This window comes from Spermophilus citellus (genome assembly GCF_964194105.1).
Source record: "Spermophilus citellus genome assembly, chromosome: 16".
Taxonomy (NCBI): Eukaryota; Metazoa; Chordata; class Mammalia; order Rodentia; family Sciuridae; genus Spermophilus; species Spermophilus citellus.
Genome location: NC_138196.1, coordinates 82,604,479 through 82,741,058, shown reverse-complemented (window position 1 = coordinate 82,741,058; position 136,580 = coordinate 82,604,479). Strand labels below are relative to the sequence as shown.

The window sequence follows — 136,580 nt, the reverse complement described above, 5'->3', positions numbered from 1 at the left end:
GAGATAAGTCTAGAATGTCCTCCCATACCAAATAGCAAAGGAGCATCAGGACCTGTAAGGTCATGCATGTCAAAAGGACCCAGGAGCCAACAGGAAGAGACTCCCCGCTGGACCAAACAGAGCACTCTGAGCTTTAGGAATAGTTGTTGCAATGGATGAAAACCCTCCATAATGCTTCACCTATGAATTCTTAATGCCACTGAAAATGGCAGGAACAGGAATAGTACAGTGAAACCTGCCAAACAAAGGGAAGCGATCCAGCATTTACACTTTCTCCTTTAAAAGGTGCGTCACGGGTGGAAAACAGTGAAGGAGGAGATGTGTGTCTTTATAAAGGTATTCCAAGGAATACATGAAAAAGAAACCTACACTTAGAAGATGGCCTTTTGTGATTTCACGGGAATGGAACTAGACATGGTATCAGTAGCTACTAAGGTCACAATAAGAGAGACAATCAGATATTATATGCTTCCAATGGTTTTCACAAAGGGATTGAACCTGAGCATGACCCAGGCCGTGGGTTCAGCACCCATCTCCAGGAAATGCCAAGGACCAAGGGACATGTTAAATTATACCACAAGTATGCAGCCACCAGAACCCACATGACAGAAACCATGACGGGGATGCTGCAAAGATGAATTGGGTAATGTAAGGGAGGCAAGAGGATAGAGGAAGAATATGCAGATTTCCTCATTTTTTGGTACCAGGGATTGAACCCGGGAGTGTTTTACCACTGAACTACATCCTCAGACTTTGTTGTTTTAATTTTAATTTTGAGACAATGTCCCACAAAGTTGCTGAGGGTCTTACTAAATTCCTTCCTCAAATTTGCAATCCTCCTGCCTCAGCCTCCCAAGTTACTGGAATTATAGGCATATGCCAGTACACCTGGCTAACACAGCCTTTTGTGGTTGGTTGGTTGGTTGGTTGGTTAGTTGGTTAGTTGTTTGGTTGGTTGGTTTTAGTATTGGGAATCAAGCCCAGGACCTCCCACATGCTAGGCAAGCCCTCTACCCCTGAGCTACATCCCCAGTCCAAGCATATGTATTCTTAAAAGATATTTCAAATAATTTTAAATGCCCAAGAGTTACAAAAATATTTACTTCAAGCATAATATACAAATTAGACAACAGAGAATTAGCAAACTGGAAGGTATATCTGAAGAAATATCTCTGAATGTACCACATGAAGCATAAATGGAAAACTCTGAAAGAGAAGCTGAGAAATAAAATGAGAGAGTCCAACATATACCCATTTTGAGTTTTGGAATTAAAAGGTGGAATTATGGCAGGAAAATGATATTTAAAGAATACGTAACGCACTTATTTAAGAAATAATGGCCAAAATTTTCCAGAATTGAGGAAGCACTATAATATGCAAAGCAAGGTAAATAAAAATAAATTCAAACATAGATATCTCTTGGCCATGCTAAATAGCATCAAGAATGAAAATAAGATTGCAAAACTCCTGGAGGGAAAATGTAGATCATCTGCAAAAATGTCAATCAGACTGCAGCAATCTTTTTTTAAGGAGATATATATATATATATATATATATATATATATATATATATATATATATATATATATATATTGGTAGATGGACACAACACAATGCCCTCATTTATTTATTTTTTTTATATTGTGCTGAGAATCGAGCCCAGGTCCTGCCCATGCTAAGCAAGCGCTCTACCGCTGAGCCACAATCCCAGCCCTGCAGCAGTCTTCTTAATAGCAACCAGCAAAGTCACAAGAAAGGGAAACACCTACAATCTGCTACAAAGTAATTGTAGATCTAGAATTGCAAACCTAGTGGAATAACTTCCAAGAGTGAAGGGAAATAAAAACACTTCCAGATAACAGAAACGAGAATAATTTCTAATAACTTAATAATTATTATTTTTAATAATTTAATAATAATTGCACAGTCTGCAAGGTTAAAAACAGATAAATTCAAAATATCGCCTCTCAGCAACAGGTGAACCAGAAGCAGTGGCAATGGAGCAAGAGCACCCTCGGGTCTTTGCAGTGCTAGACGATGTCGAAGAACTTCACATTAACTTGAGGCTGCAAAGTAGGTAGAAAGAATTTCAGAGGTCACCATTAAAAGAACAGGAATGTGGCATAAAGACAATGGAATGAAAAAGCAGGGAAAGTTGATGTCGATGGTCTCTCTTTTTTTTTTCTTTGTGGTACCAGGGATTGAACCAGCGCTCTACTGAGCTTCAGTTTATATTTATTTATATTTTGAGACAGGATCTCACTAAACTGTGGAGCCTCGAGGTTGGAATGAGGTTGGAATCCTGCTGCCTCCGCCTCCCAAGTGGCTGGTCTGCAGGCCTGAGTCACCAAGCCCAGGGAAAGTGACACTGTCTCTCCGTGAAGACAGCTTTAGAATCAGCAAATCAGCAAGCCCCAGAGGCTTCCCTGCTGGCTGTGGTGGCTCAGACTGTCCAGGAAAGCAAGTGGCTGGTGTTCCCAAGGCCCAGAGAGAATGGGGTGAGGAAGCTCCTTAGGCCCTCCTACCTGGAGTTGTGATTGATGAATATTTCATAATTTCTCTGATTATTAAAATACTTTGGATTTATTCTTAAATCTGTGCCAATTTTAAAAACCAAGGGTAGCTCTGGCATGGAAAGGGGCTGTGTGCAAGTGGTCCTTCCGTCCTTCTCTCCACAGCCTCCCCTCTCAGCCTCCCTCGCTGCACACCACCTGCCTGCCGCCACCGAACTGTGCTGGTGGGAGGACCTAGGTCAACTGCAATGGCTTCTGTCGAGGAACTGGCTGCTGGACTGGCCTTGGCTCTAGGGTTCATTGAGGATCCTGCCTAAATAATTTATGGTTCAAGGTCAACAATCACCCTTTGGTTGATAGCACTGGGCGTTCTCCTGGGCTCTCGCCATCAGATGTGAAGTATTGTCAGACGAGACCGCTGGGTGTCTGTCCAGTTGGGGTCCATGTTCCTGGCTCTCGAATTGAGTAAGAAACACAAAAGGGCAGATTCATGGAAAGTGAGAGTGAAGGGACACCCCTTAAGGTAAAGCCGAGTGGGCCAGCTAGAGAGGCTCAGGGCCCCACAGCTGGCTGAGCTCTGGGTGCAGAGACCCCACTGAAGACCCTGCCCTGTTTGTTCCCATTGGTTACTTTACTTTCACCTAATTAGAATAGAGTTTCCATTGGTTGCTCTATTTTCACATAACTAGAATACAGAACTCTCATCCGTGGAGGAGTTGCCATGGTGACAGGACTTGCTGGAAACAAGATGTGAGGACTCATTCGCTGTCGTGTGCTCCAGCCAGAACTTCTCCTGTACCCTGTACCCTGCCTACCTGCCTCTGCCATTGCCATGTCCCTGAACTCCCACCTCACTAGCATTCCCCTTTTGCCAAGCTGATTCCTGTGTGTGTGTGTGTGTGTGTGTGTGCGTGTGTGTGTGTGTACATTTCAACCTGATTATCTGTGATTCCCCTCAGTTTTACACTGTGATTTTGGTAGACAGTGTGTTTTTAGCCCTGCATAGGGAGCTTTACCAATGGATTCCCATTTCTTTGGCAGCCACAAAATATGTCACTGTGAATGCTGAAGTCTCTCTGGCTGGCTGGCTGGCTTGCTGCTACAGCTGCTAACAAGACTAGCTCCAGACTTTTCTAGAAATAAAAGTAAGCTGGAGGAAATCACTCCTGTTTCTTAGTAGTTACACAACACCAACCGTCCCCAGATTACAGAGTTATATAAGTGAGTGAGCCAAGCATTCAGAAGTCTACAGAAATACTGTCTCCGCTGGTGCTTGCTCCCCAGCCCTGCCATTATGTAACTAGTATCCATAGTCTAATTCAGATGGTGTAGATTTGAGATAAATGACAGGAAAGAATGTGGAGATTACCCGTTCTTCTTAAACATTCTCCATGCAACCCAGCCCACAGGATATTGGACAGCTCACCTAGATTTAAGGTCTCCTCCTCTGTTGTTGGTTTTTGTCTGGTTTGGGGATTTTTTTTCTTTTTTGGCCTGACCATTTTGATTTTGTCCTAAACTAACCCCCTGGCCCAAGGGAGTGTGTGGGAATGGAAGGACCTGCTGCACAGAGGGTGGACACTGTGTCCATTAGGGAGGAGGCTCTGGGGCCTCCACCCCAGGAAGGGGCCCTTATCTTTGCTGCTCTGCCCTGCCTCAGAGGGAGCAGGAAAGGGAAGAGGGCCAGGGCAGGGGGCAAGTTGGCCTGCAGAGCAGCCAGTCAGAGGCGGGTGAAGGAGCCACAAAGCCAGGTGATCAGGCCCTGGAGTGGGAGGGAGGAGGGAGGGCAGAAAGTTCCCACAGACCTTCCAGAACCTGGAAACTGGGGGAGGCTGAAGTCTCACCTGTTTCATCTCTCGTTGCTCTCCAGGGTCAGACTCCTGATAAGGTGCCAGCTTCCCTTCAACACTCCAGCAGCAGTCCTCCTGGGGGCTTCTGGCACGGCACAGTGGGCAGGGATTAAAAACTAAAGGGATCAAGAAATGGGGAGGCAGAGGTGGCTGGGGGAAATGGGGAGGCAGAGGAAATCGACGTGGAGAGGAATCAGGAATCCCCTGGCTGGGCCAGTGGGTTGTTGTCCCTGATGCCCAGTGATGGGCAGGCTGTGGATGCTGAAGCTATGGTCTGCCAGAGAGAGGCACAGGCCTCTGTCCCAGGTCTGCTCTGTAGCATCCAGGAAGCCCGTGATGTTTCCCGGCTGGATTTGGGGTAGCACAGACACTTTTTTCTGTTTCTTCCACACCCTCCGCAGAGGTACCGCGACTCGTATGGAAGTCAGTTGTGCTGGGCCAGCAGTCCAGGAGCAGGGAGGGCAGGGAAGGCACAAAGCACTCCGAAGAAAAGGCCAGGGTGACGCCTCCTGCAGAGGCAGAGGCCTCTGGGACAGTGGCAGCACTGAGGCCTCTGCACAGTGGGACGCTGAGGGCCACTCCTAACGGGGGCTCCTGAGGGGCACTTCTAACTTGGCCTGGGAACAGAAGTACCTGGACGGTGGGCCAGAGCCTCCCAAGCACCCGCCCTGGGAGGAGCGCGGTAGGTGGAGAAGCCTCCAGCCAAGATGCTGCTGAGAACTCCATCCGTCTCGGCTCTCCCAGCAACAGAGCCACCTCCTCAGAAAAGAGCTGCAGGTCTCCTGGACATCCAGGTGGGTGTGAAGGAGGGGGAAAGCATGTCCTCCTCCCGGGAGGTCAGAAGGGAAGGCCTGTGGGTCCTGGGTGGCAGAGGTGGGAGGGGTGGGCCTACTGCTCCGTCCTCTCCTCTGCATACTTGGTTGTGCACCCAGCCAAGGCAGTCATGTGAATGACACCGGGGAAGGTTAGCCTTGGTACCAGGCCCCGCATCCTCTCATCACCAGGAGCATTTGCTGCCTTCCTTTCCATTTCAAGGCTAAGGTGACAACAGGTTAGCGTGTGAGCATCCATGGCTTTTCCCTTGTGCACGCCTTTGCTTTCCATGGTTTGAGTTACCATCAATTCTGGTCCAAGAATATTAAATGGAAAATCCCAGAAGTAAGCAATTTATGAGTTTTAAATTGCACATCATTCTGAATGGCATGGTGAAAGCTCGCGTTGTCCCCTCTGTCCCTCCTGGGAGGTGAATCATCTGTGTCCAGCACACCCATGCTGTGTACACTACCCATCTGATACGCACTTGGTAGCCATCTGGGTGATCCAAGCAGCTGGGGAGTTTGGCAGTGCTGCTTCAAGCCCCTCACCTGGAAGCCCAACTCCACTTGGCCAGGGCTCCACCGTGCCCCGCCTCTCCTCATCAGGGAGGCCTGGCATGGTCTTGCATTGTCCCAGGAAGAAGGACGAGCACGATCCAAGAAGGGATTTTAAGAAAGACACACAAGAGTTTTATCACAGCCTGTTGTTATATTTATTGTTAGTAGTTACTAATCTCTTCCTGTGCCTAGTTTGAAGTTAGACTTTGTCCCAGGTGTGTACAGGAGAATGTGGTATACGTAGGTGTCAGCCCTGCCTGTGGTTTCAGCCATCCCCCGGGGCCGTGGAATGTCCCCCCCAGTGATAGTAGGCTTCTGAAATTAAAAGGGCACCAGGGGCTGGAAGGAACAAGCAAAGGCATTAGATTCTCCCCTTCCTCTTCTTCCTCCTTTGGAAGAAAGATGAGTTTTGGACCAAGAAGATCCGAGGTCAGGAGAAGCCTACATGGCCTGGGTGGCGATGTGGCCATTCCGCCATGTTGGCTACAGCGTTGACTTTACCCGCAAAGACGCTTCTGGTGACAATGGCAAACAGCCTTGCTTCCCAGTCGTCCTCCCTGCCCTTTGTGAGCCTCTTCCTTCCACCTCCCCTGTGCAATCCTGTAGCTGGAGTCTAAGTCTCCACCCAGCTCAGGTCTGCCTGCAGCACCCCAGGTCTCTGTTCCCAAATCAGAGCTTCATTCCTGTTCACCCTCCGCTGGGCTCTGAGTAAGGCCATTCACAGGGAGGCTAAAAAGTGAACTGCGGACGCTTTCTGTGCAGGGTGATTTTCCTAATCACCTCGTTGAACCCTCGGCCACCACTAGAGGACTAACTGTCTGCGACAAGGGTTACTCACTTCTAAGGGGCAAATGGGAGATTGGAATTCCATTTGTCGAGTTCACGGCCTGTTCTTTCCTCTGGCCTCTGCAGGACAGGCTGTGGGGGGGGGGGTTTCCTTGAGGATGGAGAGGCTCTTGATGCAGCAGTTTCTTCGGGTTCAAGTGTTTGCCTCCTGTCCCCTTCCCTCCCCCTCCTCTCCATGAAGTCCATGTAACTATTACGGCCGCACACTGTCCCAGGCCCTGGGAGATGTCGGTGACAGCATCATCTCTTGGAGAGGGAACATGGGCTGGCACAAGAGCAGCTGCACCACAGATCACAGCGCTGCCAGCCCGAGGGGGCCCCTGCACGTCAGTGGGTACTGTTTCCTTCTGAGGTGGCTTGCTGCAGGTACCAGTTAAGCCACAGCAACTACTAACAGCTCTGGAAGGAAATGGGGAGAAGGGCAGATTGAAATCAATCATCTAGTTGTTACCACATGAACGCTCCAAACCCAAATGCTAACTTTGAGATTATTTATATTTAACTAATAATATAATGCTACCCTGCCAAACAAGATAAGTCATCCCCTGAGATTGAAAAAAACAAATCAAGTACAGTGGTTGTGTACTTCGTATAACATGGATGAGATTCTCAAAGTCAAGAATATGGGGTGGGGGGAAAACTAAAATAATCATGGATAGACCTGAGAAAAGTTAGAATTGTGCCAGGCACTCAATACCCCATCTGAATCCAACAGTGTTGGCGCTCTCAGGTTCAACGCAGGGACCCAGAGAGAGAAGTCAGCTTGGAACCTCTCCATCCGCAGTCAGAGCCCTGCAGTGATCAAGAGGCATGTCACGTTGTTCCGTTCACCGCTTTCACATTCAATAAGTCTTCAGCTAACCGTGACAGGCAGAGACAGGAATGTCGTCGTTCTCCGAATTCCCTGGTTAATATGGTTAACCAGAAATGCTTTCTGAGTTCAGTCCTTGTTGTTGTTTTTCAATCTTTCAAAATTTTCTCTTTGTTTTCTTTTCCTAGTAAATACAATGTACTCATCAGAACCTCAGAATGGCTGTAGCCTGCTCCGTTGGGTGAAAGGCTGAGATCGGGCTGAATTGTAACAACCCTAGAAAAAAAGCCTGTGGCTTTTCTTGTTTTAACAGATATATAAGTATTTGATAGAAATTCATGGGGTTGTGAGTAAACTCTTTCAAGTAAGAATGTGGGAAACAAAGACAAGGAATCTGTTTGAAGTTTCTGTGGGTTCCATCTCAAAAAATGAAGGTCCCTTGAGTGTCCCCACTGGATTAAATTGCTCACTAAGCACCTGTTTGACGGGGAAGTCGCAAAAACTAGATGCAATCCTGCACTGAGAAGCTCAGATAAGGATGAGTTAATCAGCTGTGGTCCCTGCAGGGGGGATGGGAAATAAATGGGCTGAGACCTAACAGGGGCAGATGAAGAAGAGCAATGGGGGAGTGGCACTTGGCGAAGCCTCGAAAAATGGGGGGGGAAATTTCTAGGCAGAGGAGAAAGTGTGGAAAGGCCCTCTGGAAAAGCAAGAGCACTGGTAAAGCACGTGGCCACACGTGGACAGCACTTATGAAGGTGTGCTTAGCCACCCTGTGGACAAGCGTGGGCAGTGACGTGCAGAGGGGAGGGTCAGGCTGCCAGCGGCGGGGCCGGGATGAGTGCCTGGAAGCCCAGTGTGTCCCACTCTTACAACCTCCTGAAAGCCATCAGAAGATCTTTGAGCAGAACCCTGGATGGCCTCTGCCTCTGAGGAAGGCCATTCTGAGAGGAGTGTCCTGGACACTTTGGGGGACCGGAGACAAGTGGATGGCTAGAGTATCAGTCGAGAGCCACAGGATCAACAGGACTTACCAATTGTCTGATTTAGATCATAGGAAGTCCAGGGACTGAGGTAGTCTTTACTTTCATAACTTTCATAGGAAGATAGTGGAGACTTAGGAGAAGGGTCGTGAGTTAGAATTTGCACTGAATTAAGTCTCCAGATTCTGGAGGAGTCCAAACAAAGATCTCTAAGAGGCTTCTGGATAGATCATTACAAAAGAGCATCATTTTGATGCCAGATTTAATGACTGAGACAAGTTTAATGACTAGGTGATTCTAAATAATATAAATCTGAATGTTCAGTACATCACCTGAAAATAAACATAAGAAAACACGAAACCCACTTGTCATTCCAACTAAGAACTCTGAAGATGTGCGCTGTGCCTCGGGTTCGGGCCTCAGTTTCCCGCTACCTCAGAGCCACTGGGCCTCTACCTAAGGTCACCCCAGCAGCATCCACACGGCAACCTCCTCTGTTGGCAGTTGTCTCCCAGCTGGGCTCCAGCTGGTCAGCTCTTTGACGGGACCCTTTTGGTTCCTGTGGAACATGGGGCATGAGTCCCGTGTCTGCTTGGTGGTCTCACCTTTCTCTGACCTCACAGGCTGAGTATGTGCCACCTGGTCAGCTCCTCGAGACCCGCAGACCCACAGCCTCCACGGTGCCTGCTTGCCATCAGGCCTGCTGGGCTACATGTGCCTCAAAGTCCTCCCACAGTAGGTGCCAGAGGTCACACCAGGATTCTGCCACCATGATCAGTGACCGTGTAGATGGGCTCAAAAACAGGTTTGTAGTCTTATCTGAGCACACAAAAGAGTTTTATCACAAAGACTCTCAAGCACCATGCATCATCAAATTTCACATATAAAACGGGGGTCCCCCCAGCTCCATTATTGCTTTGGTTGCACTGTTAAATCGCTTTGATCTGAGCTACATTAAGCAAAGTGATGCCTTTGAGGATTCTGCCAAAGCAGCCGCCAGGGTGGAACGCAGGAAAAATCCGTCCATGTAAAACAAGACTCCTGGGGAGTGGAGCTGAGAGAGGCCGGGACAGGAGGCGGCTAGCTGGATCACTGGCTTTTTTCCGTCATGATTCCAGCTCAGTGGTTTCAGCCCTGGCTACAGATGGGTGCCATGTGAGGAGACTCCCACCCACAGTTGATATGCCTGGACCCCAGTCCCAGAGACTGAGTAGGACCCCAAGTGTACTTCTAGAAGGGTCACCATCCAGGTACCTTTCATTCAGGGCATGAAAACTGAATGACCTTTCAGAAGAAACTGAAAATGACCATAAACACGCATCCATTTGTCCATGGGTGAGTACCGGGGTGTTCAGGAAGGAGTAGGAAGTGAGGCTCTAGGACATGGGGAGAGCTCTTCGCTTCTGTGCTTACGGACCACTAGCCCTCACCCCACCTGGGGAATATCGCCAAGTTCCCTCAGGGGCACGAGGCAACCTGTAGAAGGAGCGTGGGAGGCGCACCCCCCACCCCGGGTCAGGCAACAGCAAGGGCCTCCCTGAGGTAGGCTGGGGGACCTTGTGACAGTGCCAGGGGAACTACCTGGGAGCAGGAAGGGTCTGCTTAGGACACACCCCATCCACGGTCTGTCATGGAAACACAGATCCCGCCCTGCCAGTCCTCCACCCTGTCTCAGCTGCACCTCCAGTCCTGAGTCTTCCACGTGGACAAGCTGAACTCAATCATCAAGAACCCCTGCCACCCTACCACCACTGCCACCAGCCTTCAGGAGTGGCCCTGCTGCCCAGCAGGAGAGGCAAAGTCCAGCAGACCTGGGCAACCAAGACTCACTAACACGACACCCAGAGGAAGCGTCCTAATCCACACTGGTGAGCCCAGATTCACCCGTCTCTGGGCTGAGTGCTGTGGATTTTGATTTCCTCCAAAGATGAAGTCATCACTTAGACCCAGCTCCCAGGATGGCCAAGTGGGCCTAAGAGCCACTGTTGCTGCTAAGGTCTCAGGCTTCCTCCGGCCTTCAAGGGGGCCCACAGCCTCCAAAGAAGCTCCCCCGTTTTGAGTTCCCTTCAGAGGACTCTTGGTGGTTTTTGTTTTATTTTTTGGTTTTGGTCTTGGTGGGAGAGTAGGATCGTACATATTTTCTACAGGGTCCGGGACGGGTTGTATGTGGGATGAGGCAGTCCCACGGTATGGGGGGGGGGGGCAGCAAGGCGAGGGAGTGAAGCCACTTAATAGCTGGGAGCCTCAAGAGTATCTGGCTCAGCCTTTCATTTCAGTCAGAGGAAACAGAGACTTAGAGGCGCTGAGTGACTGTCCAGAGCCACTCACGATGCTGGCAGCAGGAACCCGGTGAGGACTGCAGGCCCTCCTCTCCCTCACAGGCTCCTTCTGCTTCGCAGGGCTCACTGGCCTCCCAGGGAGTCTGGGGGCCCATCAACAGGAGAGGCCGAGGCTGAGGAGGAGGTTTCGGTCACAGGACAGGAGCACTTCGTAGGCTGCTGCCCTGGTGACAGTGGGGGCGTGCGAGCCACCTCTGGGAGTTGGAAAGAAGCTGGCATGGTGGAGGGAAAAGAAGCTCCTAAGCTTTATCCCCTGATGAAGGGGCCAGAGGTGTCAGGTAGGTGTGTGAAGAGGCTCTTGCTGCGTTCCATTGTGGTATGTAACTCAGGCGGCGGAATGGAGTTCAGTGGGAAACCGTGGGACAGGAGGTGAAGAGGGATTTGGGATGAACGGTCAGCATTGGCCTGAATGCTCCTCCTCAACTGACCCTGGCCGTGGTCAGCAGGTTCTAGTTAAGGTGACTGGACTGAGGCAGCAAGGTGATTTTGTCATTTTTCCACGACGGTTTATCCATTCTGAGACATTTCTAAATTTTTCTACACAGCTGAAGATTGCATTGTTATTGAAACAAAATTTTCCCCTCAGTTGGAATAATTTGGTTCTTAACATCATTAACATCTCAGCGAGGTCACCTGACTGTTTCTACAGCCTCTCTCCTGCCTCCCCCAACTCTCACAAGTTCACAACTTGTTACAGCAGTAGCCTTCTCACTCACCCTTTTGGCTCCCTTTTCTCCATATTAAGAAACAAACACAATCCAGTTCTTCCTGTGGCTAGAGCATATTCCAGGCTGCAGAATTGCAAACTCTGGGCAATGTGTTCAAGGCCCTGGCAGAGCCTGGCAGAATATTCAGAAAGAGGTATTCCTCAGACAAAGGACGGCTATTGGAAGTTCAGTAATTTGTCCTGGACTTCTTTCTCTTTATTCAAATAATCAACCAGTGCTAGAATTGCCCTAGGCTGTGGGTCGATTTTACAAACCCACTCTCCTACCCACTTGTTATTAGAAATTCCACATGCCACAGACAAATCCAATCTGCAGATAACTGAAAACACAAGAAACCCAAATACAAATCACTCCATCAGAGAAAACATTGCTCTTTTAAATTTAAACAAACTAATTTTTTTTTTTTTTTTGGAGCCAAGATGCATTTACTGTAATTTCCAGAATGAGCCGTACAAGTATCTGGTTATCGTAAGCACAGAAAGACAGCTTATTAGCTTTAACTGCTGGATAAAAGCAGGCAGCATTTTCAAGATTTCTGGTTTCACCTTTTAACCCCATGAATAACTATAAATAGATGGTGGGGCCTGGGGTTTCCACAGCTAAGTGCTGCTATAAATAGTTCTCAACATTTTCCCACTTCATGCTTTCTAAAAGAACATTCTCCACTTCCTTTCTTGGATAACCTTTGGGAATAAAGTGACCACATTCAGAATTTTATTGAGGGAGTTTAACAAAATTTTAATGAACCCATTAGCAACTCTAAACATTGCTCCCTACTGAAAGCAACTGAGAATAAAACGATTCAACAAATTCACTCACTTAATAGATATTTATATCTGAACAGACATTTCTGGGAAATGCGTGTTTAAAGGAAGCTGCTAGGGCTGGGATTATAGCTCAGTGGTAGAGCACTTACTAGCATGTGAGAGGCACTGAGTTTGATCCTCAGCACCACATAAAAAAATGAACAAATAGGTAAAAATAAAGGTATCGTGTCCATCTTCTTAAAAAAAAAGTAAGCTAACATTTTCTTCTTTAAAAAAAATAAAGTGAGCTAACATTTTCTCCCATTTTCTCATGTTACTGGGAATTTTCTTTTAAAACAATCGTTCACTGCGTAGTTCTTATTTAACTTCAGTGAAATCTGCTCTCATTTCCCTGAAAACTGAGCTCTGTTGGCTACTTTGGTGGCTATTAAACGAAAGAAATACATTTCCCTCAACTCTCTTTACTTATTGTCCGCAGCCAGGTGCCCACCCTTGTCTTCTTCCTTGAACACCCAGAGCACACCCGTGAAAGGCACCCAGGCCCCTGGCTTCTGCTCAGTCCCTGAGAGGCCACCGCAGTACCAGAGCCCGCAGCCGGCTCCTCCCTCAGGGAGCTGCCACATCAGGCCGCCTGCCTTCTAGCAGCCTCTGCTGGTGGTTCCTCACCAACAGGGAGAGCCCGACTTGGAGGGCAGAGCCACGGAGTAAGGAGGCTGCGATGGAAACAAGTGAGGTTAGCAAACACTCTGCTCTTTTACAGGTAGGGGGAAAGGCAGGGGCAGTAGAGGGGCTATAAAAGAAAATTAAGATATTAGTGATTTTAAAAAATCAATAGATCATTTTTCTGAGCAACTTTAGTGTACAGAAAATATTGAGCAAAAAGCACAAAACGTTTCCAAACGTCCCCTCCAGCCCTGTCAATGCCCCAATTTTTATCATCTCGCAATAGTGTTGTGTATTTGTTACACTGGATGAGCCAATATTAACCCGTGGGAACTAAATCAAGGCCAACCCAGAGTGTACATTAGGGGTTTCTCTTTGGTCTGTACGTTCTGAGGTTTTGACAAGTGTGAAATGACCTGTTCCCGCAGTGTAATATACAGATTAATAGTTGTCACTGCCCTGACCATCCCATCTGTTCACCTTTCTTCCTCCACCCCTGGCAACCACTGATCTTTTCTGTTTCCATGGCCTCCGCTTTTCCAAAATGCCCAGTTGGACTCCTGCTGTTTGTAGTCCTTCCAGGGAAGCACACTTACACTTCCTCCATGGTGGGCATGGTGTCAGGCACCGTATGTGCGGATCTGCCCTCTGCATATTTTCCTCGTTTTGAATTGTATGTTAATATCTTTTGTCCATTTTTAAATTGAGTTTCTCGTTTCCCTGCTGTTGTTTTTTAAGTGTCATGTGTATATTTTGGATACCAATCCTTTTTCTGAAAAGGGTTTGGCATAGGTAGGGTTTTTTTTTCCTTAAGCAATGGACATAGGAGGTTCCCTAAACACTACCTTCATTCATTTAATCATTCAACCAGCATTTATCAGGTAAAAGAGTGCAGCACTAGGAGCTGAGAATACAGGAGACAGGGTAGTCCTGACCCTTAAGGGAGCCCACAATACTGTAAGGAATGTTACACAAGAGAAGCAGACCGCAGAAGACACGACATAAACCTGAAAGATGTTATGCTCAGTGTATTAATCCAGTCACAAGAGGGCAGATACTACATACTTATAAGGTCACTATGATAGGGGACAGACAGACCTGAGCAGTGGGAACACAAGGTTAGAGAAACGATTCTATAAAATGGGCTCTCTGTGCCGACCCCCACATGCTTTGTTTTCTAAGAAGCAATTTACCTGCAGCCCTGCCTTTCTTATCCTCAGCAAACTACCTGTTATCTGCAGGAGAAAAGCAGGCCTCTGAAATGTCAATAAGAAGGACACAAGTCACCCTGAAGAGGGGACCTTTGCAACTCTTACACAGACCAGATCAGAACTCAGGGAGATAAGGATAATTCCCCTACCCATAAAATCTGTAAGAACAGGTTCCAACTAGAACTGGTCAGCACAGGCCAAAGTGACCTAGAGATGTCATGCACACAGGGGACTTGAAAATCTGATGTCAACCTGCTGTCAAAGAGACCTGGGTGGGTCCCTCTGGAAAGTTCCCTGGGACCCCCCCCCCATAAAACGAAGGCAGGAGAAGCAGATCACCCCTCTGCTCTCTGAGAGGGCCCACCTTCCTCCTGGAGACTGTGCATTTCCTGCTTCCCATCCTGTCTAATGAACTCATGGCTGTACCTGTGAGTGACATGTCTGAAATCTTTCTGACCTGATTGAAAGAACCAGAGTTTGAAGGGGGGCTTCACAGAAGGCCCGGCCCTGCAGCACCCAGGGTCGTCAAATTCATAGCTCCAGAAAGTAGAAAGGGGGCCTCCAAGGCAGGGGCAGAGGAGTCAAGAGTTGTTTAATGGGGCAGCGTTTGGGTTTGGGGAAATTAAAAGAGATCTGGACTTTGGCTGTACGGCCATGTGAATTTACTTAGCACGATTGGACTGGCAACTTACAATTAGTATAGAGGGCAAATTTTAAGTTATAAGTATTTTACCACAATTGAAAAAATAAGTTAATTCTTGAAAATAAGTGTTATGCAGAGGTGTGGGTAAACTATGTGAATACAGATACAGAAGTGATTAAACTTGTACATGATTTCAAATCATCTGAATTGTGGCTATATTAAATGGGGCAAGATGAAAGTTTCAAACTTGGGTCACCGTGATTTATTTTTGACAGTGAAAGGATACTATTCGCACTTGTTAGATTAATAGACACTAGAACAAACATAAAGGAATAAAAACAAGTGGACAAGGGTATGATTTTGCCATAAATCTTCTCCTTGGGCAGGGCTCGGAGGGCTGGTCCTCTCTGCTGGACCCCTCAGGAGGGCTGGTCCTCTCTGCTGGACCCTGAGGTGGGTGACTTGAGGGCCACTCACTTGGGTGCCTGGTTCCTGGGCCTTCCCGGAAGGCTCACGTGCTGGGGCTGGTACCACTGGGCCCCTGGCCACCTCTGACTCTGTGTGGCTTTTTCACACATTCCTTCTGGTGTGGTGGCTGCAGCATAGCCAATTAAGGTCTAATCTTTTGTAAAATATATACTTTCCATTTCAGAACAGGTTTAGATCTACAGAAGCGTGGAGATTATAGTGTAGAGAATCCCTGCTCTCCATCTCCCTAATTTATCACATTTGCTCCAGTTGATGGACCAACACTGGTCCATCCTTAGTTACAAAAGCTAATACTTGACTTAGATTTCCTGAGTTTTTACTGAGTCCTTTCTCTGTTCCAGAACCCATCTAGGATCCCAGATTACGTTAGTTGTCACATCTCCTTTGGTTCCTCTTAGCGGTGATGGTGTCCTCCTTATTTTGGGTGATCTTACGGTTCTGAGGAGAACTGGTCAGGTATTTACAGAATGTCCCTTGATTAGAATTTGTCTGATTTCTTCTCGTGACTGGAGTGGTGTGTGCATTTGAGGAGCAAGACCACGAGGTGAGTTCCCTCATCGCAGCAGGCTACCAACCAGCAATGCTCATCACTGCTGTTGCTGACCTGGGCCACCGGCCTGGGCAGTGTTTGCCAGGTCTCCTTCCCCAGTGTGCCCGTTCCTGCTCTCTCTGGAAGGAATCCACAGCCCTCCTTTGATTTTGACACATCTTTTCAGATAACGACCTAGTCAACTGAACTTTCAAACTTGACTCCAGGTGTGTTTTTCCCTGTGTCTCCTTCCCAGGAGTGTCTGAGCAGGAAAGTATGACGGTCCACGGGGCAATGGAGAGATGGCCTTTGGGGTGTCATCTGCCTGCTTGCTAGCTTCTCCTGACTGCTTGCTAGCTTACCACAATCACAACCTAATTAAAGAAAACTTGTGTCATCAAAGAAATTCCCTGGGGGCCCCTCTGTAACCACCCCTCCACCTTCATCCCCGCTGTTTGGTGCCTTTCCTGGAACGTCGTGGAAATGGGATGACATTTCACCTACTGCCGTACACCTGCAGGTCTTCCGAGTGGGGCCTGTGCGGGAAGTCCCTCCTTTTCATCCCTGAGTGGAACCGTCATGTGGCCGTGTGGTAGTTGCTCATTCATGCACAGCTGGAAGGACTTCAGTAGCTTCCAATTTTTAGTCAATCATCAGTAAAGCTTGTGTGAATGTTTACAAACCACTTTTTTGTTTTTTTCTGTGGAAAAGATGAGATAGCCAGTGTGAGTTCATCTTTGTAAGAAGCAGACACTGCTGTCTGAAGAGGCTGTGTGGTGCTGTGTGCACATACAGAGCTCGGTAGCTCCGGGCCCTCACCAGGGCCACCTTAGTCCCAGCCCTTCTAGCCGATGCTCAAATTTCCCCGACGGCTGACGGCACCGGGCGCGTGACTTGTGCTGATTGTGGTTTGCATACTTCTTTGGTGAAGTGGCTATTAACTTTTTGCCTGTTAAGGAGGGCGGTTTGTTCCCTATTGTTGAGTTTGGAGACCTCCCTGGGTGTTCTGCTTTCAAGCCCTGTGTCAGATTGCAAGAGCTCTCTCCCGGGGTGGCTTGCATTTTCACTCTCTGAACAGTGTCTTTCTCAGAGAAGTTTTTAATTTTTACAACGTTTCAATGTCATATCTAAGATCCTTTGCTTAGCCTGATGTCACAAAGATTTTCTTCTGTTTTCTACTAGGAGTTTTATAGCTTTGTAATTTAAATTTAGGTTTATAATCCATTTTGAATTAATTTTGGTATAAGGTATGAGAGACAGGCCAAGTTCATTATTTTTGATGTGGATATCCAAATGTCACAGCACTATCATTTTCTTTTGAATTGTCTTTACACTTTAGTTTAAAAAAAATTAATTGGCCATATCAATGTGGGTCTATCTCTGGGTTGTTCTATTCCACTGATCTATGTTCATTCCCTTGTCAAGATTCCTGGTCTTGATTACTGTAGCTTTATAGTCAATCTTGAAATTAGGTACTGTGGGCCTTCCAATTTTGTTCCTTTTTATTTAAAATTTATTTTGGCTGCTATAGTTCCTTTTCCTTTATATAAAGCATGCAAAATTGGCTTAATATTTTAAGCTGCTATAACAGGATATCTTAGGCTGGGGAGTTGATAAGTAAGAGGAATTTATTTCCCACAGTTCTGGAGGCTTGGAAGTCCAAGATCAAGGTGCCAATGGAGTTCCTGTCTGGCGAAGTCTTACTCTCTGCTTCTATTGCTGCAGCCTCACAGGCTAGAAGGGGATAATAGCAGCTTCATGGCTCTTTCATAAGGTGACTGACCCCATTTAGGACATGACTGAATCACTTCCTGCAGGTCCCACCTCAATGCTATTACACTGGTGCTTAAGTTTTAACATACAAATTTGGGAAGGCTATCTTCAGATTGCGGCTTGTAACTGTGTATACTAATTTCTTTTTATGATGCTACATTATTTACTCTCAACCATCATACACATTTTCAAGTAGTTAAAAGGAGAAAAATAGCCTATGATATTTATCATTAAGAATTTCCTTAGCATTTATTTTAGAGCACACTGCCTCAAATTCTTTTAAATTTTTTTCAAAAATCAATAGCTTTCCTATATACCAACAATGAATCTGCTGAGAAAGAAATCAGTATTCTCAACAGCCTCAAAAAAAAAAAAATCAAAGAATAAATCTAATGAAGGAAGAGTGAAAGACCTCTACAGTGAAAACTATGGACATTAAAGAGAGAAAAGAAGAGTTCAGAAGATGGAAAGACCTCCCACGTTCATGGGTACCAGAAGTATATGTTGTCAGAATGGCCATACTATCAAATGAGCCATACAGATCCAATACAATCGCCATTAAAATACCAATGACACTCTTCACAGAAAAACAAAACAAAAATCCTAGAATTCATTTGAAAGGAAAAAAGACCCAGAATAGCCAAGGCAATTCTGAGTCAAAAAAGCAATGCTGGAGGCATCATAATGTGAGAAATAGTAAGTTATGTGGTCCGTTTTCAGAATATAGTATTTAGCTTTAATTGGATCCACTTGTAACTCATTTTAATTGTCGACTTTCCCTTTGTCTGTTCCAATATTAAAAATAGCTAATCCAGTAGATGGTAACCCTGAGCTCCTCCAATTAGGGCAAAGGGCAGTGCTGCGTTAGGGATGAAAGCGGGAGACACTGACCGCCCAAGTGCACTTGTTAGCAGACACCCTCTGGGGGCACAGCCTTCTGCAAAAATGAAGTTTTTTGCTTTGCCCACTCACTTTGAAGCATGTGTTTAATTCCTTAGAGCACCTTGGTATTTCTAATAACAGTACCTGACTTCAAATTTTGTCACAGAGTTTTAGTAACAAAACCCCCATGGAATTGGCATAAAACAGACATGTAGGCCAAGGGAACAGAACAGAAGACACAGAGACAAACCCACACTGATGCAGTCATCTGATCTTGACGAAGGTGCCAAAAACATACATTGGAGAAAAGACAGCCTTTTAAACAAACGTTGCTGGGACAACAGGTTATCCATATGTAGAAGAATGAAACTAGACCTTTATCTTTCACCCTGCACAAAAATCAACTCAAAATGGATCAAAGAGCTCAGAATTAGACTAGAAACTATGCAACTCCTAGAAGATTACATAGAGTCAACACTCTGGCATATAGGCACAGGCAATGACTTTCTCCATGGGACTATAATGACAAGAATTAATAAATGAGATGGTTTCAAATTAAAAAGCTTCTGCACATAAAAGAAAGGAATATGAAGAGAACATACAGAATGGGAGATAATCTCTGCTAGCTACTCTATCTAGAACATACAAAGAACTCAAAAAATGCCAAAAAATAAAAATAAAATAAAATAAATAGGCAAATGAATTAAATGGACACTTCCCAAAAGAAAAAATAAATGGCCAACAAATATATGGGAAAAAAATGTTCACATCAATAGTGATAAGGGGACCACAAATCAAAACAATCCTGAGATTCTATCTCAACCAATCATAATGGTAGTCATAAAAATACAAATGATAATGATTGCTGGAGAGGATGTGGAGAATAAAAGGACACTTTATACTTTTGGTGGGATTGTAAGTTAGTACGACCACTATGGAAACCAGTGTGGAGGTTCCTCAAAAGACCAGGCATGGAACCACCACATGACCCAGCTACACCACTCACTCCTTGCAATTTATCCTAAAGAGTTAAAGTCATCATCGACACAGGCACACCCATGTCTATAGCAGCACAATTCACAATAGCCAAACTAGGGAATCAGCCTAGGTGTCCATCAACAGAAGAATGGATAAAGAAATGTGGTACATATGCACAATGGAGCTTCATTCAACCATAAAGAAAAATGAAATTATGGCATTTATAGAAAAATGAATGGAACCAGAGACCATTATGTTAAGTGAAACAAGTTAAACTCAGAAGGTCAAGGGCCATAGGTTTTCTCTCATGTGGAAGCTAGAAAGGAAAAAGGAAAAGAAAGATGGGAGAGGGGTGGGAGATCTCATGAAAATGGAAAGGAGATCAGTAGAGGAGGAAGACGGGGGATGTGAGGTGGGAGGGGGTGGGAAAGCGCTGGGACGCGATCCTGGACAAACTGTATTGTTACATTGTGTGTATGTAGGAATAAGTAAGGACAAATCCATCTTTTTTTTTTTTTTTTTTTTTTTTTTTTTTTAAAGAGAGAGTGGGACAGAGAGAGAGAGAATTTTAACATTTATTTATTCTTAGTTCTAGGCGGACACAACATCTTCGTTTGTATGTGGTGCTGAGGATCGAACCCGGGCCGCACGCACGCTAGGCGAGCGCGCTACCGCTTGAGCCACATCGCCAGCCCCCAAATCCATCTTATGTACATCTATAATGCACCAATAAAAACTGTAGGAAAAAAAGAGTAATTTCTAAAAATCATAAGAAAGAAAAAAATGCATTTCGAGTTAGGCATGGTGGCACATGCCTGTAATCCCAGTGACTTGGGACACTGAGGATGGAGGATCACAAGTTCAATGGAAACCTTGCAACTTAGCAAGACTGTCTTGAAATAAAATATAAAATGATTGGGGATGTAGTTCAGTGTTAGCGCGCCCCTCCGTTAAATCCCTCATACCCCCAAATCCCACCACACACACGAATGCATCTTGTCTCCGTTTCTGAAGGAGGTTTTTGTTTGTTTGTTGTGGTTCTGAGGATTGAACCCAGAGCGTCTTGCATGCGAGATCAGCACGACACACTGAGCTACATGCCCAGCCCTGAAGACAGTTTTGATGCATATTGAACTTGGAATGACTGAGTTTTTCTTGGGGGATGAGTAGTTTGCTGTTTTTTTTTTTTTTTTTTTTTTGTCACTGCTTAAAATAGTTCCACTGTCTGTGGGTCTCTGTGCTTTTCCATGAGAAATCTTCCAGTTTTCTACTCTGCCTGCCATCTGTGTTGCTCTGGCTCTTCCTCCACGCCTCACCTTCTCCTCCTCCCTTGCTGTCCCATCCCTCTCCCTTCCTTTTACAGGGTTTCTTCCGTTGGGCTGTTTCTTGCCAGTTTTCTCAAGTTTGTCCTGATTAGGATTCAATGAGGTTAACGTGTTCCCAAATATTGTTAGAATTTAAGCGTGCCATTGTTTTTCAGATAATCTTTCTGCACTTGTCGATTGCTTTTCTCCTCCAGAACTCAGTGACATAAATGTGAGACACTTCAAAGCTGCCCCCATGGATCCATAAGGGTCTGCTCATTGTGCTCTCAGTCTTTGCTCTTTCCTCACCTCAGACTGGGTAATTTCTGTCGATCATTTCTTAGTGCCTGACATCTCCATTCAACTGTGAATTTTTATGTTTTCACATTGTTGTATTTTTCAGTTCTAAAATGCTCATTTTGTCCTTTTTTGTAGTTTCTGTTTCTCTGTTGAAAATGTATGTCTGGGGCTGCGGTTGTGGCTCAGTGGTAGAGTGCTCGCCTAGCATACTTGAGGCACTGAGTTCAGCACCACATAAATGTAAAAGAAAGATATTGTGTCCACTTAAAACTAAAATAAATAAATAAATAGATATTTAAAAAAAAAGAAACTGTATGTCTGTTTTTTCATCTAGTTCAAACATGGTTGAAATAGCTGCTTTCAGGCTGCTAGCGTCACTATCTGGGCTGTCTTGCAACTCGGCTTGTTGGGTTTCTCCCCTGGAGGAGTGGTCATCTGGTCTTTGTGTCCTTCTGCAGGGGGCTTGGACACCCTGACTTTCTGCTGAGCCGCTGCGGGCTGCGTGGTGATGTGGACTCTCCTGGCGGCTTCAGAACTTCCAGACAGCGAGTTCCTCTTTGCCAGTGTGGGCAGTGTTTCCCACTTGGTTTGGTTCTCCAAGACTGCTGTGTCCTTGGCCAGGTCTGTGCCGTCTCAGCTCCAAGTGAGCCGGAGACACAGGTGAACTCCAGATACCATCAGGGAAGCCATTCTCCAGTCTGATTCTCTCTCTCTGGGATTTGGGATTTCCCCCAGAACACCTAAATCCCAGGCTGTCTTCCAGTTCCTTTGACCATGATGTTAGATTTCTCTTGGGATTTTATCTGAGTACCTCTGCAAGGTGAGCTGGCTCCATGGTTGGGCTAAGGCGGAAAAAGACTACTCTGGAAGCTGAGGCAGGAGGATCGCAAATGCACACCAGCCTCCGCCACAGCGAGGATGAAATAAGGAAAGGGTCTGGGGACAAAGCTAAGTGGTAAAGCACTTGCGCAGTGAGCACAGGGCCCTGGGTTCAATCCCTAGTGTCCCCAACCAACATGGGGCTTTTTTTCTGGTTAGAAAGAGAGGATTCCTCTGGGGGTTTTTGCTCTGTGCCTATGTGTAGTTGTACGACTCAGGTTGCCAAGCTAGCCTTGGGTGACGAGAGAGAGAGAGAGAGAGAGAGAGAGAGAGAGAGAGAGAGAGAGAGAGAGAGAGAGAAGGAGGGAGGGAGGGAATAAATGAGTGGTCACTTTTCAAACCTTTCTTCCTCTTCCCTATCGGCCTGCTGTGGGGTACCTCCTAGGGTCCCCAGGATACTGCTGTGTTCGTGATATAGTTGTGATGGGTGACAGAGTTGGGCCTTAACAGGTTTGCTGGATGATGGAAGTCTGATCTGTCTCCCTCCTTGGGCCACTGGTTCCCTGAAGCTGAGGATCTTGTCTCTGCCCCAGTGTGATGCCACTGGCAATGTGGTGCCTTCAGTGTGGTCGACAGTGAGGTCAAAACCACCGTTGAATTATTTGTTTTGGCCAAAGAAGGATGAACAACAAAATAGGAAGTGATTAGGAAGGAAAATTAACCTTAAGTATGTGGAGCTAGTCTATATGTGAGATGATGCTGTGAAGGTCACCAAACTGTTGTTCAAGGCCTGGGATTAAAGGCAGAACTGCAGACACATCTGGGCTTTGAAAGATTTGGGTGGAAGAAGTTTTTATTTTGTTTCCCCTGTTGTAATACTAACTCATAAATAAAGCTCTTGGTAGAGAGGATAAGTCCAAAAGTATTGTGCTACTCAGAAAACAATAGAAATTGGCACAATTTTCAAAAGAGAAAAAAATCATTGAAAAAAAAATCCAGGCTTTAAGTTTTGAGAACAAAAATAGCACTAATGTGTGATGAAGAAAACGGGGAGCCCGGAAGTGCATGGAGCCTCTAAGTCACCGCGGGGCTGGCACCCGGAGGAAGCGGAGCTGTCCTTCTGAACTGCTTAGAGTGTGGGTGCCTGTCCAGAGGGGCCCTCAGGAAGGTTCGAGGGGCTGAGCCGCCCATCTGGAGCCTGTGTGCAGAGGGACGGTCCTGGGAGGGCATCTGTGGACCCTCTTGGCAGAGGAGAGGGGATTACTGCGGGGTTCTCCAGCAGAGCAGGAGGCTGAGTGAGGAGCGGCAGGTGGCCCTCCTGACGTCCTTGGCCTGTCTCCAGGGTGGGCTGCTTTGCAGAAGTGACTCCAAACACACAGCTTTCGACAGAGAAGAGTGACCTGTGTGACGGACAGAAGTTATCGGATTACACAGAGGAGAACGGTATTGTCGAAGCTTAGCAGTCTTGTTATTGTTATTGCAGAACTTTTGATATATAAGAATAAACTTTGGAAAAACAAAGTGATTTTTCTTTTTCATTTTTTCTTTTGCAGTGCTTGATATTGGACCCAAGCCTCACCCATGCTAGGCAAGCTTCTAGCGCTGAGTAGCACCCTCAGTTTTTTTCTTTTCTTTTCTCTCTTTTTTTTTATTTTTTTATTTTTTATTTAAGGCAGGGTCTTGCTAGGTTGGCCTTGAACTTGTGATCCTCCTCTCAGCCACCTCACCTGGCTAACAAGGTGATTCCAACAATTAAAGCATGAAAGTCTTTAAATACTAAATATAACAACACTGTTTAGTATGAAGACTAATGATGAAAATAATATTAGACAATAACTAAAAGCTAATAATAGTGCAGGGAAAAGTGTAAACTTTTTTCTTTTAGTTTTTTTAAAAAGGCAAATTCAGGCCAAATGCCACGTGGTATTTTGCATCAGATCCTGGATAATTCCGAGCAAATGTTGTTAGATCAGACACCTGACCTCAGTGGGCAGGCAGTGACTGTCCCTTGTGATGCCTGCCTGGCACCTGCTGAAGGACAAGCTGGGCCAGACTGTGAACGCCCTTGCATGCACAAGGTGACAGGACTGCATCCATAGAAAGAGGAGGCACTGTGGTTTTGGGGGAGAGGGGTAAGGTCAGACTTGTTCTAGGAAGGTGCCCGGCACTGACTAGGTCTCCAGCACTGGGATCTGGTGAGAGGAGGGAGGGATCCGCCTGCTCCTGGGTGCTACATTTAGAGCAGACAGCACCTCCAAAGGCATCTGTTTAAAAAGGAACTGGTGCCCACCAGCCAGCTGAGCGCTGCAGGTGACAGGCCTGCATAGAGGGAGGCACAGGAAGATCAGCCAACTTCCAGTTTTTTGGCACCAAACTCAGGGGATTCAGGAGGACTGGGATTGTGGTCGTAGGAGGTGGTGGCACATTCTGCTAAGAATATTTGAAATTCTTGTAGAATGTCCAGACTCAGATGTCAGGAAGGCAGAGTAAAGAAAAAAAAAAAAGTTGGTACCTCAAGACAAGTCTTCAGATATGGCATCAGCGGAGGCCACAGAAGGAAGTGGACTCACTCAGAACCCCTCGGGCAGAAGTGGCCTGGCCAGCATGGCCAGAGTGCTTCAGTCCCAAGGGCTGTTCAGAGAAAACCTTGGAAATGCCACACAGAAGACAGAGCTCTGGGCGGAGAACATGGAAAGGAGGAAGGTACACGGTGCTCCCAGCAGAGGCAAACTGCAGGCCTTTCAGCCACCCAGCAAATGCCACAGTCCTGGGGCTGAGGGTGGGAGGAGCAGCTGCCCTGCTGGGCCAGGGGAGCAGGTGGACAAGGTCCGGCAGGCTGCCACAGGGAGGAAACTTGACCAAGTCCTGGGGATACACTGGGGAGGAGGGGCCTTCTAGCATCAATGACAGCCCAGGTGCCCAGGGATAAGACAGCAGGGCCCTTAATTTAAAGAACGGAAAGAAGCTTGTGTGGCGAAGCTAGAACAGAAGGTGGCAGGGAGGGATGGTAGGAAGGCCTTGTCCTGAGGAGCCAGTCTTGGCCAGGACTGTCCTGGTATGAAGGACTCGAGCCTATGCAAGTGCATCAGGGAAAGGGAGTTCGTGGTGAAGAATCGAGGGCCCTGGACAGCTGCTGGTCAGCTGCCCACCATGTGAGAGCGTGGGGCTGCTCCCTTCTCTCTTCCTTTCCTCCAGGCACAGGAGCTGTGCACAGGTGGCATTTTTGTCCCTGCAAGTTCATTTATCCCTGCCTCCAAGGCATCCATGCGCAGTGGCTTGGGGCTTCCAGGGCCGTGATCATGACTGACATTCTCTATTACTTTCTATGCCCAGTGCTCAGTTCTGCGAGGCCGTCACCTGTCTCTGGCCAACCTCTGGGGCTGCAGGGCAACTGCAGGCAGAGCTGGCTTCTCCAGCTCTGCTCACTTTGCAGTCCTCTGGGGAATACTCCAGGGAAGGGGATGGACTGGGAAAGTGTCCCATAGGCTTCTAGATAGTGGCAGCATGCCAGGGTAGAAACGTCTCCAGGAAAACATGCGGTACATCTTCCTGAAGTGCATGGGTACTCTTGAATTTACTCAACAAGTTTTTAATGACGTTACTTGCTGGACAGTGGTCCAGGTTGTAGAAATGTAGCAAAACCAAAATAAAGTCCCTCCTTTCTACAAGCCTATATCCTACTGAGGAGACAGATTTTAAATACATATGTCACACAGAAATGAATATGATATAAAGCATGATAAGATGATTATGGAGGTACTATATGCCTAAAAAATACCTAGAATAAATTTAAATAAGTTAACAGTTTATTTATTTTTAATTTTCAGGAAGTCTGAAGGCAGTAAATCCAATGTCAGTGATGCTCCACAGTGACAGGAACTCAAGTTTTGTTTTTTTTTTTAAATTTTATTGCTCCTCTAGGTGTGCCTGCCAGAATGCAGCTGGAGCCCTACCTATCACACATGCATCCCCAACAAGAAAGACACAGACACATCCCATTGCCAAATAGGCCACTTTCCTTTACATTTCATGGGTATAGTCAAACCACCAAAATACAGGAGAAGCTGGTAAGAACAGCCTTCAATTTAAGCAGTCACATCCTTAGGTAAGTTGGGGATCCAATTATAGAGGGGAGTGTGGATACTGGGGGAAAACAGCAGTGCCTGTTACAAGGGGTAATGACATAGGGGGCCCCTACTGTTTAGGATGGTCAGGCATAGTTTCTTATACGTTTGAACAGACTGGGAAAGAAATGAGGGACAAACATGTCCATATTAGGGGGAAGAACATTCCAGATATAGGGAAGTTCCCTTCTGCTTGATGCACTGAAAGGACAAGAGGTCAGGATGGTCAGCTCTTCAGAAAGACCTCCAGAGCAACTTAATGACAAGCAAAACCAAGTTAGACACTCCCTGTAGCTAGGAGGGTCTTGAAAGGGTTTCAGAGGGGTGTTCAGAGGCATTTACAGGGGTGGGGTCCAAGTCTGAGCAGCTTTACAGAGGATCTAACTGGGTTTGGACAAATGCCTGGTGGACACTGCCAGACCAGGGACTCAGCAAGTCTAATGCACAACGGTTCTCTGACGTCCGCCCGTGGGGACCCACGTCCTTGCTGGACTGCTCACCAGTGTTAGTTGGCCAGGGCTGGCAAGGCAGAACCCACACAGGGTGGCTCACAGGCCCGCCAAGCCCTGTCTTTCAGTCAGGGGGAGTGGAAGTGTGAAGGTGCGCTGTGGGAGGGGGGCTCCTTCTGTGGGCTCAGGGGAGGCTCTGACCTTGGCCTCTCCTTGGCCTCCAGATGGTGGGTCTTCTCCCCATGTACTCTCAAGTCATCTCACACTTGCAAGTCTACGTCCAAATGTGCCCTTCCTGAAAGGATTGGAATCTACTCTAATGACCTCACTTTACCTTGGTTACCTCATTAGAAACCCTCCATCAAACAAGGTCACACTACAGTGTCCAGGGAAGTGGGGCTTTTCACATGAATTTGGAGAGCATGATTCAACCCTTAACAGCTAGTGTGCAGAGGGCCCAGTACATGGGGTGCATGGGAGAGTGAGTTGGAACTGTGGAGACTGGTGTGGGGTGATTCACTGCACAGGGGAGGGGTGATGGTCCCTCGTGAGCATGGTCACCTCCAGGTGGAGAGGGCGTGGATTCCGGCTGTATTCCGTGGTGAAACCACTGGAATTTACTACTGGACCGAACCCAGGGTGGGAAGAGAAGCGCCGAGATGGATGAGGAGTCACGCCCCTGGAGAGCAAGCCGATGCTCTCTGACTGCGTGCTGTCCTGGGAGCGTCCTGTTTCCTCAGATGGAATGTTTCATCTTGGGTCCTCACGTGGCTTGCTTCCTCTCAACATTTTAATGTCAATGTCCCCTCTTTAGAGAGGCATTTCCTGGCCTGGCAATTTAAGGGTGCCACTCCTTAACATCACCCTACTTGAATTCACTATTTGCCCTGTGACCCAATATGTCTTGTACAATGTGCCTTTCATCACTGACATCTAACTCCCACTAAAACGGGGACCTCAGCTGCCTAGTCTATTTCCTGACTAGATCGGGGCTGGTGACACAGGGTAAGCGCTCAGTCATTCCTGACTAAGTGAATGGACACCTTAGTGTCTGTGTGGGTCCAGCAGGTGAGGAACAGGGGCGTCTACAGAAGAGTCTTTCAGCTTCCAGTGGGGGCGGCTGGGTGGATGATAAAAGGAATACCCACCGCAAAGAGGGGTTAACAATAAAGATCTGTCTGCTCTTGTAGCTTGTGGCTGACTTAATTCAGCAGCTTGAGGCCCACATCAGGTTTCTTGTTCCCTTCTGCAGTGTTCTGGATGTCAGCTTTGTTCAAAAACAGACCTCCTGTACCACGGCACTTACTAATTCCTTTAAAAGTAATGGTGCCAGGTGTGGTGGCGCACCACTGTTATCCCAGCAACCAGGGAGGCTGAGGCAGAGGACTGCTGAAAGTTAGCAAAACTCATCTCAAAAACAAAAACAAAAACACAAAAAACAGTGGGCTGGGGATGTGGCTCAGTGGTTTAATGCCCCTGGGTTCAATCCCCAGTACCAAAAAAAAAAAAGAATCAATAACCTGTTATGTGTCAACTGATGTTTTTATTAAAAAAATTAACTATATTTTCAAAACCAGAACATTTAGTCAGGAGGTATCACTGTTTTGTTTACTGCCCATCTCCTTAGCCTCAGGTGCAAATGAATACAGCTGGACTCTGGATCTGCTTCTCCATTCAGTCTGCTGCCAGGTTGGTTTTTGGTTGAAGAGTTTCAGTAGCCTTTTCAGACAATGGGACCCTTCTCATTTCATGCAACACTAAAAGCCAGGAACTGGTAGTCTTTTTAATTAAGTAACATAGATTTTGAGATTACATTAATGAAATTTTCATACTGTTATGTTAAAATCCACTAATCTAGCCAGGCACGGTGGTGCACAGCTATAACCATAGTAGCTGGGAGGCTGAGGAAGGAGGATTGCAAGTTCAAAGCCAGCCTCAGCATCTCAGTGAAGCCCTAAGCAACTCAGTGAGACCATCTCTAAATAAAATATAAAAAAGGGATGAGATGTGGCTCAGTGGTTAAGTGCCCTCAGTACCCCAATCCCCCCCAAAACAGTAGTCTATTATATACATGGAAAGAATCATTTACCCAAATGTTTTAAACACCATGTGTTGAGTATTCAGAAAAATCTCTGATGAGTTACACAGATCTAAATGTCAACACATTTCATCATACAATATTGAAAAATCACAATGATTACTATCATCACACATCTCATTTAAAAAAGTTCTAGTGGACTGGATATGGTGGTGCATACCTATAAATCCCAGTTACTCAGGAGGCTAAGCAAGAGGATCCCAAGTTCAAGGGCAGCCTTAGGAATTTAGCAAGACCCTGCCTCAAAATAAAAAATATTTTGGGGGTCTGGGGTGTGGTTCAGTAGTACAGCACTTGCCTACTATGCGTGAGGCCCTGGATTTGATCCTCAGCACGATATAAATAAATAAAATAAAGGTATTGTGTCCATCTACAACTAAAAAATATATTCAAAAATATTTTGGGGATGTAGCTTGTAGCTCAGTGATAAAGTACCCCTGGATTCTATCCCTAGTACCTCTACCCGCCCCCCCCCCCCCAAAAAAAAAATTCAAGTGGTAGGAAGGTGTCAAACTCCTGGGAGCAAATACTTTTTCCAAAATTCAAATATTCACTTGAAAATCCTATTGGCAGTTATTATCTGTTGTTTTCCTTAAACGGTATCCTATTGTTCATTTTTGACAAAATGGACAAGCACAGTTTATCTGCTAGATATTCTTTCAAATAAAAATGACATTCCACATACAAAATGGCTAGTTCAGCCTGCCCTAGAGGCTTCTTCCTCCAGAGAGCTAATGTTTTCACTATGCCTCCCAAGCACTTCCGGCATACTCCATGCAGCCATGGGGAATACCGCAAGATCTGTAGCCAGGGGTTGAGATCTATTTCGTGTTTTGTACTGCTGCATCAAGGTTATCATCTAGTGAAATGTGGTTTCGGTTTCTCACCCTGAGACTGTGGTGCTGAACAGGTGGCACTAGTGTAGTTTGGGGTCACTGCAGTTTACCCACCACTGCAAATTCAGCCCAGTGAAAAGGTAAATGGCATTTCAGTGTCACTGCAAAAATACTCTGTACCTTAGGTTACCTGAGAGCACCCTGGTGAGCATGAGAGGCTCAAGGTCCAGGCTGGGGGTGGGGACCCACTGCAAGCACTAGACTGATCCTGCCCTGCCTCAGGAGGGTCAACTTCCTCTCAAAGCAGGTGGGCCATGAGGAGGGAGCTTATCTGAATGAAAGCCTTAGTGATCTCAAGAGGGGAACAGAGGCATGGGATTGCCAAACCTCTGCGCATAAACTAGAAAAGCACACAGTGGAAATTGTGGGTAAGAAAACTGGATGTAAGTGAAAGACTTTCATTCAATATTCAAACAGATTACTGTTTAAATCTTTTAGAACAAGAATGTCTTCTTGTTTTATTTGTATAAAAGGAAAAATAAAAGCTTGCGTGGAAACTGACCAGAAAGAAGCCCCAGGAGTAAAGGGGAATTGGGGATGTCACTGTTAACCCAGGTGCCAGCAGCCTTCGGAGGTCAGGATGCTCCTCATAACCACTATTTCTGAAAGAGTTAAGGAAAATGGGGGAGGGAGATAATGTGATGGGAGCTGTGAGTAGATAAAAGTTATCCTAGTTCAAGATCTTTCCATTCTTTCACTCAGACCAGCCGCTTTCCTTGGCTTCTAAGGGTACTGGTTTCAGATAGCACCTTTCTGTTACCACTTAGGGTGGCCGATTTACAATACACCTGAGGGCCACAGGTTTCCTGTCAACTCAACTTGGGCTGAGACCTCAGATCCCCCAAGCAGAATGCTCTGCTTCACTCTGTCAGGTGGCTCTGTGGGTTCCAATATCTCCTGGGAATCAATAGTAGGATTATTGACCTTAGCACCATCCTTGGTAAAATTTTCTGTATCTCGATATTTTTATAGTACATTTATCTTAATATTTTTGCAATTAAATCCTATATGGCTCTTATTTTGGTGTAGGTTTGTGAGTATCCCTGAAAATACAGATTAGAGATGCAGTAAAACCTAGTTGTCAGATGTTCAGCCTTCCTGACCGCTGAACCTGAGCAGAGTCCTGGAGGCCAGACCTGTGCTGGACAATGGCCCCGCTCCCACCCAGAGCACTGCAAATGACACTGTATTGCACCTTCCTCAGGTAGCAAGAAAGAATAACATTGAGGACAAGAGAGAGCCTGATGATTTCTTTTAATAAAGGCTGCGCTGAGGTGCATTTTGATACATTTTCTTACTTGCAAGTCCTTATCAGATTTTCTTTAATTCTTTTTTTTAAAATTTTTTTAGCTGTAGATGGACACAATACCTTTTATTTATTTATTTATGTTTATGTGGTGCTGGGAATCAAACCCAGTGCCTCATGCATGCTAGGCAAGCAATCTACAGCTGAGCCACAATCCTGGCCCCCTTTATCAGATTCTGACATACCATTTGACATTAACAAAGTTAATGCTTGAATGCAGAAGAAACTTTGATACTCAGAACTCTGATGATATGCTTTCATCAATGACTTTGATGTTTAAAAGCATATCCCACCAAGATAGAATCCTGTGGTAGAAGAATAAAAAGCATTTTTTCAGGAGAATAATGATCAGGGCAAACTTTCCAACTGGTAAAAGGCTTCAGTGTATTTAAAATGAATCAGGGTAGGTACAAATTCACTATGGTACTAACGACCTGCAGGTCCATCTAAGATTTTTGTAGCCACTTTATTTTCAAAATGGTACTCATCAGAATCTATTTCCTTTGTAACTATTTAAATTTATAATTTAAAAACCCTTTAATATCAACTCAATAATGTGTTAGGGGAATATGCAGCATTCTTTCAGTGAGCATCTAAATTTTTTTTAAGTTTGTCCCACTATAAGCACTCTCTCAGCTACCGACCTCCACTCAATACGTTGTTCTCAACTTGGGCTGAGACATCAGATCTCTCAGGCAGAATGCTCTGCTTCACTTTGTCAGGGGCTCTGTGGGTTCCAGTATCTCCTGGGAATCAATACGTAGGATTATTGACTTTAGCACCATCCTTGGTAAAATTTTCTCTATCTCAATATTTTTATTTAAAATGAATCAGGGTAGGTACAAATTCACTCTAGTTCCAGTCTGGCTAACAGCACCCTAAAGTTTCATCTTTTGTATCACTTCACTGGTAAGTCTTCTATGCCCCCAGATTAAATTAGCTCTCCGTGACATATGCTCCCATGGTACCCTGTTTTCCCCCTTTCTATCCCACGTGGATCCCTGTTAAAAGCAGCACCAGGAACAAAGAAGAATCAGTGTGTCCAGTGTCAACCAGGCGCCCAGCAGTCTGCTCCTTAAGAAGCACCATTTCTGGCTGGGGTAGAGCGCTTGCCTCACATGCGTGAAGCACAGGGTTCAATCCTGAGCACCACATATAAATAAATAAATAAAATAAAGATATTGTGTCAATCTACGATTAAAAAAAAAAAAAAGAAAAAGGCAGCACCATTTCAGCAACCGTGGAAAAAGGAAAATGGACTCTGACCAAAAGGGATTAAGCAAAACTCAAGATGAGGAAGCAGAAAAGGGGATGTGAGTTGATGATTAAGAAGTCTGGATGGAAAAGGAGAAAACAGAGGAAAAAAAGAGGGGATAACTCCCCCAAATTAACATATTTGCACAGACACATTTATTCACTTTTGACTATAGATCCTAATGTGAAGACAGCCTGTCTCTATACATTTTCCTAATGAAGGGAAGTCTAGTCTCAACTTGTTAGGGCAGACGGATCTACAAGGTCTGTGGATGCTTGTCTATCACCTCCCCAGTTTACAAAAACATTTACTTTATAGATTCTCCAAGTGTAGGTAAGGACTTTAAGCACCACACACAAAAATATGAGGCTCCAAAAAAATCTACAAAGGTCTAATATAAAATCAACTGTTGGAAACATCCTGTTCCGTACGCACAAACATGCCATTATCATCATTCCTGTGATGGAAGACAGACAGGCCTAACCCTGCAACTCCCTAGTGAGACCGACGGGAACAGCCCATCTCCGCGCTGGCTGGGCAACGCCGAGGAGGTGCGCGTCCCTTGCCTGGCCTTAGCAGACCACGAGGCCGAAAGCCGCCTGCCACTCGTCCGCGCAGGGACCTCGATAGCGCTCGGAACAACCACTATCACCATTCGAAGTGTGTCTCGTTGACTTCCCACAGGGCGCTGGACAAACGTTCGCGACACACACGAGGTCCGGCGCGTTCCCGGGGCTCCCCAAACGCGCGCGTCTCGGCGGCTGCGCTCCTCCAGGGGCTGGCAGGGAGCACCCAGGGACCCCCGGGCGTACCGGCAGGAGGGCGTGTTCCAGGCAGCCCGAGGGTCGCTCAAACCAGCTGGGCAAAGGTCCAGCGAGGGGCAGACGGGCGCTAGCCCCCGCTCGGCCCACACCCACCTAGCCCCGGGTGCTCCCCGTCACCGCCTCCCTAGGCGCCTCTGCAGCCACTCAGCGGGGGGAGCATGCGCAGTGGCGAGAACCCGCCCCCAGCGCACCCGGGCGGCAGTTTCAACTCAACCGTCAGTGAGAACTGGCCAATCGGAGGGCGGTTTTCCAGGCAGAGACACGCCCCTGGCGGGGACGAGGGTGACGGGTGGCCAATAGGAAGAAGCGTTATTGCCGCGGAGCCCCTCCCCGGCAGGGGACCTAGTGACGGGCGAGGGTCAAGGGGTGTCACCGCTCCTGAGCTGCGAGCTCCGCAGGGCCACGCGTCCCCTGGCGCGACGGCCACGAGCAGCGCGCCGGCCCGCACTCCCAGTCGGCGCCCCGGCGGCGGTGCGGCCCATGCGGCTGGGGACGGAGGCCGGGAGCGGGTGGCGGGCTCGGCGTCTCGGCGGCCCGGGCCTGGGAGGTGAGGGGGCGGCGGCGCGCCCGGCCCCGCGCCGTGATTGGCCGCGCGCCGGCCGCGGCTGAGGCCCGGCGCCGGGCGGGGAGGACAGGCGGAGCCCCAGCCGCCGAACCGGGAAGATGCTGCTGTCCCTGGTGCTCCACATGTACTCCATGCGCTACCTGCTGCCGAGCGTCGTGCTCCTGGGCTCGGCGCCCACCTACGTGCTGGCCTGGGGGGTCTGGCGGCTGCTGTCCGCCCTCCTGCCCGCCCGCATCTACCAGGCGGTGGACGACCGGCTGTACTGGGTCTACCAGAGCACGGTGCTCTTCTTCTTCGAGAACTACACCGGGGTGCAGGTGAGCCCCTTGGCCCCGCGGCGCCGCTGCCTCCACCTGAGCCCCCACCCCGGGGTTTGGCAGGTCCAGCCCAAGAACACGTGCTAGCACCCATCCTCCCACGGGCGGGGGAAGTTTCTCGTTTTCACTCTGAGGTTCCTTGCAGGTCCCCGAGGTCTCTCGGGGGCGGTAGTAACGTCGTTCCCAGGCTGCAGAGGGGTCCTCCGCCCCCGCCCGCGTCCCCGCCCCCTGCCCAGTCTGGTGTTTCTGTCTTGGTGCCTGGCACAGTAGGTGAGATGAACACTTTAAGTAGGGCAAGCACTTGGCCGGTGTTTTTGGCTTTTCATCCAAGAAGGTGATAGTGTTGGAACAGGATCCGTTTTCACTCAGAAGTGCGTTTTAAAAGGACCTCTTGCAACTGATGTTACCATTTGGAGGATGAATAAAACTCTGTTTTGCGTTCTTCCCCAGAGCAAGTGAGAGCTGGGTTAGGAAATTAATACATTTGTTACGGTAGAAGCCTTACTGTAGACACAGCTGCTCTTGCCAACTTTGACTAGGTCTGAATGTGGGTCTGATTGCTTTCTCCCTGTTAGTTTCTTTCTCATACAGATGGGATTTGTAGATTAAACTTGCAAAACAATAAAAGTAGACGGTCTTAACAACATTAGTTATCTTAAAATATGTGAAGTATCTTAAACATGTGAATTGTCCTTTTACTTCTCAGTTTCAAAGAAGAGCTGGATTCTTGGTTCTTCTGGGTGCCCTATTAGCCTCTTCCTGCCTTCCCTCGCCATCCCTCCTGGGGGTCAGGTGGGGACGCCCGGAGACTTTCATCTCCAGTCTTTCTGCATTTCTTTTTTTTCCATCCTGTAGTCAGCTGGCAGCTACATTGGATTTGCAGTTGAACGATTGATTTCTTATTGAATTTGCTGCACTTGGAGATTATTTGTGGGGAAGGAAACTAGGAGAGGCCACGGTCTCCATTTAAATCAGTATCTTTTAAGCGTTTCTGGGAAAGAAAGAAAAATCGCCGTTCCAGATCATAGTTTCTTGGAAATTGACTTTTAAAATGGACTTCACATAAAATTTTCACAAATTAAGGATGATCAGTTCACCCCAGGCTCTTACTTCACTCAGTTTAAAAGTATGGTTTTATCATGGTTAAGTTTTTAATTTTGCATCAAATGACAACTCAGAACACGTCAGTCACTTTTTGGAAAATTTGTTCTACCTGTGATGGGTTGTTTTACTTTTGTCTAAAAAATAGTGTGTTCCACACAGTGTAATGTAGAATAAGACATTGGAGTCTTTTGTGTTAGCAATTTATTTATTTAAATTATTGTAAAACTTCACAGTATTTCTGAAATTACACGCTTTACCTTGTGTATTGCTGACTAAAATGTGTCATTCTTGGGACAGTCTAGCAAATGGTTTTAAAACATTTAACTTACTGATTTTGTCCCCTGTTATTTCTAGTAAAAGGGTCCAATATCCATTCATAATCTTCATGTATTCATGAAAGGATGTCTTCTGTGTAATTCAAAATTTTACTTAATGAGTGTCCCTTGATAAAGCTTGTCACGGATCCTAAGTGTAATTGCTCACTGATCATCAGAGGCAGTTTATGAACAGTTATTAAAAATGTAGACCCAAGAATTTTTTCTGGAGGCATTATTTGCTGTTTAGTGACAAAGCAGGGTATTTTGAATGTTTTAGTTTTTTTCTAAAATCTGGGTGTCCTGTGTAAGCAGGGCTACCTTATAATATTTTATTGATGGTTTTCTCTAAGAATAAATCAATAAAGGAATAAATAGCTAACTTCAAATATAAAAAGGAAAAAGATTTATAGGGACATTCTTTCAGCTTATTTTTATTTTTTAATCTATTATTTTTCACCATTGACTTTGAGATGTTTTGATTAAAATTTTAGCTTTTTTTTGGACAAACTTTGAATTGTCAGTCTTCATTTACAAGGCTGTTGGTGGTCCTCTTATTCTGTCTAAAATACTGTTGACTCATTTCAGAAGGAAATTTTAGTGATTTAAGAGAATATAAGTTTTTAAATAAAACTCATCAGGTTATACACATTGAAGAAGCATTTTTAGATTAGAATATTTAAAAAGATTTTTTTTAGTTGTTGATGGACCTTTATTTATTATGTGGTGCTGATGTTTGAACCCAGTGCCTCACTCGTGCTAGATGAATGCTCTACCACCAAACTACAACCCCAGCCCAGGTTAGAAAATATTTTAAAAATGGCACTTCTGTGCCTTTTAATTTTAGGTTTGAAAGGAAATTTTTTTTTGCATAGAATTTTATAAGCTGAAGGGAAGCAGGTCCATGAATTTTACCACCTGTTCTTGGCAGGAAGATCTGCTTCCAGCAAGTTTCTTGGATATCCCACTGGAGTCAGGTAGACATCTGTTCTTCCCTATTTTCATATGTATCTTTGAGATAGGAAAACATTTCAATCAATGTTATTAAAATTATTATTTATAACTTGTTTATCCTTTTAGGTTCTTCCAGAGCCTCTCATTAGTACTGAAACTCTGTATACCTTTACTCTTTATTCCTTTGGAATATATAAAATGAATTTTTAAAATTTTGTGCATGCCACTTAATTTTAGATTCATTGAAAATAAACATGAGTCTTTTTACTATTGTGAGAGACATTGATTCAGCCAGGTATGGTAGTGTATGAGGCAAGACGATCCCAAATTCCACTTCAGCTTGGGCAATTTGTGAGACCCTGTCCCAAAATAAAAAAAAAAAAATAAAAAAGATGGGAATCCTGGAGATGTGGCTCAGTAGTAGAACAGTTGTCTAGCATGAACCAGGCCCTGTGTTCCATCCCCAGTACTGCCAAATCAAATTAAAAAGAAAAAAAAAAAAGGCATTGATTTAAGTGTATAATTTTCTGGTCGACTGCCATAGAGAACACCTCAAACTTAGGTGCTTAAGCACATTTATTCTTACAGGTCCGAGGCTAGAAGTCTGAAATTTAAATGCAGACTAGGGAATAATCCCTCTAAGAAGATGCTCCAGGAGGAGAACTGTTCTTGGTCTCTTTCAGCTTCTGGTTGCTGACAACATTCTTTGACTTGAGGCCACATCCCTCTAGTTGCTCTCTCATGGTCCAGTACAGTGAATTGCCTTCAGCTCTGATTTACGGCTCCCTCTGTCTTTCTCTTATAAGGACCCTTGTCCTTGGGTTTGGGTCTACCCACATAATCCAAGATGATCAGCTCCTGTCAAGATTCTTACATAAATATTTCCAAAGATCAGTTTCCCAAATAAGGGAACATTCATGAGCTCCCAGACTTAAGACATAGATGTGCTTTCCGGGGCCACCATTCAGCTCTGACAGTAGTGAATGCCATGGTTCTGCCTGTTCAGTGTTTTGTTGTTCAGCAACCCTGCTAGAGGGATGTCCTATTGAATTATTTACTTTAAAAAAATACATTAGGTTTTTACTTTATTTAGCATACATAAACCTTGTTTATGCTAAGGGAACTTTCAAAATCATTTTCCATAGTATTTTCATTTCTTAATTATATATTTACCTTCACATATCCCATAAATAGAGCATTTGATTAGTTGTCTTATTTTCAGAATCAGTAGCAGTTTCTTATTCACGTTTTAATATTCTTTTAATTCTTGATTCTGAAATTATCATTTTCTGACAGTATACCCCATAAAGTCCAAAAAAAAAAAAAAAAAACCCACAAAATGAAACAAAACTGGAAACCTGATAAATTAGAGATAATATAACTTCTGGGTCGAGACATTATTATACATAATTTGAAGATGAAATAAAAACCTTCCATGATAAACAAAAGTTAAAAAAGAATTTACAGCTAGAAAACCAGCACTAAACATCCTTGGCAAAATATTTCATGAAGAGGAAATGAAAAACAACAATGAAAACCAGCAGAGGGAGGTAGTACACTAAAAGAAAAATTAATCAAAGAGGAAAACCAACAAGTTAAATAACAAAAATAAACAAATATGGCTGGAAATACAAACCATGTCTCAATAGTAACCCTGAATGTTAATGGCTTAAACTCACCAATCAAAAGACATGGACTAGCAAATTGGATTAAAAAGGCCAAACAAGGAGCTGGGGATGTGGCTCAATCGGTATGGCGCTTGCCTTGTATGTGTGCGGCCCGGGTTCGATCCTCAGTACCACATACAAATAAAGATGTTGTATCCTCCGAAAACTAAAAAATAAATATTAAAAAAAAAGACCCAACAATATGCTGCCTATAGGAGACTCATTTGATAGGAAAAGATATCATAGACTGAAGGTGAAAGGTTGGGAAAAATCATACCACTCACATGGACTGCGGAAGCAAGCAGGGGTCTCCAGATTCATATCAAATAAAGTAGATTTCAAGCCAAAGTTAACCAAAAGGGATAAGTATGGACATTATATACTGCTCAAGGGAACTATACACCAACAAAACATAACAATCAGAAATATATATGCCCCAAACAATGGTGCAGCTATGTTCATCAAACAAATTCAAGTTCAAGAGTCAAATTGACCACAATACAATAATCTTGGGTGATTTTAACATACCTCTCTCACCACTGGACAGATCTTCCAAACAAAAGTTGAACAAAGAAAATGTAGAGCTCAATAACACAATTAATAAATTAGACTTAACTGACATATATAGAATATATCAACCAACATCAAGTGGATACGCTTTCTTTTCAGCAGCACATGGATCCTTCTCAAAAATAAACCATATACTATGCTTCAGGGCAACTCTTAGCAAATACAAAGGAGTAGAGATACTATCTGCATTTTATCAGATCATAATGGAATAAAATTGGAAATCAATGATAAAATAAAAAATACTGCATCACATGGAGACTGAACAATGCTACTGAATGAACAATGGGTTACAGAAGACATCAAGGAGAAGATTAAAATTTTTTTTCTTAGCGGTAAATGAGAACACAGACACAACATATCGCAAAATCTCTGGGACACTATGAAAGCAGAACTAAGAGGAAAATTCATTGCATGGAGTTCATTTCTTAAAAGAAGAAAAAGTCAACAAATCAATGACCTCACACGATACCTCAGAGCCCTAGAAAAAGAAGAAATCAGCAGCAAAAGCAGTAGAAGGCAAGAAATAATTAAAATCAGACCTGAAATCAATGAAATCGAAACAAAAGAAACAATTGAAAAAATAGACAAATGTAAAAGTTGGTTCTTCTGAAAAAATAAATAAAATTGATAGACCCTTAGCCATGCTAATGAAGAGAAGGAGAGAGAGAATTCAAATTGCCAGCGTGCGCGATGAAAAAGGCAGTATCACAACAGACACTACAGAAATACAGAAAATAATTAGAAATTATTTTGAAACCTTATACTCTAATAGTATTAAATAGAAGACAGTGAAGGCATCGATAAATTCCTTAAGTCATATGATCTGCCCAGATTGAGTCAGGAAGATATACCCAACTTAAACAGACCAATATCAAGTGAGGAAATAGAAGAAGCCATCCAAAGATCACCAACCAAGAAAAGCCCAGGACTGAATGGATACACAGCCGAGTTCTACAAGACCTTTAAAGAAGAACTAATACCAATACTCTTCAATTTATTTCAGGAAATAGAAAAAGAGGAAGTACTTCCAAACTCATTCCATGAGGCAAATATCACCCTGATTCCAAAACCAAACAAAGGCACTTCAAAGAAAGAAAACTTCAGACCAATATCTATAATGACTATAGATGCAAAATCCTCAATAAAATTCTGGAAAATCAAATATAAAAACATCAAAAAGATTGTGCACCATGATCAAGTGGGATTCATCCCAGGGTTGGTTCAACATACGGAAATGAATAAATGTAATTCATCACATCAATAGACTTAAAGATAAGAATCATATGATCATCTCGATAGATGCAGAAAAAGCATTTGACAAAATACAGCATCCCTTTATGTTCAAAACACTAGAAAATCTAGGTATAACAGGTATATATCTCAACATTGTAAAGGCTATCTACGCTAGGCCTCAGGCCAACATCATTCTAAATGGAAAAAAACTGAAGGCATTCCCTCTAAAATCTGGAACAAGACAGGGATACCCTCTCTTACCACTTCTATTCAGCATAATTCTTGAAACACTGGCCATAACAATTAGACAAGACGAAAGAAATTAAAGGAATAAGTATAGGAAAAGAAGAACTTAAACTAGCACTATTTGCTGACGATATGATTCTGTACTAGAAGACCCAAAAAAACTCCACCAGAAAACTTTTAGAACCAGTAAATGAATTCAGCAAAGTAGCAGGATATAAAATCAACACCCATAAATCAAAGGCATTTCTGTATCAGTGACAAATTCTCTGAGAGGGAAATGAAGAAAACTACCCCATTCACAATATCCTCAAAAAAAAAAAAAAGATACTTGGTAATCAACAAAAGAGGTGAAAGATCTATACAATGAAAACTACAGAACCCTAAAGAGAAATCAAAGAAGACCTTTGATGGAAAGATCTACCTTGCTCATGGATAGGCAGAATTAATATTATCAAAATGACCATACTACCAAAAGTACTTTACAGGTTTAACACAATTCCGATCAAAATCCCAATGGCATTCCTCACTGAAATAGAAAAAGCAATCATGAAATTCATCTGGAAAAATAAGAGACCCAGAATAGCTAAAACAATTCTAAGCAGGAAAACAATTCTAAGCAGGAAGAGTGAAACCGGTGGTAACACTGTACCAGAACTTAACTATACTACAGAGCAATAGTAACAAAAACAGCATGGTATTGGCACCAAAACAGGCCGGTAGACCAATGGTACAGAATAAAGGACAGAGATTAACCCACAAAATCACAATTTTATTAGACAAAGGTGCCAAAAACATGCACTGGAGAAAAGATAGCATCTTCAACAAATGGTGCTGGAAAAACTGGAAATCCATATGCAACAAAATGAAATTGAACCCTATCTCTCACCATGCACAAAACTTAACTCAAAATGGATCAAAAACCTAGGAATTAAGCCAGAGACTCTGTGTCTAATAGAAGAAAAAGTAGGCCCTAATCTTTATCATGTGGGATTAGGCCCCAGTTTCCTTAATAAGACTCCTATAGGACAAGAATTAAAGACAAGAGTCAATAAATGGGATGGACTCAAACTAAGAAGTTTTTTCTCAGCAAAAGAAACAATCTGTCAGGTGAATAGAGAGCCTGCATCCTGGGAACAAATTTTTACCCCTCACACATCAGGTAGAGCACTAATCTCTAGGGTATTTAAAGAATTCAAACAGCTAAACACCAAAAAATCCAAATAACCCAATGAATAAATGGGTCAAGGAACTGAATAGACACTTCTCAGATGAGGATATACAATCAATCAACAAATATATGAAAAATGTTCATCATCTCTAGCAATATCACTTCAGTCAGAATGGCAGCTATTATGAAGACAACAATAAGTGCTGGCGAGGATGTGGGGGAAAGGCAGATTCATTCCTTGCTGTTGGCATTGCAAATTGGTGCAGCCAATATGGAAGGCAGTATGAAGATTCCTTGGAAATCTGGGAATGGAACCACCTTTTGACCCAGCTTTTCCTCTCCTCAGACTATACCCCAAAGACTTAAAAACAAGCATACTACAGGGACACAGCCACATCAATATTTATAGCAGCACAGTTCACAATAGCTAAACTGTGGAGCCAACCTAGATGTCCTTCAATGCATGAATGGATTAAAAAATGTGGCATTTATACACAATGGAATATTACTTAGCATTAAAAAAGAACAAAATCATGGCATTTGCAGGTAAGTTGATGGAGTTGGAGAAGATAATGCTAAGTGAAGTCAGCCAATCCCCAAAAAAACAAATGCCGAATGTTTTCTCTGATATAAGGGGGGTGACTTATAGTGGGGTAGGGACGGAGAGAATGGGAGGATGAGATCAATTTTAGATAGGGAAGAGGGGTGGGAGGGGAAAGGGACGGGGAAGGGGATTAGTATGGATGGTGGAATGTGATGGTCATCATTATACAAAGTACATTTATGAAGACTTGAATTGAGTGTCAACATACCTTATATACAGAGATGAAAAATTGTGGTATATATGTGTACTAAGAATTGTAATGCAAAAAAAACATGTATAATGGCATAAATTGACATGAACATTTTTATATACAGAGATACGAAAAACTGCACTCTATATGAGTAATAAGAATTGTAATGCCTTCCACTGTTGTCGTGTATTTAAAAAAAATAAAATCATTTAAAAAAATATATTGTTACAAGTGAACATATTTTAAAAAAATGGATAGGTAGGAACTTAAATATGGGGTGCCTGGACTCCAAATAAGAAGCCCCATGTGTGTCCTTGAGCCAGAGTTGAAGGCAAGCTTGTGGGAAGCTGGATGGCAGAAGGTGTGGCTAGACTCCGGAGAGGAGTGAGGGCAACTTCATTGCTGTAGTCTTGAGGCGAAGCTGCATTTATGTTCACTTCCATCACGGGAGTCTAGGTGTATGCTAATGTGGAGGTAGTTTACAGACAGTAACAAGTAGAGGTGATAGATAGTGGAAAATCTTAACCTGTTTTGTGAAACTGAAAAAGTGACCACAATTTGTTTCAGTGTCAGAATACTTTCTTTTTATAATTGTTCTCTTTTTCTATTCCAGTAAAAAACACTAAAAATAGACGATTGATATGTGATCCATGCCTTTTCGTTGACACCTAATGAGTATTTTAGTCACCATTTTATTCCTGCTTCAATTGGTTGGTAACATTTGGAATTTACTTCAAAATGTATTTTCCATGAATGGCTCTGGCTGCTAATCCCCTCCTTTGTCAATATTAACATATTGTAACAATAAAGTGTGAGAGTCTTAGTTTATATAAAATAAGCAGCTTTTCAGCTGAACTGCTTTAAGTGTAAAATAGTTTGAAAAACACAGGAAGCAAGATAAATAATTTAAGTCAGATTTTGATGTTTGTAGGATGTGTTCCAAATACTTCTAATTTCTTTAGTGATTCATATTTTAACTGACATGTTTTTCAAGATCCTCAAAGACAATGATAAGACTTCCTATTTAAAAACTGTTTATAATCTTTCTGTAGTATTACTTCATCAAAAGAATCCTAAACTGTTTTTTTTTCCCCCTTTCTTTTTTGGTACTGGGAATTGAACTCAGGGATGCTTAACCTCTGAGCCATATCCGCACCTTTTAAAAATATTTTATTTTAGAGACAGGGTCTTGCTGAGTTGCTTAGGGCCTCGCTAAATTCCTGAGGCTGGCTTTGAACTCGTGATTCTCCTACCTTAGCCTCCCAAGCCGCTGGGATTACAGGTTTGAGCCACCATGCCCAGCTGAGTCCTAAACTCTTAATAAGTGTGCATTCTGTGTCTTGCTGTAAAAGCACCTAAACTCTTGGAATTGAACATGCTTATTTGGAATTGAAGGAGACATCATACACCTCATCTATACTAATCCCGCCTTATTACATGTCTGAATTCTTTCCACCTTCTGCCAAAATCTTCCTAGTATTCCTAGTCTTAAAACAGAATGTGAGTGGATTGTATTTTCAGTTTTTCCCTCCGTTTAGCATCCACCAGAAGACCTTAAATGGCTTTTGCCCTTAGGCTTGGCTGGGCAAGGAAGACTAGGGGGCTTAGGTGTGCCTTTGCGTTTGCTTGCTTAAGCAGAACTGTGCAACCTTTGATACAGGAAATCAACCAATTCCAATCAATACAATTCCAGTCTACAACATAGGTCTTGCTAGGGAACCTTAGCTAGATAAGAAAATCTTAAAAATGTCAACAGAACTTTGTTTTTACACTTTTTACAGATGTAAACCTCTATAAATAAACCAGTTATTTAAGTTGCATTTGTGTAAAGTTTTTTAACTTCTTGATTTTAAATTTTAAATCACAGATGCAGTAACACATTCAACCACTGCCAGAGTATTTTGAGGAAGTTAGTTTCTCCTCCTCCCTCGCCTCCACTTTCTCAGGTGTATAATGGTCTGGTGTGTAATTTTAGGTGTCTTCCAAGAGCATTTATATAAATATTTGAACTAGGGGAAGACTCTGTCATTAAATGAACTTCTCAGGAGTACTTAATAGTGACCCTGCATAGCTCTCCTGTGCCATCATGAGGGAAAGAAAGGACAGTGTGACTTCAGTTTGCGTTTCCTCCTTCATATGTTTGTCTAATTTTGATGCTGATGTTTCTTCAGTAGTACTATAAGTTAATTTTCTTATTTTATGTTTCTTAAACAGAAGTTGATATTAATAGCTCGACAATTCAGTACTCAGTAATAATTTTTCAATAAGGTGGCTCTAGAACCTAGTAATGAATCAGTCATCCATCCAACAAATATTTGTGTGTGCACAATTTTCTGGGTGAACTGTGCTGGTTGTGAAAGGGTGAAGAAAAATAGAGACATGGTCTTGTTCTTGTCTTCTAGTGGGGAAAGTAAGCAACAACAAGATAATTACATTACTGTTCTGTGTGAGTTTGTTTAGCCTAGTGGGAGGAGGTAGTGGTTTGGAAAAACTTCCCTGAGCAAGTGACATGTTTTGCATGTTGACTCCGAAAAAGGGCTGGTTTGGAAGATACTGTGGTAATCCAGGTGAGAGGTGGTGGCTGAGTGGTAGAAAGATAGATATCACAAGGTATGAAAGAATTCCAGATCTGTTCTAGAAGGAGCCAGATGGCCTTGGATTGGAATTGAGAAAAAGAAAAGAAAAACCAAGGGAGCATTAGCAAACGTAGTGAATCCTACCATGTGTAGGTTCTGTTATGTGCTCTTTTCATTCTTGCAAGGTAGACACTGTTCTTCCCTTTTTATGGCTAGGAAACTGAGGCAGAGGTGCTTCCTGCCTGTAATCCTCAAGCAAGGGTTTATTTAGTCCAAGGCAGTCTAGCTTCAAGGTCACCTTGTTCTGAAGAAGCTTTGTCAGGTTTTATGGTTATATTGGTTGAAATGTGTTCCCTGTTCTCAAAATATTCACGCTAGGAAAAGCAAGGACAGACGATTACAATAGAGAATAATCTGAAATTGTTGGTGTGTTGCATTTATTAGCTTTGTGAAACAGATAAAGGAACTCTTAACTCTTTGCTGGGGTTATTCAAGAATGCTGTTATCAGTTGTCATGAACTACTTTGAATTTTTACTTGGAATACAAGTAACATAGTAACATGGTGTGTTTAGGGAAAAGAAATTCTCTATTGATAGGAGAACAAATGTGAAGGCTTTTAAGCACAGCATTCGAGTTTGGCTAAATTCTGTTCTGGCTCCTTTCCTTGGTTTTACTCTAGCCCAGCTCCTCCTTCTTCCCTTTGTCCTTCTTTCTTTGGCAAAATCTTCTCAACAGTGTATCTTTGGAACACTCTTCTGTATACTTAATTCTATCTCAGATCTCAGCTGTTCCTCATCTGTCGAGGTCTTACCCCATCTCAAGGTCTAGGTTACTTTTGTGTAACATTAACATAATTTTGACATGAAATTAGCATCTCTTATTATATATATATCGACTCCTCTATAAATTATAAGCTCTTGGAACTGGCAATAAAGGGGAGAGTCGGCCAGGAATAAGATGGCTGAGAAACTCCCCGCCTTTCTGAAGAATGCCTGGGCCAAGGAGCCGCTGCTGGTTGTGTCCTTCGCCATTGGAAGTCTCGCTGTGATTCTGCCCCCACTCAGCCCCTACATCAAGGAAGCCATCATGGTCAACAAGGACACACCCTACAACACCCAGTGCCTCTCCGAGATGATGGGAACATGCCTGACGGGCCCAGCCACCCCCAGGGCCCCAGCTTGGAGTGGCTGAAGAAACTGTGAGCACTTCCATTGACAGGGAGGAGGCACCTTTGCCTAATAAAATGTGAAACCCAAAAAATGAAATAAAGAGGAGAGTCAATAACTTGAGTTGGTTTTTCCCTTTTAACAGAAAAGCCACAAAACTCTACAGAAAATGCCACTCTGAATTTCTGTGGATGTCTAGATGAAAGACACTTGTAAGGAATGGGGATTCCTGAATGGCCTGACTAGTGGACAAGCTTTGGTTGGTCCAGCAGGGACTACAGGTTTAGTGAGGCTCTTCATTCTTTATTTAACTAAAGAGGGAAGAGCCCTGAGCTCCACCCTCAGGAGTCAGGTTGGAGACAGTGTACAAGAAGGTATACTGGAACGGCCAGAAACAACACAAAACTGGGTTGTTGAGTTGTCAGTAAAAGCCTGTAGTTTTATGTAATTCTCCAAGGTGTATTTTGTTTCCTCTGTTTCTCTAGGAATTAGCAACAAAATCCACAGTAGAGCGTTGCGTGGGTATTTTAGAGGACAGTTATGTATGCATAAGTGCAAGTGCTATCTGGAAGACAACTTTGCTCTCTCCTATCTTGGGGTGAGAATTCTAGAAGCAGAGAGAAATGAGGGCTGACAATACCTGGAAAGAAGAGTTATTAAGTTTCAGCCTCATATTAGGTAATAACCACAGAGGTGCTAATGTTTTGGGTTAATAAAATAGTCTCTGGCCTCAAATAGCATCATTTAGCAGTACAGAAAGAAGTTGATTAAAAGAGAAAAACCCTGAATGTATAGTGAGATAAAGACCAAAATAAAGAGATTAGCAAAGAACTTTGGAAAGAATGGTGTCATACACCTGCATCCCCGAGTGTCCTTCCCTGGTGGAGCTGTTGCTCATGTTAGCAGGTGATTCTGTCCATGGGTGCAGTGTCACGCATGCCACCTGTGCACTGACAAACCGCTTTGTTCCCATTCTTAACATGTATTTCTGTAGGAAGATTTTTTGGTTCTTTTTTTCAGTAACATATGGAAAGCCTTGACTTTTTTATTTGGAAACTTTACAGATAATAATAGATAAAACTATTATACTTGGGTATCTTGGGATGAGAAACTTAGGTTTAATTTCTATTTATCTTCTACAGTTGTGTGCCCATTAAATAAAGTGAGCAGTTCAATTTCAGTATTCTCATCCTTAACTGGAATATTTTTGTCATGCTGTTTTGAAGACTAGATGAGATAATGAAGTTGTCTAACTGACTGTTGCATCGGAGTGTTGAGGGGAAAAAAATACACTCTTAAAATAAAAACAGTACCAAGGAATGTGCATGTGTATAGAAGAGTGTTGTAATCTGAGGTTTGATTTAGATCAAATTTGATTTAGATTTGTGTTAATTGTCTTGCATTCTGATTATTATACAAATAACTATTTACTAATTCACTCTTGTTTCAGAAAGGCATCATGATTTTACTGTTTGATGAAATATTTTAATTTGGACCAAGCATAGGACCACAGTGTTTGTATACTTTATAGTACAAATCTCTTACTGTTTACTTGGTAATGTAGTTATGTGTTGCTTAACAATAGGGATATATGTTTTGAGAAGTATGTCATCAGGTGATTTAAATATCACACAGCTTCTTGATGCTGTGAATATGCATTGTGCAGGCATAACGCAGCAAAAAAATTTTTCATAAGTAAATAGAATACACTCTAAAATAGCAATAAAAAGTGTAGGATAGCAAACACAAACCATTAATAGTACTTGATTAATAAGTGTTATTTACCATACACAATTGTATGGCTGTACTTTTATGTGATAGTGGGCTTGTTTACACCACATCACCACAGACACAGTTGTATACAGTCACTAAGACGGCTGTTGTCACTAGGCAATAGGACTTTCTCAGCATCGTTATTAATCATCTGGGAGTACCATTTGGTGGACCAAAGTGTCATTACCTGGGGCAAGACTCTTTTTGGCATCAAAATACACTTAAAAATTTATTTAAAAGTACATCTAAGCCAGGCATGATTGTGTGCGCTATAATTCCTTCCAGTGACTCCAGGGGCTGAGACAGGAGGATTGCAAGTTCACGGCCTGCCTCATCAACTCAGGCCCTCAGCAATTTAGTAAGACCTGTCTCAAAATAAAAAATAAAGCCAGGCATGGTGGTGCATGCCCGTGATCCCAACAGCTCTGGAGGCTGAAGCAGAAGGATCAAAGTTCAAAGCCACCCTAGCTAGGCCCTAAGCAACTTAGCAATACCCTGTCTCAAAATAAAAAGGGCTGGGGATGTGGCTCAGTGGTTAAGTGTTTCTAAGTTTAATCCCTGGTACCAAATAATATAAAATAAAAATATAAAAAGGGCTTGGGTTGTGGCTCAGCGGTAGAGCACTCGCCTAGCATGGGCGAGGCACTGGGTTTGATCCTCAGCACTACATAAAAATAAATAAATAAAATAAAGGTATTATGTCCAACTACAACCAAAATATATTGTATATATGTTTATATGTATATACACACACACACATATATATTTATTTATTTTTAATAAAAGGGCTGGGGTGTGGGGTGTAGCTCAGAGGTAAAGCTCACAGATAAATCCCCAGTACCAAAAACAAAACAAACAACAAAACCATTTTAAAACTCATTCACTCTGTTTATGATTCATTTCAAATGATTGAAAGCATAGAGTATAAATAGTATATACAGTCATTTAAATTAAAATTATAGCTGCATTGCTAGTATTCAGAGACTTTTTGGGGAGAGGGAAATAGACTAGGCAGCTGTCTCTTTTATCTATTAATCACGGAACACTTTTGAATGAAACAGTTTTTGGTGTTGGATAATAACAGCAGACTGACACTTTTTTTGAGGGGTTACATGTTTCTTCCATTCTGTGAAGCAGTTTACATGCATTCATTCTGCAGATAGGTGTGTTAAGTTCAAGACTTTAGGTCGAGTTCTCATGATGAGGTGGTGGGCTCAGATTCAGTGAAGAAGTGACTCAACAAAAGAAAAAGGGTGTTTGGCTACTGTGGGTAGTACATTGTGGGGACAGTGACCAGGAAATGTAGGGCATACATGGGTGGTTTAGTACGGTTTGTTGTGTAGACTCACTCGGAATGGCAGTTTCTGGTCTTCCTGATGAGAAGGGAAGGGTTTTACAAAGGGCCATCGTGTCACCTTACACAGGGAGATGTATGCCCTGCCTTCATTTCAGGCAGACGGGTTGCGGGCAGAGCCTTCTTCTGTGCCTGCTGTTTCTCAGTTGCCATTAGTTAAATTATTAGGCCACAGTGGCAGTGTTTTGAGGTGGCATATTATGTTTCCTTTCAACATCATTGTATTTAAAGACAAGGAATTTTGTTTTCTAAATATGTATCATGTTTCAGGTTCTACATGCTGGAGGAAAATGGACTTCATTGAAATAAATGAATGCATTTTTTTTTTTAACAACCAAGAATGCTATATATTTTATGTCCCCAATTGGGGGTGATAGTTGGAGGCCTTGGGTATTAAAAACTTTAATTTCATTTTACTGCCTGTTATAAGACAAAAGAGAAAGTCCTCAAGTGGAAGCAAATTAAAAACAAATTAACAATCTGATGAAAGTAAAGTGAAAATAGTCTACATTTAATCCAGTCCTTGTGAAAGAAAGCCAGTTTGTGAAGGTAAACTTGTTTGACTAAAGCAGAATAAGAACTAGTGTATCATTTGCCATGAAAGTTATTATTCAAAAACAATTTTTTTTTGCCTCTGGATTAATTAAATGAAAAGAAAATTATTTTTTTTCTTTTCTTTTTTTTTTTTTTGCAATGGCAAGGGGGGATTTATTAGGGATCCATTCCAGCGCGCTGGGACTCCGTGCTCACTCAAGAAGGGAGAGCAGCCCGGAGCCCAGAGCAGAGGTCAAGCAGAGCTTAAGTACACTTTTTGGGGAGGGTGGGGGGCTCAGAACAAATCATCATGAGGTGCGGGAAAATTGAACAACGACTCTGATACATGATTAGTCCATTCATTGGCGGGAACAGGCTGGGCAGGGGTGATTGGTCACTTCTAAACTGGGTACACATTAAAACTGATTGGTTCGGGCCCTGTGACAAACTGCACTGGGCCCTAGGCTGAATGGCCAGTAGGGCGTTGTCTTAACTATCTCAGGAATCTGGGTGTAACAGAGGAACTTAATAGTACCTAATCTTTTACATTTCAATTCAAGGTTTCCAGCTTAGAAACTTTACCCTTTCATTCCCCACTCCTTTTTCTGACTACTTTTAATCTTAAAAGTAATGAATCATAATTATTGGGGAGTCTCATTTTTTATCTCTGTCGGTGGAGCATATTGCCTTCTGATTACCATGGGTTGTCCTGTGTTTCCTGGAATCATTTTTAGCATGGCCTCCATTTTAGATTTCACTCGGTATTAGACCCCGATTTATCTAACTACACTGACTACCTAACTTTAAATCTGGCTTCATTCCCCCCTCTAATTTGGGAACTCCTTACTGCTGTGAGGAAGGGGGACGAAGAGGATCTCTCTGGCTTCTTCAGGCTGAAAAGGGACGGTGTGGGGCAAGCAGTTTGGAGTCCCCCTTAAAAATATCGGGTCTATCGAGTGGTCCATGCTAAAAGTCCAATTCAGAAGTAATAGGCTGGAGGGCCATTCGAGTGATAGGTGGTCTTTTTTTTCCTTGGGCCTGAGTTCCAAGCTGCTTCTGTTTGCATATCAGCTTAAGCCCTGGCTAAGGTCGGAAATGCACCGCGCGGCTGGTGGCAGCCGGTTGCCGGCAGAGGAGGGGGAGGAGGGGCAGTCCCCCCGCTGACCTCACCCCCGATTCCGGGACAGATCCGCAGATCCCAGCAGACTGTGCGGACCCCACCCATGCAGGAAGAGATTCGCAGAGGTCCTGAAAGGTTAGAAGCCATGATCTGGATGGCCATGCAGCCCCTGCCCCGAAGCTGTTCGTTGGGTCTCCCTGTCCGGCGATGCGCAGTTCCCGGCCAACGCACCAAATGTAAGGGTCCGGCGAAATGTCGGAGAAGGAGAGACCACACGAGACTAGCTCCATGCAATGGCAAGGGGGGATTTATTAGGGATCCATTCCAGCGCGCTGGGGCTCCGTGCTCACTCAAGAAGGGAGAGCAGCCCGGAGCCTATTATTTTTCTTTAAAGGGATTTTTTATGAGTTTTTTTTAAATGGATATGAACCTAAAACAATCAGTTGTGAAGATATACTTATGATCAATCTATAATTACCTAAAGAATTATAAAATTCAAAAGAGCAACAAACAAGAGCCTTAGTGTGAGAATGGCCTTAGGCCTGCGCCCAAGCAACTCCATTTTAAAAGCTCCAGACTGACACCTGCAGTCTCACCAGGCACACCCACAGAGCCCTCCAGTAAGGCCTCAAACAAGTTACTTCCCCTAAACCGAGTAAAGCCCCTGGCAGGCTATCCTTGCAATCAGTAGAAGATCAGGGTAGAGACCATCAGACAGATGTTTCTGACCAGTAGAAGATCATGGTAGAGACCATCAGACAGATGTTTCTGACCAGTAGAAGATCAGGGTAGAGACCATCAGACAGATGTTTCTGACCCCAGGGTAAATGATGTCACTGAGAAATCCGGTGGTAGCTGCTAAGGATTGAAAGGGGAGTTCCAAAGCCCCAAAATTTAGTATTAATAATAGAGCTAATGAACAGGGATTCAGCCAGCCGAAACAACAAGGATGCACTCGAGCTAGAGAGCCTGATGAGGACCTGACATCCCATCACTTGTCTTTGTTTCCTGACCCTCTGGGTGATCCTCACCGCTCCAAACTCTACCACCTGGTCTTTGGTGAGAGCAGCAACTCCTCCCTATGACCCTCTCCTCAACCCGTTGTCCACTCCATGCCAGGAAAACCCTGCCTTGGCTCCAGACCTGGTGGCCACAGTCTGAGTGAGTGTGCATCTGCTGGACATAAAGCCTAAGGCTTGAGACTTTTGAACTCAGCACGCAAAGGGAATGTCTTTCATTAGCCTGTCATGATTAAATGTGTTTGCAGTGCTTAGAATTAATCTAGAATTGTTTGCTGTGAATTGATTAATCTAGAATTTTTGCTATGAACGGATTATGTCTATTGCAGTGCCTAGCATTAAGGATTGTTGTTTTCTTGATTAAGAACCTATAGAGTAAAATTGTATTGAGTAATTTGAGTGAATAAAGCATTGAAAGGGGCAGAAGCACGTAGACATTCTTTATTTCTCCCCTCGACTGCATACGTTGCAATTTTGCCCCCTCACAACACTTAGGTGTTCATGTGGTTTGTTTTGAAGGAACAAATTATCTGTAAGATGTATTCATAAAAGTGGCTAATGTGGGCTGGGCATGTAGTTCAGTGTAGAGCCCTTGCCAGGCTGCTCCAGGCTCTGGGTTCAGTCCCTAGTACTGAGAAACAAAACAACAACAAAATTTTGCTAGTGTAATTTAAAATAAGAGTGCTAGAAGATTCATAAAATTAGGCCTTTAAAAGTTCACTGGTATATTTAGATTGCTTTATTTATATTTATTAAAAATCTGATTTTATGTTGAAAATGAGGTATAGGTTTCCATACCTGTGGAATACAAAAGTGCAGACTCGGTGCTTCAGTAAACATCTGTTGAATCTGGGATCCTGGGCTCTGGGGGTAGAAAAATGAGAAGCTCCTAGACCGTGAGGGATGCGACTGCCAGCCCAGCACATCCCATGCCCTGGGATGTGAGTGGGCTGTGAACAGGGTGTGTCACAGGTGATCTGACTTGGTGATCACTGGAGGGAGTGTAGGTGTGCTGGGGGCAATCATGTAATGATCTCGCAATTTGTGAGAAATTTTTTTAAGTTCTTCAGAGTTTTTTTAAAATTTTGAAAATATTATAGCTATCTCAGTCTTATACTTCTTTTTATTTGTTCTGATTAGTTATGCATGAGAATAGAATGCACTTTATACATCATATATAGTTGGAGTATGATTTCTCATTCTTCTGGTTGTACATGATGTAAATACCACTGGCTGTATAGTTATATATGTATATAGGGTGATAATGTCTGATTCATTCTACTGTCCTCAGTCATACTTGTTTTTTTTTTTAATTTTATGAGATGCTGAGGATCAACCCCAGTGCCTCACCCATGCTACGCAAGCACTCTCCCTCTGAGCCACAACCCCAGCCCCAGTCATATACTTCTTAATAAGATAATGATTATTAAATGTTTTTGAAAATCTGTATTCTTCAAATGAAACTCCCCCCCCCCCACATTAGTAGACTGAAACACATAACCTTTCCACTTAAGTGGAAGAAATTTTATATTTCTTAGTGTGAAATGCTTGTTTACACTTGGACCCTCAGAAATGTAGGATATTAAAAATTGAGTATATTCAGTGAGCCAACATTGAACTTATACATTCTTGTTTTTGGTTTATCAGCATCTATTTAAATACTTAGTAATGATTTACATCTGTTACATTAAGATTTACTTTATCATTTCACTTGCTTTATCTCAGATCTTTTAAGTCTTAATTATGACAGGCTCTTCTTGTATTTTGTAACTTCTTACTTCTTAAATTCCAAACAGTTTGTATTTGAGCCATGAGTGGAAAATCTTAGAGAAGAGGCTGTCATCCAAATACCTACTTTGAGATTCCAAATTATATTTTGTCAAAGGCTTATCTTTTGCATTTTAGTTGGAAATATCATTTCTTTCAATATGATATGTATATGGAAGAAAAATCTTTATTAGTAAATGTCACAATTGAACTGCATTTCCCTGTTCATTTTACCCAGTTGAATTAATTGTTTATACTTTCTTTAGCTTCCATTAAAGGTTGGTTTTTAAAGACTGAGCAAATTTAACTTTGAATTAATCAACTAAAATACTGAAGTTAACAGTTATTTGTAAGCCATTTCAAAGTGGGAACATTAGTTTTGTAGGGACTACAGATATAAAGTTTTTTAAAATTTTTTTTTATGTAGTCTGTATGCTTTATTTGTTCCATTGATGTGTTTATCGTGTGCTCTTTTTATTTTTTTTAAGGGTAGAGAAATTCATTGGCAAAAGTAGAAATATCTACTAGGAAAAGATGGCCTTTTATACTAAGCTTTTAGGTTCATGGTGTATTCCCAAACAAAAATAGAAAATTGTAGTATTTTAAAGCTGGCTTGGAGCCCCAAAAGTGGTGATATGTAGTATTTTTAAGCTGTTGGTATGGTTAACTGCTCAGGGGTTTTTGAACAAGAAACTTGGTTTCTATACACCTCAGCTTGCTTGAGTGTAAAACCAAGGCTGGACACACTGTTTCAGTCCTCTGCATACATTGAGAAACCTTAGATGATTGTGCTTGTTTTTGTGCTTCTTCTCTACCCTCAATGTGCTTGTTTGATTTTAAAATGAGATATGTTTAGGTTTATTAAAAAATTTGAAGTGCTATGTTTCCTGTGGATGGCACTATAATCTGTAATCTTGTGAAAACTGCTTTTTAAAAAATTTTTTACAATTTTTTTTTTTGTTTTGTTTTTTAGTTGTCAATGGACCTTTATTTTATTTATTGATACAGGGTGCTGAGAATCGAACCCAGTGCCTCACATGTGCCAGGCAAGCACTCTGCCACTGAGCCACAACCCCAGCCCTGAAAACTGCTTTTTAATAGCTTTTTTGCCATCAATCTTCAAAGGCTGCAGCTTAGCTGTTTCTTAGTAGATCTCTGCAAGAAAGTGAGAAAGGAGCCTTTGGATGGTTCACGTGTTGCCTTCAGCTTGGGGGCTAGGCATGTCTCTAAAGAACCTTGGATATTCTACCCAAGGAAGTGAAACCTGAAACACTGCTACATATCTGCAGTACTTTTAAATTGAGTGTGTACACAAGGGTCCTGAAAAAGTCCTGTGCTCGTTGTTAAGGGATTGGGCTCACAATCTGGAGTCCCTCCAGTCTTAACCCTGCACAGATCAATCATTTGGTTTTATTTGTATTTACTGTATTTATTTATGCCATTGATAAACCTTATTTTAAAAATTTGGGCATATATTTATACCTATTAGATTCATAGCACTATGTGGTTGTCAAAGATAGAAGAAACTTCAGTCTGAGTTGCTGACCTTTGGAACTTTATGTCACCTAGTTGCATATTCTACAAAGATATTGCATTAATGTCCTTTCTTTTTTGTTAAGATGCTAATGAATAAAGAAAGTCGCCTGTGGATGAGCTAGATCTAAAAAGCCTTAGCTAATTCATAAGCTTGCATACTCCATGATGACAAGGAACAAAAACAGAAAAGCCCTGAATTAAAAACAAAGCAAGGGCTGGGGTTGTGGCTCAGTGGTAGAGTATTCACCTAGCATGTACAAGGCACTGGGTTTGATCCCCAGCACCGCATAAAAATAAGTAAATAAAATGAAGGTATTGAAAAAAAAGCAAAACCCACCATTAACAGTCATTCCTTTGAAGTCTTAAGAAGTGTACTGCCAGCTTCTTTAAATTATTTATCATGGATTACTTAAGACATGTAAAACTTCAGAAGGTCTAATAAAAGGAACCCTATGTCTCTACCACCTGATTTAAGAAATGCAGCTGACAGGCGGACTGGAAGCTCTCAGGGCATCAATTCCTGATGGAGATACAGAGTTCTGATCACCAGGCCATGTTTCCCTGGTACTTACAGAATACAGTGGTAATCTTTTACTTGGTACTCAAAAGACCTGACGTTCAGTGCAGTCCCCCTTCTGCCCTCCTTGCTCCAGTTCACCAGCTCCTCTCTCTGGGCTTTCCCCACAACACTGCTTGGCGTGCCTCAGCAGGACTCCAGCACTGCTGCTTCATTTGACCTTATGTTTGTGAACATTTTCCTTTTGTCCCTGGAAATCACACCTATGAAATGCACAGCTTTGCAGCTTGTAGTTCTTTAAAATATACTGTACTTTGATTATACGTGTGTTATGTTGTCATTGCAGTTGTTGTGTACGTGTCTGTCTCTTCCACTAGCTTGCAAGCTATTTGAAGGAAGAGGTATCTTTTGAAAAATTTTATATATTGCTAGCAATCAGTTAATGCTTGTAGCCTTTTTCTGGAGGATGTTTATCATTCTGTTTTATGCTATGACCATTAACCTGCCCTACGTTTGTCTACTTTATAAGCATGAGCTATTTATGATCTGTGAGGCTTCTGAGAGAAATTTAATTTTCGTTAATTATGGATATATTTACAACATCACATGTGTGTCAAATTTTTCACATTGTCTTAGTTTGTATATTACAGTAGTATGTGTTTTAAAATATCAAAGTAATGTTTCTTTTTGTCTTTTAGATATTGCTATATGGAGATTTGCCAAAAAATAAAGAAAATATAATATATTTAGCAAATCATCAAAGCACAGGTTTGTATTTCATTTGCATGAGATTTAGGTTTTTCTACAAATGGTTCATGGGCATTCAAAATAATACTTTAATATATTTAAATGAAGTGGGGTCTTTTTCTAGTTGTTAAAACAGGCATTTTTTATGCAGATTTTCTATGCAGATTTTCTATCTGTCCTTGTATTTTTGTGATTTTACTTTTTGGAAAGTCAGTAATGTGAAAGTTCTGAATTTGTCTATACTTCTTTGTAAATGAGTTGTTTCTTTGCTTTCCCCTATTCCTTAGAGTAACTGTTGAGACTGTCCATTCTTCTCTTTGTGAGCTGTCTGCAGGTGCAGGTGGTAGGTCAAAGTGGGTGCACCCTGTGCACTCCTAGCTGCGGCCTGCACAGTTGGGCTAGTGTGCATGCACTTGCACACTTGCTGATCATGGCCTTCTGTTCCCACTGGTCCACCTCCTTTTGCCCCTTCACATGCCTTCGTTTTAGCTCCAGCTTGCTAGTCTCTGTCAGAGAAATCACAGGAGACTGTCTCTAGTAGACTTTGAATTAGGTCAAGGTGCTTTTCAAAAGCTGTTCATTTTTAAATAATTACCAGGAATTTGTAAAAATAGTGCATCTAGTCCCATAACCCCTTTACTAAGTCTCCCTCAATGATAACATTTTATAAAACTGTAGCCAGTCTCAAAACCAGGAAAGTGACACTGGTTAAGGCACTTTTTTCTTCAAATAATTTAGTCAAAAAACAAACAAAAATCTCCATATTTTTCAAAGCTGTAGCTACTTTTGATGCATGCTTCCTAAATTCCATTTTAATTACTTTTAGATATACAGTATACCCAAAGCTAAAAACCACCGGATCAATGATAGCGCTCTCATGGAAGATCACGAATGCCCATGGCTTTCCTTTGTTTTTTCCTATCAGCTGTCCTCATGATCTTGTTGCTTTTATTACCTTAGGTAAGTGTAGAAAGTGAAAGCAGTTAAAGTGAATTTTTCTCAATTTAGCATATGAATGACTACATTCAGATGGATAGGATCAGAGCTGGAGAAACAGGGGTGGATAGGAATTGTGACATATCTGTGTATTTTTCCCAATTTTATTAATGGGACTGGCTCAGATTATTTGATCTAATTACATTTGACTTTAGTAGAAATAACAGCCTCTTGGGATGCTGGCTTGCCCAGACGTGATGCCCTTTTTTAAACCAGTAGGACAATCCTGCCATTCTTGTCCTGGTGCTGAGGAAGAATTTCTACCAGGCATCCAAATAAAAAAGACATTCATGGGTCTACCATAGGGAATGACCTGTGATAGCATTATTTACCCCACATCTTTCAATTATTATTGACTGAGTCACTAATTTAACATAGAATTTTCTTTATCAGAATTCTCTTGAAATTCCTTGTTCAGTTTCCTGCCAGCTTCCCCTTTTCCGGGTTTTAGTGGAAACACTGCTCTTAATAGCTGAGGTCCTGGTACTGACAAGCAGAACACGTCCTGGGACTACTCCCGAGGCTGTGGTGGTGGTGATGAGAATGGAATAACCCCCACTGCCGTTTCCATGCTTACTCTGTTGGCCTTTCCCTGCCTCTCTCCGGAGTGAGAACTTCTGGGAGATCGTTTGTGGAAACACGATACATGGAAACAGTTCTCCTTCTGTGTTGGGATTGGAATGTTGAAGGTGGTGGCATGAACTCCACACTGGGCCCACCCTAACCTGTAGAGAGCCACTCCCTTCTACTCCCTGCCCCAAGCCCATGGCTTTCTTGCATTGCTTTAGCACCGGGTCCTGATACCAGGCAGCCTTTGGAATTTGGGAAGGCTACTTTTGGAATGCTTTCTAAACATGCACAACTGGGGGACATACCAGAAGAATGAGTTCAAATTACTTTAGAATTGCAGGCTTTGGTTAGTATGTGATGGAAGGTATGGAATCTTCCCCCAGAAACACGTACCCATAAAATCTGCATGTAGTTTTTTGATTCCAGAGGTTCTCAAAGCCTAACCGTAGACTAGGTTCCTTGACCTCTTGTGTGTAAAAACCCTTTTGAGATATTAAAAGCCACAATTAAATATCTCTGAAAAATGTAATTGGCAGAAAGAACATTTCAAAGACCCCTGCTCAGCTTGGGCTTTCTAGTTCACCCTCCATGAGGCCTGCCAGAGTAAATGAGTTTCCTGGCTGTTGTTCAAATAGAATTGACATGTAAATGAGTCTCCCTCATCCCTTGTTTTCACTTGGCATGCCCTTGCTGTCTCTACATTCTTAGTTTTTGTTAACTTATTTCTTACCAGTGTTACCAAAGACAAAAGTCTATGTCTTCCCCTCATTCTTCTTTTATTTTATTTTATATTCTTTTTTTTATTGGTTGTTCACAACATTACAAAGCTCTTGACATATCATATTTCATACATTAGATTGAAGTGGGTTATGAACTCCCAATTTTACCCCAAATGCAGATTGCAGAATCACGTCGGTTACACACCCACAATTTTACATAATGCCCTATTAGTAATTGTTGTATTCTGCTACCTTTCCTATCCCCTACTATTCCCCCTTCCCCTCCCTCCCATCTTCTCTCTCTAACCCATCTACTGTAATTCATTTCTCTCCTTGTTAATTTTCCCATTCCCCTCACAATCTCTTATATGTAATCTTAACTATCTGCTTTGAACACTATTTATCTTTAATCTCACAAATGCTCCCTTTTCTGGGTTTAGGTGGCAATTTCCTTGACTAACAGCATGTGTGGTGAGTCAAGTAGATGTGGCTTTGAAGTCAGGGACCCTGGTTCATGTGAGTTTGTGGGCAAATTACTTAACCTCTTGGAGGCTAGTTGTTTAGGTGTCATATCTACTGATGGAGGTTTTAGGCAGTTTACATTTAGGTTATCTCGTGATCCCAGTGGTGAATATGGCTTAGGGGTGGCGTTCAACAACAGTAGTGAGGATGAGAGCTAACCGTTAGCACAGTGCTGTGCCCACGGTAGCTGAGTGCTCCATGTGCTGTGTCTCTGTACAGCAGACCTTTATGAGTTAGGAACTAGCGTTACAACAGGATGATAGGGTTGAGGGAGATAAAAGGTGGCTGCCCCTCCTCATCCCTCCACTCTCTCCTCACGATGGATGAGGGAGCGTGGCCCTGCTTTGTTTGGTTCACTGTTGAAGAATTCTGACTTAGCCAGAATGTGAAATATGAATAGTTACTCCAAAGGTAATATGTTATTGTGTCAGTTGTAATCTAGTATTACCTATCTGAAACCTAGCTGAGAACAAACAGCGAGACAATTAAAAAACATATGTCTTTTGACTGCTTTAGTTAGTTGTTAAACTTTTCCACAAAAAAATTTCAAGTTTAAGGGCATTGCTCAGGGCAGGTTATTAGGATCATGACATATTTTGGAAATCTTATTCCTTCTTACAACATTCTCAGAATATGCATCCAAGTCCACGACATAACCATGCTTGTTTCAAAAAATACATTTATTATCCCCTAAACTTTAAAAAATAATCGTTGCAGGAAAAGATGCCAAATCTGTTTTTTAACTTCATACTCCCTGAATATATACCATGATGTACTTTAACCTGGGAACCATATAGAGTCATATCAAATTAGTTCTTAATATTGAATCTACTTTTAAATTTGGAACAGTTATAACAGGCTTGGTTATGTGTTTTTAAGATGATTTTGAAGAACTGTGTCTCAGTGATGGTTTATTTGATCTAAGTTAGAAGAGACTAAGGAGAGGGCTTCTGAAGAAAGTTGTATACCTTAGAAAAAAGCCATAGTTGATAGCATTACAGTTTGTGTAATAGACACAGCTGCCATTTACTGTCTAACATAGACAGAAATCTTTAGGCATCAGTATATAAGGATCCATAACAATATATATATATATACACACACACACACACACACACACACACACACACACACACACATATAATTGTAAGTCTTAAAGGCATCAAAAACCAGGTAATCTGTGAGTGGTAATCCCTAATTAAAAAGAGAAATTTATAATAATTGGTAAGACTTTTTCTAGAAGGTTAATTTCTAGTGTTTAAATGGCTATATCTTCAGGACAGTCTAGATAGTATGTGCGTTGTCTAAAGGATTTCACGTGACTGAGAGTTAGTCATCTTGTAGTCTGTGGAAAACTATCTCCTTTTGTTAAAACTTTATTGTGATTTCTTTAAATTCCAGACTTATTTCGTAGGCTTTAAAACATTTTTTTCTCTTTAATTACTCCATTTGTTCTCATTTCCATGGCCTTGAATATGCTTGTGATGCTAGAAGTATATTCTTTGCACAGTTTCTTAACAAATGTATTTTTTAAGTCTCACACCTTGAGTTCATCTGCTAATGCTAGAGTATCCTTCACGTTTCACTTTACACTGCCCTTCTCACCAGGAGAGGCCGTTGGCAGCCACTGGCTTTCAAGTCCGGTTTCTCTGGCTCTCAAGACATTATTATTATTTGTCCCCTTCATTTCCTTTCCTCTCATCTGTTCAAAGCGCCTCCTCTGTTACTGTCTTCTGCACCCCGTTTGCTGGTCCTGTTTCTTTGCTTTGGCAAGCCCACTTCTGCAGGTCAGCGTTTCTTCTGTTTGAAGCCCAGTGCACAACTTCTTGGAAGGCTTCCGTTGCCGCTCCTGTCGGCTCACTTACGCTTTGCTCTTGGTTTCGCGACTCTTTGGTGATAACATAGCGGGGTAATGGGTTATCGGGGACCTTGTCCCTTGGTTGGTAAGGAGCACACGTCTCCCTAGCCTCGTTGTAAGGCATCTGAGACCTTCTGAATACCAGTGTGACCTAGTACTGTGCCCAGAGGCTCGTTCATAGAGGGCCCTGGCCTTTTGTTGAGCATGTGTGTCCAGAATATTTAGTCACCCTTGATAGTTTCTTGGCATTTTCTGCTTATAATTTCCCCCTTTTTATGAAAAAAAGAAAAAAATATGTCTTAATTTTAAAAATTCAGCTTATTCTTTGTAAAATACTTCTGTTGAATTAGTTGATACTTTGTGATTTTTTTTTCTTGTGTCCTTGAAATAAAAAGCCTTTTAAGAATTGGAGGATAATGTAAAAAAGAAAAAAAAATCCCCACAATTTAAGTTTTTTAAGTATCTGGGGTTTATGTAAAGTAATCTTAAACATTCTGATTATTCTCATAGCATATTCCTAACACAGTGCTGTGAAGAAGCTGTTTCTGTGGTCTCTGGGGAGGGGCGCTGGACATACTGACGGAGTCTGTCTTTGCAGTTGACTGGGTTGTTGCTGATATTCTGGCCATCCGGCAGAATGCTCTCGGACACGTGCGCTACGTGTTGAAGGATAGGCTCAAGTGGCTTCCATTATATGGGTGTTACTTCTCTCAGGTAAGTTTTCTTTCCTCTACTTTTTCCTTTACATATGGGTCAGTTAAAAAATATATTTTAAGTTTGACATACACTTAATATAAATATATGTGGATTTTTTGCTTCTGTTTTGTGGTGTCTTCATGCATGCTGAGCAGTCGCTGTACCACTGAACTATATCCCCAGAATTTTTCTTTGGTATTTTTGATGTTGTATATGTATATATGTGTCTAATTGTCCACATAGTTAAATGAAATACAAAAGTACAAAAGTCAGATAGGAAACTAAAGACATAGGATTCAGTAGTCAGTTACTTTAAGAAACCAATGATAAAATTAATTGTGATCTCTCAGAGATTAAGCAAAATAATGAGCTAATGTGTAAAGTTCTTAGCATGAGGGCATTTATTTTCTAAGGTCCTAAAGTGCAGGATCCAGGTGTGAGAGAGCTGGTTTCTGCCCAGCCTTTCTCCCTGGCTGGCAGATGACAGCACCCTTCCTGTGTCTTATGTGATCTTGTTCTGTGCACTGCATGCCTGGTGTTTGTTTTCCTCAGAAGGATGCAGTCATTCTGGCTCAGCCCCCCCCCCCCCCCCAGGACCTTGATGTACTTACCCCTGTCTCCACACAGTCACCATGGAAGTTGGAGCCTCAACACCTGGGTTTTGGGGAAACAAATGTAGTCTTTACCAGTGCCACGTAAATAGCTGTAGCTGGGTCATTTTTTCAAATCCCTAAAGGTTGTTAGTGCTGACATTTAAGAATACTTTTTAGTGATTCTGTAATGAATCAGAGGAAAATTGGGAGTTAAGATCCATCTGATAAATAGAGTTTTTGGTTTAAAGGATATATTTTTAAAAAAGAAAGGATATTAACTACCAACAAACTAAACGTTCATATATTTTCATAGGATAGCATGCAATTTTATTGGAATAATGTCAGAACAGAATGTTTAAGTTATATAGGTACTAATATTTGAATTATTAAATATACCTTAAATTGTGAAATGTTTTTTTGTTCCTTACTATTCAGGAGCAGAGTTGCCTCTCTGATGATTGTGGCCGTTGGTTAATTTAAAAGTAAATAATTTTTCTCCCCATTTTTTCATGTGCAGCATGGAGGGATCTATGTAAAGCGAAGTGCCAAATTTAATGAAAGAGACATGAGGAGGAAGCTGCAGAGTTACGTGGACGCGGGGACCCCAGTAAGAGTGCTGTTTGTGTTTTTCCTTAGCAGCTCCTAATTATTAATCTAAGGATCAAGGTAACATTTAAGATTTGGTTTGAAAGTACACAACCATATAGGTACTAAATAATTCAGAGTTTTGTGAGGCAACAAAAACTCTCTAAATAAAAGTCAGTGATTCTTTTTAGCCATCAGAAAGGTTGCTGCGGACAATTAAGTCCTTTCCTGGTGGTTGTCAGTGTCGACCTTAAAGAGGAATAAAAAGAACATTTGATACTTTTGGAGTCTATAAATAGAAAACGGCAATGTGCTGGTAACCCTACACTTGAGTTCCTCGGAGCTCATCGAACTTCTGTCTTCTTTAGATCAGATTTGGTACTAGAAGCAGCCACTGTTTTCTGTCAGTATAAATTTGGATTTTTCTTATACACTGAATTGTTTGAAAAACCAGGAGTATTAATATTTACATTCAATGTGAATATTATTTTCCAAAACTATGCTTTAAAAAAACCAAAAAACCAAGAATCTTGATCTTCTATTTGAAGAATGTCAGTTGCTGCCAAATGACTTTTTCCCATGACTCCCCCTGGATCAGCAACAGGATTGCCATGACGGCTTGGGATCTGTCTTTTCAGTGCATTCCAAGTGCTCCGAAACTTTGCTCAGGGGCTCAACTTCTTTTCTTTTTTTTCTTATCCCCTCTCTCCTCCTCTCCACTTGCCAGGGCTTGTGGGCAGCAGCCTGGGCTCCAGTTGAAGGGATTCTGCTAGTCAGCCGGTGAGGTACCCAGTGTGAGCATTTTCTCATAAATGTTCTTTGGGTGTTTTTGCAGTAGGAGGTGGCGTGCAGTCTGGGCAGATGGCAATGGGATGAGATGAGGGGAAGAGCCGCCCTGTGTCCTGTATAGCGCACTCTGGAGGACAGGCATTGAGTCGAGAAGGGACTACTCAGTTTTATACAGTGTGGTGGGTTTTTGATACAGTGGGGGTCATTTTGTAGATCTCCAAAAGACAAACTAGATTGGAAATATTTATATCCACTTTTAAGAGTTTTAAATTTAAAGACATGGATTAATGTGTTAAAATGTCCATTTTTCTTTTCTCCTTATTGGCTCTACAATTTGGTGTCTATCATTAATTTTGGAAAATTTCTGTTTGTTACAGGTTGAGTATCCTTGAGAACTAACCAGAAGTGTTTCAATTTCGAATTTTTTAGATTTTGGAATTTTCCATAGGCTTTACCTGTTGAACATCTCTAATCAAAATCTGAAATGCTCCAAAATCTGAAACTTTTTGAGGAATGTCAGTATTCAAAATTTTGGATTTTGGAACATTTTGGATTTGTGATTTTTGAATTGGGAGTGCTCAACCTGTGTTTCTTTGAATATTATTGCTATCCTGTTCTCTCTCTCTTCTCCGGTTACTGGTGTGTTGGATCATTTGATGCTGTCCCACAGCTCTTGGATGCTTTACCCTGTCCCACAAATTGCCCTCCCCATTCTCATTTTTATTTTTGTGTTACAGTTTGGGTACCTTCTGCTGATTGCCTTCAGGTTCACTAGTTCTTCTTGTGGCTGTGCTCAGTCTGTACTTGAGCCAGTTAAAGGCATTCTTCACCTGTACCTGGTCCTTCCTCTCAACATTTCTCTTTGACTCTCTCATGATTTCCTCTTTGTACTGAACGTCTCCACTTGAGAACCTTGATTGTGCCTCTCATCCTTGCTGGCTGTATTCCAGCGTCTATCTGAGACCAGTGCTTCTGGTGGTTCTATGTCCAGACCCTGCTTTCATCTGCCTTTTCACACCTCCTAAGATTTTGAAAGTTGTCATCTTGGGTAGACTGGAAGGCACTGAGGCAGATCGTCCCGACACTTGGAAATGGTCGCACCTTTCTTTTTCCCTGTGTTGGGAGTGGAGTCTGCCAGCCAGCAGTTGTGTTAGGTTTGAGCTTTGCTATGTCGTGTTTTGTCTTTGGGGCTTTAGATTCCAGTAGCTTTCATTACTTTGTGCTCAGGATGGAGGGCGTCTTATTGGAGAGTTTTCCCTAAGTGTCTGTTCCATGCCCAGCTTTTACTCAGGCTCCCTCTCCCCACAGTACTCTGGAACGTGTTGCTGAGCTCTGCTGATTTGGGAGTGGGAAAGAAGGAGTATTTTTGTTTTGATTCAGACTTAGGGAGGGTATGGAGGGCAGCCTTCTCTGACCCTGCCTTTGCCCCTCTGTCTGTGCCTGGATGAATCCCTGCCCTCCCTCCTCTGCGGCTTCTTTCTTCCTGCTCTTCCCCTCGCCTCCTTAGGTTTCCATCCACATGTGAAGTATAGCAGAAGTTTCTTGCTCTTCTACCAGCAACTGCACAGGAGAGTGGAGGGAAGGGCCTGTGTGGGCTGGGCGGCCGTTCAGGGCTGCTTCTCTCTCCAGGGCTGTGTCGTTCTCTTCCCGACTCCAGCATTTCCCCCTTTGTCTTTCCTTGGTTTTCCCTTCCTCCTCACTTCCTTCCCTCCTTCAGGTTGTAGTGCCTGTGGCCATCAGGGGTGCTTCTGTTTTACTGGTTCACATTTGGCTTTTGAAAATTGGTAACAATTTTTTAAAGAGACTTTTTTAGTGGCCCCCAGCATTTCCTAGGTAGGCAAGTGCTGACATCTCTTCTCCCCTTTGAGCCCCTCCCTCAGTGTTTGGTGGGGGTTGCCTTGCAGCCTGTCAGCTCTTTGAAGTTGTGAATTTACATGCTGCCAGTGTTGTGTTGGTGTAGGGTTAGGAGCAACCTTCTTCAGTGTTGTGCATGCTAAATTAATACGTGATTCTGAGACAGTTGCTAAAGTTGTTGAAGCTGGCCTTGAACTTGGAATCCTCCTGCTCAGCCGCCTAAGTTGCTGGGATTACAGACATGCACCACCACACCTGGCTTTGTCGTCTGTTTGATACTTTGAAAAATATGTTATATCTAGTTTTTCAAATTGTTTTTATAGGAAGGTTCATTCAGATAGTCTACTTTTTCATTGTGACTTACTAAAAGAACCTTATTGCTTTTCAAGGGCAAGAGTCTCACTTTTTATGTTCCTAGCACATAATGACTGGCATGCTCATGTTGGAATCACCCTGTATCTGAGGTCGAATCTCTTAGAATCTAGATGAAAGCAGAGATTATACTCTTATTTGTGAAAGTTAAGTAACTGACATGGTAGAATGTATTTATCAAGTTAGCTTTCATATGGCTTAGTATATCTCTTAGGAATCTATGACTACATGAATTTGTCCTCAATATTGTTATTTAAGGGATTACAAAATTTTATTTAAAAAAAGTGCATCTGTATTACAAATTATTAAGAAATAATTTCCATAATTGTTGCTGGGACAATATTTTTACAAGGTACTTATTGGTTCTAGATGCATATGAAACATTTATGATAAAAATAACTACATAATTTATAAAAGTCATGAAGTTAGAATTTGAGCTAGTAAATTTATACAACACATATAGAGACTTAGTGCTTTTTCTTCCAAGTTTCTTTTGGAGTGGGAGGCAGCCTATTAGATGAGAGTACTCCTTTGGCATCAGATTTGGCTTTAAGTCCTAGATCTGCTGTTTACACTTTGTTATTTTACATAAGTCACTTTCTAAGCTTTGGTTTCCATTTTCATTAAATCTCTTAATAACTATTAATTTGTTAGCTAGTCTTAAATAGCATATTTGCAAACTACACAAATTGTCTTAGTTTCCTATTACTACTTTAACAAATAACATCTTAACTTTTCTAAAAATCAGCCCAAAATAGGTCTCACTGGACTGAAATCAAAGTGTTGGTGGGCTGTGGTCCTTTCTAGAGACTCTAGGGAGAATCCATGCTCCTGCCTTCCCCTGCTTTTAAAGTGGCCTGCTTCCCTACCTCGTGGCTCCATCCGTCTCTAGAGCGAGCGCTGGCTGGCCTGGTCTGTCCTTATGGACCATTTCTCTGGTTCTGACTTTTAAAAAATATATATATTTATTTTTTTATTATAGGTGGGCACAGTATCTTTATTTCACTTTTATGTGGTGCTGAGGTTTGAACCCAGTGCCTCCCGTGTGCTAAGCAAGCACTCTACCACTGAGCCACAACCCCAGCCCTCTGGTTCTGACTTTTGAGCCCCTTTCCTGTTCCAGGACTTTCCCCCTTTCCTGTTCAAGGAGTCTCATGATTATATTAAGCCTTCTGGTTAGTTGAAGATAACTTGTTGTCTTTAGGTCCATAAGTAATCCTCATAACTCCCTCTGGCCTTGTTCCACAGTACGTTGAGGGCTCCAGGGTTAGGATGTGGACCTCCCAGGGAGGGAAGGCGTTATCCTGCCCGCCACACTCACATATGTGTTTATGGGACCTGACCATGTTTTCTGACCATGCATATAGCACTTTCAGAGTGAAATAAATAATGAGCTCAGTGAGGAAAGAAACTATTCTGTATCCTGCCACATTTGGCAGGTTTTCCTCTTAAACGGATGATGGACTTTTGAATGACTTGAATGTTTCTGATTGTAATTGTAAAAAACTTTAAAATGGTTTGCTGGATTAGATTAGCTTGGGGGACAGAAGGCAGAGATGAAAGAAAAGGCAGTATTCAAAGTATATAGCTAATCAATTCAGGGTTTTTAAGTTCTATAATATTGTTGCTATATAAATGTGTTTTGAAAACTATTTAGTAAACTAGATAGAATTTCTAAAAATCAGAGGGTGAAGGAAACATTCATAAGAGCCTGCCACTTAGTGCTTTATATTTTCATGACATCCCTCTAATAATTAACTTATCCAGTGCATGGAAAAAGTCCGGTTCAGTGGTTGGTTATAGTTTAAAACTCTGATTAGAGTTGTTTTATTTTTGACTAGGTTTTTAGTGTAAATAGGTTGTTAATTTTCCATCAGAGGGTGAAACATCTCATGTTCCAAATGGTGTATCATATCTTGAAAATATATATATTTTAAAAAATATTGAAGGTTATCACAGGGGAGAACAGAATCTCAGGTTCTTTCAGTGAAAACTTAGCAGATCCGACTTACATGGGTAGCAGTAGAGATCCTCTCCATAGTTTAACTACTAGTAGTTTGTCGTTTTTTCTTGTAGCTCCCATTCCTCCTTGTCGGGGGACAGCAGTTTCTTTTACATCATGCTTCTTGCGATGAGGTCCCTACGCCCAGGCTGCCCTGCAGGGCGCCCTTTCCTTGCCCCAGCACTCTGGCTTGCTCCTTGTCCTCCCTCCAGGGCCACTTTCTCCTTACCCTGGGAATAAAGAGGATGGCTGCTGGGCTGGGGATGTGGCTCAGGCGGTATTGCGCTGGCCTGGCCTGCGTGCAGCCCGGGTTCGATCCTCAGCACCACATACAAACAAAGATGTGTGTCCCCCGAGAACTAAAAAATAAATATTAAAAATTCTCTCTCTCTCTTTACAAAAAAAAAAAAAAAAAGGATGGCTGCCCTTTTTATCAGCATTTTGAAACCAGTAGCAAAAAAGTTATCAGATGAAAGCACCTGAAGGAGAAAAAACATTCTGTGGTACACCTTGACTCTCCAAGTGTGCCTTCTGCCGCACATGGTTGTCTGGTTGTCGGGAGGGAGAAAGAGAACACTGCTTCAGTTTCCTTGCCCTGGGTGGTTGTTCCTGAGGATGCCGCGTGCGAGGGTGACCACAGGGATGGCCGGGCTTAGGGAAGGGGGGGGGACGCGTCCCCTCGCCCCCTCTCCAGTCCTCCACCGATTGGGTCAGCTCAGACTTTCAAAGCAGATCCATGTTGTAATTGAAAAGCAGCGAGTTGCAGTGCTGTTTTATGTTACGCACTGTATTAAGTAGATGTGCATATTAAAAGATGGTAACCTTTTATTTTTATAACATCGTCAGGAAGCATAGGTATCGTTATAATTTTCACTTTCTTTGTTTTTTCCTTTCATATATAATTTCTGCTTTTTGTGTCCTATTAAGAAATCTTTACTAAACTCAGAGTTGCTGAGATTTTTCTCCTAGAAACATAAAAGTTTATTTTTTACATTTGGGTCTGTGATTCATTCAAGTTCATTTTTGTACATAAGGTAGGAGTTTTTTTTTATATATAGATATATATCACCTTTGATTGAAAAGGATATCTTTTCCCCATTGTTTGAAATAAATGTACTGTGTGTAGGTCTGTTATTGATATATAGTGGATTCTGTGTTCTTTTCTGTAGATCTGTACGTGTGTCTTTACACCAGTACCTTTCTTTCATGATTACCCTTGCTTTATAATCAGTTTTGAAATCTGGTATATTGAGTTTTAAATTTTCACTTTGTTTTCAAAATTATTTTGGATTTAAATCTATAACTCAGTGTGGGAAGAACTGATATAACAGAATTGAATCTTTGGCTCTATAAATAGCTTACATTTCTTTATCTAAGTCATCTTTAATTTCTCTTATTCGTGTTCTGTAGTTTTTAGGGTATGGTTTCTATATTTTCAGCCAAATTTTTACTACCTTAAGAAGTTCACATTTTCAATGCTATTAAAAATTCACATTTAAAAAGTACATTCTGTTGTTGATAGCATCTAAATATACAGTTGTTTTTTTTGTATATTGACTTTTTAATCCCATAACATTGCTAAGCTTACTTATTATAATAATAACTTTAACTTCTTTTAGATTATTCCTTAGGGTTTTCTATATAGACAATAATGTCATTTGTATTATCTGAGTGACAGTTTTACTTCTTTTAAAATCTGATGTCTTTTATTTTTCTTGCCAGATTTTCTGGCCAGACCCTTCAGGACATTCTCAATTAGAACTAAGAGAGCAGCAGCCTTTCTCAGCCTCGGAGGAGACACTCCTTCTCTTGCCCTTCTTGGGGCCTGATCCCATGTCCCGTTCGGAGTCCCCTGTGTAACTTACCCTTCACAGCCTTGTGTTCCTTTCTCACAGTATGTCACGATGTGTAGTTGCACAGTTTTATTTGTTTATCTTGTGTGTTTTCTTCACTTGTACATAAAGACTGGAGGGGAGGCTGTGTCTGTTCTGCGTCTGGTGTGTAGGACCTGGCACTTATATAAGGAGAGTGCAAGAAATAGCTCTCTGGGGACCTTGCCTTCTCTGATTGTCAGTCTTCTTTTAAGGTAAACACCCAAGAGCTGGAGACCATGCTACAAGAGTGGTTAGCCAGGGGACAACCATTCTGTCTCTCGTGGTTGAGCCTAAGGCTGATCGCCAGCAGTGATTGCTCTCGTAGATCTGGATATAGACTTTAAAAACATATTCTCATGAACATGAATTTATGGTTTGGGGAACTAATATTTATATTTTTCTTCCTGAAAATAATGAATTTTTATTTTTTTGTCAGTTTTACCAGTTGTTTGTTTTTTGGTTTTTTTTTTTTTTTTTTTTTTTACATTTTCAAAACAGATCTGGTCAACCTACATTATCAAATATAAAGGTCCGTAACACAATCTGTTACTTCCTAAGTTAGGCAAAGAAAATGGATTCCAAAGTTTTTTATGTAAATGAACAAAAAGCTTATTATTTGTGTGGGAGCTGAAAATGCAAAACTGCCACAATAGCATTCTCCATTATCCCTTTTTTTCAGATAAACTCTGGGTGAATTTGTTTATGAGTTTGTTTCATAAGCAAACTCAGATTCTCGTATGGATGTGTTAAGTAGGAGTCTTATAATCACAGGTCACTCAGACAAGGTACCGTGTCTTATATCAGAGGTGTACTTAGGTGCTATTTGAGCATGGGTGGCACGAGCAGAGTTTTCTCCCTTCAACTCCTGTCCTCTTTTCTATCTTCCTATTATTGATCCCAGTGACTCAGGAAGTTGAGGCAGGAGGATCTAAGTTCTAGACCAACCTGGACAACTTAGTGAGACTCTTGTCTTAAAATAAAAAATTAAAAAGGCCTGGGGATGCTAAAACATCCTGGGTTTGATTCCCTGTACCAAAAACATTTTTTAAAAAATTGCTCTTTTTAGCTACACACAATGCTAGGGTTGATTTTGGCATAAAAGCATGGACTATGATTTGTGTATTTCAGTCCCCGCTATTTCCCCTTCCCTGTCCTTCTCCTTCCTCCTGTTTCCTTCCCTCTACTGATATTTCTGCTGTTAACTTTCAGCCCTCACCCCCATCCCTTAAAGTCAGTGTCCTGTGGGTGTACATGACAGTGAGATTCACTGTGGCATCTTCCTGCACGTACACAGGGAAAACTGTGTTGATGTTCCCTTCTCCTAGCTCGTCTCCCTCCCCTGCACTTCCCTTCATCTAGTCCTTTCTTTTATTTTAATGGAATCCACCTCACTTCTTTTTCTCTCTCGTTCCCTCTGCTTATTTGGGACTAGCTTTTGCAAATCAGAAAATATTCACCTTTGGCTTTCTGAGTCTGGCTTATTTCACTTAGCATGATAGTTTCCAGTTTCATTCATTTACCAGCAAATGCCGTAATTTCATTCTTTATGGCTGAGTAATACTCCTTTGGGTATATATACCACATTTTCTTTATCCATTCCTTTGTTAAAGGACACTTTGGTTTGTTCCATAACTTGGCTATTGTGAATTGTGCTGCTATAAACATTGATGTGGCTATATCCCTATAGTATACAGATTTTAAAATCTTTTGGATATATACTCAGGAGTGGGATAGCTGGGTCATATTTGACTCCGTTTCTGTGTTTTTGAGAAATCTCCATACAGCTTTCCTGTGTGGTTACACTAATTTGCAGCCCAACAACAATGTATGAATGTACCTTTTCCCCCACATCCTCGACAACATTTATTATTTGTAATTGATTGCCATTCTGACTGTAGTGAGGTGAAATCTCAATGTGGTTTTGATTTACATTTTCCTGACTGCTGAAGATGTTGATCATTTTTTCATATATTTGTTGGCTAATTGCATTTCTTCTTTTGAGAAGTGTCTGTTTAGTTCTTTTGCCCGTTTATTAATTGAGTTATTTGATTTCATAGTGTCAAGTATTTTGAGTTCTTTATATATTCTGGATATAAATGTCCTATGAGAGGAGCAGGTGGCAAAGATCTTCTTCCATTCTGTGGGCTTTCTTTTTATGCTCTTATTCGTTTCTTTTGCTGTGCAGAAGCTTTTCAATTTGATGCCATCCACTTACTGGTTTTTGGTTTTATTTCTTGTACTTTAGAGGTCCTGTTAAGGAAGTCGGTTCCTGTGCCAGCATGTTGGACTGTTGAGCCTACATTTTCATCTAGCAGTTGCAGAATTTGTGTTCTAGTTCCTGGGTCTTTAATCCACTTTGAGTTGACTTTCGTGCAGGGTGAGAGATAGGAGTCAAGTTTCATTTTTCTACATAGGGATTTTCATTTTTCCTAACACCATTTGTCTAAAAGGCCATCTTTTCTTCCAAGAAATGTTTTTGGTACCTTTATCTAGTATCAGATAGTTATATTTCTGTGGGTTTATCTCTGTGTCTTCTATTCCCTTGGTCTTGTTTTTTTTTTTTCTTTTTAAAATTTTATTTATTCTAATTTGTTACACATGACAGCAGAATGCATTTTGATTCATAGTACACATATAGAGCACGGATTTTCCTGTCTCTGGTTGTACACAAAGTAGAGTCACACCATTCATGTCTTCATACATGTACTCACGGTAATGATGTCCATCTCAGTCCACCATCTTTCCTAAAAATCTCTTTTGAAGTAACTTGAATAATTTTTAGCTACTGACTTTTTTACCATTTTGTTTAGTGAAAGTAATTTCATTATGAAATTTAAGTTTGGTAAACATTGACTTTTTATCTTTATCTAGCACATTCAGAACTTTGATGTTTCTAATCTTACTTGTACTACAATCATACAAAATATTTTTCTGATGTCTAATTTACCTCTTTAAATTTAGTTAACTTAAGGTTTTTTAAAATTTCCTAATAGTTTGTCTAATTTTACTAGAGTGATCCAAGATCATTTGTTTCACATGCAAGTTCCATTATTCAGGTACTAAACAAAATGTGTAATGTATGTTTACTGCTTTTCATGCATAACGCAGTGCATAAACCTGTACAAAATAAGCCTGGCTATGGAAATGCTTATTTGTTAGCAGGGTGCTTGTCTGGATCGATGAAGAGAACAGTTGGCTGAGGACGCTCAGGGTTCCCTTGGTCTTCATGTCTGTTCGGGTGCTGGTACCGTGCTCTTTTGTTACTCTAGCTCTGTAGCATATTTTGAGGTCTCGTATTGTGATGCATTCAATTTGCTCAGAATTGCTTTAGCTCTTCTGGGTCTCTTGTTTTTCCAACTGCCTTTTCTAGTTCTGTGAAGAATGTTATTGGTATTTTGGTGGTAATTGCATTGAATCTGTAGAATGCTTTTGATAGTATGGTCATTTTAATAATATTTTGCCTATCCAAGAACATGGAAGGTCTTTCCATCTTCTGAGGTCTTATTCAGTTTCTTTCTTCTGTGTTCAATAGTTTTTATTGTAGAGTTCTTTGACATTCTTTGTGCGATTTATTTCCATTTTTTTGAGGTTATTATAATTGGGATATTTTTCCTAATTTCTTTTTCAGCAGGTTTGTTATTGGAGTATAGGGAAGTGATTGATTTATATATGTTAAATTGATTTATGTATGTATTTTTATATCTGCTCCTTTACCTTTTTTTTTTTTTTTTGGTTGGGATGTACTAGGGATTGAACTCCGGGCACTCAACCACTGAGTCACATCCCCAGCCCTATTTTGTATTTTATTTAGGAAAAAGGTCTCACTGAGTTGCTTAGTGCCTCCCTTTTCCTGAGGCTGACTTTGAACTTGCGATCCTTGTGCCTCAGCCTCTTGAGCGCTGGGATTTCAGGCGTATGCCACTGCCCCCGGCTACTTTACCAAATTTGGTTTTCAACTCTAGAAGTCTTCTAGCGGAATTTTTGGGGTCTTCTAAATATAGGCTCATGTCATTGGCAAACAGATAATTTGAGCTCTTCTTTTCCTGTTGTAGCCCTTTAATTCCCTTCTTCTGCTTGATTGACCTGGCTGGGTTTTGAGGACTGTGTTGAGTAGGAGTGGTGAGAGTGGGCATCCTTCTCGTTTCTGTTTTCAGAGGATATGTTTGCAGTTTTTCTTCATTCAGTATGCTGTTGGCTTGGGGTTTGTCATATACATTCTTTACAATGTTGAAGTACTTACTTTTATCCCTAGTGCCTGTTGTTTAAACATGAATGGGTGCTGCACTTTGCCAAATTCTTTTTCTGCATCTATTGAGATAATCATGTGATTCTCATCCTTAAGGCTATTTATATGGGGAATTATATTTATTGAACCAACCTTGCATCCCTGGGACAAAACCCACTTGATCATGATGCAGTATCTGTGTGTGTGTGTGTGTGTGTGTGTGTGTGTGTGTGTGTGTTTGGTAGCAGGGATTGAACGCAAGGGCACTTAACCACTGAGCCACATACTCAGCCCTATTTGTTTGTTTTGAGACAGAGTCTCAGTAGGTTGCTTATAGCCTCATTAAGTTGCTGAGGCTGGCATCAAACCTGTGATAGTTCCATCTCAGTCCTGAGTTGCTGGAATTACAAGCATGCACCACCACGCCCAGCTTTTAGTGTGTGTGTTTTTTTAATATTTATTTTTTAGTTATAGGTGGATACAATATCTTCACTATATATTTATGTGGTTCTGAGGATCCAAACCAGTGCCTCACGCATGTAGGCGAGCGCTCTACCTCTGAGCCACCACCCCAGCCCCTTAATGTGTTTTTGTATTCAGTTTGCCAATATTTTATTAAGATTTTTTGCATCTGTGTTCATCAAGGATATTGATCTGAAGTGTTCTTTCCTTGATGTGTCTTTGTTTGACAGTGTACCCTGCTTTTTTATTTCATGGAATAATTTGAAGAGGATTAGTCAATTCTTCTTTTTTAAAAATATACTTTTTAGTTGTAGGTAGATGCAATACCTTTAATTAATTATTTTTAATGTGGTGCTGAGGATCGAACCCAGCGCCTCACACCTGCTAGGCCAGCACTCTACCCCGGAGCTGCAGGCCCAGCCCATCAATTACCTCTTTTTTAAAGACCTGGTAGAACTTGGCTAAGAATCCATCCAGTCTTGGACTCTTTTTTGGAGGGCTTTTGCTATCTCCTTCAATTTTATTTCTTGTTATTGATCTGTTTAGGTTTTCTATATCCTCATGGTTCAATTTGTGTAAGGAAGCTCTATCTCTCTAGGAAATAGTCAATATCTTCAAGATCTTATAGCTTATTGGAGTATGAATATTTAAAATAGTTTCTTATGATCTTGTGGATTCAGTAGTGTCTGTGGTGTATCTTCTTTTTCATCTCTAATTTTATTCGTTTGACTCTTCTCTCTCCTTATTTTGGTTAATTTGACTAGCGGTTTATCAGTCTTGTTTGTTCTTTCAAGAAACTGTTTGTTTCATTGATCCTGTGTGTGTGTGTGTGTGTGTGTGTGTGTGTGTTTAAATTCTCTATTTCATTGATTTTGGTACTGGTTTTAATTATTTTCTGTTGATTTTGGTTTAATTTTTTCTTTTTCTAAGGTCTTGAGATATAGTATTAGATTATTTGGTATCTTTCTAGTTTCTAATGTATGAACTCAGTGCTGTAAATTTTCCTCTTAGAATTGCTTTTATATAGTCCCAGAGATTTATATCATTATTTCCATTAGTTTATATGATTTTTTTTAAAAAAATTTCTCCCTTAATTTCTTCTGCCATCCATTCATCATTCAAAAGTGTATTATTATTTAGTGTCCAGGTGTTAGAGTGGTTTCTGTTTTTTAACTTATTATTGATTTCTAACCTTATTATGAAAAAAATAAAAAAACATTAGAATTTTAAAAATAAAATAACAATAAAAAGGAATAGGGATGTGACTCAGAGGTAGAGTGCCTCTCAGTCAAATCCAAAGTCCCTACTCTATGCGTTTATTTGAAAAGGTGAATGTTTTACTTTTGTCTTTTCTTTTGGCTGTCAATTAAAAATATCAGTGTAGTCTTTGTAACTCACTTCTCAAACTGAGGGTTTGTTATTGTATGATTTAATGTTTTTGTTTTTACCTTCCCAGGTAGGTACTTATAAAAAGCTTAGACTAATTGATTGCTTAGTAGATACTTGATAGTCTCGTTTTATTTATAGGTACTATATTACTTCAACTTATGTAACTAATATGAAGCTGCAAATGCATTAGAGAAGTTCTATAAAATAGGATTATTGTACAAAGCTTTCAAAATGCAGATATTACCTTTTATATTATGAAATATTCAATGTATATATATAATTTTGCAGTTTGATTGCTCTGCATGAAAAAATGTTGTATGTAAATCCTGTAATAATAAGATTAGCATGGGTAAATTAACAGTAACAACAACAAAGCTCACACAAAAAAAGCAAACTGAATTTCCTTTATGCCCCACAGATGTATCTTGTGATTTTTCCAGAGGGAACAAGGTATAATCCAGGACAGACAAAGCTCCTTTCGGCTAGCCAGACATTTGCTGCTCAACAAGGTAAGTAAAAGGTTAACTGTGTTTGAAAAATAACTTTTTAAAGAGAAAGATCCTTTTAGTTTTTCTTCCTGGAGAAGGTATGTTTTATGATTGAATGAGTAATGTATCATCTCTGAGGAAATGAGGTTTCTCCTAAATTCATTGGCATGTTATTTCATATGTCTAAGATATTATATTCAAGTACTTTGGATTTAGTTAAAAATCTAAGTACATGGGCATGTAAGTGTAATTTTTTCCTGCTGAGTGGGTTATGGGTCATGGAAATGACTTCTGACTTGTAGGTTTACAGAGGAGAGGCAGAAGCCACACTCTGACTTTGATTAGCTATGTGAGTACATGTTGCCTAATGTTACCAAACACCAGTTTCTTATTTCTAAAATACATAGATATATTTGTGTAAGCCCCACATTTGTGTAGGAATTAAATTAGAATATGTGTGAAGTTTCCCTTGGAGAGTGTTTCTGAAAGTTGGTCATAGTTCTTAGAAGCTGTGATGTTCCCCAACAACAGGAATGTTCTTCTTAACTCGTTGTGTCCATCATCCTGCATATAGGACACCTATAAAAATGCATACCGTTGTGTAGGACACCTATAAAAGTGCTCAGTTAAGTTTTTGTTGGTGTCCTGTATATAGGATGATTGGATATCAAGGATTAAAGTCCATTTTAGAAAATTGGATAACTAATACACCAGTAAGCTACATAGTTTAACCAAATTGGGAATTCTGCAGACAACAGTAGTTCTGCTGTGTTCTCAGAAGTGTCTTTGAAGGTTGAATCCGTGTGAGCTCTCCTGTGTGGCCAGCGAGGCATGACTGAGCATCTGCTGGTCATGTCACTCCAGGAACATGACAGTACCATAGAAGAGAGCTTTCTGCAATGACGGTGACACACTCTGTCTGCTCTGTCCAGTGTACTTCCCCAGCCTGCATGTGGTTTCTGCGTGTGGCCAGTGCATCAGAGGAAAGGAAGTCTTCATTTTATTTGATTTTACTTTAATTGACATTCTAAATTTTGTTTAATTTACATTTAAGCAGACACATGTTACTAGTGGAAGATCTATGATAGCACAGGTTTGTGGGATGCAAAAAACTTTAGATTTTAACTAAATCCACAGCACTTGAATTTAATCTCTGGCAGATATAATATGCAAACAAATTAAGAGAAACCTCTTTTCCTAAGAATGGAACTTTCACTCATTCAGTATGTATGAATATGCATGTATATGTGAAATCTCTTATAACAATGCATTTTTAAAATGCTAGTGTATTTTACTCCTGGTTTAGATGCCCCGTTCCCAAGCATTGGGTCAGGAACAGGAGAGTCCTGTGAAGGCTTGGCTTTTACTGCCTTCTCTGGCTAGTCTACACACCATGGGCTGTCTTTTCACTTGTTCTCTTGCAATACTATCGTCTCTGTTGCCTTTTCACATTGAAAAAGTAAAATAAAAACTTCCTCCCTCTGCTCACGTTCTCCTCCTTCTGGCGCCCTCTTCTCCTTTCCTTAAAGCCCAGGCCTCTGAGTCCTTCTTCCCACCTTCTCACTTACCTCTCAGCCCCCGGGGATGGGATACGACATTCATGGTACTTTCTGATTCCCATTCCCTGCGTTCCTGTCGGCTGGCCTTTTTGTTCCTGCATGTGTTCATCTCCTTCTGTCCCACTCGTCTTCATTCTCTCCTGTTTCATACACTGTTTCCACCGTCTGAATTGGACCTCTCATTCTTTTCACTTTTTATTTTTCTCATAATTGTCTAAATTCATGACCTCAGCCATCATTTGTTTAATGCTGATGATTCACAAAAAGCTTTCTCCTTTTTATATCTCTCTGCCTCATTCTAGTCCTGTATGTACAGTTGCCCATTAGAGAGCTTCACTTGACAGGTCCAGAGCTACGTCTCAGAGTCAGTATGCTGAAGGTGTATTACCCCTCACACACACACTCACGTTTCCTACCCTCGTGACTCAGCCACTCAGTGCAAAACCAGACTCATCCTCGACGCTTCCCTTTCACCAAGCAAACATCTAGTAGGTCAGCAAAGTCTAGTTTCTCTCTATGCCTTTAAAATCTCTTTCAGATATCTGTTGTTAGGTGACAAACCATCCAAGAGCTTAGTAACTCCAAACAGTAACACCTGTTTATTGCTCATTATCTGTGCCTTAGGCAAGGCTCAGCAAGGTCAGCTCATCTCTATCCACAGAGTCAGCTGTGGTCTCTTATTTCACTTCAGAAAATGGGTGGAAAGTCCAAGATGACTTTGCCAGCCTGTCTTATGCCATACTTGGTACGTCTGTGTTGGCCGGGAGTAACTGGGCCTCTTTCTTCAGTTTTCAGCTTTTCTTCATGATATTTATCAAGTTTCACTCTTTTGCTAGTATTTGTGCCTAGATGAACATCAGCACTAGCTTTGGGCTTTTCCTAAGCACATATTAGTCACATATCCTTGGTCAAGTTTATTCAGTCTCTTTCTTTACTTGTAAAGCAGCAGTAGTAGTAATATGGCTTTTGTGAGTGACACAGTATTTATACAAAGACTCATATGTGATAAGTAAAGTCGTCGCTGCTAACTTTAGAAGATGGAGAGAAGGGAGCAGTACAGGTAATCTATCGGTGATACCAAACACTGGTAGCTGGTCCTGAGGGACAAAACAGAAGGACTCACAATTTCATTCTGCTACGTATGGATTTCCAGTTTTCCCAGCACCACTTGTTGAAAAGGCCATCTTTTCTCCAGTGCATGTTAATGGCGCCTTTGTCTAGAGTGCGCTAACTGTGTTCACGTGGGTTGGTCTCTGTGTCTCTTGTTCTGCTGCGTTGGTCTCCATGTCTGCTCTGGTACTAGTGCCTGCTGTTTTTGTTTCTGCAGCTCTGTAGTAGTGTGATCTAAGGCCTGGTATTGTGATGCCTCTTGCTTTACTTTTCTCACTGAGGATTTCTTTGGCTATTCTGGGCTTCTTATTTTTCCAAATGTATTTCATGATTGCTTTTCTAGTTCTATGAAGAATGCTGTTGGAATTTTTTTTAAAAAGCTTTGTTTTTGTTTCTGTTTTTTTGTGGTGCTATGGATCGAACCCTGTGCCTCACACATGCTAGGCAAGTGCTCTGCCACTGAGCTACAACTGTAGCCCCATGTCATTGGAGTTTTAATAGGAATTGCATTAAATCTGTAGAGCACTTTTGGTAGTATGGCCTTTATGATGATATTAACTCTGCCTATCCAAGATCATGGGAGATCTTTCCATCTTCTAAGGTCTTCAATTTTTTTTCTTTAGTGTTACATACTTTTCATTGTAGAGGTCTTTCACCTCTTTTGTTAGATTGATCCCCATGTTTTCTTTTTTATTTTTGAGCCTATTGTGAATGGGATAGTTTTCCTAATTTCTCTTTCAGCTGATTCATCTTTGATGTATAGGAACACAGTTGAATTATGGGTGTTAGTTTTATATCCTGCTACTTTGCTGAATTCATTTACGAGTTCTAGAAGTTGTCTGGTGACGTTTTTTGAGTCCTCTGAATATAGGATCATGTCACAGCAAATAGGGATAGTTTGAGCTCTTATATGAACTATTTGTATCCCTTTAACTTCTTTCTTTGGCCTAATTGCTCTGGCTAGTGTTTCAAGGACTGCGTTGAATAGAAGTCGTGCAAGAGGGCATCCCTGTCTTGTTCCTGATTTTAGAGGGAATGCTTTCATTTTTTCTCCATTTAAATGATGTTGGCCTGGGGTTCAGTGTACATTGTGAAGAGAGAGCCTACAGAATGGGAGAAAATCTTTGCTGCCTGCACCTCAGATAGAGCATTAATCTCTAGGATATATAAAGAACTCTAAAACTTAATACCAAAAGACAAATAACCCAATCAATAAATGGGCAAAGGAACTAAACAGATACTTCACAGAAGTGAATACAAATGGTCAACAAATATTTGAAAAAATATTCAACATCTCTAGCAATTAGAGAAATGCAAATTAAAACTACACTGAGATTTCATCTCATTCCAATTACAATGGAACAATCAAGAATACAAGTAACAATAAATGTTTGTGAGGATGTGGGGAAAAGGGTACATAATACATTGCTGGTAGAACTGCAAATTGGTGCAATCACTCTGGAAAACAGTATGGAAATTCCTCAAGAAAACTTGTTATGGGGCTGGGCACGATGGCACACACCTGTAATCCCAGTGGCTCAGGAGGCTAAGGCAGGAAGATCATGAGTTCAAAGCCAGCCTCAGGAAAAGTGAGGCGCTAAGCAACTCAGTGAGATCCTGTCTATAAATAAAATACAAAATAAGACTGGGGATGTGGCTCAGTGGTCAAGTGCCCTGGAGTTCTATTGCTGGTATGTGCTCCCACTCTGCACCCCAAAACAACTCTTATAATGGAACCACCATTTGACCCAATTCTATATATCCAAAGGACTTAAAATCAGCATACTACAGTGACACAGCCACATCAATGTTTATAGCAGCTCAATTCACAATAGGTAAGCTATGAACCAACCTAGGTCCCTTCAGCAGGTTAATGGATAAAGAGAATATGATGTATACACAATGAAATATTAACCAGCCATAAAAAAAGGATGACTTTATGACATTTTCTGGGAAATAGATGGATCTAGACACTATTTTGATAAGTGAAGTAAGCTAATCCCTGAAAAACCAAAGGTTGAATATTCTGTCTATGGATGCTCACATACAGTAAGCGTTGGGGAGGAAGAATAGAAGTTCAGTAGATTAGACAAAGGGGATTAAAGGGAAGGGAGGAGGGACAGGAATAAGAAAAACAGTGGAATGAATGTGACTTAACTTTCATTTGTACACTATAAATTCACTACAAAGAATCTCCACATCATGTACAACCACAAGACTGGCATCCCTAATTTGAATAAGATGTACCCATGTTTATACAAATATGTCATAATATACTGTACTGTCATGTATAACCAAGGAGAACACATTAAAAGAGAGATTCAATTATTTTTTTTAAAAAAAAAGGATTAATAAAACTGTACAGAAGAACTCAAGTCGGTCATCTTGTGCCATGTAATAGCAGGCAAACAAGGCTTTTGTGTAGTTGCGTGTAGCTGCGTTTGTTTAAGAGACTTGACATGGCACAGGCACGAATCCTGCTCAGGAGAGTGCATGGTGTGTCAGGTGTGCAACTAGAGAAGCCTCCGCACTGCAGTGGGTAAGTCAGGCCACAGCCAGTTGGCCAGCCTGCAGGGCACCTGGTGACTTGAGGAGGGAGCTCTGGGTGTGAGAAAACAAGCTGAACGGCATGAGTGGTGAGGGACATGTGTGGTGAGCAAGGAGTTTCAGTGGCTTCATGCAAAAAGCCAATGAAGAAGAGCTGTGGCAATAGAGTGTTCAGTTGGGCCGGGTGCAGTGATGGAGGTCAGTGAACATGGGCTTGGTATTTGGCTCTCCTTCTCTGGGTGAAGGCAAGTCATTAGCAGTAGTTTTCTTTTTTCTTTCTTTCTTTTTATTTCCAAAATAGCTTTTATTTTTTAAAAGTTCATTTGTGCAAGACAAGAAACAAACACAAGCAAAGAACAAAGCCATTGTGTCACAAGCAGCGTAGTTGGACATACTCCTCAGGTCTTGTGTACCATGCTTGTTCACCAGTTCAGAATCCTAAAGCTACGTGAGTGTTTTGGATAACCAAGAATACACAATACCATCTCAATCTATTAGTCAAAATTTGTAATCCTTTCTTGGGGACAAAAAGTTCACTGAAGACAGAAATGGCAAGAGGCCTCTAGATAGATACATTGGCATAGTTACAGCTAAAATAATGCATTCCTTAATGTTCCGTTTAAAATGAGATGAAGAGACAAAATCTACCGAGCATGTTTCCAAGATTTCCAAGACCCAGATTTCTACTGCTGAAATATCCACATGGATGCTTGTTCCCAGTGAATTAAAGTATCCCTCAGTCCAGTCAGAAGAGACCCCATCAATGGCTCACATCAAAACGTCACTCCTAGCCTGCACTGCTACCGGCTTGGCTGCTGCCTCTGATTCTGCTGCTGCCAGCCTGAGGTCGCTTGGAGGTCTTCTTTCTGGATGCTGCTCCCTTTGCAGCTGCAACCACCTGGTGCTGTCCCAGAAGACACGGCTGCCCGGATGCAGCTGAAGCCCAAACTGCTGCTGATCCCTGGAAATTGCCTGGTGACGCTGTCCCCACAGCTTCAATTGCTGCTCACCCTGCAGCTGCCACTGTTACTGACCCACTGCCTGCTGCCGACAACCACCACCACTACCACGGCTACCAAGGCCTAGAGCACTGCTGCGGGGGAGACTCCGGGTTTGGTTGCGCGTGGCTGCACCCATTTTGGGACACCAGCCAGGCCCTGAGACCTGGGTACTAGCAGGTTTACCACCACAAGAGCCTCTGTCTGAGGACTCCAGCTGGGAGCTGCAGGTCCAGTGTGGAGGTGCCTGTAGGTTTGAGGAGCCTGGGGTCTTCCTGCTGAGAGTGCTGGTGGCCCTTGTCTTGCTGCTGCATCTCGGGGTTGCTCCTTGGCATGAGTGGATCCCCGGTGATCTCTCTGCAAGTAGGAGCAGCACTGAGACCTTGGGACTGCAGCTTGCTGAACCTGAGGTATCTGAAGACCAGATCAGTGGGATAGTGACTGGGTTTGCAGGGGCTGATCTGGGTTTGGTGATCCAGTTTCTCAGAGACAGAGCTGAGAAACTGTTGAACACTGACAGAGACAGTTCGACTTCCCAGCAAGATTTACTCTATTTTATTTTTTGATTTGCTAATATCTCTTCCATATTTGGAACAGGATGTTTTTATGCATCAGTGTGTGGAGGACAATAATATATGATTGGTGTTTTGCATTTTTGTTTTATTCTTATGTCTTTAATATTTTTCTCTTTGTTCATATTTTTCCTCTCTTTTGTCTGTTTTCTTTCCAACCTTTCTCCAACCAACAGCCAATCTCTGTCAGCTCCTCTTCCACTCTTCCTGTGAAGTTTTACTTCTAGCTTCTCTTCCTCCCTCACTAGTATCACATACTACCCCTGGTCTCTCATCTACCATTTGAAACTGTAAACTGTTTTAAACAATTTTCTGTTTGTACTATAGATAGTTATTGAACTCATCATCTGCAAGAAAGCAGCAGACAAGCCTTGGTGGGAGCTGTTAGGTTTAAGGCTATATATTGTGTACACTGGGTGCTGTTGATATTGGTCTTACCAGTAAAGGTGAAGTGTTAGAAACCTTCAGGGACCCTGTAGAATTTATCCTGCCTTAGATCCATACTTCTAGATGGGAAAACACACTAACAACATGAAAAAACAAGGGAATAAAGCACCCCAAACAGACCAAGATGCTTCAACTGTTGTTGAAGTCACTGATAACACAGTAGAAGAAATGTCCAGGAAGGAGTTTAGATTATATATAGTTAAATTGATCTGTGAAGTATAGTATAAGGAGTGAAATCAAAGAAAAAATACAGGAAGTGAAAGTTCACTTCAAAAAGAGTTAGAGATCATGGAAATAAAAACAAGCAGAAATCCTCAAAATGAAGGAATCAGTAAACCGAATTATAAATTCAATAGAAAGGGGCTGGGGATGTGGCTCAAGCGGTAGTGTGCTCGCCTGGCAGGCGTGCGGCCCGGGTTTGATCCTCAGCACCACATACAAACAAAGATGTTGTGTCCGCCGAAAACTTAAATAAATAAATAAATAAATCCTAAAAAAATTAAAATAAATAAATTCAATAGAAAGCATCACCCACAGACTAGACCCCTTGGAATAGAACCTCAGACAATGAAGACGAAATATATAATCTTGAAAGTAGAGTTGACCATGCAGAGAAGATGGTAAGAAACTATGAAGAACATCCAAGAATTATGGGTAACATGAAAAGACCAAATTTAAGCTTAATTGGAATAGATGAAGGAGCAGAGATACAAACCAAAGGAATGCACAATCCTTTCAATGTATAGTAGCAGAAAATTTCCCAAATCTAAAGAATGGAATGGAAAATCAAATACAAGAGGCTTATAGGACACCAAATGTACAAAATTACAGCAGACCCCCACCAAGACACATTACAATGAGAATGACTAACACACAGAATAAAGATAAAATCTTAATGGCTGTGAGAGAAAAAAAATCAAAGTACATATAGGGAGAAACCAATTCAGATCTCAACTGATTTCTCAGCCCAAACTCTCAAAGCTAGGAGATCCTGGAATAATGGATTTCAAGCTCTGAAGAAAATGGATGCCAACCAAGCAAAATTAAGTTTCAGATTTGAAGATGAAATTAAAACCCTCTATGATAAACAAAAATTAAAATAATTCACACTAGAAAGTTACACTGCTGACAGAACATTCCCAACATAATATTCCATGAGGATGAAGTGAAAACCAACAGAGGGAGGATCTACACTAAAGAGACATTCAGCCAAATGAGAAACCAAGACAAATCAAAAAACAAAAATAAATCAAAATGACAGGGAATACAAATCATATCTCAGTAATAACTTTGAATGTCAATAGGCTAAAATCATTAATCAAAAGCCATAGACTGGCAGATTGGGTTAAAAAGCAAGGCCCAATAATATCTGTCTTCAAGAGACTCCCCTCATGGGCAAAGACATCCACAGGCTGAAGGTTAAAGGTTGGGATAAGACTTATCACTCATGGATTGTGTAAACAAGCAGGGGTTTTCATTCTCAGATAAAGTAGAGGTCAAACCAAGGTTATTCAGAAGACACAAAGAGGACACTTCATACTTCTTAAGGGAAGTATATATAAGCAGGACGTGCTCCCAAACAGTGGAGCATCTATGTACATTGAACAAACCCTTCTCAATTTTAAGACTCAAATAGACCCCAATACAGTAATACTGGATGACTTTAATACACCTTTCTCACTATTGGACAGATCTTCCAAATAAAAACTAAATAAGGAAACTGTAGAACTAAATAATTCAATCAATAATTTAGACTTACAGACATATATAGAATATTTCACTCATCAACAAGCAAAAATTATACTTTCTTCTCAGCAGCACATGCTCTGACTCTAAAATAAACCATATCTTAAGCCACAAAGCAACTCTTAGTAAATATAAATTACCAGATAATACCCTGCCTTCTATTAGACCATAATGGAATGAAATTAGAAATCAGTGAAAAAATTAAAAAATACAAGCTACTATAACAAATGGAGACTAAATAATACACTATTGAATGATGAATGGATAGTAGAAGAAATCAAGAATGAAATAAAAAATTTCTTAGAGGTAAATGAGAACACTGATACTCTCTAGGACAATATGAAGGCAGTACTAAGAGGAAAGTTTATTGCATTGAGCTCATTCATCAAAAGAATAAAAAATCAACAAATAAATGATGTAACACTACATCTCAAAGCCCTAGGGGAAAAAAGAAGAAATCAATACCAAAAGCAGTAGAAGACAAGAAATAATTAAAATCAGAGCTGAAATCAATGAAAACTGAAAAAGTTGACAAAACAAAAAGTTGGTCCTATGAAAAAATAAATAAAATAGAGAAACCGCTGGCCATGCTAACAAAGAGAAAAAGGAGAAAAATACTAAAATACAAGATGAAGAAACATCACAATGGATATGTCTGAAATACAGAAGATAATTAGAAACTATTTTGAAAATTTATATTCCAATAAAATAGAAAATATTGAAGACATCAACAGATTTGTAGAGACATATGGCCTATCCAAACTGATATCCAAAATGATTTAAGTATTTCAGTTTCAAGTAATGAAATAAAAAATGCCATCAAAAGCCTACCAACCAAGAAAAGCCCAGGACCAGATGGATTCTAAGCCAGGTTCTACAAGACTTTCAAAGAAGAATTAACACCAACACTCCTCAAAGTATTTCATGAAATATAAAAGCAAACTCATTCAATGAGGCAAATCTCACCCTGATCCCAAATCCAGACAAAGACACACCAAGGAAAGAAAACTTCAGACCAATATCCCTGATGAACATAGATGCAAAAATTCTCAATAAAATTCTAGCAAATCACATACAAAAACACATTAAAATTTTAGTACACCACAGTCAAGTGGGATTCATCCTAAGGATGCAGGGTTGGTTCAGCATACGAAAATCAGTAAATGTAATCCATCACATCAATAGATTTGAAGAATCATAAGATCATCTTGATAGATGCAGAAAAAGCATTTGACAGAATACAGGACTGCTTCATGTTCAAAACAATAGAAAAACTACAGATAGTATGAACATACCTCAACATTGTAAAACCTATATATGCTAAACCCAAGGCCAGCATCCTCCTAATTGGAGAAAAATTGAAAGCATTCCCACTAAATTAGAACGAGACAAAGATGTCCTCTTTCACCACTTCTATTCAGCATCATCTTTGAAACTCTAACTAGAGCAATTAGACAAAAGAAAGAAATTAAAGGGATACAAATAGGTAAAGAAGAGCTCAAACTATCACTATTTGCTGATGACATGATTCTATATCTAGAAGTTCCAAAAATTTCACCAGAAAACTTCTAGAACTAATAAATGAATTCAGCAAAGTAGCAGGATATAAAACCAACACCTATAAATCAAACACATTCCTAGACATCAGCAGTAAATCCATAAGAGAAATTAGGAAAACTACCCCATTCACAGTAGCCTCAAAAAATATATAATACCTGGGAATCAATCTAACAAAAGAGGTGAAAGACCTCTACAATCAAAACTACAGAACACTAAAGAAAGAAATTGAAGAAAACCTCAGAAGATGGAAAGATCTACCATGCTTGTGGATAGGCAGAATTAATATTGTCTAACTGGCCATATTACCAAAAGCATTATACAAATTTAATGCATTTTCTATTAAAATCCCAGTGACATTCTTCATAAAAATAGAAAAGGCAATCATGAAATTTATTTGGAAAAATAAGAGACTCAGAATAGCTAGAGCAATCCTTAGCAAGAAAAGTGAAGCAGGAGGCATCACAATACCAGACCATACACTATACTACAGAGTTATAGTAACAAAAACCGCATGGTATTGGCACCAAAATAGACTTGTAGAACAATGGTACAGAATAGAGGACACAGAGACAACTCCAGATAAATACAGTTATCTCATATTAGACAAAGGTGTCAAAAGCATTCCCTGGAGAGAAGATAGCCTATTAACAAATGGTGCTGGCAAAGTGGAAATCCTTATGTAGCAAAATGAAGTTAAACCTCTATCTCTCACCCTGCACAAAAGTCAACTCAAAGTGGACCAAAGACTTAGGAACTAGATTAGAGACCCTAAGCCTAATAGAAGAAAAAATAGGCCAAAATCTTCACCATGTTGGCCTAGGATCTGACTTCCTTAACAAGACTCCTAAAGTGCAAGAAGTAAAATAAAGAATCAATAAATGGGATGGATTCAAATTAAAAAGCTTTTTCTCAGCAAAGGAAACAATCAATAACGTGAGGAGAGAGCCTGCAGACTGGGAGAAAATCTTCACCACATGCACCTCTGATAAAACATTCATCTCTAGGACATATAAAGACCTCAAAAACTTTAACACCCAGAAAACACATAACCCAATCAATAAATGGGCTAAGGAATTGAACAGACACTTTACAGAAAAAGATACACAATCAGTCAACAAACATATGAGAAAGTGTTCAACATCTCTAGCAATTAGAGAAATGCAAATCAAAACTACTCTAAGATTTCATCTCACTCCTGTTAGAATGGCAGTCATCAAGAATACAGGCAACAATAAATGTTGGTGAGGATGTAGTGAAAAAGGTACACTCCTATATTGCTGGTGGGACTGCAAATTGGTGCAACCACTATGGAAAGCAGTATGGAGATTCCTCAGAAAGCTGGGAATGGAACCACCACTTGATCCAGCTATCCCACTCCTTTATACCCAAAGGCCTTAAAATCAGTGACTATAGTGATGCAGCCACATCAATGTTTATAGCACCTCAATTCACAATAGCTAGACTATGGAACCAGCCTAGGTGTCCTTCAATAGATGAATGGATAAAGAAAATGTGGCATATATACTCAATGGAATATCACTCCGCTTTAAAGAAGAGTGAAATTATGGCATTTGCTAGTAAATGGTTGGAGTTGGAGAATATCATGCTAAGAAAATTAAGCCAATCCCAAAAAACAAAGGCCAAATGTTTACTATGCAGATGCTAATTCACAATAAGGGCGGGGGACACTAGGGTAGAATAGCATTACCTTAGATTAGGTAGAGGGCAGTGATGGGAGGGACGGGAGGGGATGTGGGGATAGGAAAGACAGTAGAAGGAAGCAGACATTATCACTGTATGACTGCATCACTGTGTGACTGCATGACCACTATGATTCTGCACCTGTACACTCAGAAAAATGAGAAATCATACCCCACCTCTGTATGGTATATTAAAGTGCATAACTGCATTTTACTGTCATGTGTAACTGATTAAAACAAATAAAGAATGATTTTAAAAAGTCACTCCCTGAGGACTTGCTCCTGTCTTTTCCACTGTGCCTCCTTTTGCCCCTCTGCTGCCAGCAGTCTTCCTAATGAGGTCACTGAGTTTTATTTAAGGCTTTATAGTCTTGATTCTATGACGAAGTCCATGCAGTGTTAAGAAGAGGGTTTCATGTACAGGTGGGTTTAGAGAATGTTGTATTTTATGTACTTCCCTTAGAGAGTTTCAGTTCATGTTAACATTAACCTCAGAAAAGTTCCACAGTAGAGTCTGATTGTATTTCATAAGTATTTCCTAATTTTATAGGTTTTAGGGGAAAAAAACAGCAATCTCATCATTAAATAAAATTTTTGGATTTTCAGTGGGACAAATGTTAGAGTTTCAGAACATTTTAGTTCTGTAGGGGAACTTCTCTAAGTTGCCCACTTGTGCCCGCCTGTCTGAGCTGCCAGGCCAAGCTTGGTTGCTGCACCCATAGCACTTGCCCAGCAGCAGCCGGCCCATGAAGGAGGCCCCAAAGGTGAGTGGGTCTCAGCAAGCACTGCCAGTCCCCAGGAGCATTCATGGACAGTCCCAGAGAGGGTGTCGGTGAGCAGGCTTGGCCTGGCCCTGCTGGGGATATTTGATCATTGAAGATTTTAATGTTGCATTAGGAGTTTTTGCTTTAGCTGGGCTAACTGATTTGTTGGATGATTTATTGCTGGAAACTGGGCCAATCAAAAATCATCTTTGGGAAGTGCTCTTGATCTACTTGCTGATAAAGTCCTTATCAGTGTCTTCCATGTTAGCTTGACCTATGAAGTTCTTATTCCAGTTCCACTTACTAATGGGATAATTTCAAGAGATGTAGTAATTGCTGCTGTTTTTTATTTCAGATATTGAACTTTTCCACCACCACAAACACTAAGTATTTCAATCCTTGCTGAACTATTGCTGTGTTAAAACTAACGCTCATCAGCAAGGCAAACACAGCAGTTCAGTTACACGTGGTGGCTTCTTTGGCAGCTCACAGTTATCCTCGTTATGGCCAGAAAACGCTGAGGTGACAAAGAGCCGATTAGAGTCACTCATCACTGTTAGCAAGGGAGCAGTGTACATCATCGGCAGCAATGCCAGCAAAAATCTATAGGGGTTTCCCCATTTTGGTGTTGAGCCTGTAAAAGGACTTGTCAGAACAAACCATGACATCAAAACTGAAGTAATGTACGTTGAAAATAAGCTTGATCATGGGCATATTCAGAATTTCCAGTGTGTTTTTAAATGTAAATAAAACTATAATTTAGGATTTTTTTTTTTTTTAAAAAGAGCTTGGAGCAAGAATGGGCAAGACAGGAGGCCCAGCCCTGCAAGCTGATGTTGGAAGTGGCGTCCCGTCACTTTTGCCATATTCTGTTGGTTTAGAAGCTCCCTACCAGGTCCAGCCCCACTCGGGCATGAACACAGGAGGAGGGGTTGCTGGAGCTGTTTTAAAGGCCACCTGCCTCGGTCTTATTTAGGTTTTTACATAGTTTCATAAAACCAGAACACAGAAAAGAGTTAAGTCCACTGAGGCTGAACCCCTTCTAGGTGTGGTTTGGGGAGATTTTATGGGAAGAAGCACTGAAGCTGGGCTGTGCAGGATGCCAGTGGGCAGGGCTCCTGAGGGGGGGTGTGCGTCAGCCCCGAGGGGCCTGAGCACAAGTCCAGGTAGGGGAGAAACACGGGGACAGCGCTTTCTTGAGGGAGTTCTCAGAATAGGGGTGAAGGCAGAGGACCAGTGAGAGCCATGGGCCTTTCTTGGCCAATAGTCATGAGGGCCAGAGGAGGCAGAGGTTCCAAGTCAGGTTCTCTGTAGTCTATGTTCAAGGCATGTCTAGAGATCTGCGGTTTTCCCTTAAATTGGTCAGTGTGCTAATCCAGGCAGGGGGAGGCAGCAGAAAATAGAAGGGGAACTGCAAATCCTTCACACAAGTAGAGACACTGGTGACATTCTGTTAGTTGTCTATAATTGCAATGTTTTCTCATCCAAGAAGTTTTTTAAAAAGTATAAGAAATACCTGAGAGAATTTAAGATCATATGTTGATACAATAACTTATTCAGTAGGCAGAATTCATATGGAGTTTATGTGAATGTGCATAGCTGCATTATTCCTAAGAGCCAAAGAGTGGAAACAACTCACATGCCCATCAAATGATGAACAGGTAAAAAATGTGCTCCATCCGTGCAGTGGAATAGTATTCAGCCATAAAAAGGAATGGATAAACTGATGCATGCAAGAGCAAGTGAACCTTGGAATCATTCTGCTAAGTAAGGAGGCTACCCAGTCACACAAGGTCACATAGTGTCAGAGCTCATTTATGTGAAATGTTCAGAGTAAGCAGGAGACAGCAGGCAGAGCAGTGGTAGTCACAAGTGAGTGGCGTGTGCAGAGTCCACATATGTGCTATGGGGTGTCTGTGTGGGGCAGTGGGGGCAGTCTAGCCTTAGTGATGATGACTGACAGTTCTGAATAGACTGAGCCACTAGATTGTATACTTCATTAAAAAATACTACACTAAGATGTGGTATTCTTCAGTTTATCCTAAAATATCAGGTCAGTATTTTGCAGTATATGGAATGTGTGAGCTCTTACTTAGGTGTTGTACACACTGGGGGTCATCTACATGATTCCTCTCTCTCTGTCTTAGTTTGAACAGAAGTAGAATTAAAGGAGTCATGGACTAGTGGTCATAAATTATGAATTGTGCTGCTCAGACATCTTGAGTGGTCATGGGCAAGATGCTGTGGCCTTATGCAGTTGCCAGAAGTGAGGATCCCAGCGTCTGCCCTTAGCTGGGCGTACTGAAGCCAAGGGTTTCTGAGGACCTGTTTTCTGGAAGCTTCCATGCAGTATCTTGTGCCTGTAAGTGTTTAGTTTGTATTAAGGAGTGTGGACATAAATAGAAGAAGGCTTGTGAGAGGTGTGCTTTCAAAGCTAAAGCCCATAGATGTGAGGTTATGGCATTAATACTTGTCTGTCTTGTCTACTTGTGGAAATTTAAAACAATTGAAAACTTAGAATACTCCTAATTTGTGGCACACTGAATTGACTTCTTTTCTAGGCCTTCCAGTGTTAAAGTATGTGCTGACACCAAGAATAAAGGCAACTTATGTTGCTTTTGATTCTATGAAGAACTACTTAGATGCGATTTATGATGTTACAGTGGTTTACCAAGGGAAAGACAATAAAGGAGAGCGAGAAGAGTCACCGTCCATGACGGGTAAGTCTAGGTTTTCATGTGCTAGAGATTCAGTGCTAATACAGCACATGTCAGTGGCCAGTGTCTATTAAGAGTATCACCAGTCTTCAAAAATAGGCATTCCATTTACTTGGTGTCTTTTTAAAGATGCTATTAATTGGCTCCAGTTGAAATTTTATCTGCCCTGCCAAGTTTGGTACTTCTTGGCTGCCGCATTATTCTTTTGGAAGTCCTTATCCCCGCCTCTTTCTACCTGAAGCTCATACATAGAAACGGACAGCTCTGTAAATCAAAGGTAGGGTAAGTGGTCCTGAGTGATATCAAGGTGTGCACTGATGGCCAGTGCTCATCTTTGAATGTGTTTTTCATAGAATACTTATGAAACTTAGAATCACTGTCTGACAAGAAGAAATTATGACATTTCTGTTTCAAACATGCTGGGTTTTAAGGACTTAGATCTATTATCTGTGTCATTCATAAGAAGAAAAAGTTCTGAGTGAGCAGAATAGTTTGGGTAAATGTAAGCAGACACTTAACTTTAGAGAACTGAGAACGAGGAATAGGCAGACTAGGGAGTGTGGGAGCTGCTGTGACTGTCATCCTCTGTTCAGACGTGGGTGCATGGGCACAGAGAGCCTAGGAGATTTGTTAGGGTGCGTGAGGGATCGAGGCCAGCTCCTGCTTCCCACTGCTGTGCTCTTGACCAGTGCACTTCTGCTTCAAAGAGCAGTTTGTAAGCAGTTCTTGGATTATGTAGATAAAATAGAACTGGAGGAAAATGAAGACAAAAACACTGAACGAGTAACATCTTCCCTGGCTTAGTGCTGGGCTCCTTGCCATCCAAGCTGCTTGCTCCTCCCCGGGTGTTTCTGATGACCTAAGTGCAACATGTTGCTAAGGCCTGACGCAGAAGTAAAGAGCACCCGCACAGTCCAAGAGAGTGAAGGCTGCTTCACGGAGAAGCTTGAAGTCCCCCTCAGAACAGGGAATGCTGAGAAGAAAGGCCCCAGCGTCCTGCTTCACACCTACCAGGGAAACATACTCTTAAATTTCAGAGGATGATTTCCTTGTTCCCTCAGGAACTTCAGTGTGTTGAGAGCTCTCCTTTCCACAGAGCTGTCTGCAAGGGGGTCTCTGGGCTAGGAGTAGGGCTGGGGCTTGCAGTAAACACTCACCTCATCCGTGGGCAGCCCAGGCAGAAAAAGAGCATCTCCTTTTCTATATTAGCAAGCCTTCAAAGTAACAGTCACTTACGGGCTTGTAGCTATTTCATAGTAAGAATCATCTGGTAAAATGTGGCAAGGATCAGGAAATCAAGGATAGCCAGTGGCCAAGATGAGAGAGGAAAGGCAGCTACTCCTTCAGATGTGTCCGGGCTGTGGAGCAGTCAGTGACAAGAAGCTGTCTGCCTACAACCAGAAGTGAAGCTCTGAAGGGCTCTTTCCGCCCAGCTCTTCACCAGGCTGGGAGGTCTAGGTGGTAGTGAATCAGATGGACTCCTCTGCCCCAAAGCCTCCAGTCTTTTAGGGGAAATGGCAGTAACCATACATAACAGGTGCTGTGCTGGCTGGGGGTTGGTAGTGGAGATGAGTCTGATGGTGATCAGTATCTTGGTATCCCTTCAGAGGGATGAGGTGGACTTTTAGTAAGGGTCCAGTTCCTATGCCTGGGATGCTTAGAGAATTACAAGTTGTTGTATGAAAACAACATATGGTGCTGATTATTTAAATAATGACTTGCATAATTATAGTAGACTTGGAAATTACCACATCACTGCCTCTGGAAACTTAAAACTACCAGTTTATAATCCATACTTTTTTTTGCCTTATTTTATTTTCTCTTTTTTTTTAAATAGAAATGTATGTATATCCATGTTTATGGTAGTACAAATTAGAATAACAAAGTATAGAATACAATGAATGAATAAAAATGTGGTGTATATATACAGTGGAATTTTATTCAGTCATAAAGATGAATGAAATCATGTCATTTGCAGTAACCTGAATAGTAAAATATTAAGTGAAATAAGCCAAACCCAGAAAGTCAAGGGTTTTATGTTTTCTCTCATATGTTGAAAGCTAGAAAGAAAGAAGGAAAAAAGTGTTCTCACGAAAAAGTAGGGACACCAGTGTAGCACTGGAAGAGGATCAGGTGTAGGTACTAGGGTATTAAAATTTTTTTTGAATTTATATATGACAGTGGGATGCATTATGTAACCATGAGTTCTAAAATAGCAAAAAGTGAAATATCTTTGTTCTTTATTAGAATTTCTCTGCAAAGAATGTCCAACAATTCATATTCACATAGCTCGTATAGACAAGAAAGATGTCCCAGAAGAACAAGAGTATATGAGAAGATGGCTTCATGAGCGTTTTGAGATAAAAGATAAGTGAGTAACAACAATTCAAGAAACTTAGATTTTACTATAGTAAATAACTGGAAACCAATTTAAAGAGTTTTATTATCTCAAGAATACTTTTTATAAACTCAAGTCGTATCTTATTCCCTGCATATCTGTTCATATGTTGCTTTTACAAGTCAGTGTAAAAGAGCTGTCTACCTGTCAGTGTTTCCTGAACTATGTGGTAAGATATAAAGTTTAAGGAAAAAGGAGAAGTTTTCCAGTGTAAAATACTTGAGTCTGCCTTCCCAGGTCAGATAAAGGTGTGTTCCTTTTGTACAAGGAGCAGCCGCCATCCTGGGGTGCAGAGGGCAGGGCCTCCCATGCTGGAGGGCATGGTGCAGGTGTGTGTGTTGGAAGAGGAAGGGGCAGTTGACATTTTTATGGTGAAGGTGTCTCTGTGTTGTTAGTATGTTGGGGCCTAAGTAGTTTCTGGCCTTGGCCATGTTTTTGTCCACGATAATAGCACAGAGTTGAACCTTGCTGAGGGTTACCTGTAAGTGAATTACAGGTATATCTGGATACCTCTCAGGTGAGGCACAGCCCAGGGCCACACTGAGCAGCACTAAAGAGAGAGCCATGCTGCAGCAGGCAACATCACTGTCTCTGATTCCATATAAGAAGTTTTAGGATTTTCTTTTCAAAGGTGAAAGGTGAGTCTTAAATTCAGATGTGATATATATTGTTACAAGAAAGTTTTTTTTCAATTGAACACTTCAGGATATTTACTGCTTGTTTTGCTTTTATAAATCAAAATTTTATACTTTCTGAAGCATATCCTATTTTTTTTTAAGATGTATTTTAAACATTTAGACTTTTTTTGTTTTTGTTTTTTTTTCCCAATGGGTCCATTTACTAAGTCCATATTAAAGAGTGTTGTTTGAGGATTTGGGATTGAGCTCAGTAGTAGAGTGCTTGACATGGGTGAGGTTCTGGGTTTAATTCCAACACCACACACACACACACACACACACATTAGTATGTTTCTTCTCAGGAGACTTAGTTGTTCTTCTTTTCCTTGAATTATGGTGAAATATCTCATAATTAGCCCTTCTGGGTTAACCTAAGAAAAGTATTAAAAGTATGGCAGGTAGAAAATGAAACTTTGTTAAATTTCTATGTTTCATCAATGCAGTTATACATGATGGAATTTATTAAACTAGTGATTCAGGGCCATTTTGGTTATGGGAGAACTTTAATAAATAATATCTGTGTATTGATAGGTCTTCCTAACAATGTTTAATATCTCATTTATTTTATGGTATAGATACTTGTATGTATTTAGGACGAGGCTAGACATTTTAAAACAGTGGTTATGTCTAGTGTGGTTTATAAGGCAATAGAAGCATTTTTCCTTTCTGAATTTTTGTTTTGAGATTATCGAATCATGTTCTGCTATTGGAATTCTACACATTTTAAGTTGGGAAAATGCTTGTTGTTTTCCTTCTTTTACCTGTGTTTATAGTTCCATGGGAACTAGGGCTTTGCTGGGCCTCTCCATGTGTATTGTAAGCACTGCTGGTCTTTTTTGGCTGTGTAGTGTGATAGGGGCTGTGGGAGGAGGGAGAGAAGCTGCAACAAGCCACTCCCTGTGAGTCAGGTCGCTGCAAAACTGAAGGTCAAGGTTCAAAGACATCCTTGAGAGATGTTTGAAGTCAGACATGAAATACAGTTCATATGAATTATATAGAGTGTGAAAGGCTAGAAATCTCAATCTCCCCTGAATTTCCAAGACCTTCTGAAGTGTCTGAAACTTTCAATTGTATTGTTTTTCATTTTGACCATAGGTTGCTCATAGAATTCTTTGATTCACCGGATCCAGAAAGAAGAAACAAATTTCCTGGGAAATGTGTTCATTCCAAATTAAGTCTCAAGAAGACCTTGCCATCACTGTTGATTCTCAGTGGACTGACTGCTGGCATGCTGACCACGGAGGCAGGAAGGAAACTGTATGTGAACACGTGGCTCTACGGGACCCTGCTGGGCTGCCTGTGGGTCACCATCAGAGCATGAGCAGGGGGCACCCCAGCCACAAATGTGCTGCCTTGCCTCTCGCCGTTGTGGCTGCCTAGTACGTCAACTTGTTTCCTGAGTTTAGTAAGAAGTGTAAATAAAGCCTTGTTGATTGAACATTGGATAAGATAGAGTTTGTGACTAAAGCCGATAAGCAGATGATCTTGGGCAAACAAAATGTGGTCAAACAAAATGTGGTTTTTCAACGTTATTGCAGGAGCTGCTGGAAAGGTAAAAGCCAAGTGGAGCTTATGCTATTCTTTACACCTCCCACGAGCTAACGTCAGCTTCCGAAGATTATTAGCATTGTATAATTTGATGTCGTTTTGTAATTTAGAGGGCTGTATTTTTTAACATTAATTTGCAGCATATTTCACTCTATTTGTTATTTTCAGGTTTTTTTTACAACCTGACAACTCCAAACTCATCACTGTTTAGTATCTTGAAGCTAGCAATATTGGGCTTTTTCTTACTTTGTGCAAGCCCATGAAAGAAATTGAATTTAAGTATGAATATGTTCAAGGAAAAGGGCAAGAAATATTCATGGGGAAAGAAATTCTGTTCGGTGTTTTGTTTTTTTTGTTTTTTTTGTTTTGTGTGTGTGTATTGCGATATTAGCTGATTTTACTTTGTATTTGAAAAATAATTAACATTTCTAATATTTATTGAAATCAATTTGCATACCCTATACTCTGCACAAGAGAATAATGTATCAAATGTCAGAATGAACTTTAAGTTAAATTTGCAACTGATTCATTACAACAGAACTTGAATTTGCCCAGCTTTTGAAGATTTAAGCTACGCTATTAGTACTTCCCAACATCTGTGCCATAAGTGCTTGAAAACAAAATTGTTTCCTGTTATTTTTTATATCAGAGTAATTACTGTGAACCTTTGTCTGGATCTGGAGTCCCCAGGTCTTTGAGGTGGTCGGAGCCCACAAACATCACGACTCCATTGCTAGCATGTGCCTTTGGCCTCTTTTCTCTCTGATCTAGCCAACTGTTTGACTCAGAAACCATCTTTCTGCTATCATGGTAGCTGCACTGGGCCTTCCTTCCTCCTGGACCCCTTCCTTCAGTGGTGCTGCTCCTAGCTTGCACACTAGACCAGCAGTGAAGAGCGGCCGGCCAGCAGGCCTGGCTTGGAGTGGAACTCACCGGGCACTCCGAGCAGGCTTCCCAGTCTTCTGCAGAGGCGTCGTGCACTTGTTCAGTGTCAAGAAATTCACCTTCCTCACATCATTCATCAGGACTGAGTAGATTTGGTTCTTTCCATTGGTTTAAATGGAGCTACAAAGTGAGAATAAGAGCTACGTTCCAGGAACCAAATCACAGCTTTCAGTCATGGAAGAAGACCTTTTTAAAGTGTGATCTGCTCTGTTTTTATGTTATAATTTAAATACAACTGCTTTCTGGTGTTTTAAGATAACAATTCTGCTTTCTGTTGGTCAGTTTTTGTTGCAAAATCATTTTGTGACCCAGATGAAACACACCAATTGAATTATAAAAAGCAAAATGGAGGGAAAAAAATTTGAGGGAAATTTTGTCTGACTATCTTCCGTTACTTTTCCAAAACCAGAGAATAAGCCATTTCAAACAATACCTTTGGAGAGTAGTGTGGTGTGAATCAGTCTTTGTCCATTAGTATGTGTATGTGTACAACGTTCATATGCCTATCTTCCCGCAGAATACGGTCAGCCTGACTATGAGTGGAGGCTTGGGTCAGACTCATGAAAAGTGTCCTCATGCTGAATTGCCGTTTTCTTTTACATGTAAAGTGAAATTTAGATCAATTCCATGTCTCTGTTAAATACTTTTTTTTTTTTTAAGTCCTAATTTTAGAGCTTGTTTCTGACAAATCAAAATGAATTTAAGTTGTAGAACTTGGAATATCATGGATATGCTTTCATTTAAATTTTAAGAGAAAATATCATTGGAATTATGTGGATTACAAATGATTTTAACAAGAAAGGTGACCTTCATGAGGTCACTTTTGAATATGGTGTTTCTTAGGACTGTATTTAACTTTCTTATCACAAAAGGTCAATAAAACATGGGAGTTGGAGACATTTTTGTATCAAAACATTTGAGAAGTCAGAAACTTAACACATGTTGATGTTGACTTGAATTAACTGTTTTCTAAAATTAAAAGCTATATGCCTACCTGTAAATCGTTTCACATTATCATTTTAAGCTTTTGTTGTATTATTGTTGATTTACAGCTTACTTATTACTTGGTTTTTCTTTATAAGAATTTCATCATTGTGCATGCTTTTATGTTTTTCAGCAAAGGGTGTGTTTGGATGAAAGTAAAAAATAAAATAAAACCTTTCACTGTCTCTAATGTCTTCACTGTTTAACATTTTGCGACCCAAATATCACCAACAGTTTTCTATTACATAAGAGTGACTTAGTGATTGGGCTTGTTTTCTGCATTTATAAAACTACAATATTTTTCTTAGGTACTGAGAAAAGTTTTTAAAAACTAAGTTGAAAAATTAAAAATTGCAAAGGAATATAATAGTTTGTTAAAAACTCATTTATTTTATTACTAAGATGTATGATCAATACTAATCAATACTTGGCAGTGCTGTAATCATTAGGTGATCACAGCCAAACATGTCGAGTGCTTAAAATTAGCAGGGCTGGTGAGCAGGTGGGCCAGTCTGGCTGATTGTTTTATGTACTAATGGTTTATTTCACATGTTTCAATTCTGTGTGTTTTTTTTTAAAAAATTAATAATAGTACCAATTTTCCTTTATACATATAATACATGGTTCATACTTAAATTGACTATTAATGAAAGTAGAAATAGAAATTTGCCAAAGTAACTCCTACATGTATACCAGACCCACATTTGTGAAGACAGAAATTCTTATCAAAATATTTCATCTGTTCAATTGCAAGTCTATAGTAAAAATGAATTTAACCTTACTAATACTTACTGTTGAAGTACTATTTATTTATTTCTAATGATACTGGGATTGAACCCAGGGTTGCTTTACCACTAAGCTACATCCCCCTCCCTTTTTACTTTTTATTTTGAGATAGGTTCTCACTAAGTTGCTTAGGACCTCAATAAATTGCTGAGGCTGGCTCAGGCTGCAGTCGTGCTCCTCAGCTTCCTGGGTCGCTGGGATTACTAGCATGTGCCGTCACACCCGGCTTGTTTTTGACGTATTTAGATTCAAGATTTTCTTGGCAGATACTCCAGATACCAACTTGTACAAAGTTATATCTTTCTTCATTAACAGTGTTAGTTTCTCCCTTTCAGGCCAGTTTTTATTATGAGTAACGCATGCTTTTTAGATTTAAGACTGACCTACGTGAAATGTTACCATCTGGCGTAACTGGCATTATGTATGGATGTAACACCCATGCATTAGGATGAAAGTCAGTACTTTGGTCAAACCAATATTTGGAATATCCAGATATGTTATGTTATATAGGGAAAATACCCATGTTAACTTAAAACTTCTTATTCATCATTATGGACTACTTTCATGTACAATCACTGATTTCAGTTTGGAGTGGTCATGACTCAGACATGACCATCAGGATTTCATTTGACTTCCTGTTCACTTCATGTGTACAGGTAAGTCCGTTATGTTAGCAGCTAGAGTCATACAAAAGGTAGCTGTCCTGGGGGTCAGAGAGGTGATCACCCGATGTGAGTGTGTAATTTAATAACATCTGGTTACTATCCTGAGCAGAAGTTATTTTGAAGAAAGCCATTCCAAATAGATAGCTCAAGTACTATAATTTATTAAAGGAAACCGGATATTGGAGTAAATTGTCAAATGTTTTTTGATGATGAGATGGGTCAGATTTTGCACCCAAGTTATTATTGGTTCATAATTTTACTTGTGAATATATGTGTTCTTCAATTTTATAAATATTCATATCTTTAAAAAATGAAGTTACCACTGATATTCTCTGTGTCTGGTAGGAAATGCATGACTAACTTCATCTTGTTTCCTTAGGGCATTTTCAGAATAAATTCTGACAATGGACTTAACCAGATAGAATACTGAGTGACACTCTGATGTGCTCTCATTCTTCCTGTTGAACAAAGATGTAAGGCAGTGTTTCAAACCAGTTAAGAGCCTTTAAAAGTGGTTGATTTTGACCATAATCTAGATTGTAGGCTCTGCTTAAAACATAAATTCAACAGTGTAGAGTCACAAAAGGAAATGCCTTCAGCTTTTAAGGAAGTCCCAAGGCCTCTCCAGGAGAGGCTGCCCGGAGCCTGGGGCTGCAGACTGGCCTTCCCCAGGGAGCACCGTGGGGCTTCACAGGCCTTTCCCGGAGGGGCATCAAGTCCTCCCTCGGGGTGGGGGTGCAACCCTGGGGTCACTCCTGGCTGTGGAACTGTGTTCTGGGTAGCCTTAGGGATTACCTGCTGGAGCCTCCCTTGACAAACTGGATGGAATCCTTACCTTCTCCTGCAGGCCAGAGAGGAAGGAGCCTCTACCTAGGTGAATGAAGGTGGACTCACAGGGCTCGGCATAGAGGTGAGGGGTCCTTAGATCAGTTTGAAGCCAGAGTTAGGCAGCCAGTCAGTATTGACTGATAGATGAGTCAGGTCAGATGGAATCAGGGCAAGTTGGAGACTCCTGAGGGATTGAAATGTTAATTCCTCAGAGCCTTCCTCCACCCTTATCAAGAACCTGCCCTGCTCCTACCTGTTGCTAAGGTCACCTGTCCCAGGAGTTACCCCTCCCTACAGGGAGCTATGAAGTTGTTAATTAATGTGTCCTGTGCCGCACCATCCTGCCCTTCCCCTTCAGCCCACTGTTTGCCACCTTTGGGCCATCCCACCAAGCATTCCTGGGCCTAGTCCTTTGGGCTGGAAGGAGAAAGATAAGGGGGGAAAGGCCGGAGAACAAAGGAAGTCTAGGTCATATAAAAGGCAGAACACTTCCCTTCTTGGGATCAGGATACCAGCTAGACTCAAGCCCCAAAACCTTGCCTCCTTGGAATGGCTTCTCCTTCTCCCTCGCGGGGAGCAGTCTAATAAACCTGCTTCATCTGCTTGCCTGGGTGTGCTTCTCTAATGTCTACTTCAACATGTGGGGAGCAGGACACGTCACCAGTGACCAGTGGTATCCACTTTACTTACTGTCTAAAGTTTGTGAGTAGGTTATTGTCCATTATGGTCTAATGTATTTTGGAAATTAAGCACATGATTGTTAGGAATATCACACATTTTCTAGCGTCCAGGACCATGTTTCCATTGGGTTCTATCCATGCCTGGGTTACTTTGTATCTGGGTCAAAGGTCAGTTTTTGGTGATTTTATAAACAATCAACCTCTTGTCCAGGACCCCTTTCATTCTTTATTACCAGCACCCATCCTTTATAGGTTTTCTCCATCTATTACAGGGAATATGGCAGAGAAGATCCTTTCTCCAACCAACTCCACCTCAGCAACTCATCCCTGGCCAGAATGGAAAATACTGGTGAATATTTTTTTTTTTTTTAAAGAGAGAGTGAGAGGGGGAGAGAGAGAGAGAGAGAGAGAGAGAGAATTTTTAATATTTATTTTTTTTTAGTTCTCGGAGGACACAACATCTTTGTTGGTATGTGGTGCTGAGGATCAAACCCGGGCCGCACGCATGCCAGGCGAGTTCGCTACCGCTTGAGCCACATCCCCAGCCCCGATACTGGTGAATATTGAGTCATCTGTCTGTACAATAGAAACAGCAAAGAACCTGATTTACCTTGAAGAACTGACATTTTTACATTCTTAAAGAGCACTTTCAAATTAAATACCAATGAAAGATTACTATAATTATAGGAATTTTTTTGTCTCAAGCTACTAATTAGCAAATATCAGAAGATAAAGCATGTGTCCCCAAATCCTGGAGTACATCTGTAAGATGTAAATATTTTAGGAGTTCTATTATAATTTTGTTGTCGTTGATTAGGTTTTATCCTCAATCATTTTCACTATGGAATTGTGATAGTTTGTAGGGTGCCACTCCGAATGATTCGCACCTTCCATCCTGAAGCGGGAGGCTTTGACTGGTCACTACATTTTGTGGTGACCTGGACGACGTCCTGGTCCAGGAGCTTGAGGGTGTGTCTTCAGGTGTAGGCATGTCACCGTGGGGTTGAGCTACACTCACCTATTCCTTTATAATACTACCCCTTTTCACTGTCTGGGATAGAATGTTCCATGGAAACTCTCTTTGTGTGTCCCCTTCTCTTGTCTGCCTTTGGGTGTGGCCTTCCTAGAGGGCAGTCAACCTGCTGACAGCAGATAACATGAAGCTAGACTCAAGCCCCAAAACCTTGCCTCCTTGGAATGGCTTCTCCTCAATCCAAGGGCTCCGCACGCGTTCTCTTTCTGCAGACCTTTAAGATCAGAGGAGCCATCACAGGACCCTAAAGAAAAAGGTCTCTCTGTCTCTTGTCTGATGATTTCGTGCAGTCCAGTTCCCCTGGAGTGACCCTGAGTGTTTTAGTCATGAGGAACATGACAATAGCTGAAGGTTGATTTAGTAGGAAGTCAGGCAGAATTACAGCACAGCCACCGTGACCTTCAAAGGTCTTGGAGTAGTGGTAAGTTAGGGTTCTACCAGTGCCCCCAGAAGTCTGCATTCGCTTCCCAAGTACCCACTGAATGTTGGCTCCCTGATCGGCGCTAAACCAGGACAGCCATTGCCAGAGGTTCCTATTTGTGGTGCAAAGAAAACCAGGCAAAGTCTCTAGCAAAGCCAAAGATGTTAGGGGAGTCAAAGAAAGCCTGGGTACCTTCCTACAGGGACTGGTTGCTGCACCCAGGCTGACTTTGTGGCCTCAGCCACCGCTTATTCAGACTTCTGCAGAGTAGGCATGGTGCACAAGGGACCTGGGCGAGGGTTGCTCTTCCTCTGCTGCCAATTTGCTCTTTGTTTGGGGGCCTACTAGCTCACCCCAGATGTGGTGGGGGTGGGGGTGGACACAGCCTCTGGGACCACTGAGGTGAGCCTGAGGTATTAGCACAGCAGGGTCACACTGCAGCTTAAACAGTGGCTTTTTTGTTGTTCAGATGGTCAAACAAGGCTCTTTATAATTCCTCTGTTGACCTCATTTGTGAAGGAGCCACAGGGAGGACTGGTTGGGTGCAGCAGGGTTCCGGAGCCTGGCCGCTGGGCTGGAATCCTTGTTCTGTTGCCAGCCCGCCACAGGAGGACCTACCTGGGCGAGTGCCCCAGTTCCTGGGCTTTGCTTCCCGTGGTTGTAGAAAGGAGGTAATGTGCTGGTACCAACCTCACAGAAGTGTCGTGAGGATGAGATGGTGTGGCCTACATAAAGTCTGTTCTGAGCCACCCTGATGAGCCCAGCCATTCTGTGCTGTGACAGTGGCAACCCCAGAAGTCCAGTGGGAAGCTGGGTGCTGAGCTGTCCAAAACTGTATCATGGTTGTCCCTTCCGCTGCCAATCCTTCACTTAGCTCGTATGTGCCCATAAGTGGGTTCCATCTTACCCTGGAGCTCGGGATGCTTTGCTTTAGGTTTTTGGTATGGTGGTCTAATGAGCCTGTGACACAAAGCAGACCTTGTGAAATCGGCTACATCTCTAAACAGTGTGTCCCCCTCTTCTCGTGTGCTAATATCTTTATTCTTTTTGTGTTTGGATCTCGTCCCCTCCTCTGTGTCTAGGGTGTGAGACCAGAACAAATGCCGGGCACGTGTTCCTGATGTCACGGATGCGCAGTCCTGACTGTGTCTCCCTACTGACCCTATCCCCGCACCTCTCTTTCTAGGTGGTTTCTGACTTTATTGTGTCACTTTGTTTCTTGGTGTATTTGACAACTGTCAGCTGTGGTCTGCATGAAATTGGCAGTGGAGCTTGAACTACACGCAGCCTTAAGAAAGGTACAGGGTACAGAAAGGCCCTGCTGGGGGCTAGGACATCTGGAGCTGTGGCTAGTCCCGCATGTGACATGTCATTCATCTCTGGACCCCTGAGCTTCTGAGATGTGCAGCTCCCACAGTCTCGTTCCCACAGGTGGTCCCCTGGTGGTCCCCCGCCCTGGGCCTCATGCCTGGGGCTGTCTTCTGCCACCCTGCCATCTGTTGCCTTAGCCAGTCCACCTGGTGGTTTCTTCCTGTCCCCATCACTTCCTCTCTGTCTTCACCACCCCCCACAGTCCCCTTCCACTAAGTGGGCGAGTGCCACACACAGCTCTTCCGGCATGAGCCACCTCACACCCACCCTAGCCAGCTTTCCAGTGTGGTAGCCACAGTCCCCCAGGGCTGTAGAACCCTGGGAAGGGGACAGGTGCTACCTATGCAAAATGCATGCCAGATTTTGAAAAGTAAGTACAATCAATGTTAAATACTCTATTAATCTTTATATTCAGTAGGTACAATGATACTTTTTTGGAAATATTGTGTTCAATAAAATACATTAAAATTATTTGTACCTATTTTACTTTTTCAAAGTGGTAATTAGAAGAGAATTTAATATTGGTTATGTGCTTGGCATTGTATTTCTGTTGGACAGACACAGCATACAAGGTAACTTAGGGGCAGGAACTTTAGTCCCAATTTTTAATTCCCCAAACTGGCAATTCTCAGCACATATTAAACACTTAAACAGTGTTTAATAGATACAGATTTTACAAATGGATACTCAAATCTACAAATAGGTAATAAATATAAATTTGGGACAGGACAGTTCACATTTAGCTTAATCAGAGTTATGTCAGATTAAATATCATATAAAGGATTTTGTATAGTCCACAGTCAGTAAATTATTTTTAAAGTGGCACAATCAAGAAACATTTTAGTAAGTTTCAAAAAGTTACAAAGGTGATTCCATACTGTGCTACGATTGCTAGTTAAATATATTGCTGTTTTCCCTTGATCTCTTTTCCAGGTATGAGTGGAGTCAGTAAAATCTTCAAGGAATTGAAAACCTTTCTTCTGCACTGTATCTCAGTGAATGTAATTAGTTAATGTTACATGCCACTGGTTCCAAATAGTGATCATTGAAACTGTTGCTCTTGCATGTTTATAATAAGGAACTAAAATCTTGTTAATTCTTTCTTCTCCTTTCATTTTTCTCAAAGGAAATCCCTTGGGATGGATTGCTCTGGCCTCAGAACCACTGAGGGTGGTTGCCGACAGGGTGCAGGGTGCTGGCAGTGAGAGAATGGGGTGCCTGACCTGGTTGCAGCTGGAATTTACAAGGACCCAAGAAAAGACGACTCCCCCAGTTGTCGTTAAAAACACTCTCGTAATCTAGTAAATAATTTGGCCCTTTAGGTTAAGCGTAATACCTACCTAGAAAATACATTTCTAAATGGTTCAATGAAGAGGTAAAATTGTGAACAGAGGGAAGAACCAAGAACCAACCCAAGTCAGCAGGAGGCTGCACCAAGCTCCTCTCACCAAGGTGAGCTGGTGGGTGCCGAGAGACAGAAGGATGACCAGGTGTCTGCCAGTGTGAACAGCTATAACCAAATACTGACTTTATTGTAAGGAGTCTTTAATTTACACACACACACACACACACACACACACAGTATATACTCCAGTTTCATAGACATGAAATTGCATGATGCATGTGTTCTACAGCACAGGGTCTGCTGAATCGCCTCTCTCCATATTTGATGTGGAGGGCAGCCATCAGGCCACCCTTCCTTAAAAGGCCCTCCATGAATTAGTGGGCGCTGACCTCCCCCTCCACCCAGCGGCCCAGCAAGGTCTCAAACAGCCTCCTGAAGCCTCAGTTAATTTGAAGACTGCTGACTTTGATAATATTGGCACATTCTGTATGGTCCTTGGTATCAGTTTATGCCTAGTTACCATCTCTCTTAACAGAAATTTGTTCTTATAAAAACATCCTCTGAACTGGATGCAGCTCAGTGGTAGAGCACTTGCTTAGTGTGAGCAATCCTAGCACCACCAAAGAAAAGAGCGACCTGTTACGCTAACAGGCAGGCTCATGCCAGGTGTGTCTGTCTCTGATGGACTAGGCAGTTCTGACCTTGGATCAATAGTTTTTTCAGTTGATAAAGTTCTCAAAGGCTCAGCCATACCCAAATTCAAGTAAGCACTCCGGGATTCAGAATCCTGTCATTTATTGAGTATTTACTGTCTAAGGTAGCATACAAGTTTTCACAGTGACTGAAGTAAATGAGTGCCCAAACATCTGACGATGAATGTTTATTACTTCTGAAATCTCATCATCTGAAAGTGCCACCTGCCACTGCTCCCGAGAGCCGGCAGCGCTGGAGCGGGAGGCCTGGCTCCCCGTCTTCTCAGGTGGGGACAGGGTGGAGTGTTGAAAAAACACTGAGTTGTAGAAACACAGGGAGGCTGTGCCAGTGGACAGATGCCAGGTCCTCCCATGTCATGGGAAAGCCAGGTGTGCCTTCTTATCACCAGCTTCATGACCTGAAGGCAGCCCTGCCCACGGCTGAGGGTCTGAGGATATGGGAGTTGGGGGTTCAGTGCGTGAGCCTGTGGAGCTGCTTTGCAGAGAGGCTGGGGTGGAACTGAGCTGTTTGACACACCAGCAAATGACCAGCCAGGTGGAGGTCGGTGGAACAGGTGACAAGTGGGTGGTCAGCAGTGGCCTGCCTGCCCCGAGAGGCGAGGAGGTGCGGAGTCGAGGGGTGCTTCCTTCTCCCAAGAGATCTCCTAGGAACCCCTGCCTGCAGCACCGGAGAGGTGCGTGTGGGCTTCCAGGAAGGGCAACGGCCGAGTGGGGACATTAAAAGAAACAGAGAGCACCCCCTCCAGCCTTGGGAGAGAGAGCAGACCTGGCCTAGACCTTCCTTGGGTTTCCCTCTTGAGGCCTGGGGGCTGGAGGTGGTTTGGTGTCAGGGGCAGGGTTGGTCACTTGGGGCTCCCACCCAGGGAGGCTGGGCCATCAGCCCTGCCCTCCTCAGGCCTCCGGGCAGCTTGGCCACAGGGCTGCGCGGCCTCCCTCTGCTCCCTCTGCTCTGGAGAGGAAGCTCACTCCATGGGTCAGGAGGGGACTGAGGCCTCAATGCCCATCTGACCCCGGAGCCCACGCTTCCCCTGCTGCTGCTGTTGCCCAGGACTCTTGAGGTCACCTCCAGTGCAGCGCCAGCTCTGACGGCTCAGTTCCAAGAGCCGCCGAGAGGCCTGCAGATAAGGAAGCTGCTGGTGTTTACTCCAGAGACAACACTCAAGAGAAGAAAGCCCTGGTCACTGGGGTCCAAGACCACCTCGGGCTTTCCCAAGACTCCACGTGGCTGGTGGGCAGTCCACCTTGGAGGTAAGGTGGCGTCCCTGGGAGTCGGAAAAGGAGAGTGAGCTGGAAGCCTGTGTGTTAGCCCCTGGGCCAGTGGTGCTTTGCCACCCCCTGGTGGCCATTCAAGGACGGAGAAGTGCCTCCCTAAGGAGGGACTTCCACAGCCTCTGCCTCCACCTGCCGTCCAGGGCCCCACCAGAGCGCCCTGAGCAGCCTGTGCACACCTAAGCCCCTGGGCTCCACAGGACCAAGCCACGTCAGCAGGAGACTGCTCCAAGGCCAGCCAGGGGTTCCACGTCAGCGTTCTCATCTCTACGGGGGGAAGACTGAGGTTCAGAGAATCAGAACGTGTGTCTCCCCACATGTGGGGTGACTGCTAAGGGCCCTTCTCCGGCCACAGAGCTCTCCTCCTCCACCCCACCTGGCTGGGGAGGCTTGGTGCCCACACTTGGAGGTCAGAGGCGAGAGGTCAAATGCCAGGCTTTGAGAGCTGGCAGGGACTCTCCGGGAGGGCTGTGCCATCAGGGCACAGGGACACTGGTCAATACAGTGCATGTGTGCCTCACAGGGTGGGCCACAGAAGCCCCCTCCCATCCTGATTCCCTTCTTCAGTTTCTTTTTCCTCTCAAGGGTGTTCAGAGAAAGCAAAGTGACCTGTGACCATGGTGCTGAATTCTCCACACCCAGCTCCTAGCCTCTCCTTGATTCTCATGAGGGACGAGGAATTGGCAGGTGCTGGGCATCTCCCTGAATAACAGGGAAACAGTGTCCTGCAGCTGCTGGGGCCTGAGTACAGGGCACAATCAGTCCTGCAGGCTGGGACGGGGAACAGCCTCCTGCCTTCCCAGAGCCAGGGCCCAGGCCCTGGCACTGTCTCTGCCCCCACTCAGTGGGAGCATCAATTCAGCCTTCAGCTCACAGGCCAGCTGTTTGACCAGCCCAGGAAATGACCAGAGACCTCCAGAGTCGCACTGGGGGTTACGGATTCAGGTTTCTGGGGAGAAGCAGGCTGTTGGGGGAAGAGGGGCGTCCACCTCTCCTTGAGCAGTTCCCAGTCTAGCCTTGAGCTAGGCTGGTGCCCGTGAGCTGCGTCACCTCCTGACTGTGTAAAGAAGGCATCGCCCTTCCTACCTTCCAGACAAGAAAACCAAGTCTCAGGCAGGTGAAGACGTGTCCGGGGACCTCTGAGCAGGAGAAGAGCCACAGCGTGGGCCTAGGCATTTCTCAACTGGCGGCAGTGGGTGGGCAGGGGCTTGAGGTAGGAGGAGGTGCTGTGGGAGGTGGTGAGAATCCAGGCAGGGTGTGAAGGCCGCCCGGAGAACCGGGACAGAAAGCAGAGGGAGGTGGCTCAGTGCCCGGCCTTCCCCTGCTGCGGGTGCCGTGCTTGGTGGACATCGTCCCATTGTCCTATCAGTCCTTATGAGACCTGAGTGGTAGAAATCTGTCCTAGTTGACAGCTGAGGGACACGAAACTCACAGATTTAACAGTTCATCCAAAGTCACCGAGAGAAGAAGGGGCCAAGCCAGGTGCAAACCGACCTGCTGATGCCCACCATGCAGCTTCCAGGCCAGGCACTGAAAGCCACCGCTGGGTGTGGACTGGCCTTGACCTTGGCTCCTCCTGGCAAGGGCCTCACTGCACTGGGCCTGTGGCCCTCACCGTCGGCAAGCAGGTAGTTAATACCACCGTCCTGACCCGATGCCGTCCCACGTGTGGGAGGCACTGCTCCCTGGGTGCCGCGCAGCGGGGCCTGGACACTAACCATCTGCGGCAGGTGGAGAAGCAGGGATGTCCCCCCATCACAGCAAGGCTGCGGCAGGACCCAGGGCAGCCGTGACAAAGGGCCAGGTCTCCTCCATGCCACACGTGGCTCTCTTCCTCCTTGATTACCAAGAATCTTCCTCCAGGGGAAAGTGAGGGGACAAGCATGAGATCCTCGTCACCTCACGGAAAGGCCCAGTTGTACGGATCACATGATCTCAGCGTTTCTCAGCTGAGCTTTCCTTCCACTGGGAGAACCCGCTGGGGCAGGCCCCAGGACACAGGGAAACCTGGCTCTGTCTTGTCTGCAGGGTGACTTTATGACTGGGGAACAGCAAGGAGATCCTGATTCCCTCCAGGGGGTAGCAGGGGGCCTGGCTTGTTGGAGGAATGAAGCAGGGGAGAAGATCTGAGAGCGTCTGCAGGGGGTGCCAAGCCTTGTCCAAGAGGGGAGGTTTGCAGAAGCCCAGGGCTCTGGCCCCACCTAACACTGAAACCCTGCTCCTGCCCGTCCTGGCCCAGCCCAGCCTTTCATTGATCTTCCTGCCCTCAAAATGTCTGTCAACAAGGTCACCCTCTTTCCCAGGCCTGAAGCTGGGAGAGCCGACACAAACCTGCCACACCTGTTGTCTGGGTGCTCGTACTTGGTTTTGACATCGTGGAGATTAAGGGATGAGCTGCATCTCCCCATGTTTATCTATTTTTTAATTTTAGTTATGAATTTTTCTGGTGCTGGGAATTGAACCCAGAGCAGGCTGAGCAAGCACCCTACCCCTGAGCCCCACCCTCCACCCTTCCCCCAAATGCCTAAACTTCAGTGTCTCAAAATGTGACCACACAGAGACAAGGGTTTATAGAGGAGATTAGGTGAAATTAGGGCCTTAGGGTGGCCCAGTCCAGCAGCCTGGGGTCCTTATGAGAAGAAGGACTCCGGACTCAGACATGCACAGAGATGTCCATTTGAGGGCACAGGCAGGTGGACACCCACAAGCCAAGGAGAGGGGCTCAGGAGGAAGCAGCCCTGCTGACACCTTGATCCAGACTCCACCCCCAGAACCTCGGAAAACAGATTTCTGTTGTCTGAGCCCTGGTTTGTGCCTGTGGGCAGCTGAAGAAACCCCACACTGGGTGTGAGGACTTCCATCGCAGTGCGGGGCTGTCCCCACTGCCTGTCCTGCCGCTGGGCCCTGCTGGGCCCTGGCGAGAGCCCTCGTGTTTCTGCCCTCTGTGCCCCCTCCAGGCCTGGGTTTAGGCCCAGCTCAGGATCCCTTTCCACGAGGCCAACTATAGACTGAGCCTGTGCCAGGCAGACTTGAAGGGAGGCAGCCTGGACACTTTTAACTCTCTTGCCCCTTAGCACTGCCAGAATCTATATGCGTCTCTCCCCTGACATTCTAAATGCAGTTCAGTATTCATCTGTCTGTCTAGAGAAACCCTAAAATCTATTCCAGCAGACAGTCACTCTGCAGATTCGGCTGTCCTCAGAGGGATGCTGAGAAGGGCTGAATTAAGTGCTTTCTTGAATGATTGATTTATTGGGTACATTTGACAATTAAGAAAGGTGGATACTACCTAAACTCTTGGGCAGCATCCCTTTAACTGTAATGCACCTCCCCTTGGCAAAATCCTACTCATCTCTCAAAACCCACCTCTAGGGTAGTCTCTTCTGAAGGTCTTGTCCCTAAAGCTGGTTGAACGGTCCCTTCCTTAAAATGATCAGTCCGTGTAAACCTCAGTAATGGGAGTCTTAGGACTGAGTGTTGTGTCCCCCGACTTTGGGGGGTTGAAGGCCTCACCCCAGTTCAATGGTTTATGGAGGTGGTGCTCCTGGAGGAGGTTGAGGCTCGGTGAGATCACAAAGGCGGGGCTCTCAGAGTGGGATTAGTGCCCTTCTGAGAAGAGGAAGGGACTCCAGAGCTTTCTGTGTCCTGCCCTGCTTGCAGGGATGGGGCCACTTGTGGAATCCACCCACCGTGGCCCTGGACATCCAGAGCTATGAGAGACACATCTCTGTGTTGCAGCCGCCTGCTCCGCAGCACTTCATGAGCGCCGTCCAGGGCGACTGGGACGCTGGCCACGTGCTTGCCCCACGGAGCTCCTGGAGGAAGGAGGCTTCCGTCTGCATGTAGGAGTGTGGCTCCCAGGAGGGTTTCCCCTGGCACAGGTTGGGTAGAGGAGCCGCTGGGAGGCTTGAGACCAAGTGCGAGGGCTGGAGCAGCTTGAAGGCTCGAGGCTGTGGTGCCTTGGCCTCCGAATGCTCTCCACGAAGGAGACTGGGAGGCCCAGAAGAGAGGTCTTTCTGATCTCCCCTTTCCCATCTCTGTCCACTCTCCTCCCAAACGGAGTCAGGGAAGCCAGAATTCCTTTCCCCAAGGTGAGTAGAGAAACTAGGAAGGTCACTCCCCCTTCTCCCTCAAAGCCCCGTGCAACAGGGTCCTGCCGTGGCTGGTGAGGTCAGGTGCAAGGAAGGCTGAGCCGGTGGCCACCAAGACTCAGACAGACAGGCCTGTGGGTCCCCCTGCATTCCACCAGCCAGACTCCGCGTCCAGGCACCTTCTTCATCAAAACGGACCACTTTCCGTGGGTCTTTGGATCTCCATTTCTGAAGTCTCCCGTGTCATGAAAACCTTTGATTAAGTAACTGTGGGACCTGTCCTCTGTTACAGGAAGGTGGGCCTTGACCTTCACCTACTGCCCCTGCAGTAGCCGCCTGAACCTGGGTCTTATGTTTCAGCTCATTTTCCTTCAGAGACAGGTGAAAGGCCAGGTGAGCCCTCAGCCTGTGTTTTAGGGGGTGACGCAAGCGTCCACCCCGTGTTTGACAAGAAGATGATGGTTCCTCCGAGTTGAGACACTTGAGTTTGAGGGAAGCGGGGCTTGCTGTCTTCATTCTTATTCCCAGGTCTTCCTGTTTGTCCTGGGACCACCAGCATCCTGAGGATGTCAGTCACAGGCCTGCTCCTGGCCAGCTCCTGCAACAGCCCCGGGCCAGCCCCTCAGCCTGGGATGCCCCAAGTCAAAAGTCACAGCAACATGCCCGGAAAATCAGCTTCCACAGGACGGGGAACGAGGTGAAAGGAGGTGGCCCGTCCGCTGAGCCCGCCTGCGGTGCTGAGGGATTTATGACCGGCCTCGTAAACACTGTGCCCGCGCCAACCGGGCGGCTGTCTCCAGGCCTGTCCGGTGGGAAAAGGCCTTTGTGGATGCAGAGGCCGTAAACAGCCCCAGCTTCCTGCGGGGGAAGGAGCAGCCCGAAAAGCCACCCTGGTGGAAAAACAGAGACCAGCCCGCTTCCGACCTGGGCCCCTGGACAGCAAGTGGCCAAGTGTGAAAGAGGGAGCCAGGCAGCAGGGGGCATCCCTGGGGCCCTCCGGCTGCTCAGGTGAAGGGCTTCCACTGGGGGTGCATCTCAGGGAGGCCATGACCCCGCTAGACTGGCTTCCAGATTCCGTCAGTTTCTGGCCCCTTTCTCTTGTTCCTTTTGAAATTCTCTTCTAGATTTGACTCCTTCTAGCTTCTGCCCTCTAAGGTGTCTCCAGCTCAAGGGGCACAGGGACCCTTTCACAGACCTGGGACGTGGCACCACCTAGTGGCCAGGGAGAAGCTGCCAGTTCTGATGTTGAGCAGGTCAAAGTTGTTAAAAGACTAGGTTTTGTTTTCTGTACTGGACCTTGAGCCCTGGGTTTCACACATGCTAGGCAAGAGCTCTGCCACCAAGCCACACCCAGCCCAAGGAATGAGTCTAAACACAAATCGAAAGAACAACACAAAGCTGCAGAGACAGACCGTGGTTACTCCCCATCAGGTTACAGATTGTCCCTAGGTTTGCCTGCCCAGTTGTGGAGAAGGCTCTGCAACGTCGCCAGTCGGGCGGGAGCTGAGGTCTGCAGTCTACCCCAGGCCCTGCTTATTCTTCTTCTTCTTTTTTTTTTTTTTCACACTTTTTAAAATCCTTTTTTTTATTTAATTGATTTTAATTTTTTTAAAAATACACGACAGTGGAATGCATTACAATTCTTATTACACATAGAGGGCATGATTTTTCAGATCTTTGTATATAAGGTATGTTCACACCGATTCATGTCTTTATACATGTACTTTTTTTTGCATGACAATTCTTATTACACATATAGACCACAATTTTTCATATCTCTCTATATGTATATGTATGTTGACACCCAATTTGTGTCTTCATACGTGTACTTTGGATAATGATGTCCACCACATTCCACCATCCTTTCTAATCCCCTGTCCGCTCCCTCTCCCTCCCACTCCTCTGCCCTATCTAGAGTTCATCTAATCCTCCCACGCTCCCCTTCCCTACCCCATCAGCCTCCTTATATCAGAGGAAACATTCAGTATTTGTTTTTTAGGGATTGGCTAACTTCACTTAGCATTATCTTCTCCAACTCCATCCATTTACTTGCAAATGCCAGGATTTTACTCTCTTTTATTGCTAAGTAAAATTCCACTGTGTATATATGCCACATTTTTTTTTATCCATTCATCCACTGAAGGGCATCTAGGTTGGCTCCACAGTTTAGCTATTGTGAATTGAGCTGCTATAAACAGTGATGTGGCTGTGTCCCTGTAGTATGCTGTTTTTAAGTCCTTTGGGTATAGACCAAGGAGAGGGATAGCTGGGTCAAATGGTGGTTCCATTCCCAGATTTCCAAGGAACCTCCATACTGCTTTCCATATTGGCTGAACCAATTTGCAGTCCCACCAGCATGTGTGAGTGTGCCTTTCCCCACATCCTCACCAGCACTTATTGTTGTTTGTGTTCTTAATAGCTGCCATTCTGACTGGAGTGAGATGATATCTTAGAGTAAGTTTTGATTTGCATTTCTCTGATTGCTAGAGATGATGAGCATTTTTTATATATTTGTTGATTGATTGTAGATCCTCTTCTGAAAAGTGTCTGTTCAGGTCCTTGGCCCATTTATTGATTGGGTTATTTGTTTTTTCGGTGCTTAGCTTTTTGAGTTCTTTACATACACTAGAGATTAGTGCTCTATCTGATGTGTGAGGGGTAAAAATTTGCTCCCAGGATGTAGGCTCTCTGTTCACCTGACAGATGGTTTCTTTTGCTGAGAAGAAACTTTTTAGTTTGAGTCCATCCCCTTTATTGATTCTTGGTTTTTATTCTTGTGCTTTAGGAGTCTTATTAAGGAAGTTGGGGCCTAATCCCACATGATGGAGATTAGGGCCAGGCCCTGCTTTTAAAGAGACTCCCTGGGTCATGTTCCTGGTTCGCCTTGGGGGCCACTTGTGCCATTCTAGTGCTCCCCACCCGGTTCCTTTCCTGGGTTTTCTATTGGCCTTGTCCTGTGGCACCAACTCAGATGCCTCTGCTGTCGACGGGGAGGATGGCCAGAGGGCTGGTCCCTGACGGCCCCTGACAGCCCCTGATGGTCAGGTGGTTACATCTCCCTGCTCCATCCTCCAGAGACTGAGTCAGTGGTCTGGGGAACCTGGAAACTTGCTGTTTTAACCCCCTGCCTGGTGGCCCTGTCAGAGGTGGGGGTTGGAGGTAAGAATGAGGCCCTACTGGAGGGGAAAGAGATCGGATGGTGCCTGTGGGTGTGGGGTAGTGTGTATGGCCAACCCACACTTGGCCAGAGTCATGCATGCATGTCTGTGACCTCACACCAGGACCTTGAGGGAGGCCAGCTCTTCCAATTAAGATATGACCAAGTTTGATATCTTGGGACATCTTCTCTGTCAAGGGTATCCCAGCCGTAATGGGCTGACAGGAGGTGCAGGGATCCATTTTCACTCCATGCAACACTAGATATTCCTGTTCTCCATTGGGGACCAGAGGAAAGACATTTGCCACAGACATAAAGCTAGAAGACAACTTCCTAGAGCTGTGCAGAGGGAAGGCCACAGACTGGCCTCTGGCCTGTGGCATCTGGGGATTTTGGAACCAACAGACATGGAGGATGCATCCCTTGAAATCCGCCTTCTGATCACCACTTTGGCTTCCATGGGGGGCAAGATAATGTCCCCAATGCGTGCAGCAAGGCCTGAAGAAGGCTTGGAGAGACGTGCAGGAGGGAGAACTTGGGTAACATGTGGGCAGCATCCCATGTCAGTAGACAGTGTGTGACCCATGTGTGACCTGCATGCCACAGGGCACAACTCTTCAGCTTGCTCTTGAAGTGTGTTCCTTCCCACCAGAGTATCTGAAGACAGCATTCCTTGTTCAAAGAAGCCCAAGGAAATCACTTTGATTTTAAGAACACAGGGTTTTCCATGAATGGGAAGTAGCAAGAACTATTTTATTTTTTAAATTTTTAGTTCAGATTTTCATTGAAGATTATTTTTGAAAACTTTTCCCAAATGTAATAAGCAAATGAATGAAAGGGAAATTTACCACTGTGGCGAGTCGTTAAACGGTGAGGCCTCTCTTGGGACGGGGCGGGGTGGTCGGGTGCCACGTGGAATTGTTGGAGATTGCCCTTCCGGGACTGGGCGGAACCCTGCAGGCAGATTTTCCATCTGTTATGTCTGCAGGGTTCTGAGGACAGTTCCCACTGGCCTCTGACCAACCTGAAACCTGAGTTTAGGTGACATGGAAAAACCCCAGTGAGTGGGGAAATCACAGCAGCGGGGTCCTTTGCAACTCATGACTGTCAGGCACGTTTCTTGGTGTATTTCCTCAACGTTTGAGCAAGGAATTTGCCATAATAAACCACAAAACCAACCTGATACAGCTAGAATGTCCCACCCCAGCAGTTTGACTCACCTGGAAGACCTGGGGTGAGTGGAGCTGGCTCAGTGGCCCTGCTGGTGTTGTTGCTAGGACAGCTAATATTATGGTCAGAGCAATTGATCAGGGAGCTGTGGGAAAGGGGCTTTGCACAGACAGCGTGACTCTAGGAGCACCAGATTCAGACCAGAGAACCTGGTTTCCTACTTGTTTTCTAACTGTGATCTTGGGGAAGTTGTTCTTTTCAGTCTCTTAATCGTTGTGAGGAAGAGAGCGCTGTACATACAAATTGCATCTTAATAGGTGGAGGGGAAAAGGTTGGCATGTGGGTGACATTGAGATTACAAAGGAATTGTGGAAACCAGAAGAATCAACCTTGAGAGCCACTTGTACATACATGTCAAACATATCCTATTTATTCCATCAGGTGGGTCAGTACTGGCAACATTGTTTGTAAGGATACAAGGTAGAGACTTCCAATAAATTCTCTGAAACTTTTGATGTCTATTAATTTTTAAGAATAGGGAGCTCAGGAAGCTCCTTCCCCTGCACAGTGTTAGGCTAGCCAGACACAGGTGGAGGAGGCCCAGTGAGTTCCAGTGGGCATGGTGTGTTACTGCCTGACTCAGCGACTCGGCTGACTCCTCCCACTGGGGAGGTGTGAAAAGTGGGGTCCCTGAGAGGCAGATGCTCTTGAGTTAGACTGTACCAGGTTGTGTGGACCCTCTGCCTGGCCCCACATGCACCTGGCCAACAGCCCTGGTCTCAGTAGCTGTGAGACCCAAATGCAAGACCCTTTAAGGCTCAGCTCAATACATTCTTAGTCTAGTCACTCTAGAAGGTCATAATTTGGTACAGAAAGAACCAATTTTAAAATGTCAAATCCCGTGTCTTGAATAGGAAGGAGGCAGGGTTTTGAGGAAGGAGAGCCTGGACGCGGAAGTCTGCGCTGTGCCTGTCAGGTGAGACCCACCTGGATGAGGTCCCTGGACACCATTCCTTTGGCTTCTGCTTCACCAGGCAGAGCCGGGGTCCTAAGAAGTGTGGGTCTGAGGCCCGAGGGCAACAGCCTGTGAGACTTCTGAAAGACCCACCAGAGCTTCTAAACTGCAGAAAGGTCGAAAAGCCTCACCTTTGAGAGGGAGTCTGAGTCAAATCCGAGGGAGGAAGGTAGCTAGATGTGAACCCTGACTCCTATCACGGGTCATTGAATGTTGTCAGAGGCTCCTGTTTGCATAAGCATTTATGTTTAAACACTCCAACTCCTAAGTGTGTGCCATGTACATACAGATGAACGCAGGCACGGGCTAGCTGATGTGACAGCGGCAGAGCCACGTGAGCACCATGCTTGGAGTGGCATATCCACAAGCCAGAAACCGCCCGGAGCCAGGAGGAGCCAGGAGGGGTCCCTGCTACGTGCTCCTGCACCGTAAGTTTGGACTTCTAGTCTCTAGAACAGTGACAAGCTGCTGTTGTCTGAAGCCACCCAGTTGTGGAACTTTGTTCTGGCAGACCTAGGAAATAAGTACAGATTTTGGTAAGAATAAACTGATTTAATAAAGAATTCTAACTCTTGAAAATAGAATTAAGCGAAGAAGTTGAGATCCTCCGAGGCCCAATTAACTATCCCTATGTGTAGCCAATTTGCTGGACCAAAGAAAAACAGTTAAAGTAATTGAAAGCTGCCCTGGAGACCAAAATCAATTTAGTAACAGGATTCACACGTGCAGTTTTCTAGATGAACTGAAACAGATAAACTAGAAAATTGTTGTTTACTTTCTAAATATTAGCCATTCATTTAAAAATATGTATGATGCTTTTAAATAACTCCTCTGCTAATGAATTACAGATTCCTTTGTTACAAATAATAGCTGACTTAAACAAATGTACCTGTTGAGTGTTTCCTCTGCCCTCATTTAGAGAAGAGAGAGACAGAAAAAAAAATGATCCACATGTTAACTCTGATATTTTATGTATCTGTCTATTGGCCTGTTAAATTCTGTAAGTTCTCATCTCAGGAAAAGTATTATTGGTCAAATTCCAGTTATTATGAGTACCAATAAACATAAAACTTTCTAAAGTTTTAAAACATTTGATATAGACTGAGAAGAAATTACATTAAGACAGGCAACATCCTGGTAAAGTTCTACTGTTCATATTGAATTTTTTCCTATGAATTGCGGATATAAATATCTTATTTCTTAAGTGTGGCCTTTTCTATAAAAATAGAATCTTTTAGTAGATCATAATTCACCAACACGCAGCACACAGGAAAATCCACAGAAACGTCCTGAGGATCACAAGCATCCCAGTGCAGCCCCGAAGTCATCCCACATCAGAAAACAGAAGCCAAAGAGATGGATTAGCATCTCTTCAACCTGAAGGCAGGCTGAGGGACTGGGCCATCCCTGTTCAGTCGAAGTAGAAGAAAATGCAGCCACGTGTGGGCTCTCTCTGTTCTGGGTATGACCGGGTGATAACCCTCCTGTTATGGGGAAAGGGCTCTTGATAAGGATGTGAGGACCTTGGCAAGTGCTCCTGTCCTTCATCCCGTCTGTGGTCAGCCACTGTCCACGTTTAGGATAGACACAAATGCCTGCAGGTAGGGGGTGCTCCTGGGGTGCTCCACGCCCTCTGAGATACACAGCAGCCAGCACATCGTTGGCTAGACCCTGCTGAGCGCCGTGTCCCCCAGCCTGGTGAAGCTCCTGTGCTCTTGGGCCACATGGAGCTGTGGAGGCTGGATCCGGCCCGGCCTCCCAGAAAGATGAATTGTTCTTCACGAGCCACACAGGACGACTTGTTTCTTTGGGGCCTTGACCCCCCTTTGCAAGCGTCCACTTGCCCAGCATTTCTCAGAGACTTCTCTGTTGGATCCAGTATGGTGGAGCTCTCCTCCTCCACACACCTCCACATCCAGTGAAGTCCTTGCTGAGCACCCACAGGAAAGAGTGGTCTGTCCTGTGGCCCTTCATTTGCTCACACTGGGCATGGCCAACTTCAATAAAGACAGTTTCCTTCACCACCTCAGAAAATCCTGTCCACAGAGAAGTGGAGCATCTTGCTGCCTCCCATCCCCCAATTGCAGGACAGCTCTCCACGTGTTGGTCAAGACTTGGCACGCTGCCCCCAGAACACTCACGTCTGCCGTGGGAGCACCTCGGGCCTCAGCTTCACTAGAGACCAGCTCGGAGGAGCTGTGGCTGTAGAAGTAAAGGTGGTGGGCCTGGGAAAGACGGCACCACAGAGAGGCTGCCGGAAAGGCCCCCAGAGGGAACCGGGTGCAAGTGGACCAACAGGCCGTGGTAAAGGAGGGAAGACAGGCGCGGGTCCAGAGACACCGCCTCTTCCTAGGAACGTTCCCCTCCCAGCCTTAGCAGACGGAGTAAAGCTGCACCCTGAGGTCTCCTGAGCCCCACGGGCAGACGGTTTTGATGACAGCATTGTAAGATGCCTTTCCATCCTGTTTTGACTCAAAAGACACATGTTTCATTATGTTACGACCCAGTGTGCAAAGGAGAGAGGACTTTTACCCCAGAAGCTATTAGATGGCTCATTTATCGACTGCCCCCACCACAAGTGCCATAGGCTCTCCCCCTCAATTATCTTATTAATGGCCTCTGTTCCCCCTCCCCCTACCTTATTGTCTTAATTAAATAAAGGACATCAAAGAAACTGGGAGAGATCAGACCTTCTATAAGAGGACATGGTCGCCACATCTTAGTGGTTTCCGAGAGCGTACACAGCCATGTCTATAAGAACAGGGTCAGTAGTGTGGGGAGAAGGACCCGGACACCCAACCTGCCCACCTCAGGCAGCATCACTCTGGAGGTGGTTCGTGTCCTCCCGAGAGCTGGTGTCAACTCTGCACACATCCTCCGGGTTCCTGAGTCAGTGAGTGTCTACACCACAATGATCGCCAAAAGCTACCTACCGGGGTCCCCAGCCGCTGCCCAGGAAATAGCTGCTGGATATTGATAACACCCCCTGGATCCAGTGTGAAGCTCTGCCCGGCGGCCTGCTGGCTCAGGGCCCCTGGCCCCTCCCTCACCCCGCCCAGCCTCAACTCCGCTGTGTCCCTTGGCCTGGGCCGCCATAACCAACTGTTCAGACTGGGCGGCTGGCACAGCAGAGACTGCCTCAGCTCTGGGGGGAGTCTGTAGAGTTGGGCAGGGCTGAGGGCTGAGGGGAGGCTCCGGTCCGTGCCTCTCTCTGGGACTTGTAGAGCTCCATCCTTTCCCTGTGCCTTTGGTCACCATCTTCCCCCATGCGCGTCTGACTTGGAGTCCAGATCTCCCTCGCGGAAGACAGGACCCCTATTGCATTAGGGTCCACACTCACTATGTCCTCTTAACTTGACCTCTGCAGAGACTGTCCAAATGAGGCCACGTTAGGAGGCTGGAGCTCCCACACAGGCACCACAGTCCTCCCCACAGCATTCTCCAGACACAAGAGCTAAGAATACCTACTTTACAGGCTTGTTTTGAACACTAAAAATACACATGAAGCAGCGGACAGAGAGTGGGTCTCCAGGGCCGTGCCTTCTATTGTGATAAGCACAAACAGACTCAGAGTTCATGGCCTCCAAGTTTCCAGGGCTCTCCTCTTTGCTAGGTGGCCTGGGGCAGGGAGGGAACTTTGGATTTCAAGAGGACAGCATTGGGATGAGGGGACCACACAGGACTGTGCAGCCCAGAACCAGGCACGCCCCCCCCCACCCCCCCACCCCCGCCGAGCCGCGGGCACCTGGCTTCACTGTGGGCCCAGCGCTGGGCCTGCTTCCTGGCAGCTGCTCTGGGAACAATGTACCTTTCTTTTTTACTTTTAAAAAACTGCTGAAACATATACACAGCTCAAAGCTTACCATTTTAACCATGATTCAACATTCAGTTCTGTGGCACTTAATGTACTTAATCCACATTTGCCCTGTGACTCCCACCACAGCCCTCTGCACAACTTCCTGTTTTCCGCAGCTGAAACTGCACCCATTCACACTGGTTCCTCCCCTCCCCCAGCCCTGGTAACAACCTCTCCATTTCGGCCGCTATGATCTTGACCGTGCCCCATCTCCTCACCTGGTGCAGTCACCTGCATCTGTCCCTTTGCGACTGGCTTGTTGCACACGGTCCATCCATGGTGTAGCCCAGGCCAAGGGCATTGCATTGTATAGACAGACCTCCTCTGCTGACCCCATGCCTAGCCTGCTGGACATGGGAGCTACTGTGAGTCTCCGTTAGACACTAACCTCCAGGCCCGGCTGCTCTAGGGCAAAGTGTCCTTGGTCTAAAGTGGCTGTTTAGAAAGAACACTTTTTCCCCTAAAAATCACTTTAGCTCATGGAACTCAAAAGAGGCCAAAGGCCGGAGCATGTGCTCCTTGGGTCTCTTGGGAGGTGGTGAGGTGGGTGGGGGGCACGGGTGGGTGCTGATGAACCAGCTCCTCACCAGCCTTCGTTCACACGTCAGCAAGGCACCAGTGCACCTCAGTCTTGCAGCCTTCAGATGGTGAGGAGGGGAGCACACAAGTCCCGATACAGCCTCCGGGGCCACCTTCACCCAGGGCAGTCTCAGGAACCGACCCTGGCTTTCCACCCAGCAAGAGGCAAAGGCCGCCCTGCTCTGGCTGAGGCATGCTGGGCAGGCCCAGGGCGCCTCCCCTGCTTGCTGCCTGTTTCTCGAGGGGGCTAAGCCTTGGCTGGGGCACAGCAGGTGCAGGCAAAGGCGCTTGAGACCCCCCGGGGCCATCTCCCAGCCTTGGCCCTGCCAAGGGGCCTCAGGCTCACTGGTGGCCACTCCACAGGCCCGCAGGGACTCTGGAGGCCTGGCTCCCTCCCTGGGAAGTGGCCGGTGGCCCTGATCTGTTGCAGAGCACCAGCGCCCACGCAGGCCCCTGTTCTCTCTCAGGAAGCTCCCTCCACTTCCCTTCCTTAATAGCCTCCTGAGCCTTTTCCCCTGTTCTTAATGACCGTCCCTTACTCCCCCTTGAGCCTCCTGTGCCAGGCCCGCCACCGCCTTCCTGCTGTTTGTGTCTTTCCCATGGTGTCTGTGTGTGTGTGTGTGTGTGTGTGCACGCATGCACACGTGCACTGAACAAGCCTCTGTCCTTGGGCTCCAGGAATTCCTGGTGCAGCCCTGGACTCCACCACCCAGCCCCTCCAGTCCACCCACACTCAGTGTCTCTGGGCTGTCTCAACACTCACACTGACACACACACACACATTTGCACATGCACAAACACACACTCCTAGCACACTCCAACCACTGTCATATTCAAACACACAACTCACCCAAACGTCTTCACACACATGCTAACACACTGGAGCATATACACGGAGACAGACACTAAACTTACTTGTATGTACTCAAACACACATTCACATACCAGCACACACAACACCACTCACACATTCACGCAACTCCACGCACTCACACGCATCATATTTATTATGGGAATTTGTCTGTGTGATCATGGAGGCCGAGCAGTCTTGCAACTTGCCTCCCGCAAGCCAGAAGCCCAGGGAGCTGGTGTGTAACTCAGTCCACGTTCGCAGGCCTGGGCGTCAGCAGCTCTGATGGGGGCTGGCGTGGATGGATGTCCCAGCTCAGGCAGAGAGAGTACTTGCTCTTCCTGTCCCTCTGGGCTCTCTACCTGTCCTGGGTGGTTTGGGAGCCTCATTGGTGAAGACAGGTCTTTGCTCAGTCTTTACCCAGTCAAGTGACACATAAAACTGACCGGTGGTAATCCCAGGTGAGCTTCTACAACCTCCTCCTGCTCACATGTCCTCTGTCCCTCTTCGCCTGTGTCTGTGGACGACCAGCCCATGCTCTTGGCTGATCAAAGCTCGCACACGTGGGTTCCATCACCTCTCAAGGCCCAGCCGCTCCCTTCTTCCACACCAAACGCCTCAGGGGTGTCTCCGCTTGGGGCCCCAGTCACCCTCCTCTGGTTCCTGTGCAAAGTTGGTCGACTCTAACCATCTCTCAAACTGCTGCTGTTGAGGTCAGCAAGGCCCCTGTGTGGCTGGATCAGGGTCTTTCTCAGTCCTCCTGGGCCTTGGCTCATCCTCGGCCTTGGGCACGGTTGATTGCACCCCTCCTGGAAACCTTTGTGGGACTGCAGGGACCCACTCACACCTGGCTTCCCACCGCCTGGGGGCTCCTTCTGGTTTATGGATGGCTTCTCCTCTTCTCCCCAGACTCCTTCGTGATGATCTATCCTACACACCACCGGGGCCAGTGAATTCCAGTGTTGTACCTTCTGTGGACACTGCTGGACATTCCAATGCCACCTTCCGCACCCACTGGGGTCTCACAATGAAACCGTGTGCTGTAGAGAGGGTGGGTAATTAGGATGGGTATGTAGGAACCTGCCTTCATTGACCTCTTTCTGGGTACGTGTGAAGGAGGGTAGGAATGCACCGGGCTGCCTTCACACGGTCTTGATCTGGCGAAGGCTGAATGTCTCCATCGCGTGCCCTCTGTGTGAAGGCTAATTATATTGCAAGTATTTGTTTTGTTCATTTGTTGTCCCCTTAGACTCTACGGTCCTCGTGGGTAGGGGCTGTCTGGGTTGTCTTGCACCTATGACTCCTACCCCAGAGCTGAGTTAACAGCAGGGTTGGCACATGGCAGAATGAATAGCTGTGGGCAGAGTGGGAGCCTGCTCTGTGTCCCGGCACCTGGGGGCTCTGCTTCCGTCCGAAGGCACAAGCCGAGATCTGCTAGGTGGAGGGGCCGAGGGCCGACACTCAGCATCCTGCCTGCAGTCCTTGTTAGAGACAGGGTCCCGTAACCTGCTCTGTCGGATTTGTGCTCTTCCCACGTCAGTGCATCTGTGGCCACCAGGTGCTTCAACCTGGGCTGCGGGGACTCCTAAGGGAGTTTTAAAGAATCAGCAGGAGGAGGTGTCAGAGACTCAGGAGAAGAGAATGGAGGTGGGGACCTCGTGGGTGCTGGGGCCTTTGGAGAAGTATCCAGGTGATAGGGAGTGAGTGCAGAGGACCCTGGGGGGACGCTGGGGTCCAGTAGGAACTGATGTCCGACTGATCTGGGTTTCATTCCTCGTTCTTCCAGCTGCCAGCTTGGGGGCCTTCTTCAATTCTCTCAGGAGCAGTTTTGTTATCTTTAAAACAAAGACGCTACGACCAATGTGAGGGTTCCCTTTACACAGGGCATGTCCTGTCTCAGCACAGAGCCCGGCTCCATCAACCATAGCCGCCAGTTTGAGTGGAGAACAGCCGTGATGTGGGTCTATACAGTCATAGCCACCTGGATAATTTCTCCAAAAAACCACAAAGGAGAGACGCCTCGACTGCTCCCATGGCCTCCTGCCCTCCCCCAGGGGAACCAGTGGACTCTCCTCTTGGCTCCACGCCAACAGCAGCCCCGTCCTGACCTTGGAGGGTTGTCCTGAATGCAGTGCCCAGGCGTAAAATGGGCCAGTGGTGTCTTCTCTGCTCCGGTTTTCCGCTCTCCAGGCCAAGAGGTACTAACAGAACCTCCAGAGCGCCTCACAGAGACAGTGGCCACACGCAGCTGCACTGCAGGCTCCGTCCAGGGTCAGAGACAGGATGCCCGGTGCAGCGCGGTGGAGGGGGGCGGCCTTCACACCCACTGGAGATGTGGCTGCTGGTGAGGCTTGGTCAGAGCGATCCTTCCCTCCCCTGCACTGCTGCCTGACTCGGAGTCTGATGCCATTCTTCCTACCATCCACCATGGTCCCTGCTCACAAGTCTAAGTCCCTGTGGAGGCCTTTAAAATCGGGGACGTGGAGACAAGTTAAGCCCTGCCGGTGACCACTGACTGCAGAGAGCGTGGCCAGCTGATTGAGAACCAACTGTACAGGCCCAGGCAGGGATGGAGGACATCCAGCCTTCTTGTGAGCTGGGTGCAGTCCTGAGAGTCAGGGCCACTGTGCCTGTGAGGGCTGAGCTTGGCAGCCAGCGTCTTGCAGAGGGGAGAGGGGCTATAATCCACCGGACAGGAAACTTTTCCTGACTTACAGGCAGGGGCCTGGGGGCTAGTGGTGGCTGGAACAGAACATCTGTCCTGCCCCAAGTGCTAGGGACATGGCTATCAGTGAATAGGCTTGTCCCGGAGGAGACAGCAATCTAGAGGGCAAAGAAATTGGCACTGAGTGAGGCGTTTGCTGCCGTCATGGTTCAACTCAGTTTTGTTATTTTGAAAGTAATGTTCACTGAGTCCAAGATGCCATAGCAGTGGTAGGAACTTGGGTAATCAGAAAACTGCTCCCAGGCGATGGTCTCAGGCTGCTTGCCTGGTGAACACACTGCGGGAGGAACCTAACCAGGGGCAGGTAAGCGAGCAGAGGCCAGCTGATGCACTTTTATTTTCCATCCTGCACTCATCAGTATTAATCTACTTTTCAAATGGAAACAGTATCTTCTTGTGAAACGCAAAAGCATGATGAGAAAGTACCACGACAATGGCTCAGTGTCACCAAGATGGGGGTTTAACAACGCTGTTTCATGTGGTTGTTTGAAACGTCCTTGTCATCTGACGGGATGCAGAAACCATGCCCTAGAGTTATGTTTTCTTTTCTGCAAAAGAACTGACATGGGAATTTGTGGTTAAAAAAAAAAAAAAAAGAAAGAAAGAAAGAGAAGTGTTTCCCTGACGGCTCCACAGGCAGACCCAAGTCCTCGAAGTGCAAAGTAGGCCTCATGAAAAAGAGAGTTTGCTTTAAAAAGAAAAGGTGCCACCAACCAGATGGACACTAGAATATTGACCTGCATAGTCAAGTTGATTATGCTGTGTCCTATCCGTCTTCTACAGGTCCAAACCTCACGGGGACCCTAATGCAGGACTTTATAAGGATGTCAAGAATTTGAAGAGGATTACTGAATCTGCCCCCCAGAAATAGGACTGAAACTGTTAAAGAAAATTTCAGAAGTGTTCATGTTCAACGCATTAACAATTGGACATTAGATGCCCTCTGCCTTGACCCTTTTCCTGACTGTTGAGGAATGGCAGCCCTTTCTGATACATTTGTGACCCTTGCAAAAGCCAACGGGATAGGAAGGCCCCCCTGCTCCAGCTTGGCTTTTCGTATCCAGAGCCAGAGAAGGAGAAGAACACCAGCGGATTTGTGCCTGGAGTTCCAAGACAGAGGGAGATTCGGGCTGGGCGCATTGGTGAGGGAGAGAGAGCTAGTGGTCGTGGGGATGGGCAGGAGCAGTAAGCCAAGCAGGAGGACTGAGTGGGCTCGGGAGAAGGATGGCTGTGCCTTAACGTGCAGTGAGCCTGGGTGGTGTCGGGGGCACCCTCAAAGATGCTCGCTCCTTGGTGGTCCAGGGGTGGGGGAGGCACGTGGGGCCCAGAGACCACTAGGTGGTTAGGGAGATCAGGATGCGTGTCCTGAGCCCACCTTAGTTCTGGAGACCTTGCTCAGGTTGTCACCTTCCTTGGTCTTGACGGGGAGGACTGGAGGAGAGGCCTCTGAGGCTTTTCCAGATCGACCCGAGGTGCTGACTGGTGGCAGGGCCTGGAGGGTGGAGGTTGGGGCCGGGGTGAGCTGAGCTGGCGACGAGGGTAGCTGCAGGACCGGCAGGTGCGGGCAGCCGTCGGCCTGTGTGGATGGTGGACTGGGGTCTCAGGGGAGTCTGTGGAGGGGGAGGGGACCCTCATGGGGAAGGCCAGGAGGAGGCAGGAGGGATGAAGCCCAGGGCAGGGGGCGGGGCTTGATAAGGAAGGAGCAGGAGGCGGAGACGAGTGGAAACTCGTGCCCCTGTGATGAGAGACCCAGGACCCTGAGGGAGCTCCACTCGGATGAAGCTCATCTTCCCGGCACAGCAGAGGTTTCCACTGAAGCGCAGAGGACAGTGTTTGGGGTAACTGCTGTGGGAAACCAGGGGCTAAGGCCTTGCACAACGTACAGGGAGCCCCACTTGGGGCAAAGAGGGTGCAGCCACGGTGAAGCTGGTCTGCGGGTTTCCTCCTGGACCTAGAACATGGTCATCTTGCTCCTCCGCATCTCCCATCGGTGGTCACGATTGGCCTACTGTGGTCTCTGCACAGGGGGAGAGGCTCTGGTCCTGTCCTCCAGCCATGGGGTGGGCCCCTCTAACCCTGGGCCTGGAGTAGCCATCCGGGGACCTTCAGTGGCTTCACCTTCCTGGACTGGATCCTTCCGTCCCGCACTTGGGGCTCACCAAGACTGAAGAGAAATCACTGGGGTCTTGTCACCATAGATGGTCTCCAATAAGATGGCCCCACTGGTGAGTTTTCTTCTTTATAAAGGCATGAAAGGGAAGCCATAGGGTGGTGTCCTTCCAGCCTCTGGTTTCCATTTTCAATAGAGAATTCAATAAGTCACACCAGACAGGCAACTCGTTGTTCTAAGATAGGCCAGTGTTAGATGGTTCTGCCCAACTGTGGGCCACTGTGTTCTGAGCATATTTAAGCCAGACGGGGCCACGCTGTGACGTCAGCAGCTCAGCTGTATTGAGTGCATTTTCAACTTAGATGGGTTTCAGGTTGCAGTGGGTTTCTTGGAATGTGGCCCCATTATGAGTTGAGGAGCATTTTTGCTTCAATGCAGAGACAAAGGCTGGTAAGGGTCCGGCGAACGACGGAGGAAGAGACCACCAAGAGACCGACTCATGCAACAGCAAAAGGGGGTTCATTGCAGATCCAGCGTGCTGGGGCCCCGGGCTCACTCAAGAAGGGAGAGCGGCCAAGAGCCCCGAGCAGGGGTTGAGCAGTGCTTAAGTACACTTCTTTAGGGAGGGCAGGGACTTTACATACATCACAGTCCCCTTCAACAAATCAGCATACACCTCGGGAAAATCAAACAACAATTCTCAAACATGATTAGCACATTCATTGGCGGGAACAGGTCGGGTTGGAGTGATAGGTCAGTCCTAAGGAGGGGGATACATTCAAACTGATTGGTTTGGGCCCTGAGGTGCCTACGAGCCTAGCTGCACAGGGTTCAAGTTGTTAAACAACTAAGTGGTCAGGGGGGATTATTTAATGGGCATTCCCGGGAATTGTCCTAACAGCTACAGGAATTTCAGGCTTTGAGTGTAGCATAGAAACTTAACAATACCTGGTCCTTTACATTTTAACTCAGGCTTTGCAGCTTAGAAACTTTACAATACCCGGTCCTTTACATTTTAACTTCAATTTCTTTTATCCTTTCAATTCAACAAATTCAACTTCACCAGACTCCAGGCACTGTCCGAAGTCTGGGGCATCATCCTGAATGTGTCTCCTCCAAAACTTAGGTATCCCAGCGTGGCAGTGATGAGAAGTGGGGCCTTGAAGGGGTGATCAGGCCTGAGGGCTGCTCCTCCCAGAGGGGCGAGGCCCTGGGGAAAGAGGCTGCCTCTAGCGTTTGGTCAGCAGGTCCTTCCACCTTCTGCTCCGGGAAGCCACAGTGCTCCTCCCCACCTGAGGAGGCAGCCCTCCTCCCACAGGGAACCAGCTGGCACCTTGACCTTGAATTTCCCAGCCTCCAGAACCAAGCCAAACAAATGTCTGCTCTGTGACTTACCCAGGCTGTGGGGTTCTGTGCTAGCAGCACAAGTGGACTGAGATGGGGGATCCAGAGGGGCCATGGCAGGTGGGTCCTGATTCCCAGGAGCTCGGGTTTCAGCAGACTCTTCAACCCCTGCTGCAAGCGGTCAAACGCTAGTTCTTTTTGGAGCAGGAACATATTTTCAGTGATAGGTTGATTTTCAGTATGGAGAACTTGGTCATCTAGATGGACCTATGCCAACTCTTCTGCTTTTACTCAAACATGAAGCTGTTTTCTATTTTCATCAGGCTCAGGATTCCAGGCCTGATGACTTTGACCTGCATGTCCACAGTCTGTATAAAGTCTGTATAATCTTGTCAGACTGTGGCAGAGACAGGAGGGATTCATGCAGTTTATAACATCCTAGTCATCCAAGGACAAAGGCAGCTCAGCCTGGGTTATCAATTTCCTCAAAGAGAGTAGGCAACTGCTTATCCCTTTGTATCCCCTGGCTTCTGCCTTAGTCATAGCCTCCAGAAATGTTTCAGAGCCCCATCTCCATGAAAATAAAAGGATGCATCCTGAGAGGCATTCAACACAGGCAGCCCCAGGAGGGAAACTGGGTAAAGCAGAAGAGTGTGTCTTAGTCTGTGGGTGGTACTATAACAAAGGGCAATAGACCAGGTGGCTTATAAACAATAGAAGTTTACTTCTCACTGTTCTGGAAGCCAGCAGTCAAGTCCAAGGCCCTGGCAGAGTCACTGTCTGCTGAGGTCCCACTTCTTGGTTCTTTGGTGGCATCTTCTCGTGGTGTCATCACACGGGGGAGGTGAAGCAGCTCTCTGGGGCCTCCTTAATGAGCACTAAGGGCACTCATCCCATTCTGATGGCTCCACCCTCATGCCCTAACCACCCCCCTTCCATATCAATAGGCAGATTTGGGGGACACAAATTTTCACCATCGCATGGTGGAAAGTGAGTTAGGGCCACTGGGCTCAGAAGTCACCTTCCTAGCCTGGGTTGTGACAGAGGCCTTGGGGACTGGTGGGCAGTGGGTCCAGGAGGCGCCTGTTTGGAATCTATGTTGGATGGGTGAGTTTCCTGGTCTCCTGCAGGACCAAAGCCATTCACCCTTCTGGGTGTTGGATGCCAGCAGAACCCTGAGTGGAACCAGAGCAGCCCGGGCTTGGGTTGGCCCTGTGGCACCCTGTTCTGGGGCTGCCCACGCCTTCCGGCCTCTGCTGTGGATGGTGCCCCTCTGGAGCCCTTCCCTGGGGACCACAGTTTTTCCCCAGCCTGGAGGACTGTGTGTGGCTGGCAGTGTCTGAGCCTGGGGCTGGAGTAGGGCCCACCAGACTTGTCGGTCCTTCCCAAGAGGCCTCACAACTGGCAAGGTGGGCGGCAGGCCTTCCAGGGGGGCACGGGGAGGCTTCTGGGGGGCGCTGGCTGGGACAGTTTGCTCTGTGCTCCTGGGCATGTTCTAGGAGACTGGTTTGTATGCAGCGGGTATTTCCCTTGGCCTGCCCCCAAGCCACGGAGGTGGAAGAAAACCAATTTGTTAACATTCTCAGGAACAGGAGGCCATCGGGGGACGAATCTACAGGCACAATTCCAGGGCAAAGACCTGAGTCTAACTCCTTGTCCTGCCAGAACCACATTCACACCCTCATTCCCTTCACATCCTGCCACAAAGCCGGTCTCACCAGGAAGCTCCCTTGCTGCCCTCCATCTTGTTCCCAGCACCCTCTCCCTGCGGCACAGGGTGGGGCAGGTGGAAGGACTTGTTTGGATTTGCATTATGCTTGTTAAGATGGGTGCAGTCCTGTTACAAAGGTCTCTCTGCTCCAGGGCAGCTGGGGTGAGTGTCTCCTAAATCCAAGTCAACTTTTTGGTTGTTACTGTTCTAGGTTTTTTATTACTTGAAGACTTAAAAAAAAAAAAAGCAGTTTTAGGCTCACAGCAAAATTGAGCAGAAAATACAGTCGTTTCCCCTATATACTCTGTTCCCCCTCCACGGCCTCCCCACTATCAACACCCTCAACCCCAGAACAGTACACTTATCACAATCCACGGATCTTCATTGACACATCGTAGTCACCCTGAATCCACAGCTTATGCCATGGCTCATTCTTGGTGTTGCACATTGTATGGGTTTGGACAAATACATCACGATGCGTGTTCACCATCCGGTAGCTCACTGTCCTAAAATTCCCTGTGTTCCTTTGTTCACCCTCCTTCCCCCGAGCCCTGGCAAGCGCTGGTCTCTCCTGTCTCCTTGGCTTGGCCTTTTGGAGAATGTCATGTAGCTGTAACACACAGCAGCAGCCCCTTCACACTGGCTCCTTCCACTGGTAATCTGCTGTTAGACTTCTCCAGGTCTCCCCTTTCTCTCTCCCTCTCCCTTCCTTCCTTCCTTTTTCCCTGCTGGGAATGGAACCCAGGGCTCTGCACATGCCGAGCCACATCGTCAGCCCCACCGGCATCGCTCCATGCTTTAAGAGCTCATTTCATTTTACACGAGATCACATCCCATCGTCTGGATGTACCAGTTTGTTTATCCGTTCAGCAACTAGGAGACAACTTGGCTGCTTCTGAGCTTTGGTGGTCACACACACAACTCCTACAAACATGTACATGCATGTTTTGTTGCACATAAGTTTTCAGTTCCTTTGGGTAAATTCCAAGGAGCATGACAGAGGGATCGAAGGTGAGAGTGTGCTTGGTGTTGTAAGAACAGCTACAGGCCTTCCCCCAGTCTGCGTAGCTATCTTGCATTCCCTCCAGCAGTGAGTGAGTGTCCTGTTGCCCTGCATCCTCACGGTGCTCCAGGATGGGCCAAGCAGCCGGGTCCCAGTGGCATCTCATGTGGTTTCACTTTGCGCCTCCCGATTGATCTGTGCCGGGAGCCCTTTTCAGTGAGTCTTGTCATCCCAGGCATCTTCCTTCCTAGGCACGCCAGCACTCCTCTGGACAATCACTGGGTCTGAGTTCTTGTTGCTAAGAAACTGACGTCAAGGAGCAGGCTGCCTGAGGGCGGAGCTTCTGTCTGGGTGCAATGGGGCAAGTAGGTGCGACTGCTGGTTGGCTCAGCCCCTGATCAGGCCCCTCTGAGCCTCAAGCTTCTCGTCTGTGATGGGGAGAACAGCTGCACCTGCTTTACAGGGTTGTCTGCGGTAGTGAATATGCTAAAGTAGACACAGCAGCACAGAGCCGCACGGGGAAGGTGCGTTGATGGTGACAATGAGCACTCAGTTTGCATCCCACCCCCGCCCCTGTCCGGCCCAGGGCTGAGGACGACTCAGGGCCTTGCTGTGCTAGGTAAGGGCTCTGCCACTGAGCTAAATCCCCAGCCCCTCCATTTGCATTGTGACAGAAGGACTGAATTTCATCAGTACAAAGACCAGTGGAGCCAGGGCGGGGCAGCTGATTCTCTGGGATCAAAAACCGTGAGGCCCACCAATGACTATGCCTTATTGCATAATTTTTTCAAGAATATATATATTTTTTAAATAACATAGTTTCCTAGAAGCTTGGGAGGGTGGCTAGAAAGTTAGAGCTTACCAGCTGGGTCCTGGAGGCAGCCCCCCAGAGCCGGAATATGGAAAAGTACAGTTTCAACTGGAGAATTACATTCAGAGAGTAAGAAAAAATACCTCATTTGGGGACTTGACCCTGGAATCCAGCTCAGAGAGGGGCAGGGGTCAGCTAGTTGACAGAAGGCTGGTTCCTGGGTTACCCCCACTCTCTCCTCTCTAGCCAAGGCCGCTCTGGCCTGGCGTCGTCCTCACACCATTAACCCAGGCGACTAATGAAACGCTGGACCTAGCCCAGGGAGAAAACGTGTGCGGAGCACTTCCTCCACACTTCAACCGCGCAAACATCTATTCTGGGTTTGGGCCGGTTTCCAAGTTGGGTTCCACGATGATAAACAACAGGGTATTTTTTTTTGGGGGGGGTGAGTGAAATTTTAACTGGGTACTTCACAAAACACAATTTCAAAAACATAATTGAAGAAACTCTTAAGTGGAAAAGTTAGAGATGTAAAGAATTGTGTGTGGTTCTAAAAATGTTTCCCACTGAGCTTCTTGTTTATTCCTTGAGTTCGGCAAGACCTGCTCGGCCTCGCATTTGAGTAGCCATCTGTGTTTCCCAGAGAGTCAGGGGCTTTTCTTTTATAGACAATCAATAATGATCTATCTGACTTTAAGGATAAAAATGGAAAGTGAAAAGTTCAAGAAATCAATTGGCTGGCTTAAATTTGCTGAGAAATTCAGAATACTGTTCATGACTAAATTGTACAAAGTAAATCAACATAATATGAAGAAGTAAATTAACCCAGAATGACAAAATGAAAAGATGGTTCCCATGTAACCTCATAAATTTCCTGCTCGATGCATTTCAAGTCTCTGATTTCTAATAAAATTCTCATGAGAACACAGTATTGCTCCATAAAAACTCCGGAACTCTCCCCATGAGAACCGGCTGGTTTATAAGGGCACATGGGTTCAAGGCTGCGGTTTATTTATTAAAAATTTCTCAGTAAATATATCATAGTCCGCTGGATAGTGCCCTGTGATTGTGGCGAGGCCATGCATCATTCCTGCTGTCCCCAAGTACGAAGGAAAACAAGAAAAAGCACGTCAGGAACTCTCCCAACCAGAGAAAACTGAACCATTTTTTTTTTAAACTAAAGAAACATCGATGCTCTTTTAGTCACCTCCGACCCAAGGTGACCCGGGGATCTTCGTGTTTGCCCCGCGGAGGTGACGCGCTCTTGCCACAGTGGGTGCCTGGGAGCCCTGTGAGAGGCGGAGGGGAGCGTGGTGGTGTTCTTGCCCCGTCACGGGGAGCAGAGGGTAGAAAAGGCTGTTGAGTGGGTGCTGCAGGTGCTTTTGAGGGATTCCTGACATCTTGGAGATAAGCTTGAGTCTGTAGTAGTCCTGCATGTCGTGGGCCCACGGCTTGTCTGCCTCCCCCCACGGGCCTACCACCTGGAAAAGCAATGGCCACTCACTCTGTGTTCTCAGTAGGGGCCAGAGGCATGGCAAAGAGCTTTATGGGCCTCATCTCCTTCAGTCCTGCCCCGTAGTCCTCAGACACTGCTGGGCTGTCACTACCGCCTCTTTGAGAGGGAGGGAAAAGCTAGGTCTCCTGCTGAAGTCACACTTTAGTGACAGAGCAGGAAATGCAAACCAAGTCACTTACTCCAAGGCCAGTGTCTTGACCACAAGACTAGACCTGAGGGGTGGATGCGTGAAAACCAGGCCTCTCCTGACTGTGCCCAGCTCATCCAGGGTCCTCTGCACACAAACCCACAGGGGCAGAGCCATCATGAGCACGCACCTGAGACGCATCATGAGCACGCATCATGAGCATGCACCTGAGTCCGTGTCAGTCAGATTCGGGGTGCAGTGACTCTCGCTGCAAGCCTGCAGGGAGGAGCCTTGGCCTCTGGGCACTGGGGATCCAGCACAGCCTCGAATCTCTGGCTCCGGCCCAGGTGATGGCCCAACTCTCAAACACATCGACAGATGAGAACAGGTTTTGGCTCATGACTGACGAAGCATGATTTAAAAAACTGTAGGTCTGGTTTTAGTTTCACAGCAAAATTGAGCTGAGCAGAAGGGGGGGAGACCTGTGGAACATTCCCTGCTGCCCCTCACACATCCCCACCGAGCACTGTGTGTGTTACAGTACACACACCCATGGGGACGTGTCATTGTCCCCCAGAGTCACAGGGGCCCTTGGGGTCCACTCTTGGTGTCCAGTCTGTGGGATAGCACCAGTGCATACCATGTGTGCCCACTGTCACAGGGCATGGAGCGTGGCTTCTCTGCCTAAAAGGCCTCCTGCTGGGGCCTCCTCCCACTGACCCTTAGCCAGCCATCCCCCGGCTCTGTGTGGCTTTTCAGAATGTCAGCTGGCTGGAATGTGCAGCATATGGTGGGCTTCTTCCCAGGGACCTGCTTTTAGGTTTCTCCAGGTCTTTCCCGGCCTGTGGCTCATTTCCTTTTTGGCACCCACAGTGTCCTATTGTCTGAGAAAGGACAGTTCTCACCTTGTGAAAATGAAAAGTCTCTCCTGCTCCCGGGAGACTGGGGGCCCTTACCATGGGAGGCCCATTTTGGAATTCTCTGCCCCTGAAAAGATGTAGATTATTTCCTTTTTCTTAAGTGACATCAACACCAGGACCAAACCCATAGGAGCCTCAGGAATTCTGGCTTGTTGGACCCGTGGCCCTTGCCCGGGGCCGTGTGCGAGGCCAATCCCCCAGAAGCAAGCTTGGCTTCCTGGAGGAGAAACTCGCTGATGTCTCCTCAACACTAACTTCAAATGTAAGGGCGCTCACTGTTGGAAACGGAACTCCCTTGTACTCCTTTCACTGGAAAATGGATAGCTGCATTTGAATACCTAATTATCTTCATAAAACCTTAAACACAAGCTCCAACTAGGGCAGGTCGGCAACTTGCTGGGAATGCAAAATGTCCTGCGTGTGCTAAGCTTTCAACAAGCTCTGTGGTGCGCCTGCGCTTCGGAGTGTGACTGAAAGCTGCTGATTGACCCACCAAACTTGCACTTCAAAGGACACGCGGAGGAGCCTTAGCTCACCCGGGGTCCAGGCAGCGGGCGTATCGGCCGAGGGCTCGGAGCGCCCCCTAGCGGCGCGGGCTCCGCGGAACCTAGTGCGCGGCTGGCCCAGGGAGGGGCTGGGGCTGGGAACTGGCGACCAGCGCAGCTTTCGCCCCTAGAGCAAAACAAGGGGGAACACGCTGCGCTACTTCACGGCAGAGTGTCTCATTGTGAGTGTCAACAAGATTGTGGCAGCTTCGCACCTTTAAATGTCAGCGTGACTCCATCGCCACAAGGAGTGGGCTGTTTGCTGCTTAGAGTGCCAGCTCTGTGCTAAAGAGGAAGGCAGCTGGCCCTTCATGGCCAGCCCAAGACACAGCCGACCCAGAGGAACCTTTTAGTTGACAGTTTCTGAAAACAAATGGCTAGCAATCCTGAGTGTTTTCACGACCTTGCAATTCAGCTTCGACCTTGGTCCACCTCATTCACTAGATTAATCATGCTACTTCCTGGCTGCGGCAGAAAAAGATACACACTGACCTCCAAATTCTTAACATGTTTGAGAATGGAAAGTTGGGTCTGAATATCCAAGTAACACTTCATCCTTCGCTCTGCAATGGCTGTGACTGAAGACTAACAACAGCTAGAACAGAGGCCCTCAGCCCTGTCCCCAGGCCCCGGGCAGGGTAAGGCAGGGACCAACATCTCTGGCTCTCCTGCTGTTTGAGGAGCTGTATTGGTCATTCTGTTGGTCCCTCTGTGTGCCTTGAGAAAGATCTGTGTCTTTGTCCCCAAAGACTCCACGGAGGAGGCTTCTCCTCTGGTGCTGTACAAGGTCACCAGACGAGGGTGAGATGTCCTTCAGAGATTTTTTGGTGCTGGAGCAACGACTGTAAAACCTTCAGGTGCATGGCACGGGGAGAGGCAGTGTCCGGAGAGGCAGAGTGGGGAGTAGGTACCCTTTCTTCCCTGGCCTCCGTGGACCAGCAGGAGGCCCCTGACTTCACTGTGTCTGGAGGTCAGCAGGGGATCAACTTCAGGACCAGGGAAAGAAGGAACAGAAGGATCCTGCCACTTGGTAAGACAGTTCACACCTGTGGCCTTGTGGACATGCTTAAGAAATCCACTACCAAGTCAGGCCAGCGCACAGTGTCCCCGTCTTGCAGCAAGAGGCCAGACACTCAGAAAGATGAAGTCGTTATCTGCAACCTCAGACTTTGCTAGAAAAAGACCCATCTCCCACTTGGCTCTTCCCAATACTGCTCTCCCCGAGGCACAGAGAGCCCAGAGCTCGCTTCTTCAGTGGTGGGCCGCGCTTCAGGGACGAGGGGAAAAGGGTTAACCCTGGTTCTTTCATTTAATACTTCATTTTAAAAAGAAAACTAAGGACAAAGTGTCATTGAAAACCCCAAACTCAGGAGTCGAGTCGGGTGATATTCTTAATCAGCCTGGTCGGTTGCTTTTTGTGTTCTTCTAGTTTCAGTGGAAAGGACACCCTAGGAACAGGAATCCCTACTGTTTATTCTGTTCCTAGCCTCATCTTCCCCCTCTTTCCTTTCTCCAACCCCAGCCTTGCCAATGTGTAAACAATTTGGAAAAATCCCCAATGAGCTGAAAACCTGTCCGTGTTACTCCAGCTGGAAAGAATTGTGCTCCACCAAGATTCAGGCCCCACGTAGAATGGAAACCCTGACGGCGATGCGGTAATTATAGCCTTGCCATAATGAGTGTATCAGTGTGGACTTTTCCATGGTATTTTTCCATGGGAGGTTTCCTCCTGTGAGATGTTAACTTAAAATCTGGATTATAGCTTTCACTTCAGAGCAGGCGACGCTGCAGCCTGAAGCTGGTGATTACGCTGGCTCAAGGGGGACGCTGGTCACATTGATTCTGGAGACTCCGATGGTGAGGACTGGTGGTTGCTCA

The 136,580-nt window shown here is 44.2% G+C and overlaps 1 protein-coding gene and 1 pseudogene across 3 annotated transcripts; both read left to right on the top strand.

The window, feature by feature from the left end:
* Positions 1 to 33,095: 33,095 nt before the first annotated feature.
* On the top strand, positions 33,096 to 98,246 carry AGPAT5 (1-acylglycerol-3-phosphate O-acyltransferase 5). 2 transcript variants are annotated; one of them, XM_081269415.1, is made up of 8 exons: positions 33,102 to 33,635; positions 55,747 to 55,816; positions 61,059 to 61,174; positions 62,267 to 62,356; positions 75,720 to 75,810; positions 91,354 to 91,512; positions 93,757 to 93,880; positions 95,680 to 98,246. In XM_081269415.1, exons 1-8 carry the CDS (start codon positions 33,417 to 33,419, stop codon positions 95,903 to 95,905), a joined length of 1,095 nt encoding a protein of 364 aa, XP_081125541.1. In that variant the 5' UTR covers positions 33,102 to 33,416; the 3' UTR covers positions 95,906 to 98,246. The 2 variants fall into 2 exon arrangements, with proteins under 2 accessions (XP_081125542.1, XP_081125541.1); XM_081269416.1 differs by lacking the exon at positions 91,354 to 91,512 and having other exon boundaries at positions 33,096 to 33,635.
* Positions 42,332 to 47,961, top strand: LOC308635449 (NADH dehydrogenase [ubiquinone] 1 alpha subcomplex subunit 3-like; annotated as a pseudogene). Its single transcript has one exon. The product of its transcript is annotated as an NADH dehydrogenase [ubiquinone] 1 alpha subcomplex subunit 3-like (transcript).
* Positions 98,247 to 136,580: the final 38,334 nt, after the last annotated feature.

Bases quoted from the DNA above. Each gene is read 5' to 3' on its own strand.
- AGPAT5 (XM_081269415.1), top strand. From the start codon at position 33,417: ATGCTGCTGTCCCTGGTGCTCCACATGTACTCCATGCGCTACCTGCTG. The intron at 61,175-62,266 runs GTAAGTTTTCTT...TTTCATGTGCAG, and splicing joins ATGGGTGTTACTTCTCTCAG to CATGGAGGGATCTATGTAAA. The intron at 91,513-93,756 runs GTAAGTCTAGGT...GTTCTTTATTAG, and splicing joins AGAGTCACCGTCCATGACGG to AATTTCTCTGCAAAGAATGT.